Raw genomic sequence first — 111,763 nt, forward strand, 5'->3', positions numbered from 1 at the left:
AAACTATGACTTAAGCATCCGAGGGCCAATCTGGGTGATCAACTGGGATGTCCTAACCTGTGTTCGTGGTTGCAGCTCCAATTGGTGGAGGAAGCCTTAACAGATCCTTGGAATTTTACACTTAACAGCTAGAACTTAGCTACACGAAAAGAATCCAAACACAAAATCTTCCTTGAAACAAATAAATTAACATAGCAATTAATCATTGGCGAGATCCTTATTAACAACATGGATATTTACAAATTTCACCGTCCATAATGATTTGCTTTTAATTGTTTACTCAAAAATGTATGTCACTTGAAATGTGTAGTGCAGAGATTCAGATGATACAGTTAGATTATCCCTCTCTTTCATGCGACCAAGGTTCTTGTAGAATTCTTTTTTTGGTCTGTGGATCTAATGCAAGGCCTACTGTATAAAAAGAGAAGAAAAATAGTTAACCCCACTTAAGGAATCAATATTATTGTCAACCCTTCATTGTTTTTCCTTGTTCAAAGTTCAAAACCTATGTTTTGCCTTCACTCTATTTTGTTTTTGTGTGGAACAGACATGATATATCACGCAAGGCAGCAGAAGAGATAAAACAATAGAAACCAAACATCCAGATAGCTGATACAAAAATATCCTCAATATTAAGTGTAAAATTCGAAGCATCGAAAGCAAAATTCAGATTTCAGTACAATTTTACTTCCCATGACCTAACAAGTTCATATTTTCAAAATGAATTACTAACTTTTTGTACCACCCATATCTATCGCATGACATTCCACTGATCGGCTCACTTCACGAATAATAACAAGCCAAAACTTTTAGCTATGGCTTAAAAGCTTGGTTAGATCCAAAGCGGAGGAGAAGATTTCCCCTTGACACACAGCTCGACTGTACCATCTTCGAGGTGGTATATTCCCATTTTTGTGTCTCCTCCATCTTCAGTAAACTGGGGCAATGAGAGATAATCGTCAGTGAAATAAATGCAATTCGGCTTAATGAGATTTTCATCGACCTCCAAAGTGAAGGAAGAATTGCAGCCCAAGAAGAGGGATGTGTTCTCCAAGCTCTCAACTTCCGTGCATGTTTGAGTATCAAGGTCAATCTCGAAAACCTGAAATTGAAAGGCTTTGGTATGTCTTTCTCGTTCCCGTTGTAACACAAACAATAGAGATCCTGTCGTTGATTGCACTAGATACACTTGAACCAGATATAAAAGAGAACCTGAAGGATACTCTTGCTCGCATTCTTCGACTTTTTGCGGCATCTCGAAAACTAATTGAGCCTCAAACGGAGTTGGTCCATCCACATCACACCTCCATATCCTACCCTCACAATCAACAGCAACGAAGCACTCCTTATAATATATGACATCGAAAACTTCGTAATTATCATCCGTGGGGAAGGCCACTGCCATCCACTCCTCCTCACCAGGTTTCCAAAGCCCCAACAGTCCAGAGTCGTAGATGACCATGACCTTGTAATCTAGAGATGTAGTAGGGCCATCAGATAGGACGAACTTACTGATGAAGTCAACATAAAAGGGAGGCAAAACATGGATGTTGGGGAACTTATTCCAATTGGGAAGCTTAATAATATTATTGTAACGCGACATGGGATTCTTTAGCATGTTTAATTCCCAGTCTCTGCTGATTGTCAACACCCAACCTCGCGAAGAGAAATATCTGTTCGCCATCGCTTCTGGCGGGAGCTTTGTGTGAACCTGCTGACATGGGAGGCAGAAAAACTCACGCCACAGCATCCCCTTTTTGTCCGTGAGCATCAACCATGGGACGTCACTCCTCTCTTTGGCGGCAGCGGATTGCCACGAGCGGCACACTGCTCGGAACGCCAATAAATTCTTCGGACAAAGGCGTCGCGAGCATAGTTGTAACAACTCTTGTGGGAGATTTGCCCAGTTTCTCGCCATACTAAATGTTATCGAATCGATCCGAAGCAGAATTCAGCAAGGGAGACAGAAAATCAGTTTCAATAATGTTAATATTTAACCATGAAGGATGTATATACGTAGAAAATTGCAAGTACAATGTAAGCAGAATGTTTTGGTAATGTTTAACCGATCCATTCCGGATTGACCGAATTGGTACAGAAGTCGTAACATGGGAAAACCACGGAAAACACGACTTATTTGAATAACCCGGTGACCTACCAATTGTAGAAGTAGGATCTTTGGCAAGCAATAAGCACTTAAATAATACAATTCGAGTGTACCATTCTGGAAGTAATATGGTCGGGTTGACAAGATATGGCTCTCGGTTTAATCACGAAAGAGGACATATACATACATGAAGAAGCCACAAATCATAATGCATTCTGATTTCACTCAGACATATCATCGAACAGGTGGCGTGCACTTCAATCAACGAACCTCTACCCACATATAAGGCAAAGAATTACTATCGGTTCATCACTACAGCATCAATGCACATTCGAAACACTGATAAAGCTTTACCCAGAGACGAATTACACATGATCTTCAGCCACATTTCTCAGACTCGATTAGCCCACATTCGATTAAGGATGCTCGTGTATCTGGTAGATGCAATGCCCAGGAACCCCCGGTTGGACTGCGAGCCGGAATTTCCAAGACGTCGTCGCCGCTGGCGGTTGACTCTGCAGAGCGCTGCAACTGCGCCTGAAGACGGCGATGACCGATGATGCCTCGGCTCGAACAGCGTTCAGAAACGATGGAGAAAGCTTATAAAAGACGGAAGGAAATTTCCGATTGTTGGGAAAACTCAATTCCCGATCGTCGTGTTCGAAACATATTCGGAACGAATTCGATCAATGCGGAAAACGTGCCCAAGGATCATCAACTTGTATCACCGATCGTACAGGCATATCACACAACGAACATACCCGGTATTGTCACAGATTAAGAGCCACTTTGCGCTTGAGAGTTCTACGATCGTCTTTCGTACTCACGTGCGTTCCGAAGCAAAAACAGAGAATACGTTGTGTCGAAGGAGTGTGTTTGCACATATGAAAAAATCACTTACTTTTTTCCAAGGGGTGCCTTCTATTATAGATAGGCAAATAACTACCTCGTGGGCCCTTGTGGCTCACGGGCCGGGTTTGGCCCATCTTGGGCGGTCCACCCAATATGTCTTACATCTCCCACTCGCCCACGATGAGCTAAACACAACTCTCTTCCTTGCAAAGTTCATATTGGCAAATAATCCGTGCGACCAGCATACTACGAGAGCTCGGTGTTATACATCTGTTAGGAATATATAACAGCTCAAATTTGGGCATTATCCAGAGTAGAATTAGTATGCAGTTCCCTAGATCAATCAGTCACAATTTTCATCTCTCTTGATCTCTTTTAGTATCTCGTATATTGTATTCACAACTATGATTTACTCAAAATCATAATTGGTCGACCTGTGAATACAAATATAGAATGTGACATCATAAATTAAATTGATCTTCCTCTTTCCTTAAACCTCTCCATTTCAGTCCAACTCGCTTTTCTAGAAATGCCCCGTTAGACCGAATTATCATGATCATCGGCAACATCCTAAGATAGCAAACACTGAATAGAAATTTTGAGAATAAGTAAGAGTCGTGAGGGCACTTTAATTGAGAAGAACTATTTTCTTCAAAAGTCTCACACGACTTAAAAATTGAGATCACAAATTTTTGCCAACTCTTATCGGTCGTCCCATGCATACGTAATATGAAATACGTATTACGGTATTCTCTCCTTTTCCCATAGAGCGTATGTCTTTACTCTCAATACCGTACAGATGATTGTTTAGACATACTCAATGTCTAACTTGAGTCCACAAATCTACTCTATTCATAAGCATCTATCAGAACTCACATCTGGCATCAAAGACAGGTAAAGTGAAATATGTGGGTCATTTCACTTTCGGACATAATAATCTATATGTCCTCATCTTAACATTCTGTTAAGGCGATGTCCATGCTTCAAGCTTGAGCTCTCAATTATCACCTAGATAACAAGCTTAAAACTGTCTCATCTCTATTCATCACACAGTGAGTAGAGGCGATTACCCGTGTGAGTGGGCTAATCTCTCATCTGTCCGACATACCTTTTCAATATAATGCACTCAGCATCAACATTCACAAACGTCATACAAACTTATAGGCATTGATAATAACAAACTTCATTAATAGTGAACATTCTGGGAAAATTACAATATTCAGTACATCATATTCTACACAGTCCTAGAGATCTCACATGACCATGGAAAACTTCTCTAGGAATCGGTTTCGTCATAGGATCTGCTATCATCCTTTGTGTAGATATGTACTTCACGTTCACTTCCTTTCGTGCAACCATGTCCTTGACATAGTTATACTTGATATCTATATGTTTGGTCTTTCCATGGTACTTGGGATCCTTAGTGTACGCTATTGCTGCTTGGCTATCACAATAGACCAATACTGGGTTTGCAGCATTCTCAGGAACACCTAAGTGATCCAAAAATCTTCTAAGCCAAACAGCTTCTTGTGCCGCTGCTGATAGAGCCACGAACTCGGCTTCCATTGTAGATAAGGCTACACACTGTTGTTTCTTACTGCTCCAAGATATGGCGCCATTATTCAGTAAGAATACGTATCCAGAAGTAGATTTCCTTTCTTTTAAATCTCCTCCCCAGTCAGCATCAGTATAGCCTTCAAGGTGTAGATCACTTCCTTGATAAGTCAGCGCATAGTCGGCACTTCCCTTTAGATATCTCAGGATTCTTTTGACGGCGATCCAATGTGCTTGACCTGGATTGGATTGGTATCTACTTACCATTCCTACTGCATAACAAATATCAGGTCTTGTACACATCATAGCGTACATCAAGCTTCCGACAGCACTAGCATATGGAACTTGTTCCATTTGCTCCTTTTCTTGTGAAGTCTTAGGACACATTCTGTCGCTTAATGCTTCGCCTTTTGCAATAGGAGTATCTATTGGTTTACAGTCTTGCATACGAAATCGCTCAAGGATTTTATTCACATACGTCTCTTGTGAAAGGGATAGGGATTTCTTTGAGCGATCTCTTGAAATCTTAACTCCAAGAATGTATGCAGCTTCACCCATATCTTTCATCTCAAAATTGGAAGATAACCAATTCTTGACTGTATTAACCAACTCCATACTGCTTCCGGCAATTAGTATATCATCAACATATAATGACAAGATCACAAATTGATCTTTGGATCTTTTGATATATACACAATTGTCTTCACTAATCATTACAAAATCATATGCCATTATGGCATTGTGAAAACGTATATACCATTGTCTCGAAGACTGCTTAAGGCCATATATCGACCTCAATAGTCGACACACTTTGTGCTCCTGGCCTTTTGTAATGAAACCAACAGGTTGTTCCATATAAATTTCTTCCTCCAATTCTCCATTGAGGAATGCAGTCTTTACATCCATTTGATGTAATTCAAGATCCATACTAGCTACTATTGCCAGAATAAGACGAATAGAGGTAAATCTAACAACAGGGGAAAAAGTTTCTTCAAAGTCAACTCCTTCCTGTTGATTATATCCTTTCGCCACAAGGCGAGCCTTGTACCTCTCTATTGAGCCATCAGCCTTACGCTTTATTTTGAGAACCCACTTGTTCCCAATGGCTTTGCGTCCTTTTGGAAGGTCAACCAATTCCCAAACTTGGTTTGATCTTAATGACTCCATTTCCTCTTCCATTGCATGTATCCATTCTTCCTTATCAGGGCACTTTAGAGCATCGTTCACATTCTTCGGCTCATCTTCATCTTGTGGGGCGATCATGAAAGCTTCTCCTTCAATGTCAAAACGTCGACGGGGAATCCTATTACGACTTGACTGTCGTATGGAATGCTGTACTCCTGATGATTCACCCCGTTCCATTGCGCTCCCACTCGAATGAGATAATGGTGGTGTCGTCTCTTTAAGTGGTTGCAATTGAGACTGGGTTGCATTCAACTCTCCATTTGTCACAATGCTCCCACTAACTTCATTATCACGATCCACAGATTCGTATAGTGAGTAATCACCACCTACTTCGCCCTTTTTAGGAAATTCATTCTCTAAGAATGTGACATCCCGTGATTCAAATTCAGTTATACTTCCGCTTTCTTGCTCACCTATGAATACATATCCTTTTGAGTGCTCCGAGTATCTTATAAAAATACTCTTTTTGCCTCTTGGGCCTAATTTTCCATACTTGTGAGAAGATTCACGAGTATAGGCAGCACAACCCCAAGGTTTTAGAAAGCTTAAATCAGGCTTTCTGCCTGTCCATAACTCATATGGAGTAGAAGCAACTGATTTAGAAGGCACACGGTTAAGTATGTAGGCAGCAGTCAACAAAGCATCACCCCAAAAGGTGATTGGCAAGTTAGCTTGTGCCATCATTGATCTAACCATTTCCATTAAGGTTCTGTTTCTTCTTTCCGCAACACCATTTTGTTGAGGAGTATATGGAATAGTCAGTTGTCTTTCTATTCCCTTTTCATCACATAAATTTCTGAACTGATCAGACAGATATTCTCGACCTCGATCGGATCTTAATGCTTTTATTTTCTTGTCTAATTGATTTTCCACTAAGGTCATAAATCTTTTAAAGCAATTTAAAGCTTCAGACTTATGAGAAATCAAATCGACATGTCCGAATCGAGTATAATCATCAATGAATGTGATGAAATAAACAGACCCGTGCCTTGCTTTTACATTCATTGGACCACAGATGTCAGTATGGATTAATTGCAAAGGAAATTCAGCTCTTGTTCCTTTTCCAAATGGTTTCCGTGTTGTTTTTCCTTCTAGGCAATGCTCACATATGGGCAAATCAACCTTTTTAATATTGCCCAATAAGCCATCTTTAGCCAATCTATTCATTCTTTGTTGGCCAATATGACCAAGTCTAGCATGCCACACGTTCACATCATTCTCATAAGAATCAGATGATGTAAATAAGGAATAACTAACATTAACTTCACAATAGTCAACATCTAATACAATGAAACCATCTAAGAAATATCCGGAACCATAATAACTTGTATCTAAAGACAAGTCTACACCATTTTTATGGAAGTTTACATTAAAACCAAGTCTAACTAAAACCAACACTGAAACTAAGTTCCGACGAATCTCTGGAGCAAATAGCACATCATGTAGGAACAACGTGCGTCCACCGCGCATAAGTAGTTGACAGGTGCCAATGCCTCTGACCTCCACTCTTGAATTGTTCCCCACGTATATCCACTTCGTTCCTTGTGGAACTCGTCGGAACTCCACGAAAGCTCCTCTGTCCTTCGCTACATGGTCTGTGGCTCCCGAGTCTACAGTCCACAAAGGATTAGATTCGGTTAGAAACACTGAACTAGACACATAAGTAGCATTTTCATGAATGCTAAGGGTTTCTACCTTCTTTGGTTCGCCACAGTCGCGAGCAAAGTGACCCTTCTTGCCACAGTTGAAACATTTCACTCTTGAAATGTTCTTCTTGAAAGGACGCTTTCCTTTCTCCCGTTGGTTGAGCCTCGGCTTCTTGCCTGAAGGACTTGGCCCCTTGCCTTTCCACTTCTTTGACCCAGCAGGGTGCTTCCTCTTGGAGCCCGAAACTCCATGTGAGCTAAAACCAGCAAAGTAAATATCAGTTTCTGGCTTAGCCGCCATGAGGCGATCCTCTTCCAGCTCAAGATGCCGCATAGCATCCTCGAAGGTCTTGATGCCCTCATTGTGGGTCAAATGGATCTTCATGTGCTCCCAACTTTGAGGCAAAGAGCGGATTACTGCCTGCACCTGCTGTTCATCAGTGAGTATGTGCCCGGCATCCTTTAGCTCACTAATCATATTCGACATCTGCCTCAAATGTTGTTTCATGGTCTTTCCATGAGACATCTTATATGAGTCGAAACGGATAGTGAGTTGTCTTAGTTTGGTCACAGAAGTTCGACCAAATCTTGATGCCAGTGCAGCCCACATGTCTTTGGCGCTCTGGAAACGTCCGAACTCTCGCATGATGTCATTGTCCATGCTGCTAGCAACGTAATGCGAGCAAGAGAGTTCTTTCTTTTCCAAACAGCAAAGGCATCTTTGTCCCTCTTGTGTTGGGCAGTTGTCCCATCCTCAGGTTCTTCCATAATCTGGTTTAGAGCTTCGAGTGCCTCTTGCTCTTCCAGCACATATTGAATCTTGAGACTCCAAATCTCATAATTGTCACCATTCAATTTTTCTCCCTTATTCAGTTCAGCCACTATGTTCTTAGTTGCTGAAGCCATCGTATCTGAACATTTCAGACACATACGCACGAGTTATTAAAGCCTATCTAAATGCTTCATCAGCATCATGATTACATAAACTAATCATATTAATGAATAGTTTCACAAAAGGTCTTAGAGTCGAAAGTTCACTATGTTCCCAATCATCGTCTAAAAAACCCAATTTGAAATTACCATTAACATAATCATTTATGTAAAGAAATTGGTTTTTCAAAAGTTATACAAACTTTGAAGAACTTCCCACATATTAACATAACATGTGATATGGCAATATAAAATGAGAAATCACAAAAAATTCATAGCCATATATATATATTTCATAACACATTCACAAATATTTAAGAACATGTAATAACAACTTGAAACATATACAGAATTGATTCCAAATTCCAAAAGAACAACATCAAGTGTACCAATCTAACACATAGACAGGAAAGGACTCATAAAATTCTTTAGAAAGTTTTATTTTCTTCGGAACATAAACAGAGGCTCCTGGAAAACCCCTAGATCCGGGCCATGATGTGCGCCTCGACCCATTCAATGCAAGGGTTGATGTTCTTCTTGCCCCAACCCTTATGTATTCTTGCACAAAATTCTCCACAAGCATCTTATAGCTTGGACCATTTAAGGTTTCTTTAACCTTATCAAGCATTCTTCCCAACTCATCAGGCATAGTGCATTTTAGGGCTCCGACCATTACATATCCCGGCATTACAAAACCGTTCCAAATGATATCCTGTATCATTTTGTTGACCTTGATGATGTGTGTCATCATATCATCTTTAGCGTCCCATCGATAAAGAGCTAGCTTGACTCTTAGGTTTTCAAGCTTCTCCTTTTGAGCTGCCGTTCTGGGGATTATCGGAGTGCGTCTCAAATGTACCATTGTTCCTGCAACGAATGCAGAACGAAGGATTACTTATAATCCATGATACATTAAGATAAGGAATGCTTATTCATATACATATGATCTAGCACTTGTATTTCAAAAAACTATAGAGAAATACTAGAGAAAATGCTAAAGAATATACCCCTAAGTATGTGTACATAGGGTTTATCGTGCATTTTCACATTCATAAGTGCAGAAAAACTGTAATATGAATACACCATAACGTAGAACATTCCGATACGAGCACGTCGATACCAAGAACGCCCAAATCGGAGTTCAAATGAGCTCGAACGGGCCGAAAGAAATAACTTGGTCATTCTGCCGGTTTGAACCGGTCCGGTCCGACCGGTTTGACCGTTCCGACCGTTGACCGGTCAACGGTCAACCGGTTTGGTCAACGGGGCCGGGTCAACGGGTCGGGCCAACGGTCAACGGGTCGGGTCAACCGGGTCGGGTCAACGGTCAACGGGTCGGGTCAACCAGGTCAACAGGGTCGGGTCACCGGTCAACCGGGTCGGGGTCTCGGGTCGGGTCATGGTCCGCTTCTGATGACGTCACGATGACGTCATCATCGGCGGTTAGCGGCGACCGACGCGCCCTTTCGCACGGCCGCGCACGCGCCGTCGCGCGCACGGGCCTTGCCGGCGCGTGAGGGCGCGTGCGGCGTCCTCCGGCGACGTGCCGCCCATCATTTTGCTCGTCTCGACGAGCCCTTTCCGGTATTGTCAATAAAAATTAAGTTTTGACGAAAAACAAAATCGAAACATGTATGAACAGTTCGGTGACGAGACGAAAACGAACCAAAAACAAGGCCGAAACGAAAAAACAAGCAGTATACACTTCAATGGAAGAGACGGTACACATGCATGATCGGGAAACAAGTAAACGGGCTCTGATACCAATGTTGGGAAAACTCAATTCCCGATCGTCGTGTTCGAAACATATTCGGAACGAATTCGATCAATGCGGAAAACGTGCCCAAGGATCATCAACTTGTATCACCGATCGTACAGGCATATCACACAACGAACATACCCGGTATTGTCACAGATTAAGAGCCACTTTGCGCTTGAGAGTTCTACGATCGTCTTTCGTACTCACGTGCGTTCCGAAGCAAAAACAGAGAATACGTTGTGTCGAAGGAATGTGTTTGCACATATGAAAAAATCACTTACTTTTTTCCAAGGGGTGCCTTCTATTATAGATAGGCAAATAACTACCTCGTGGGCCCTTGTGGCTCACGGGCCGGGTTTGGCCCATCTTGGCCGGTCCACCCAATATGTCTTACACCGATCCAGAAGGCTTCTGGGCTCTCGCTTCTTCGACGGATGTGTATGGACCGTCTTTCTCTGAACCCGTGACTCCGGCGGCGGCGGCGAGCGGCGAGAGGCGATCGCCGGCGAATGCTGGTGGCCGCAGACGGTGGCGGGTTTCCAGCGCCGATCGGCGTTCGACGAGAGGAGATTTGGCGGTCGAGCGCTGCTCTGTCTCCCCGTGTTGGGCTGAGTTTGGAGCCCAAATCAGATCAAAATTGACGCCTTTTCCACAGTCAGTGGTTATTTTTATTCGTCCATCATTTTTTTTATTGCCCATTTATTTATTTATTTATTTATACACATATCACAAAATGTGTATTCAATTTTGTCGGCAAAATATCAGGTGTCAGCAAAGTTATGCATGTATGTGCACATAGGTAAAGGTTACATGAGAAATAAGACGGGGTGAACAAAAAAGTTTGTTTTCGAAACTTTTTTTTTCTGAAATATTATGGTTTATTAAAAAATTTATTTCATGGACAGACCCTAATATTATGGGTGAGTAGTACAGGTGGAACCTGAAGCCTACCCGTCGGAACCTGAAATCTACCCTGTCACAGGTTTCGAGATCGGTTCCAGGGTCTAACAGGTTCTTTTTCTAAGGTTAAAAATAGAATTGAGGGTTAATGTTTTCTAAATCATTAATTTTCCATAAAAACATCGATGTACAAACTCAACAAAATAGTCTTTGCTGAACATCATATTACCACAGAAAATACCAGAGCGCAGCCACCCAAAATCTAATGAAGAACATGCCATCCTTATTCAATTTCGATGTCTTCGCCGTGTCGTCAAGTATTCAGTTAGAATCCCCCCCCCCCCCCCCCACACACACACACATACTGAACATTATTTTCTCTAATGTGGACGGTTAGTTCATATATCACAATTTCACGAATATTTAGAGTAATTGTCTCAATTTAGGTCCCGTTTGTTTCGCGAAAAATAAATGATTTAAAAAGTGTTGTCCTAAAAATGATCATTTGTATTTTCTTCATTGTGGACAACAATTTATGCCTAAACATCCCTGTGAACAATAAAAATATTTTTCGTTTATTCATTTTTGTAAGCGATCATTTTTAGGAAATATTTTTCAGACCGTTCACTTTTCACAAAACAAATGAAGCCTTAAAGTAAGTTTAGCCAATCTCAAGTTAGACCTATTTACCCAACTTTTGTCGAATCGATGTGATCTTGGGAGCATTTGATTGGGTAAGTAAACCCTTATAATTCGAAGATACAATTTCTACTTACTTTCATTGGTGCGGCGGGTCGACGTGCGTGTAAACCCGTGTCGAGTACCGAGGCTAACATTGATGGTTAGGAACATTTTGATAATTTTGTAGCCGAATTAGATCTAATTCTGAAAGTTATGATAGCGCTTTCCAAACATATATTGCCGAAGTTTGGCTCATTGTTTCACTTCGTTAAGGCCTTAGGAAACCATGGTCATAGTTTTTATTCTAGACTATATTGAATAGTTTTGATTTAATGGTCAGATCACCAAGGTGAGTCGACTTATCAGTTTTCTGCCTCTAAAACGCCTTGCATGTCATGATTTTTAAGAACCTACATGCTTTACGAGAATCACTGTTAGACCCTTGATTTCGAGGTATTAGGCGGGCATAGGCCATTAGACTCGTGCCGGACGTGAATCGCAAGCACTGGACGGCAACGAGAATGAGTCTTATGGCATTGCGGAAGGATCTGTCTATGCCACCGGGGCACTAGTTGCTGCTCTTGGATCACCCAAATGCCAAGGGGGGACTGGTTTCACGATCGGAGTGAACAAGCACAGGACCGAGTGTATGATTTTGGCTGATAAGGATTTTGGGAATTAGCACAGTTTGGATTAGCATGAGGGGGAGCTCGTGCATAGACAGGTGTTGGGCATGGACGGATCGACTTGAAGAATCGATGTTGGTCGCACATCACACAGACCATGTTCGCCCGTGTTCTCGCACGAGCCGCGTGAGCAAGTGAACTGGGCGTGTTGTGCGCCACGTGAGCAAGTGAACTGGGCGTGTTGTGCATGTGCAGACTGGTTGCTTAAAAGATCAGGCCATGAATACACAATCCAGGTAAGTGAACTTGCAAGCACGTGTGTGCGCTAGGCGGTGCCGAACTTGAGCAGGGGGCATCTCAGTGAGCACCAATGTGATTGTTCGACGTTGCAATGGTATTGCTATATGGGTTCCGAAGTAGGTGACAACATTTGAGGCCATAGGAGATCGGTCAAGAGGAACGTGATAACCGTCGCACACTTATACTTGTCTTGATATATCAAAATGTAACCGTATCCGTATGTATAAACACGAGCCGGACACTAGTAACCGTGTCCCTATATCTGAGAGGCCTTGTACTAATGTTGTAATAATCGGTCTTGATAAACAAAATTGTCGGGAGCATTCCTACATCACTTGCGCATCGTTGAAAACTCGGTATATGCTTGTGTTGTGGCAAATCCTTGCCCCTGTGCTCAATCCTCTCAAAGTGACCAGGAAGCATCAAGTGTCGTGCCCAATGTCCGTAAACATCGTCTGGTAGGTAATGTGCAAATAAGAGTGCTGCTTAGCGGTTCTCTAACCAGATAAATCCACAGGTGGCTGTGGGCGAGACATGACCAGTTTGGAAAATTCACGGTGTCCATCATCCTAATATTCAAGTATATGACTTCATATCGCAAAGCCGTACCGTTAAATAGGCTTATCGTAGAAGTTCATAATGTCATACCATACAATAAGTGCATGACATGCACAGCAATCCTCCAGACGGTCATAAACAAAAACAGAAATAAAAGCTCTAAAACCAAAATCAAGCCAAATACCTATTAATAAACTCATGCATTGGATTAGCATAAAAGATCTCGTAGATCACTAGAGATCTCTCAATAAGGAAGGATTCCTTTCCAATGGCCAAAAAAAACCATAGAAATCCATTGAAGCAGCTCTCCTGTCAATATATCAGTCTAAATCATGAGAACAGCATTATTCAAAACTGTAAGATGCTAGACCACCGAAGATGGCATTCAAGAGAGGCAAGAGTATGCAAGGGCTTTCTCCTCGCTGAGTTCATCTGCTGTCGCATCCATCTTCTTCCGCGAGAATTCATCGATCGGGAGACCTACATCAAGGCCACACCACAACATGGTCATGGCAAGAACACATACGCTAAGCAGCTCGCAAACCAAAAGATAAGACGAGTTTTCAAAACACATTTCATTAAAGGTAGAGTGACGTATGAAAGACGAAGCGAAAGATAAATATTTCAGACTAAACGCAGATTTTGGATAGAGTTTTCTAGAAAAAAGTGCAAATGATTAATATTGTAATTGGTTCTAATGGAATAATACGATTTTATATACCTTGCACAATGGTCCATTCTCCATTGCGACAAGTTACTGGGAAGGAATAGATGAGGCCAGCAGGCACATTGTAAGAGCCATCGGAATACACCCCCATGGACACCCACGTTCCCTGAGAAAAAGTGCAGTCCAAAGAAAAAACTTAAGAAAATACAAGCCAAACTAATAGCTGAACGAGATTGGGTGAAATGGAAAAGGTACCTCTGGAGTTCCAAGAACCCAGTCACGGATGTGGTCACAAGCAGAACTGGCAGCAGAAAGTGCACTTGAAAGTTTCCTGGCTTTAATAATCGCAGCACCACGTTGTTGTACAGTAGCAATGAATTCTCCGTTCAACCTTCAGCAAAAAATAATTTTACAATAAATTCACGAGACTCCCACCATGACACCAGCTAAATCAGTTAAAAATCAACTCAAAAGACAATTTTCCTCACCATGCATCATCCTTAATGAGTTCACGTACAGGTTTTTCACAAGATGGGGTATTAACAGTAGCATGGTTGACATCTGGATACTGAGATGATGAGTGATTTCCCCATATGATGGCATTTTTCACATCAGAAACTTGAACGTTCAACCTCTCACTAATCTGACCCAGGGCCCTATTATGATCCAATCTAGTTAAACAGGTAATATTTTTCTCAGGGATGGATGGTGCAAATTCCTTTAGAATCAATGCATTCGTATTTGCAGGATTCGCAACGACCAAAACCTGCAAAAGGAAGGAGAACACAAAATGCAGTTAGGTAATTAATGAACCAAACTTATGGAGTCACTTCATAAAAGATCAAATCTAATTAGTTGTGCATGATAAACTTAAGCTTTTGAAAATACAAGTAAAAAAAGCTCATATAACAGTGTACCAACATTTTAGTAATGTTGTGGCATCTACATTGCTTCTGTACTCACACTGTTTGGAATATCTTGCTGCCATAATTTCTATGCCCAAAGATGAAAACTAAAACATCATTGATGCATAGTCATCTCGGGACATTACTAAGTGTTAAATCTATTTGCCAATTAGTCGACCAAATATTCATGCAAAGGAAATTGAAAGATTCCACGAAGAAAGAGCATTTCACCCAAGTCATTCATAAAAAGGGAAGGAAAACATACCAAGTTTCCAAATCAAATACAAAATTTTGAAACTCAAACAGTTAAAAAATCAGGGTATTCTTTTAGGAATAAATTTTATTAAGTTAAAAAAGACAAGAGGTACAATTCACTAGCATGCCACAACGTCAAGACTCTTGTAATTTACGTCTCCCTACATCTAGGCCTCCGGCTCACACAATCCTTCGAAAAGAACATTTACCTTGCAATTGGCGGCTGCATGCTTTTCTAAAGCAGAAGCCTGGGACTTGTAAATTGAGACATTTTTCGTCATCACATCCTTTCTTTCCATGCCCTCTTTCCTTGGGAAGCCACCAACCATGACTGCAACACCAACACCTGTGCATGCCTCAACAACGTCGGTTGTAGCAACCACACCTGAGATTCAAGTGCCACATCATATGGAGTCATCATCAATTACTACATAGTAACTACAAAATCCAGTACAAGAAATTTCAACTTAGAGAAGCAACACAAACCCTTAAGGAGAGGGAATGCAGCATCGATCAATTCCATCTTAACACCATTCAGAGCCTCCGCAGCAGGTGGGATATCAAGCATGTGCAAAATCACAGGCTGGTCAGGACCCAGCATCACTCCCCTAGCGATCATAGGAACGAGGGCATATCCAATTTGCCCTACATGGTCAAAGAAAATCTCTAGTAATTATACATCTGAAAACTGAAAATGTCTATTAGATAGTAGCAGACAAGATAAGATTCCACTAAACATCTCGATTCCACAAAACAGGTGTAAGCCACATATCTTGGTTAGCAAATATAATGAACTATGTGACAATTAAGTATTGATACACATGTATCTATTGAGTAAATAAATTGAAGAAATCCAAAAGAAATAGCATAAACATAAGCGACAAGCAGATGCTTACAGAATAGATGGGGTACGGCACCAGTAAAAATCATGTGATCTAATAGGAAAGAACAAACTCGCACAAAATAAAGTGGAAATTGCAAAAGATGCACTCAACTAGTTTAATGCCACCCCAGCAAACCAATTAGATCATATTGTTCCAACAGAGCACGGAGCACTCGGCTCAGCTCATTCCACAACTCAAATAGATCATATTTCTCCAACAGATCACAGAGCACTCAGCTTATTCTATTGGCGATACCCGCTTTCATAAGCGCCCACTTGCTTTCGCAGATCAAAGTATCAATTCTAGCACACAGCACATAAACAAGAGAGAGTCGGCTACAAAGAACTCACGAAACTAAAGCTGTTCAGTAAAATTCCACACGACTCAGGATCCACTCTCACTCCTTATAACAGTACCCAATTCCACAGATCCAACAAACAATCGCGTCACAAGAAACCAGACCCGCAACCAAACAGATCCAAAACCAGATCGCCGCACCGAACGATCCAACGGCACAGATTCAGTTCCTCGAATCGTCCCAAAAAAACCCGACCAGACAATCAAGATAAGGACCGAGGCATCAAGAAACAGCAGATCTGAATCCGACAATACCTGCGGCGCCGGTGACGAGGACGCGGACGGGTTCCTTGGCCATGGACGGAGCCGGATCTAGAGAGCGAGCGAGAGAGCGAGCGAGAGGGTAGGGAGAAAGATGGAAGCTTTCGAAGGGAATTGGAGGAGACGAAAGACGAGGGACGGGGGTGGGAGACGGTGATATTTATCAGCGTGAAGAGTGATGCCGCTTCCCGAGACGATTGACGTTGACAGGTAGATGGCGCCGGGGGGCATTACTGTCATTTCCGTGCTTTTTGCGAGGCTGGGAAACGACAGCGTGCGAAGCTGCCGGGGATATTACCGCCATTTCCTCTTTTTTCGAGCGCTCTGCCCTTTTTTTAGTCAAGTCCCGTGATACTCGTCTCTCTGGGATCTATCGGATAAAACCGAGGTTTGATTTTTGCATTCTGCTCCTCTTTAACTTTTTATTTTTTGCAAATTGGACCTCATAACTCGATTGCAATATCAATTTAGTCCTTTAGTTGAGAGACTTTGACTTGATTAGGAGGGTTGCCATAACAAATTTTGAGAATTATGGTACCGTGGATTAGATTTTGTATGCTAAGAGCATGCTTATTTTTAGTCTGGAGATAACCGAATGAATGACCATTTTTCATTTCAATTTCCTAAGGAAGTCCAAGTTTTTGTCTAATATATAAGAAATCGTGATGAAATTTTAAGGGGTCTCGAAATGTTTTTATTCCTTTTTGACATGGGAGGTTCGACATTTAATGCGAATAGTCTCATTCAAGACTCTATGTATGTGTTCATCAAATTTGATTACAATTGGATGTCAACCAAACATAACACGTACCAAAAAGGAAGTTGAAAACAACAACAAAAAAAAAGAAATTTGAATTTGACAATACTTGCAACATCAATGACGAGAAGGCGAATGGGTTCCTTGGTTATTGATAGAGATTGAGATATAGCTCGAGAAAAAGAAGTAATCGAAATTCTTAAAGAAGAGGGACAATAACACAAATGATTTCCGAACTGTGAGTCAATGTATAATATCATTCCTAAATTTTTAATTTGTTCAATATAATCTCTGAACTATTGATAATATTTAATATATTCCCTAAACTATATGATTCAGGGATCACACTAAACATTAGACCGAATTTCATAAATCATATTGAACAAAATAAAATTTCACGGACGACGTTCTGTATTGAATCAAAGACCAATAACTATATTGAAAAAATAAAAAATTTGAAAACGCAATTAGACATTGAACTAAAACTGAGGGGCGTCTGTGTAATTTTTCCCAAAGAAAATGGTGGTGAATCGAGAGATCCAAGAGCGAGCGGGGGCTCGAGATCGGCAAGCATGAGATGGAAGGAGATTAGGCGGGTCAGCAGCGGTGCTCCCGAGATGACGTTGACAGCTAGGTCAAGCCGGGGGGACATAAATGTCATTCCGTGAAGAGGTTGTGAGGCCGCGATGCTTGATGCCTTGATGACGTAAACAGGACATGCCGATGCCAATAACAATTAGCAAGCGAATAAAAAAAAGCAAGCGAATATTCTTTAGCAATAAATAAAAAAAAGAAAAAAGAAAATAGCAAGTGCATGATTATTCTTTTTTCTTTTTTCTTTATCCACTTCTTTTTTTTTTTGGGTCAAGCCCAATGATATTCCTCTCCAGGGTTTCTAGGGGTCAAACTGTGATTAAGATTTTGCTCCTTTTGACTTTAATTTTGTTCCGATTGAATTTTCGAGCTTGATCATGACATCGATTCAGTCCTATTGCTGGGAGGCTTGACAACCATTGAAAACTATATACTGTTAATTAGAGTTTATAAACTAAAGAGCACTTTTAGTTTAGTTTTAAAGATAACCAAATGGCCATTTTCTTTTCAATTTCCCGTGAAAATCCAAAATTTTGTTCTGCCTTTAAAAAATTGAATTAATATCACGAAAAACTCCAAACTGGTACACATATGACAAATTTACTCAAATTAATTTTTTTACCACAAAAAACCTCAGACTGGTACACATGTGATAAATTTATCCTTCATTAGCTTCAGTTAAATTTTACCGTCAAATTACTGAGTTAGATGACCCGTGGCAATTGACGAGTGTATCAGTTTAGGGTTTTACCCTCAATTTGTTACAGTTTATGCTTTTCCGAGGTATTAATTCAATTTAACGGAGGGTGGATTTGTCACAAATGTACTAATTTGAGATTTTTTGTGGTTAAAAAATTAGTTTGAGATAAATTTGTCACAGGTGTACTAGTTTGGAGTTTTTCGTGATATTAATTTGACCAAAACTTTAGGAATCTCGAAATATTTTACCTTTCCCTTCTCGATTTGGGATGTTCAACATTGAATGTGAATAACATATCTTACGTAAGATGGAAGTCTAATTCAAAGCTAGTACTCGACCACCACCTCTCGATGGTTGTCACCCTTAGTGAGCCACCAAAAGGTGCCCATAGTCCCCGGGCAACGGCAGTGCCGACCCCCGTGTCAGCGGTCACCATCACCTCACACAGCCTTTCCCCTCTCGCTCTCTTTCTGTCCATATTGACCATTGTGTGACCACAAAGGTCTCTCATTTAAAATACCGTCCTACTCAATTTATGTATATATACTAGACATGACCGAGCATATGAAACGCATGTACTTTTGCTATGTACAATTCTCTAGTGAACTATTGCCTGCATCTATGTTTCATGAACATGAAACGAGTTGTCGTTGTACAACAATAACATTTTGTAATATTCATGATTTAAGGACCATAGGATATATTCTCGTGCTTACCACATACATATATAATATGATTTAGGAAGGAAAGAAGATGTAAAGGAAATTTTTGTAGATCATGCCGAAGGTTTATCTTCGTGATCGATTAAATACGCCGGCCAAATCGATTATAAGAAGGGCGATTGATATTGCATGCAAAAAAACTAGTGGTGGCGATCCATATGAATAATGTCCAAATATTGGAACTTCAGATATTGAGGATGTATCTATCTAGTCATGGCCACGGTTCGAAACCGGCGGTTCCGGTTCGTGGCCAAGTATGAACCGGAACCGGACGGTTCCGGGCCGGTTCATAATTTTTCTTTTCTGTTTTTTTTTTCTTTTTCTTTTCCTTTTCTTTTTTTTTTTATTTTCTTCCTCCGCCGGCCATTGCCGGGGCCGGCGGAGGTCGCCGGCCATAGCCGGGGCCGGCGGAGGTCGCCGGCCTCAGCGAGGGCCGCCCTCGCTCGGGCCGGGCGAGCGGCCACCGCCCAGATCGGGCGAGGCTCGACCTCCGCCGGCGTCGGGCGAGGCCGACCTCACCCGCAACCGGTGAGGCCGGCCTCGCCCGACGCCGACAAGGCTCGACCTCGCCGGCAGCCCGGCGAGGCCGGCGAGGTTGAACCCTCGGCAGATCCGGGCGAGGCTCGACCTCGCCGCAACCGGCGAGGCCGGCCCGAGGCCGGCGAGGTCGAACCCTCGCCCGGATCCGGCGAGGCTCGACCTCGCGGCGCCCCGGGCGAGGCCGACCTCGCTCGCAACCGGGCGAGGCCGGCCTCGCCCGACGCCGGCGAGGCTCGATCTTGCCTGCAACTGGCGAGGCCGGCGAGGTCGAACCCTCGCCAGATCCGCAGCTTCTTCTTTTTTTTGAACCGGGCCTTAGTTAGAAGGTTTAATGGGTAAGAACAAGTTACTGAATGTGATTGTTTGATACTGACGCTAGCCCTAATATGAGAAGTTAGTATCGTCTGTTACGTTTTAGAGGATGAATTGAATTCTTAATGAAGTATAGTACAAACTTGTAATGTGTTAATGGTAACAGAAACACATGGTAGATACTTCACCTATATGAGCTTAGGAGTGGTGCCGCTTCTTACGAAAGTTAGGGTTGCTTTCTAGAGAGCTCATGAAACAGGATCAAGCACAAGGCCATAATAGTCTTTGAGTAATATAGAACTTCTCATTGAAACAAGAGGTTAGTATATGTGCGGTATGTCCGATTCTATTATTTAAAAGTACAAGTTTAAAGCCGAGCTACTTGTCACTTTGATAGAGTCTTGAGGTACTTGTACTAAGTAAAGGTTTAACTCGAAAGAGACCTTTATGTATGTATATTAATCTCATGGAAATTATGGCTGTAATTTTTTTTTTATTTTAATCTTAGTTGGTATTTTGTTTTACAAACAAAGTGGGGGATTGTTGATTGTTTGTTTGTAAAACAAACAAAATAGTGCATTTTCTTTTGTCCCACATAGGAAAGTTTTGAGAAAGTGGGCCACTTTATAACCGTGAATATCTTCTTGCTCTTTAGAGTGAAGACAATGGGGTGTGTGCTAGTCCACACAATACCCGCGTGCGGTGCGCGATTTTGGCGCGATTATTAGGCGCACTTAGCACTTTGCACGCTTTGCGCGGCCGCGGTTTAATTAGCACTAATCCCTTTATATTTTTATCTTATTTCGTAAGGTTATCTTATTAATTTTTTATTATTTGAAAGGTTGTTTTTTGTTTATTAAGTAATTTTCGAAATTATGAAAATTCGGAATTATATATTTATTTATTTATTTATTTTATTCCGAATTTTATATGTGTCTTTCCAAGACAACTTTTGAAGATTATACTTGTTCGGTTTTCAATCTTTTCCGAAGGGTTGCATCTATTCAGTTTGCAACTTCTTCCGAAGGAATATCTTTGTTAGCTTTGCAACCTTTCGTGAAGAGTTGCCAATGTTCTTTCAGACCGATTTCTATATATGTCAGTTTTTTGGCAAGAAAGAAAAGTGAGATCAATTTCTTCAAGTCTTCTTTCGAAAACTACAGCCATCATTTTCTTTTGTTTCCTAGAGAGACCCTGGAGAAATACTAGAATTGCTATCTAGTATTCTCATTTTGAGACTTTGTTGTATCCTGGAGGATTTTTGCCGGTGACCATTAGCAACAATTGTGGGGCAAATAAATCCTTAAGGAAAGTGATATCACGCCTCAAAGTCCGACTTGATTGCTCTTTGATTCGAAGCCATTCAACTTTACAACAATCTTAAGGATTTATTTCTGTTCAACAATGGAGTCGGAGACAATCAAAATCATGAACCAAGACATGGTCAAACTGAATCGGTTCGATGGGAACAACTATGCTCACTGGAGGGACAAGATGATGTTCCTACTCACTGCCCTGAAGATATCCTATATTCTGGATCCAAAATTGGCGCCTATTGAAGATCCGAAGCCTACTGTTGAGGGAGAACAACCAAGTGCGGAAGCCGTTGAAAGGGTTAACAAGGATAAGAGGAAACGTGAGGAGGACGAATTGCTGTGTCGTGGACACATTCTGAATACATTGTCTGATAGATTGTATGACTTATTCACTGAGATGAAGTCGGCCAGAGAAATTTGGAACGCACTTGAATTCAAGTACAAAGCGGAGGAGCAAGGTACCAACAAGTATTTAATCGCAAAGTATTTCGATTTCAAGTTTATTGATACTAAGCCCTTGTTGGAACAAGTCCACGAATTACAAGTGCTCGTCAACAAAATTCGTGCCCTCAAAATTGAAATTCCAGAAACCTTTCAAGTTGGAGCAATTATTGCAAAATTGCCTTCAACTTGGAAAGACTACGGAAAAAGGCTGATGCATAAGTCGGAGGACTTCACCTTGGAGCAAATACAGAAACATCTTCGTATTGAGGAAGAGTCACGTACACGTGATAATTCTGTTTTGTATAATTCCAAGGTAAATGCTGTGGAAAGAAAAAGAAAATTCGGTCAGAACTTTAAAGTAAAGAACGGGCATACATTTAAGAAGACACACAAGAAGAAGAAGGGTTGTTGTTTTGTTTGTGGCAAACAGGGACATTATGCCAAGGACTGCATTCACCGCAAGAGCATATCAAAGGACAAGAACATTCCAACGGTGAAGGCAGATGCAAATTTGGTTGAAGAGAACTATGTGGCCATGATTTCAACCAAGTTTTCAAATATGAACATTGCTGAAATCAATGGTTCGATGGCTATGATTTCTGAGATCAATTCTGCCACTGTCCAATCCGGTTGGTGGTTAGATTCTGGAGCGACAGTTCATGTGTGCAAGGACAAATATTTGTTCAAGCAATTTGAAGAGACTGTCGACACAAATGCTCAAGAGGTCCTGATGGCGAATAATGCTCTTGCAAAGGTTGCTGGCAAAGGCACCGTGGAACTTGACCTTACTTCTGGAAAGAAGATAACTCTTCTTAATGTTTTTTATGTACCCGAAATTAGGAAGAACCTAGTTTCAATTGATTTACTTTGTAAGAGGGGTTTTCGAATTTTGTTTGAATCCGACAAGGTTATCCTGTCGAAGAATGGGATGTTTGTGGGGAAGGGCTATGCCAATGACGGCATGTATCAACTAAGTATCAATAATATTTTCGTATCTTCTGCTTATACTATTGAGTCTGCTTCTTTATGGCATAGTAGATTAGCACATATAAATTTTCGCTATTTAACAAATATGAAAAAGTTAGACTTGATTAATTTTAATGGCGAATTAGACAAATGTGAAATATGTGCTAAGTCTAAACTTATAAAGAAACCATTCCCTGGTGTTAATAGAAATTCGAATTTGTTGGATTTGGTGCATAGTGATATATGCGAATTCAATGGCATGTTAACTCGTGGTGGTAAAAGGTATTTCATTACCTTTGTGGATGATTGCAGTAGATATCTTTATGTTTATCTCATGAGGTCGAAGGATGAAGCATTCACCATGTTCAAGAAATATAAAGCTGAAGTAGAAAATCAATTGGAAAGGAAAATCAAAATTCTACGTTCAGACAGAGGTGGAGAATATTTCTTAAATGAATTTTCTTCATTTTGTGAAGAAACATGGTATTATTCATCAAGTTTCCGCACCATACACTCCACAACAAAATGGTATGGCTGAAAGGAAAAATCGATCTCTCGGAGAAATGGTTAATTGTATGCTTTCGAATTCAAAGCTACCAATTAATATTTGGGGAGAAGCATTGCTTACTGCATGTTATATTCATAATAGAATACCATCTAAGAGAAATAACGTGAGCCCTTATGAATTATGGAAATGTAGAAAACCAAACATGTCATATCTTAAAGTGTGGGGGTGTTTGGCATACTACCGAGTACCGGACCCTAAAAGAACTAAACTTGGTCCTAGAGCTATCAAAAGTGTCTTTATTGGATATGCTGAAAACAGTAAAGCTTATAGGCTTCTTGACTTAGAATCCAATGTCATTGTAGAATCAAGAGATGTTGAATTCTTTGAGAACAAATGTTCTACAGGTTCTGAAATTATTGAAAATAATTCAAGACCTATAGAAACTCATGTAGATTCTCAAGAGAAAGGAACAAATGATTCTAGAGACATGACTGAATTGAGGAGAAGCTCTAGAGCAAGAAAATCTAAGGATTTAGGTCCAGATTATATTACTCGCGTTTTCCTTGTTGAAGGAGATAGAGAAAATAACGTGGTAAATAAATACCCCATAGTATTAAATTTAGAAGACGATCCTAAATATTTTAGTGATGATATGTCTTCTAGAGATGCTTCTTTTTGGAAAGAAGCTGTAAATGATGAAATGGACTCAATTATGTCCAACAATACTTGGGTGTTAGTTGATTTACCGAAAGGATCCAAGCCTATTGGATGTAAATGGGTTTTTAGAAGAAAATATCATTCTGATGGCTCTATCCAAGCTTTTAAGGCTAGACTAGTGGCAAAGGGGTATAGACAAAAGGAAGGAATAGATTATTTTGATACGTATGCTCCTGTTGCACGTATAACTTCTATTCGAATTCTTTTTGCTATAGCTTGCATTTATGATCTTTGTGTTCATCAAATGGATGTCAAGACTGCTTTCTTGAATGGAGACTTAAATGAGGAAATTTACATGGAACAACCAGAGGGTTTCGTTCTTCCTGGAAATGAAAGGAAAGTATGTAAATTGACGAAGTCTCTTTATGGGCTTAAGCAAGCTCCTAAGCAGTGGCATGAAAAATTTGATTCGGTCATATTGTCTAATGGTTTCATCCACAATAGTGCTGATAAGTGTATATACTCTAAATTCACTAAAGACTATGGTGTCTTAGTATGCTTGTATGTTGATGATATGCTTATCTTTGGAACTAATATGACTGGAATAGTTGAGACTAAGAAGTATCTAACCTCCATGTTTAAAATGAAGGATTTAGGTGAAGTAGATACTATCTTAGGTATTAAAGTTAAAAAGCATGGTGGGGATTATTCTTTGAGCCAATGTGATTATGTTGAAAAAATGCTAAATAAATTTCAGCATCTTGGTTTCAAGGAAATAAGTACTCCATTTGATTCCAGTATTAAGTTAAATTATAATACTGGTAGAGCAGTAGCACAACTTGAATATGCGAGTGCTATAGGGTCTTTAATGTATGCGATGCATTGTACCAGACCTGATGTTGCTTATTCTGTGTGCAAGTTGAGTAGGTACACTAGTAATCCAAATATGGAACATTGGAAAGCTATTACTAGAATTTTTGGTTATCTTAAGAGAACTAAAAATTTAGGCTTGTTCTATAATAATTATCCAGCTGTATTAGAAGGATACACCGATGCTAGTTGGATTACAAGTGTGGGTGATAAATATTCCACTTCAGGATGGGTTTTCACTCTAGGTGGAGGTGCTGTTTCTTGGGCGAGCAAGAAACAGACATGTATAACTCACTCAACTATGGAGTCAGAATTTGTTGCTTTAGTGGCAATTGGGAAAGAGGCTGAGTGGATTAGGAATTTGTTGTTGGATATCAAATTATGGCCTAGTCCTATGCCTCCTATTTCTATCCATTGTGATAGTCAGGCTACTTTGGCAAGAGCTTATAGTAGTACCTATAATGGGAAGTCTAGACATATTAGCCTAAGGCATGAGTTTGTGAGACAATTGATTAAAGATGGTACCATAACAATTGTCTACGTGAGGTCAAGCAATAATTTGGCTGATCCTTTGACAAAGGCATTACCAAGAGATATGGTAAAAATGACCTCACAAGAAATGGGGCTGAAACCCTTTAATTAAAATCACCAGTAATGGTAACCCAACCTTTTTCTAGAACATCACTAGTTAGAAGGTTTAATGGGTAAGAACAAGTTACTGAATGTGATTGTTTGATACTGACGCTAGCCCTAATATGAGAAGTTAGTATCGTCTGTTACGTTTTAGAGGATGAATTGAATCTTAATGAAGTATAGTACAAACTTGTAATGTGTTAATGGTAACAGAAACACATGGTAGATACTTCACCTATATGAGCTTAGGAGTGGTGCCGCTTCTTACGAAAGTTAGGGTTGCTTTCTAGAGAGCTCATGAAACAGGATCAAGCACAAGGCCATAATAGTGCTGAGTAATATAGAACTTCTCGCTGAAACAAGAGGTTAGTATATGTGCGGTATATCCGATTCTATTATTTAAAAGTACAAGTTTAAAGCCGAGCTACTTGTCACTTTGATAGAGTCTTGAGGTACTTGTACTAAGTAAAGGTTTAACTCGAAAGAGACCTTTATGTATGTATATTAATCTCATGGAAATTATGGCTGTAATTTTTTTTTTTTTTTTAATCTTAGTTGGTATTTTGTTTTACAAACAAAGTGGGGGATTGTTGGTTGTTTGTTTGTAAAACAAACAAAATAGTGCATTTTCCTTTGTCCCACATAGGAAAGTTTTGAGAAAGTGGGCCACTTTATAACTGTGAATATCTTCTTGCTCTTTAGAGTGAAGACAATGGGGTGTGTGCTAGTCCACACAATACCCGCGTGCGGGTGCGCGATTTTGGCGCGATTATTAGGCGCACTTAGCACTTTGCACGCTTGCGCGGCCGCGGTTTAATTAGCACTAATCCCTTTATATTTTTATCTTATTTCGTAAGGTTATCTTATTAATTTTTTATTATTTGAAAGGTTGTTTTTTGTTTATTAAGTAATTTTCGAAATTATGAAAATTCGGAATTATATATTTATTTATTTTATTCCGAATTTTATATGTGTCTTTCCAAGACAACTTTTGAAGATTATACTTGTTCGGTTTTCAATCTTTTCCGAAGGGTTGCATCTATTCAGTTTGCAACTTCTTCCGAAGGAATATCTTTGTTAGCTTTGCAACCTTTCGTGAAGAGTTGCCAATGTTCTTTCAGACCGATTTCTATATATGTCAGTTTTTTGGCAAGAAAGAAAAGTGAGATCAATTTCTTCAAGTCTTCTTTCGAAAACTACAGCCATCATTTTCTTTTGTTTCCTAGAGAGACCCTGGAGAAATACTAGAATTGCTATCTAGTATTCTCATTTTGAGACTTTATTGTATCCTGGAGGATTTTTGCCGGTGACCATTAGCAACAATTGTGGGGCAAATAAATCCTTAAGGAAAGTGATATCACGCCTCAAAGTCCGACTTGATTGCTCTTTGATTCGAAGCCATTCAACTTTACAACAGCTGGTACACGTCAGCTATGGCTTTGATATTGATTCTCAATAATCAATCAATTGCAGCGACTTTCAAATCTAGGGAGGACCACCGGAAGCAATTGGAATTGGAGGAAGCACGAAAAGCTGGCCTTGCTCCTGCCGAGGTCGATGAAGATGGGAAGGAAATTAATCCTCACATTCCCCAGTATGTCTTCTGCACCTTGGTATCTTAATGCTGAGAGGCCTGTAAGATGCATAGTCTCTGTCTCTTAATGCTCTATTTATAGTGTGGATAATTTTTGAACTGTATGTTAATTGAGATTTTTCCTGCTTCTGTGTAGAGTTTGAAACATCAAAGGAAATGGAAATCGGATCCGAATTACACAAAATCCTGGTATGACAGAGGTGCAAAAACATTTCAAGCTGATAAATACAGGAAAGGAGCTTGTGAAAAGTAAGGGGATGTGTGATGCTTATTTTGCTTTATATTATTTGCAGCTTAATTGGCCTTGATGTGTCTAGGCTTAGTTATATATGCCACTGTACCCTTTTATACATGCTGAGCATTAATTTGTTTGGTGGTGACTGGAACATATGACTCAGGATGGCATGTCACTCTTTAACCTTAGGATTATTTCTAGTAAGCAGTGATGCTGTGCCTGTGCTGCATGGTTAGAATCAGCGGTTTATTTTTTCTTTTTTACCATTGAAATGGTGGATCAGACAGACATACATACATACATATATACATATATATATATATATATATATATGTATGTATGTATGTCTGTATGTATGTATAGTACCAGATGTCTTGCTAGCCATCCAATTTTGCAATGAAACAATGTGCTACCTTCATTAGATGTCATGAATCAGTGTATTAGAGGGAAGTCTATATGTTTGTTAGACTGAGAAATAAATATTATTGCAAATTGAAAACTTCTATTGCACAGGAAATAGAAAAATGGATGACCTTCTTCCTGTCATGGACTTCCCTGGACTGATGCTGATGATATTTTTCCTTGTTGCTTGCTAAGTTGTGGGGCAATGACGCACGATGCAAAGTCCTGCATGGAGAGGCCCCGCCAAAAAGGAGCAAAATGGACAAATATGCACATTGCACCTGACGAAAAGATAGAGACATTTGAACTAGATTATGATGGAAAACGAGACCGGTGGAATGGGTTTGATGCAGCAACCTATGCTCGTGTTATTGAGAGACATGAAGCAAGAGATGAAGCGCGTAGAAAGTACTTGAAAGAACAGCAGTTGAAAAAGTTGGAGGAGAAAAACAAGCAGAATATGGAAGGTGAGGTCAGCGATGAAGAGGATGATGAGGATTTGAAGGTTGATGAGGCCAAAGTTGATGAAAGTAAGCAGATGGACTTCGCCAAGGTGGAGAAGCGTGTCCGCACAACTGGTGGTGGTAGTACCGGAACTGTCAGGTGCCTTTAGCTTTTCTCCTGATTTATAAATGGCCATTTTTTTTAACAATGTGTGTAACTATGGTCTTTGATTATCTTTAGAAGAGGATTTGAATTGATTTTCTTAATGCAGAAATTTGCGCATTCGAGAGGATACTTCTAAATACCTTTTGAATCTTGATGTCAATTCTGCATACTATGATCCTAAAACCCGATCAATGCGTGAAGCTCCTCTCCCTGATGCTGATCCGAACAAAAAATTTTATGGAGTAAGTCTGTCTGCATTTAATTACCATCTAGAGTGTCTATATTGGTCCGCATGACTGGGCAATACAGAATTCTGATTCAGTTTTGTATCATGTGACAGGGTGATAATCAATATAGGATGAGTGGACAAGCTTTGGAGTTCAAGCAACTGAATATTCATGCTTGGGAAGCGTTTGAGAAAGGCCAAGAAATTCACATGCAAGCTGCTCCATCCCAAGCCGAATTGCTTTATAAGAACTATAAGGTTGTCAAGGAGAAGTTGAAGTCGAAAATGAAGGATGCTATCATGGAGAAGTATGGCAATGCTGCCGCTGAAGAAGAAGTACCAAGGGAACTTCTTCTTGGACAAAGTGAACAACAAGTTGAATATGATCAGGCTGGAAGAATTATAAAAGGAATGGTATGCCATGTCTTGCTGATACCTTTCCGCTTGTATTGAGCCTTAACCAGCTTAATGCATAGATAGACGGACACAATTAGTGGCTTATGGGGTTAGTTTCATGAACATTCTCTCACTTTAAGTTTGGCTAGCAATTATACATATATCCCATTCTTCTATATTTTCTATGATAATCATATGAGAAGGGGGATTTACTACCCTATCACATCGCTTATCTTTTGATATTTTAATGGTCCTGAATTCGTGAGATTCCTCTTTGGTTTGTATAGGAGACATCTCTTCCAAAAAGCAAGTATGAAGAAGATGTTTACATCAACAATCACACTAGTGTTTGGGGATCATGGTGGAAGGATCACCACTGGGGCTACAAATGCTGTAAGCAAACAATAAGGAATAGTTAGGGAAAAAACCACAAAAAACCCCAAACTTTGCCATCTGTGACACATTTACCCCGAACTTTTTTTTGTGACACCAAAAACCCCGAACTTTACTTTTTGTGACACATTTACCCCAATGTATTTAGTCCATGGGCATTTTCGTCTTTTTTGCTTTTTCTTTTTTTTTCCTTTCCGGCGAGGGCTGCCCATCGCCGGATCCGGCGAGGGGGGCCCTCGCCGGCGTCGAGCGAGGGCGGCCCTCGCCGGCGTCGGGCGAGGTTCGCCCTCGCCTGGGCGAGCGAGGCGGCCCTCGCCCGATCTAGCGAGATCGACCCTTGCGCAGTGTCGAGCGAGGGCGGCCTCGCCGGATCCGGCGAGGGCGGCCCTCGCCGGAGTCGGGCGAGGGTCGCCCTCGCCGGGCGAGCGAGGGCGGCCCTCGCCGGCGCCGGCGAGGGCGGCCCTCGCCGAGATCGGGCGAGGCGACCTCGCTCGACGCCGCGGGTCGCCTCGCCCGATCCGGCGAGGGCCGCCCTCGCCGGCGTCGGGCGAGGGCCGCCCTCGCTCGCCCAGGAGGGCGACCCTCGCCCGACGCGGCGAGGGTCGACCTCACCGAGATCGGGCGAGGGCCGCCTCGCTCGCCCGAGCGAGGGCGGACCTCGCCGACGCCGGCGAGGGTCACCCTCGCCCGGGCGAGCGAGGGCGGCCTCGCCGACTCCAGCGAGGTCGACCCTCGCCCGACGCGGCGAGGGTCGACCTCGCTCGAGTCGGGCGAGGGCCGCCCTCGCTCGCCCGGGCGAGGCGAACCTCGCCGACGCCGGCGAGGCCGCCTCGCCGGATCTGCGAGGGCCGGCCTCGCTCGGCGCCGGCGAGGGCCCCCCTCGCCGGATCCGGCGATGGGCAGCCCTCGCCGGATCCGGCGAGGCCCCCCCTCGCCGGAAAGGAAAAAAAAAAGAAAAAGCAAAAAAGACGAAAATGCCCATGGACTAAATACATTGGGGTAAATGTGTCACAAAAAGCAAAGTTCGGGGTTTTTGGTGTCACAAAAAAAAGTTCGGGATAAATGTGTCACAGATGGCAAAGTTTGGGGTTTTTGGTGGTTTTTTCCCGAATAGTTATTGCACAGGTGCAGCTGGAATTGAAGCTGCTGAAGCGGCCGCAGATTTGATGAAAGCTAATGTTGCTCGTAAAGCAGCCAATGAAGGTCAGTATGGATATAGACTGTTTTTGTTTCCTTGTAAAGGTGGTCCTAAGCTAAGTAGTCACCGAATGATCCCTCTGATGCATGCATTTAACTTCGATTAATGAAATGTTTATAGATTTAACGTTGATATATTTACGGGTGTGTAAGTCAGCTTCCTATAATTTTGATGTTGTTGGGTTGTTGAATCATGAATATAGAGACCCCTTCCCCAGCTAAAGAGGAAAGGCTTGCAACAGGGGGCACTGATGTACCTGATGACTTGGTCCTTGACAAGAAAAAACTTGCTGAAGCTCTGAAGAAGGTAACACGTCGACTCACATTTTTCACTCCCTACCTGTGCTATTACAGCAAGTTGTGGAAGAGATGAAGTGACTGATCTGAAGTTTCCTTTGAATTTATTCATGCGTATATTCTGTTGTATCTAGATGAAGATGGGCTAGCACTTTCTCCCCCACTCACTTTTTCTCCATATTCTGACTAATGTAAAATTGTTTGATCAGGAGGATGAAAGAAAGAGAGAAGAGAAGGATGAGAGAAAGAGGAGATATAATGTCCGATGGAATGATGAGGTATTGTTTCTTGTATTCACAAGACAGCTATTACTAATTGACCGAATTTAAAGGTCCTTACTGCCCTGTTTTTATACCTACGTATGTGCTTACATTGGTAGGTTACTGCTGAGGAGATGGAGGCTTATCGGATGAAAAAGATACATCATGACGACCCTATGAAGGATTTTCTCCAATAACATCTGTCCTTTTGGAGCTTTTGAAGCAAATGTGTAGTAGTTCTTATCTTTCTTTTTGAAAAAGACAAGATCATCATATTGATATGATGGGAAGCTGTGAAAATACCTATACATTAACCCCTCCTATAACCCACCAAGGAGGCTCTTCACTTTCTTGCAGAAAGGCATGTGAGAAATCATGAAATCTTGCGGGCACCATTTCATAAATAGACGAGGATTTACCGTTAGATATGAAAAGAAGTGAACGTTGGATATGAAAAGAAGTGATTATTGACATGAAAAGAAGTGGTATTTGGTTATGAAAAGTGGTGATAGTGGGAATAAAGGTACCTATTTCTAAGAGATGTGTTAATCGGTTGTCTATAAATATGATCAAATTATACATTACTCAGTGCAACTGTTTATAACAACTCTCTATTCATCATAATATTCTCTTTTTTCTCTTTTCACACACAAGTCTCTGATAATATATTTAATGTGTGATTGCAAGAGGGAAATTGAGTAATTGTCGAACTCGTTTTCATGTGATTTTGGTATATATTTTGGAGGTGTATTTATTTAAAACCCGGCAGCAACTAAAGTAGTGGTAAATAATACGTTAAGGACATTGATGGTCATCACACACCAAAGTATCAAAGAAGTAAAAACTACTGTTTTATTTTCAACAGCAATCAAATTTTCCCAACAGTTGAATATCTTCAACACGAGTGACCAAAATGCGGATGGGTTTCTTGGCCGTCGACGAAGAGCTAGACCTAGAAAGAGTAGCAACGGCGAAGTGAGAAATCGTAGAGATCCCCAACTTGGCCAATCGCACAGCACATTGAATTTCTCCTCTAAACACATGGGAGATCCTTCATTAGGACTCCACAATAATCAATTAGGCTGCGCATGGTAACTATTCTGTACCCGAGAACAGATTCTGATCAGAAATAATTCTTTTTGATTCTGTACCAGGAACAATTTCTAAGCATTTGAAGGCATTTGGTAACTGCCCAAAATTTCTATTCTTATAATAGAAAAAGAACAGAAATGCGTTTGGTAACTACACAAAATTTCTTTTTATTAATAATATTTTGAATTTTTTAATATTTCTTTCTTATTTTTCCTTTTTTTTTTCTTTTTTTATCCGTGGCCATGGCTGGCAAGGGCGTCGCGGCCCTCGTCGGTCGCGACGGCGAGGTCGGCCTCTCCATGGCCAGGCGAGGCTCGACCTCGCCGTCGCCACCCCCCACGACGGCAAGGTCGGCCTCGCCTTGGCCGGGCGAGGCTTGACCTCGCCCAAATCTGGCGAGGCCGATCTCGCCGTCGCCGAGGGCGGCGAGGGCCACCCTCGCCGGCCCTGGCCGATGGCCGGTGGCCGGTGGCGGGCCGGGAAGAAGATGAAAAACAAATAAAAAAGAAAGAAGAAAACCAAGAAGAATTAGTTCTGGAAAAATTGTTCCAGAATCAATAAGCTACTTTTATTTGCTTCTTGATTCTGTTTCAAAACTGATTCTGGGATCAATTTTTTGCAAAATTGTGCCCGGGCACAAAAATTTTAACAAACGGATTTCTGTTCTCAAACTAATTCTGGAAATAAAAGAACAGAAATTTTCACTATTTGGCACGTTGCCAAACGGGCCCCTAGCATGTATAAGCGCAGCTGCCAAAGATTCGGGCACGGGCAGCAAGGTCTTTGGCATGACCTAGAATACTAAACTGCTCTGCCAGACAAATTGCACTGTAAATTGACAGCTCTTTCAAACTTAAAATGTCCATTTCACCATTTGGGACAGAAGAAAACACAAGCATTGTATACAAATCCAAACCTTTTCTTAGCAGTCTCTGGTCCTCTTGACAAAAGCCACACAGAGTGTTACTTCCAGAAACAAAATCCAAACATTCCTAGACAACCTATACACAACTTATGAAACCTACAAATGTTATAGAACCACCAGTACTTCTGTTCTTCACCCATCAAGAGATATAAGGGAAGAGAAAGATGAAAATGACTCAAATTCCAATCGAACAAACCGAAAAAGGAAGGAAAATAGAAAGCACTCAGAAAATCTGGGACTATACGCTGCGTTTCAACCTCTCCTGGAATTCAATATCAGACCTTTCCCTCTGGAGTTTCATGTCCTCCTTGAACTTGGAGATGAACTCCTCCGCTCTCTCGTCCACGCGCAGCTGCGGCGACATTGCGACGATGGCCTTCCACTGTTCATCGATGTCGCACTCTCTCTCCCCATTCCTCTCTCCTGCTAGTTTTCTTTCTTCAACCTCAGTTCTTGACCTGCTGGTTTCTCCTTTCACACAAGCGGTAGTCTTGGAGGAACTCACAGACAAGGGCTCGTCGAAGAGCTCATCTATGTATATAGGCGCAAAGTTCTTCTCATAAGAATCGCAACCCTGATACTTGTAGTGGTGGTAATTGTGATGAAGAGGATGGCGAGCCGTGTATGGACTAGTCCTGCTGAGAGAGCGATGCCCTTTGAAGGTCAATGAGATGAGATAACGTGTGAACCGCGAGGAGAGCAAGCGGTGCGAGGCTTCTTTGATGAACCTAGAGTTCTTGAGCTTGTTCAGCCTCGAGCGGATATTGTCGGTGATCGCCTTCCATGCCTTCTTGGCAGGAAGAAGCTTCTTCCCCAAACCACGGCGTGACATTAAATCTGATACAGTCGACAGCAGCGAAGGCTACAAAGAGAGCAATGATCCACGGCAACAACCAAACAAGAAAGAGCACAAGATCACAACGTGAAGTGCCGTGGAACTATACTTTGAGAGCAGAGACTAGCTTCTTCTATGGATTAGGCAGAGAGAAAGAGGGGTTTGAAATGCAGATGGGATTCTAGGAGGAACATAAACTAAAAAAAGAGTCCTGTCCAGTCAAGCAACACGTCCTGTCCTTTCTGTTAAAACTAGTACAGCTACTCTTGCAAACGTTGCAGCCAAAAGATGCCCCGCTCCCATGATAAAATAAAAGGTTTTGGAGAATTTGCAACTAAGAAATGAAATTAAAGCCAACTAAACAAAAGCAAAATATATAAATAAGAAGAAGGGTGTTTTCTTTTTCTTTATTCAAGTTGTGCTTTTCACTTTCGGCAAATGTGGAGGGCCTTGGTGGTAGCAATCTTGGGTCCTAAGGTTTGGTTTGGTTAGGGGTGACGAGAGCAAAAGGCACTAAGAAACTACACAGAGGGAAAAAACATTAATTTCACACTTGTTTGCACGTGTTTGGTGGAACGTCATGTTTTAAAGTTTAATGTGTTGGGGCCTCCATGAGTACATGATTCAATAGAGGCAACCCTAGCGGCCGGAACAGCTCAATAATTATTTAAATTAATGTGATTATATTCGGTACATAACCGATCCAAAAATAAATAAATAAAAAATTTGACTTCACAGGCAAAGATTTTGGATGTAGCATTTAATTTAGTAACTACTTTGGTTCCAACTAGGGAAAATGACACAAATAGTCCATGAACTTTGATTCAATGTGCAATTTGGTCCATGAACTTTTAATTTGTTCAATGTAGTCCACAAACTTTAACCCAATGTTCAATGTGGTCCCTGAACTTTCAATTTGTTCAATATGGTCCCTGAACTTTCGGTACATGTTCAATATAGTCCATGAACTTTATAAAAATGTTCAATATAGTCCTTGAACTTGAATCAATGGAAGGACTACATTGAACATTTTTATAAAGTTCAGGGACTATATTGAACATGTACCGAAAGTTCAGGGACCACATTGAACAAATTGAAAGTTCAGGGACCACATTGAACATTGGGTTAAAGTTCAGGGACTACATTGAACAAATTAAAAGTATAGGGACCAAATTGCACATTGAGTCAAAGTTCAGGGACTATTTGTGTCATTATCCCTTCCAACTAATGAATGAGATGTGATGATTTGAACATCAAGTGGACAAGATTATATCAAAATGTCCATATCTTAATCACCTCTGATCTAATTCTTCCATTAGCCTAAGATTTCATCGTCCTGAAGGCCTGAGGTGACTGGTGAATCAACAAAGCAAATGAATCTTTCTCACTGCAGGTACCTTCTTTCTACTCTTTATCTTCTTCTTTATTAGCAAAAGATTGTGAGGTTGGCAAGCCATCTTTCTCCTTCCAGCTTGTAAAGTACTCTCTTCACTTGCTTTAATTCCATGACAAAAGCAAGCCATTCTTTCTACTTCTCTCGCCCACCCAAAATCGCTTTCCAGCTCAAATTCGACTCCTTGGGATACACCTCTTTTAATTTAGACCTATAACACAAGTTCGCGCTGGCTTTCTATATGCGCACCTTTTTCAGATCAGACCATATAGAAGTTATTCATTCGCATATCCTCCTGGTGCCCCGACCTGTACATGGTCCATGCAATTAACTAGATTGAGAAGTCAGTCCGGTGCATGAAAGCTAATTTGGAACTACATTATCGAAATGCCAAAAAAAATGTGCTAGGGGCATTGACGTACGCTCTCGATATCTAGATTGTGAAATTAGGACAAGGAAATGGCTAATGTATTTGTCACGGTCCAGAGGTTTTCAATGTACAATGAATTGAAAATGATCCAAGGAGACTAGGCGAGCCATGAAGCTTCTAAGGACTTAGAGTCTCTTGTGTACTCTAAAATATTCCTAGAAGCCATATGGAAGATGTATACTACTCTAAACTATTATTGTAATTAATGTGGGTAATTGGTAGATGAGGATATAAAGTTTACACCATTAAAATGGTAGATGAGGATATAAAGTCTACACCGTTAAATTGAAAGGAGACCTAGGGTTGTAATTAGAGGTGTACTTTTATATATAAGGATTCTCGCATCATCATTATCTCACAAGTAATAGAATTTCAAAGCTTATCTCTCCAGAAGAAATTATTGCACTTTGCATCTTATGCATTTGAAAAGGAACCTTTCTTAAAGTTGGAATTTGAGTATTCACATACATGCCTGCTATATCTGAGGACCCCATTATAAACAAATTGTTCTTCAAGGATATAAGGCGATGAGTTCTTTCCCAGGCCGATTAATGCCAAGGACTCAATAGCAAAGAAAATAGGGGACAAAGCAATAATATTAAACTCGTGGATGGAACTTTTCCATTTTGATTCCCGCAAATTCATACAAAGTACTACATCCATTTACGTACTTAATTAACTTAATTACTAGTTACTAATCCCCTCATAGTCCTCACTGGACAGGACATCTTTTATTCCGAATTTTAACCTCTCACTAAAGCTACATTATTACTACTTCACCCTTCACCTTCGTAGCTACACATCGACATGCACATGGTTTCACTCCCTTCCTCTAGAGCTAGACCCCGGGCTGAACACGGCCAACTCCTCCCTGCCGTACTTCAGCCTCCTCGACTCCTCCCTCGAGATGTCGTATGCGTTCTCGATCACCTCCTCGGGCAGGCTCTGGAGCACTGACAGCCTCCCCGCGAGCCGGTTGACCATCGCCACGTCGTTTGTCCTGAAGCCAATCCACTCGAAGCCCTCCTCGCTCGCCCTCTGGATCGCCACGAAGTTCTGCGGGATGACCAGGAACTGGCCCTCCCGGACCTTGCCGTCGAACGCAGTCTGCCCGGAGTCGCCCACGACCTGGACCCTGGCGCTGCCTCTGATCGTGTAGATCAGGCCGTGACTGTTCATGTAGTAGTGTGGCGCTACTATCGCATTCTGCACAACGAAAAGATTATAGTATGTGGAAAGAAAAAAAGATGAAATTGCAATCGATTTAGGCCCAATATGGCATGACCCACAATGCTCAACAAGACGAAACCTATGATGGGTTGAAATTTGAATCATGCATGTAAGGGTTTGAACACTATAATTAGGCCCAGACCAAAAGGAAATCATATAATAACACACACATAAATTAAATAACTAGAACATTAATATTCTGTGATTTCTTCGGTTTTGGCTTACCCTGTAAAGAACACCTCTCTCAGCACTAAGCTGCAGGTGGCTCAAGATGGGGAGGCTAAAGCTGTTGAGCGTGGTGATGCGTCCACCTCTCGGATTGTATATATCCGCCCGCTCGGGGTTGTCTATGTTCTCTCTAAGCCTGAGTGTGCACAGCGTCTCCTCCAAGCCATTAGCACCAGCATCCTCGCTAGTGTTGTTGAAGATGCCGCGGCCTTGCTGGCGCCTCCCCTGCCGCTCGCGCTCGCGCTCGCACTCCCACTCGCGCTTGCCTTCCTCGCCCCTGTCATACCGCGGGCTGAGGACCTGGAGCTCGTCCCGGACCTCGACGATGTGGCCCCGCTGGTCTCGCTGCCCCTTGAGCCTTTGGACTAGCTCATTCTCGACGTTAAAGGAGTCGCTGAGGATGTCATCGTTGAAGCCGCTGAAGATGTTGCCGCGCCGGCTTTGGCTCTGGCCTTGGCCTTCCCATCTCCGGCTCCTACCTCCTTGTTGTTGGTATTGTTGTGGGTTCCCAGCTAGGAAGAATTTCTTGGGAGAGAAATTAGATGACCCATGCAAAACATCATTAAGGATCGTCAGGAAGTCAAGATCATGTCATTTGTGGCTAAATTATCAGAGAAATGCAAAGACATATACTAGGATATCAGAAAATAGGTATACCCTTAAAAGGGTGTTGAAATTAATACAGCCATAGATTTAAATGTTCATTTGCAATTTTACAATTTGTCACACGTCACCGTAGACCAGTCCAAGCAAATACTCAAGTTAAACTGGCAATTCCTAGCGTATGCTCTAAGAAACATTCATTCTTTTGGAAAAGTTCTAGTGCTCTAATTGCTTGAGACGATGATGAATGAAGTGCACTGCACAATCCAAGAGGGTTTTACTCAATTCGACAGTCGAGATTCGGTCTAATGGTCGAGATTCATTCTAATGAATGGTGTTAGGTTCAGAGACTCAATTTGCATACCAACTAACTTTACCGAATCATTGCTATACGACGTTCTTACCCTGATGTTCTCGTCAAGCTGGTTTTCTTCATTGGCGGTGTTGAGGACGGAAACCAGGACGAGATCAGACTGACCCCGGTTGTAGATCCAGTAGGTGACGCCGGTGGGCAACGCGAGAAGATCGCCTTGGCGGATGTACCGGACCTTCTGGTGTCGGTCTCCTCGTTGCTCACTCTCCTCACCTCTTGTGCCTTGGCCTCGGCCTTGGAACTGAGATTGCGACGACTCGTCCTCTTGGTACGTCTCAGGGCAACCCGGAATGACCACGCCCTGAAGCCCACTTCCTGTAACCGGGAAAGAAAAATTCCTTGTGGAGTTAGTTACCATCTTGGGGGAAAAAATTGATCAACTCTAAGAACAATTAACAAATGAAAATCCAACTTTTGAAGGTCGATTGATTGGTGAATATACGTGTGATGATTCAGTTCTGATTCGTATCTGTAGGTTTGTTTCGATAGTATAATATTACATCGTCCATTCATTTTTATAATGCTCGTTCATCCGATTGTTCAGTGAAAGAAGAACAAACAAACACAATTGCCGAAGACTCAAAATGCACCAATTGCATGCAACGATAACAAACGTCACTTTGTGCAGCAAACAAAAATACCTGCATGAAAGACTTAATCTCACCTTGAACCACGTACAAGAGCTCCGGGGCATTGCTGAAGGCAGGCAGGAAGAGCCCGTTGCGGCGGATGACGTGGCGGACCGCGGCGGCCCCCGCGCACGCGAACTGGTCATCCTCCTCGTCCCAGAGCTCAGTGAACCCGGCCTCGGCCTCGACCCTCCGGCTTGGCTCGAGGGTGTCCAGCCTGTCGAGCCGGCACTCGCTCCTGAACCGGAGCTGGTGCCGCTGCCGCTGCTGCGGTTGCCGGCCGAATGGCCAGGGGCCCTGCCCCGAGGCCTGCCCAAAGTGGGCGGAGCAGCCCTGGAGGCCGACGAGGATGGCGAGGAGCCCTAGGGAGAGCAACAAGGAAGAAGAAGATGAAGCCATATTTGGTAGTAAGCCAGAGATACCAAAAGAGACTTGAATAAGCTGAAGAAGTAGTGTGGAGATCGCGGGGCATTTATAGGAAGATCAAGCGGAGGTGCGTCCGGGACGTGGCGAGCTGCGTTTGAAGTGGGGGTTTGCATGCGGGAGTGTCTTTTACTGATTTTGCATGGCTGAGCGAGGGTCTGCTTGGTTTACACATAGTGGTTTAAGGAGTGATATGTGGCGATATGGTGCGGAGGATGAGCACATGCAAGAGGCTGGACAGCAGTGTTTGCAAGTGAAAGCTATTTGCACGGTGGTGGTTCTGATCTAGTTTTCTTGTGCCATTGTCTGACGTGTGTTCTTGGCACTTTAGGGACCTTAACTAGTGAATGACGACTCGTTTGTGAACAACGTTCTTTGCAGAAGAGGGTCCATGACGGGAAAATGTCACGTTCTATGTGAATATCGTTCTTGAATTTTTAATTCGTTCAACGTAATTCTCGAACTTTAATTCAATGTGCAGTATTGCTTATCAACTTTCAATTTGTTTAATATGATTCATGAACTTTAGCTCAAATATTCAATGGGGTCCTGGAGCTTTTAAACATTTTTCATATAGTCTAGGGATTGGATTGAACATATCGAACTAATTAAAAATCTAGGGTTAATATTGGATATTGGGCTAAACTTTAGGGACCGTATTAAACAAATTAAAGATTCATGGATGACGTTATATGTCAAGTCAAAGTTCGGAGACCATTTGTGCTATTATCCCGTGACTACATTGAGAGTGAGTTGATTTGACGGATCCTCGTGGAGCATGGACGGCACGGGTTCCCTCCATTCGTGATCGAATATATAAAAGATCAATGTGTTAATAAGTAGTGATTTTCCAGGCAACAAATGAGTGGCCGGTTGATCAATGGAGAGTACGAAGCTGAGAACACCGACGATTAGTCCACCGAATTCGTGAAGTTGGCGACGGCTTTGTCTTGAGATGTGAAGCTGATTTCGACTCGAATAATGAATTGTGTGAGCAATGTCTCCAGTTTGCTGAGACACGATTTGAGACCTCCAAGGCTTTTGCTAACATGGCTACATCTTTCATTGTGGAGTCTTAAAGAAAAATGATATAAATAATCTTTAAACTTTAATTCGATATGCGATATGATCTCTGAACTTTTAATTTGTTCACTGTGGTCTCTGAACTATAACCCAATGTGCAATGTGCTTCTTGAATTTCTAATTTGTTCAATTGGTCAATTTAGTCCCTATACGTCAATTTAGTCGTTGGACCATATGTTAGTTGTCCAGGTCCAGGGACTAAATTGACTGTGCCAAAAGTTCAGTGATTACATTATACATTGGGCTAAAGTTTAGTAATCACATTAAATAAATTAAAAGTTCAGGGATCACGTTACATGTTAAATCAAAGTTCATGCACCATTTGTATAATTCTCCCTATTAGATGTGGTTGAACTGGAGCAACCATCCATTACCTTTGTGGTCTTCTCATCATCACTATGCGGCTATGGTGATTGTTGTTGCACTTGCCATCTTCATGGCACGACTTAGGTTCTTCACTACGATCCCTTGCACCCTCCATCCAAGTCAGTCTCGACGAGAATCGGTTACTTCTCGATCGGAGAAGTGGAATTGATCAAAAAACAATTCGGCTCTCTATTCTAATCCTGGAACCTTCCGGTACTATTGGGAATCCACCCAACCAAGCTCATCCCAAAGTTCAACCGGTAGTTCTAGGGTAAAACTAGCACTAGAATCTAAGGCTCAGTTTGTTTTATGGAAAATAATTTCTAGGAGAACGTTTTTCGGAATAAACTAGTCATGGAAAATATTTTTCATCAATGGACAAAACATCAACAAAAGTTGGAAAAATGTTTTCCACTTTTTAGATATATTATTTCACCTCACTTTCTTTCAAATTACACATTTTCCTTTAATTTTTTATAAATCGAGTTTAAATTATGTTTTCTTTTTTCTTTTCTTTTTTTCCTTTTTTTTTTTTTTTGCTTCTTCCTCGGCCAATTGTTGGCCATGGCTTCGGCCAGCGACTGGCCACAGGTGAGCTTGAGCCTCACTATAGGCTGGCGAGGCTCGAGCTCGCTCGATTCCATCAAGCTAGGTGAGGAACCGGATCCGGTGACGCTCGAGCTCGCCCGACCAGCCTTGGACGAGCAAGGTCGAGCCTCGCCTGTGGCTGGTCACCGGTAGTCGCTGTGGCCAGCAGAGGAAGAAAGAAAAGAAAAAAAAAAGAAGAGAAAAAAACGAAAAGAAAAGAAATATAAAAAAATTCAAAAAATTTAAAAATAATTAAAAATGTAAAACATAATTAAACATTCTATTTTTAAAAAAAATAAAATAAAAAAATATTAAAAGGAGTGCAAGAAGGAAAATCAAATTAGATTTTCATACCGATCGACGGAAACTATTTTCTAATTCATTTTCAGGTCTCAGCCGAACATTGGAAAATATCGTCATTTTACTCTTGAAAACAATTTCCAATAATGACAAATTATCTGTGAAACGAATGGAGTCTAAAACTGCAGGAGAAAAATCGACCTTGAAACCAATTCTCAAATATCATCTCGATTAATTATCAAAATTTAATATTTCTACTCTAACTGTCTAGATGGTGTGCATTTTCTCATTCAGATGGACTAGATGAGTATCTTCGTCTCTTCTCTGTTTGTCTGTACGATGCGATGTGAGGCTCGCTCACGTGCAATAGCAGCGCGAGTGGGCCTGAGGTCCGCGGGACCCAATGCAATCGCCGCCGTTGATTTTGTGATTTGATTTTTCATTTAACGGGAAACACCGAAAACTTTTCGAAACATGCAAGGAAAAAGCCACAAATTTCGCATGATGCTGCTCCGTCTCTTCTAAAGCTATCGACATTTTTCTTTCCTCGATCTTTCACTCCTCCACATCATCTAATGTGGATTAGGCCTCCTCTTTTTGTGGTTACCACTAGTTAACTTAGCTTATCGACTTCCACATCAGAATTAGTCTGTTGTCTACTTTTGGAACGTAAGTAATCTGAATGGTGTGTGTTGAAGACAAGACAACTTTTATTATGAAAAACCTGCACAACTTGGGAACGTTTTAATTTGACGCGAGGGTTGTTGATAAGGGTCTGTTTAGTAACGTTTCTGTTTCTTTATTTTTCTGTTCTTTTGTTCCACGGAATAGAAAAAAAAAAGAAATCCGTTTAGTAAAAAAAATCTATTTTTTTGTTTTTGGAACAAAAAAGTGTTCCTGAAATAGATTTGGAACAGAAACAAGAAGCAAAAAAAATCTGCTTCTTGTTTCTGGAACAAGAAAAAAGAAATGATTTTTTTTCTAGAATCCTTCAAAAACAAGAAACAATCCATCGGCCGCAATCCGCCCACCGCCGGCCGCTTCCCGCCCGCTGGCCGCCTCTTGTCATCGACCACTGTTCTCCGCCGCTTGACACTTGTCGCCACCGGCCGCTGTCCTCCACCGCTGGCCGCCGTGCTCCATCGCCCGACGCCGACCGCCACCCGGCGTTGGCCGCCTCCCCCCGCCAACCACCCGACGCCGGCGATCACCCACCACCAGTCGCTGTCCTCCGCCGCCGCCGGCCACCCATCGCCGGCCGCCATCCTCCGCCGCCGGCCATTGTGCTCCACCGCCCGACGCCAGCCACCACCCGGTGCTGGCTGCCCTCGGCCGCCGGCCACCTCCCGCCCTTGGCCACCCGACGCCGGCGGTCACCCACCATCGGCCGCCATCCTTCGCCACCGGCCGCTGTGCTCCATCGACCGACGATGGCCACCCTCCGCCGCCAGCCACCTCCCGCCGCCGCCCCTCGCTGCCGTCACCGTCGCCCGATGCCACCGTGCTCCGCTGCTGACCGACATGCTCCATTGCCTCTCGCCGCCGACCGCCATCCTCTGCCGCCGCCGCCGACCACCATCCTCCGCCCCCCACCGCCACCCGCCGTCCTCCGCCAGTAGCTCAGAAGGGAGAAACTCGTCCATGGAATAGAAATGGATCATTCGCACCCTAAACGCGTTTCTATTTTTTTTCTATTCCAGGAATAGAAATTTTGTGCAGTTACTAAACGCTATTTTTTGCTAAGAAACTGTTCCAAGAAATAGAAATAGAAAAAACTATTTCTGATCAAAAATTATTTCTGGGAACAGAAACGTTGCTATGCAGACCCTAAACTGCTTTGATTTCGTTTGTCTTTGTAGAATTGTGTGCAAGTGTGCTCGTGTGGTTCAAATATGCAGACACCCTAGTCAATGGGAACGGCACACAGGTTGCAGAGCCAAAAAGTGGAAGTACAGTGTCAAAATCAAGGATACAAAAGAACCACCGGAGAAATGGGTTGGTACACTCTCCTGTGACTTCACAGTGTCACTTGCGCTCTTTCTTCGTCTGTTAACTGATACTGGACTTGCTTATCTAGTCTGTTTGATTCTTCTGAATATAATCAACCAATCATGAACTTTGTTCAAATATTTCGAGCGTCAAAGGTACTGATAAAGTAAATACCATGGAGTAGCTTTTGCTTATATAGCTTGTGGTGTGGTGCGGTGCGGTGCGGTGTCCGCGATTTACATTTTACACTTCATGTGCAGATTTGGTCATTAACCTATAACCACCTACAGGGGGCCGTGGGTTTTTTCGTCATGGTCTGTTTATGCTATCATTATTATACAGCCCGTACCATGCTTCTGGAATCAATAGTCTTGGTCATCTTAAGAATGCTGTCTTTTAGCGTATTAATTAATTATCTTTCAGCACACACCATTTGAGTTTCTGTATCTCCTTCATTTAATCCTTTTCTCACGTCAAGGATTTCCACTTAGAGACTAAACATATTCTGATACTCAGATGGGAAGAAACCATTTTTAGGTCATTGAGGTAGAAGTACTCAATGTTATTCGAGGGTCTGAAACTATCTTTCGCAGCCTTTTCACGTGAAATAATATATCTTGGTGATGATTGTATGTATTGTATATGTGGTGCTTATACTATGCGTGGCCAGAGTGCACTTTCATGCTAATCTTATGTAGCTTCAGCTTGCAGAGTATGCTGCATTGGTTCTGATCCTTTGAAGTTAGATAAGCAGCACTTGATGGATTTCTTGAAAGGTAGTGCTTGCATTTACCGTCAAAATACACACTGAAAATTTTCATGGTATATACGGGACAATTGCTTCTTCATTAAAGTGATTATGCATCTCGAACAGGAAGACGTTTGGGGATTTGGTGCTTTTACTGGAGCGGCTGTAGCTTTTGGTTGTGGCTTTTGACTCTTGGTTTTAAGTACGATTTTTGTTAAATGTAGCGCTTGAAAGTTATTGTTTACATGTACTAACAAAGAGAAAGATATTTCAAAAACAAAAACCAGAGGCAGAAGTTTGCGAGCGGACTGCTGCCCCTCTCGAGAAAGAGACCTTAGTGTTTGGAATGAATGAAAGCACTTTATTATTTATTTATCTATTTATACTGCAGAGAGTTATGTGCCTGTTTCTGCAAAATGGCGACGGAAGGGTGCGCCGTATGTAGATGGGTTGAAGATTGGGACTATAACAAAATGATAGTCTGCAACAGGTCTTGCATATTTTCAGATAGCATTTGTCCACCTTTTTCTGGTATTTGAATCTGAGGTCACCAGATAGTTGGTCCTTCGTTTGTCAATGAACTGGATTCCCTATTGATTGCAGGTGTCAGATAGCTGTGCACCAAGAATGTTATGGGGCAAACAACGTTCAAGACTAGACTTCACGGGTTTGTAGAGCATGTGAAATGCCTGATGTGAGGAGGTAGTGTTGTCTTTGTCCGGTAGAAGGTCAGATTCAATGTCTTAAACTCCTGTTGTCCTTGTATGTTGTCTCTTATGCTTTTAAATAATTTGACGTACATGATGACAGCATTAGATATATTGCTTTTGATTTTTTTTTTTTAAAGTATTACCATTGGGTTTTTGAGGAAGTCCTGTCGTGTGAAATTCATCATCATAGCTGTGTGAGTTTTGCTCGAAATCTATGTCTTGGTGTTGTGTGAGTTAGTAATTTCTCGCTAGAAACTGTTCTGACTGGCTTAAATGCTGGTGTCCAGGGAGTGCTTTGGAGCCAACCGATATTGAGCCACTCTGGGTTTATGTCATATGCGCTTGGTTTCGCCCTGGAGTTGGTTTTCTGAATCATGAGAAAATGGAACCGGCCACTGGAATACTTAGAATTCCTCCAACTTCATTTTTGAAGGTCGTACGTGCTTCTTTAAATTTACAGTTTTGAAGATTGCAGTTTCTTTGACGTGGAGGATTGTTCTTATTTTGGGAATGATAAAAGCTTCTAGCAATAGAGAAAAGCGTGATTTAGCTTTATAGCAACTTACCGTTTAGTTGTGTATTTGAATTTCTTGTGTTGATTTTGTTTGTTGTCTGCTGCTCGATTTAATTTCCATTAACTTCTAGTTGCTCAGTGCTTCTTTTCAAATGATTTTTGTTTGCCTGTGGGACAGAGTTGTGTGATATGTAAGCAGACTCATGGTTCCTGCACTCAATGCAGCAAATGTGTTACTTATTTCCATGTTATGTGCGCTGCAAGAGCGGGACACGGCATGGAAGTAAGTCCATATATAGAATTTTATTATTATTATTGACTTTTATCATGATAAACATCGGTAGAATCTCTCGAGCTGGATTTTTAATCTATTTATGGTGCTTGCACTTGCTTTCCTTCTATTTTCTTTGCTGTTGGATTGCAAGGGATGATATATTAGAGAGATACTCGTGTAATTTTACACTGATTCAAATAACAAAGAAGTTGATATATCACGCCGATCACAGGTTAGATCGGTTCCCCTTGTCTCCGTGTTTGGATTTTCTGTTTCAGTCTCATGTCCAGATTTGTTTTGTTAAGTCTTTCGCCTAGAAGATTTAGCAACTATGATCCATTGACTTGATACTGTACAAGGCATACTGGCTTGTCCTGGAAAAGTATGATTTTACATGGGTGATTATGCAGAAGATTCGAAAGCCAAGAAGTTGATTATAACTCTGTCGTGGTCATTAGCATAGTACATCAATGTAGTGAATAGTTAGTCAATGTTTATGCAATGTCGTTTTGATTTACTATATATGAGATAGAGTTGTTTCTCCCATCTTTGCAGTTCATTCTCGGGTAATAGGACACTTTTCTGTTGCAATTTGAAATTGAGAATAGGTAGTCACCGTAAAAGCGTCCAAAGTCAAAATTTAGGAGGTTGTCGGAATACGTTCTATTTTAACAGAGCTAATCCTAATAGAAAAGATTAAATTGCATTTTTTTGAACCCTTTTGCTGTGGCTTGTTCGGTTACATCCTCTGCTGCTGTATTATATGAAACGTGATGAATGGGTGAACTCTGCTCATTAATTTGAATAATGTCTGTTTGATTTGGTTTCTCTTATCTGAACGTTCTTACTTCCTGCTTCGCGTCTTAATAGAAGTCAGTTGACATTAAGGTGGCTCAAGCATGCTCAACCATGCATTGCCTTAAAATGGTTGAGCTCCTTGACCATCTTGAAATTTCATTCCTGTGTGGTTGTTAGTCAAGTAGGCACATTATCCTCCTTTCTGCTTCATTGTGTACATTTTGAACACAAAGGTTACGCGCTTCGGCTTCTGTCCAGGATCCCAAACCCAGATTCCGTTGTGGTTCTTCACACTCCCTTAGGGGTGTTCTTTGCTAGAAACTTGGTTCAAAACCAGCAGGGAAACTTCGAAGGTTCGAGGTTGATATCATCTAGGAAAGAACTTCCTGACTCCTTAAACTGTCAAGAACAATGAAATTGAACCACTCTCGTCCGCAAGATGTTGGGTCTTCGCAAGATCTAACAAAATGGTATTGTATCCATGTGCAGCTCTAAATTTCTCCATCATGATCATCATTTCAGTTGTCTGCCAGTAAATACATGGCCTATTTGAGTTGTGATGTGTGCTCATTCACTTGGCGGAGAACTAAAGAACCGGTGTCTCATCGTCCAATGGGGCCAAGCAATCATTCTCTTCAAAAAGTGATTAACATGCGGAATTCGGAAGTAATTTTTCTACTCTAACCCCTTTCTTTTCCTTGTTGGAGACCTTTTTTCTCTACTTTAAAGATTGATGGTCCTATTAGAGTTTTACAGATTTCTTTTCTTTTGCAGAAACAAAATGATTCGACCATTTTCGCTTCATTAATGGAATGGTTTCACCTCTTGCAAGTACATTTGGTCCTTCCATTTATTTTAATTATCACAGTTTGCTTGATGTGTCTTTTTTAATTTGTTAATATTAAATTACTATTTCATGAAAAAACGAGACAAGTGCGGTGATTTCTATTCTCAATGTTTTTTATTATCTTTCCGTTCGTTTGGCGGAAAATATTCTCCTTTTGGAAAATATTTTCCCGGAAGTCATTTTCCTGAAAAATGTTTTCCTGGAACACAATTTTCTGGTGTTCGGCTAAAATCTGAAAAAGTTTCGGAAAATATTTTCTGGTGTTCGGCGACCGCCGATCCGGCGGCGTCCGGCGACCGGTGGTGGCGTTCGGTGACCGGCGGCGGCGATCGGCAACCGGCGGCGATCGGCGGCGGCGGCCGCGGGCGGCAATCGGCAATCGGCGGCGGCGGTCGGCGGGCGGGCCGCTGGCGGCGATCGGCAACCGCGGCGGTCGGCGGCGGCGGGTGGCGACGGGCGGCGATCGGCGGTGGACCGACGACCGATAGCCGGCGGCGGCGATCGGGCGGCGGCGGCGGTGGATCGGGAGGCGGCCGACGACCGACGGTGGACCGGCGATCGACGACAAAGGCGGCGGGCGGCGGTTGGTCGCGGGCGACGGTGGCGGCGGCGATTGACGACCCACGGCGGTGACCGGCGGCCGACGATCGACGGTGATCGGCGACCGACGACCGGTGGCGGCAATTGGCGACGACGACCGGCGGCCGTCGATCGGCGGCGGCGACCACACGGCGGCGGCGGCAACCGGCGGTGGTGACCGGCGGCGGCGGCGACCGGCGGCCAACGGCGGTGACCGGCGATCAACTTCCTCTCCCACGGAAAATATTTTTCCCCCCATGGGCAATTTTGCCTTCCCCCCAGGAAGTTATTTTCCGCCCCCGAACACTAAAAAATTCAGAAAATATTTTCCTGAAAAATATTTTCCGCCAAACGAACGGAGCCTTAAAGAGTGGAGGTTCCGCGGAGGCTTGAGTAGATTTGGTGCATCTTATTTATGTTTTGCTAATCTCGAAAACCGGTGTCCTCTGTCGTGGTATGCTCTCTTCAACTATTTGTGAGAAATCATATGAAACTACCACCGGTGCCATAGGCCTATTTAAAAGTGAGGCGAGATTTACACTAGACGGTTTCGTTTATAGGTTGCCGAATACCATGGTGAGCAGGTGAGACGACGTGTGGCAGATCTAAGAGAGGCAACTTACCGCAGAGACGGAAGAGAATGTCAAGTAAGACTCTAAAATTCCTTAATTGTGTGCGCTGCACTTTGCCATTATTGCATTTGTATAGTTACGTAAGATTATAATATATCTGAGAAGTATTCACTTCGATAGTTCTGCCGTCAACAATGACCGTATGACGTGATGTGCCCTGTTACACAAGTACAAGTCATGGGGGAGAGTTTTGTCCGTCATGTTTATGCTGTTCAAAACGAAATGTTTGTTTAAGTCATACAAGATTTCCATCACTCTTTTGACATTTTTAAATTAATTCATGTACTTATCGCTTGCTGAGGATGCATGGTGCGTGCGGGTTTACGAAGTGGGTTTAGGAAGTGCGTTTCTTCGTGGATTTTCCTCCGAAAGCTTCGTCTCTTTGGCTCATCAAGTTCGATGACTAGCATCGGAATCATGATCTGCATTAGCTGTCGGTTTGTCTTGTAAAAATGATAGGACATTGTGCAGCTCTTCAAGATCAGCGAAGAAGTAGTAATCGATGCCACAAACAAAGGGAATATAGCTCGGCCGATCAATCATTCTGTAAGTTCCAATATGAGCATATATTCCTTGAAGAAATGAAGGGCCTCTTCTGCTTCGAGTGTTTAACTCGTGAATTCCTCGTGTTGACAGGGCTTTTGGTTGCTCATCGATCTAAACACTAAAGTCCTTGATATGCTGCAGTGCATGCCCAACTGTCGCGCCAAAACTTTGAGCATGGGTGATGACGAGAGTCGAATAGTTCTTATTAATAATGTATCTGCGGGGATGAGCTAATGTAAGATTTGTTAGCCACGAAAATGGCACGCCCAGAATCACCATAATGAGAAATCGAAACACGTTAATAGAGAAATTATCGATTCGCGTACCTGATTTAGAATCCATCGAACTTGACGTGGAATTTACGACGGTTTCCGAACACGAACTCAATTGCTTCTCTCCTATACCCTTCGTTAGAACACTGGCCTAATGAGATTGCCACTCACGAGAAGACAGTTCTTTCTAGATCCGTATGTGAGTCAGATTCTGCATCATCCGGTTAGGGGAGGGACTTGAGCGCTATTTATAGAGTTTTCGACCACGGGCCCTCTCATTACGGGCCGGGCCGTACTCGGCCCACACCAGCCAGCCCCATATTAGACTTATTAAGAACTCATATATCTTACCTTTATTAGACCAAACTAATTCAGTTAATTTCAATTAATGAAGCCCACATTAGGAAATTCTTACATTCTCCCACTTGGGCAATATTAATTGAAATAGAACTGTGTGCGCACCCTTATGTTGGTCCAGAAATTATTCTTAATAGTCAATCCGATCCCATAAAGTCTCGAACACCGAATCATGGCGGTAATTGCATGTACTCACGCAGAGTCTTCCATGGTCACGAGTGCTTTCAACTTTATTGATATGGATTCAATATGGTAGTGTGTCAAATAGACAATACCTCATAATGAATGATATTTCATGTGTTGTCCATTTTGTTAGTCCAAATTCTCTCTCCTTAAGTGTCACAAAACCTAGTGTGTCACTAGAGAATGTCCTTCATGGTTCCAACGAACCTGCATATATCTTACCTTGATAGTTAACTGTACTTTATGTGTAACAAGATATATCGTTAAGGCTCATACCAAGAATGCCCCAAAGCTTGTACTCAAGGTTTACACAATGTCTCACGATTTTCATCAAATATGTGTACTCAACTTGATAAATCTACATTCACAAAAACCTCATTGAATGCAAAAAGTTGATACATATCCAAATGCTACAAAATGTAACATAAAATCATATACAAATTTCATAAGAGCAACACAAGACTAAACAGCTCCCACTAATTAACAATATCCCATAATACTCCTAAGCCCATGTTAATGACATGTCGATCAAATACACAAGGGCAAAGGCCTTTAGTTAGTGGATTTACAATCATATCATCTGTCGAAATGTGCTCTACTGTAATGTTACCATTCTGAATTTTTTCCTTTATAGTCAGGTACTTTACCTCTGTATGCTTAAACCCCTTTAGACCTTTGTTGTTGTTAACAAACAACACTGCAGAGTTATTGTCACAATACAACTGTATGGGCCTATCTACAAAATCAAATACGGTCAACTCCTTAATAAGGTTCCGGAGCCAAATTGCCTGAGTAGAGGTCGAAAAGCATGCTACAAACTCCGCTTGCATGGTAGAGGATGTCATTGATTTCTGTTTCTCACTTTTCCATGATACTGCACCTCCTGCTAACTTAAAGATGTAACCCGTTGTCGACTTCTTTTCATCCTGACAGCCAGCAAAGTCTGAATCCGAATACCCGACCAGCTGTAGGTCCTGAACATGTTTGTAAATCAGCATATAGTCTTTTGTCCTCTTTAAGTACCTCAAAACCTTCTTGGCAGCAACCCAATGATCGTGTCCTGGATTTAACTGATATCTGCCTAGAAATCCTGTTGCAAAAGCAATATCTGGTCTAGTACATACTTGAGCATACATAATACTCCAAGTGCACTAGCATAAGGTACATTTTTCATTTGGGCTTTCTCAAAATCTGAATGAAGACATTGTGACAGACTCAACTTATCACCCTTAATGACAGGAGCAATTCTTGGCTTGCATTGCTGCATGTTGAATCTTTCTAAGATACGATCAACATATGCCCTCTGAGATAAACCCAATAGTCGGCGAGAACGATTCCTATGAATTTCAATGCCAAGGACAAAAGACGCCTCACCAAGGTCCTTCATATCAAAGTTCTTTGACAACATCTGCTTTGTCTCATGCAGTAAACCAAGAACACTGCTCGCAAGCAAAATATCATCCACATAGAGTATAAGGAAAATGAATTTCCTTCCACTGACCTTGCAGTATATACATTAATCTACTTTGTTCTCAACAAAACCAAATGAAGCGACAACATTATGAAACTTCAAGTATCATTGTCTAGAAGCTTGCTTGAGACCATAAATAGACTTTTTCAGTCTACATACAAGCGTACCTAAATCATCTGCCGCAAAGCCTTCGAGTTGCATCATATAGACTTCTTCATCAAGGTCTCCATTGATAAAGGCAGTTTTAACATCCATCTGGTGTAACTTCATATCGAAATGAGCTACCAATGCTATGATCACTCTGAAAGAATATTTAGAAGAGACTAGAGAAAAAGTTGCTTTATAGTCTACTCCTTCTCTCTGAGTGAAACTTTTGACTACCAGTCTGGCTTTAAACTTCTCAATCTTTCCTTTGGAGTCTCTTTTAGTCTTATACACCCATTTGCAGCCAATGGGTCTATGGCCTTCAAATAATTCAACAAGTTCCCAAACACCATTATGCTTCATAGATTGCATTTCATCTCTCATTGCATCCAACCGCAATTCTGACTGAGGACAAGAAACAGCTTCTGCATAAGTCACTGGATCAGCCACAGAACCGATATCGTAGTCTTGCTCTCCTATATAGACTAAATAGTCTGGTGGTATAGCTGATCGTCTCTCCCTAATGGATCTCCTTACTGGAGCAGCAACAGCCTCATCCTGCACCTGAGAGCCTTGAGGAACTTCATTAGGAGCTGTCTCGACAACAGGATCCTGAGCCTCACAGGCTCAGTCTGTGGTGTGGGAGTCTCCACAATTATTTGTATGAGAGGAGATAAAGATACAACATTACCCACTGTACTATTATCCTCAATAGTCTGTGAGCAGCTACTTTCTTCTGCCACATCAAACTCCAAAAACTTCGCTGTCTGTGATTCCACAATTGTTGTGCCTCCATTGGGATTATAGAACTGATATCCCTTCGAATAATCCGGGTAAGATACAAAGTTACACCGAGTGGTTTTGGAGTCCAACTTACTTAATGTTGGATTATATAACTTCACTTCTGCAGGACATCCCCAAACCTTAAGATGGTTTAAGCTAGGCTTACGTCTAGTCCATAACTCAAAAGGAGTCAATGGAACAGCTTTAATAGGTACACGATTCAGTATACAAAGCTGTTTTCAAAACTTTACCCCACTGAAAATCAAGTAAATTTGTCCTACTAATCATACTCCTCACCGTTTCCATAAGGGTGTGATTGCGCCTTTTGGCTATACCATTTTGCTCAGGACTCCCAAGCATAGTAAACTGAGCCACTATCCCAGAATCCTCTAAGTATTTAGCAAATGGCCCCTTAAGCTGTCCGGCATCGCCATGCTTGCCATAATACTCTCTACCTCGGTCAGATCTAACAACCTTTATGATCTTTCCCAACTGTTTTTCGACTTCAGTCCGAAAAATCTTGAACTTGTCAAGAGACTCAGACTTTTCTTTAATCAAGTATAGATAACCATATCGAGAATAGTCATCAATAAATGTGATGAAATAAAAATTTATGGCAGTATGAATGACCTCCAATAGGTTAGAACTTTGGACTACAGTTTTTTTCCTTATCTTGGTCATTTTACCTCTACAACAGTCTACGCATATCTCTAGGTCATCTTTAAGAGCAGGCAGGATGTTAGTCTTTATCGACCTTTCTACTCTATCCTTAGAGATATGACCAAGCCGTTTATGCTACAATGCATAAGACTGTTCCTTAGCTAGTGGTATCTTGAAAACAACCTTTTCAGCCGTATAAGCGACGTATATGTCGTTGGGAGACAGACACAATTTGTACAATCCGTTGGACATATTACAGCACCCAACCTTATTTGAATTAAGAAACAAAGAAATAACATTGTTCTTGATTTCAAAAGAGTAGCCATACATGTCCAAACACGATATAGAAACTAAGTTCCGTCTAAAAGAAGGTACATAAAAAGTGCCTTTCAATATTAATCTAAAACCAGAGTCTAGAATCAAGATAATATCTCCCACAAACACAACATTGGCTTTCTCGTTGTTTCCCACAGTGAGTCTTGACTCATCTTGATTTGGCTTCCTCCGGTTTATGAATCCCTGTATGGTAAACGCAACATGATTAGTTGCACCGCTATCGAGCCACCAAGAAGTGTATGGTGCTTCTGATAGGTTAGATTCACAAACAAGTGCCAAAGAATCATTACCTGTAGGCTCACGTTTGGACAACTAAGTTTTGAACTTTCCACGGTCCTTCTTTATGTGACATTTCTTCTTACAAAAGAAGCAACGGTCACCATCCCTTTTGAAGGATGTTTTCTTTGAACCCATATTGTCAGATTGACCGATAGTGTCATGAGTACCTTTATGAGTACGATTTCTGGACTTCTTATCCTTCATTTTGTAGGAACCAGAAACATATAAGGCTAGATGCCATTTTTCCTTCTTAAATTTCTCTTCCTCTACCACTACCCTTGCTATCAAGTTATTAACTGACCAAGTCTCATTTTGGGAATTGTAATTTGTCTTTATAATCCCAAAATCAGGTGGAAGGATGTTCAGGGCTTGATGCACAATGCAAGCATCAGGAATGGAAACATTAAGAGCTTGAAGCTTCGTCTTTAGGTCTACCATCCTAAGGACATAATCTCTAACCCCAGCAGTACCATCATACTTCATATTGAAGAGCTTTTGAAGAAGTGTACCAACCTCAGCATTAGATGAAATGCCGTTTCTAGCCTTTAAGGCTGCCATCATTTTCTTAGCAGTACAATCAGCTGGCAAACCACTTTTCAAGTGTTCTTGAATGGATTTCTTCATTGTCAATAAACAAATCCGATTGCTTTTTTCCTAGGCAGCATAGTGCATTTTCTCAGTTTCAGTACTGGTGGCTGTGATATCTGTCGGCTTATCCTTTATAAGAGCAATGTGAACATCCGCTAGCTCCATTTCAAATAGAAAATCCTCTTTCCATTTCTTAAAGTTCAACCCAGTAAGGACCTCAATGGAAGTGAAATTGCCGTTTACAGAAAAGGTGACTGGAAAACAAACAAATAATACAATCAGTCTCATGTGAGTACTTATCCAGAGAGTTACATACACCATCACATAATCACTTTTGGGCAGAAAATATGACATGCAATTGTACACTCTCCACATGACAACGGCCATGAGAACATATTCAAATCTTTCGTGAAATCACCACCTTTGGGTGTATGAACCGCTAAGATCAGTCATTTCTCAAGCACATGCTATACATGTACCCCTCCATGAACCAATACAAGATCACCTCCTTTGGGAGTATGATCACGCAATAGAACAGGAGACATCCCACTACAATATGAGACCGATATTTCTCAAACCAAGTCAAGTGTGCCACTTTGGTAGTCACTACTCAACTGAATCCTTGAAAATCTCTCATACCATGGATATGAGCTTTATGTATCACATTCACTATATACATGTAATGCTAGACGTAAAGACAGGGGCGTATATCTCTGAAATTACATGTCATGCTAATTATATTGTTCCATTCATTGATAGACAATGAATTACACTCTACACAGTCCTTTTGTGGTGATATATATGTGAGCTACCATATGCATTTCCGAAACCATAGAGAAATACAAGAAAATACGCAAAATACCCTAAAAATACGCGTATATAGGGTTCTATACGTATTTTCACATATGCAAAAGCTTCAAACATGTAAAATAAATACACCACAATGTAGAGAATCTCGATACGAGCGCGTCGGTACCAAGAACGTCCCAAACGGACGTCGGACGCGCCCTCATGCGCCATCGGAAAGCGCGGAGCATGCGCACGTGTTCAGCCGGTCAAACCGGTCTGAACAGCCGGTCCGACCGGTTGACCGGTCCAACCGGTCAATGGTCAACTAATCGGTCCGATCGGTTGACCGTTCGGGTCAACGGTCGGGACGGTCGACATTCGGGTCGGGTCAACGGTCGGGTCAGGTCGAAATTCGGGTCGGGTCGGGTCAGGATCCGGGTCAACCCGGATCCGCGCCCCTGCCGACATCATCCAGCGGTTACCGGCGGTTACCGCCGAAAACGCGCCGGCTCAGCATGGCCGCACGTGGCCGTCACGCGCCGCCGTGCCCATGGCGCGTGTCGGCTCGTGAGGGCGTGTGCGGCCTCGTTCGGTGACGTGCCGCCCGTCAATCTTCTCATCTCGATGAGTAGATTCCGAATATGTAATAAAATTTTACATTCATCCGACAAAAAATTTCAAAAATGGGTAAAAACCTCTCGGACATAGCGAAAACGGTCCTAATCCGCATGTTTCAGTTCTAATCTATGGCAGGCTCTGATATCACATGTTAGCCACGAAAATGGCACGCCCAGGATCACCATAATCAGAAATCGAAACACGTTAATGGAGAAATTATCGATTCGCGTACCTGGTTTGGAATCCATCGAACTTGACACGGAATTTGCGACGGTTTCCGAACACGAACGCAAGTGCTTCTCCCCTATACCTTTCGTTAGAACACTTGCCTAATGAGATTGTCACTCACGAGAAGATAGTTCTTTCTAGATCCGTATGTGAGTCAGACTCTGCATCATCCGGTTATGGGAGGGACTTGAGCACTATTTATAGAGTTTTCAACCACGGGCCCTCTCATTACGGGCCGAGCCGTACTTGGCCCACACCAGCCAGCCCCATATTAGATTTATTAAGAACCCATATATCTTACCTTTATTAGACCAAACTAATTTAGTTAATTTCAATTAATGAAACCCACATTAGGAAATTCTTACAAGATTTCCTCCGGATTGTCACCTCCCTCTTCCTACTGGGTTTGTGATTATCTGTGCGCACTCTTTCTGTCGGGAAGGGAGAAAAGCTGAAGCATAGCAAAGTTGTCGTGTGGGTTGTGACATTGAAATTCACGTTGATTTGCAGGTATGATTACTTGTTTGATCCGGATGAACGTGAGGAACCGAAAGTCCCCTGATTGTGTAAAGCCCCCGGTTGCAGGAAATCCTAAATTTATGAATTAGGCTAGCCATTGTACATATGAGAATAGAGGTTTAAATTGTTTTCGCCCGAGCATGTTTTTGTAAATCTTTCAATTGACCATAATATTAATTGGATGACCACCAACAAATTCTTGCTTGGTGAAGGTGTTTTTCATTTTTATGTTTCTTGTTTTCTCAAGGTTTTGACGTATATCGGGGTCTGTTTTACCGAAGGCGTGAAGAAGCCGTGCGGTGGCTTGTCGTAGCCGATTTACCAATATCTGTTCTCGGCAAAATTATAAAATCCACATTTGAGAAAAAGTCTCAAGTGCAACTTCAAGTCTGTTCTCAGGTGTCGCAGAGTCTCGGGGCACTCAGGCCCGGCCTTCGCCGACCAATATCCGACCTTGAAGGACCTGGGCTCGGGCTCGGGGACCTTGGGAGTCCTAAGCCCAAGTGCTAGGGTACAATCTTGTTGTGGAAATTTCATCGATTACGAGAAAATTTTCTGTCGACTCATTTTTCTAAGCGATTCAAATGTTGAAAAATTAAGAAAGAAAACGGCCGAACAAGACTTTATACATGAAGATCAATCAAATTCATTTGGAATCATGCAGAGATTTGCATACTTTTTTTGTTGTAGCGAGAAAGCCGGATGAATGTTTTTCAATTTTGAAAAAGCTTCTTCAAAGTTCAAATGGGCCTGATTTTTAATTGGAAAGTAGGTGTTACAAAATCATTTCAGATTACTAAAATTAGTTAAATAGAGCATGCATAAATGGCTTTTCATAGGGTCGGCCGAAATTACCCGGCTGGGAGTGAAATGGATAAAACCTGATCCGTGAGATAGGGATAACTATATTATCCGCTTTAGACCGTGAGTGACGATGATTCTTAGCATATAAAGATGAAAAAAAGTCTTTAACAGACTGAATAGTTTCTTGATTACTCTGATTCTCTCGGATGTGGGAACGAAATTCAAGAGTCAACTGCACAATCTATGTAATTGAGATTCTCTGAAAGAGTGAGTTGTAGACGTAATTTCTCACTTGCGGTGGAATTTATCATCTTCATTAATCAAAAACTTGAAGATCGAAGCTAGAACTACTAAGTTCTCGTGTGCTTTTTGCTTTTTCCTAAGGACTCTTCAGGATTACCGATTACTTCTGCAATCTGGAGCTATATTCCCTCGTCTTTCTTCTGAGGAAGGCTCTCTTTGTTGGTTAGCGATTTCGCATATCTTGTTCTGTATAAGTAGAAACAAAAGTTCAAAAGATCTGCTGTCCCTCCTTGGTCGACTTGCTTTAGGAAACAAGCTCTCAGTTCTTCATTGTTCATAGTTGATGCCATATTGTATGTATGTTCTCTTCGCTGTACACACTGACGGAGAGACACCTTTGTTGTGCGACAAAGGACCACAGTTCAGAGAGTTACCTTTTCCTTTCGTCTGTGTTGTCTGTCATAATTATTTTTTGCTTGCCCCTCCACTGGCCTCCACCCCGTCAAATTGAGCAAGAGTTCTCAAAATTCGCATTCTCTTTTGAGCATGTGAAAAGCAATGAAGCAGACGCGTGGACGGCAATAGCAAGGTTTCTGGGCGGAAGATCTCTGGTGATGCTTGCATTGGCCAGCAAATGGCTTTACCGTCTTCTTATGATGGATGAGAGCATATGGAAGTTTGCTTGTTTGCGTGATCTTCGAGTCCCTGAGCCTAAGCAAGTTGCATGCAAGTGGGATCTCGCTCTATGCTTTGGCTTTTAGTGAGAAACACAACTTTTTTTCCAACTTGCCTTTATTATAGAGTGCAGCCGGTATATTCGCCTCGTTTCTTTTTCTCTTGGACAAGATGGGAGTCACTCTTACAGGTTTCGTCAGCAGGAGAAGCATCTCAGTGAGTAATTCTTCCGGTGCTTCCTTTTTTCCTGATATGTCCCATTTAAAGATGAGATCAGGCGAAAAAAGGATAACTACATAGCAAGTTGTCACGCCTTTTAGACTTGGAAACAGTAGCATACAAATAGTAAGAAGGCTACATCCCGCGCATCGTATGGCATGGATAACTCATTTTGATTTACAACAATGATGTCTTTAACTTTTTCTTTTAAATTGACAACTCAAGATTGGATGGGAATTGGTGCATTCTCTCTTGATTCATCACAGGCACTCCTGACCAAGAGTTTGAGTCCTGTGGAAATACCAGAAGCAGAGAACACGGAGAAGAGATTGCAGTCTGGCGCCTATTGCTTGCTGAAGAACATCAGAACGGGAATCTGGATAGCTGGTACTCGCTAGTTGCGATGTGGCCCGCCATTCTTCTCCACTTTAAATGTTTAGTATGGACAACAGAAGATCTTCATGGCTTCTCTAACCTTATGCTTTCGCATTTGTCTGCACACAGATTTGCATCAAGTTCGCTGTCAGATGTGTGACCCAAGTAAATGTCAAGGTAACCAATTGGGTTCTTGTATTAGCTGACATGATATAGATCTCCTCTCTCTGGTAAAACATGTCTTCCCCGTCTTTGCTGACACGGGCTGACCACTCGGTACAAATTAATATTTGAATTCAAAAGATATCGAGGATATCCAATCTATTTCTCTTGCAATTGCTTGAGTAGGCTAAACGATAATGATGTTAGATATGCTCAAATAAAACATTGGCAACCCACAACACTAGGTTCATGAATTTTGGTTTTCATAACTCTCATGAATTAACTGGCATTGTCAGCCTGTTGCAAATTGTGTGACGTGGTTTCTTGCTTTGAACTGATCGTGAGTTTCTTGGAGAGAATCATTTAGGCATTCAAGGGAGATAATTAGGATCATCGGAAACTAAAGATCACTTCCTTTCCGTGGTCTCCTCTTGACATTGCGAAAATGGTCTGAGAGTTTGATTTAGCCACATAGGACTCAAGAAGATTCTCTGTGGTAGAAACCATGCTAACGTTCGATGCGAGGCACATCAAACTCTTCCTCAACGAGGGATACCGGGACGGAACTTGGGAATATCAGGTTGTAGGAGCTCACAATATCAAAGCGAATACAGAAGCAGCTTCTGGAGCCATTTTTGACGTTAGTCACCTCAAAGATTCCTCAACCTCAGGTGATCTTAGCACTTCGTTCTTGCTTAATCATCATTGCCTTCCTGCTCAAAATGCCCAAGCATGCAGCTACCCACAGAAAGTTTCCCACTTTCATACTAGCTACTAAGCTTTCTGCTAGCAGCAACAGAAACATACAGAATCCGTAGGTCCATGCCTAACTAAACTATCGCCCTCAGTGACAGGGCCATCATAGAGTAGCAATCTGGATAGGTTAATTGCTTGCTGTATTGCGATTACTGAAAATTTTTCGTAACTTTGTGGCAGCAATTTTTTATGTCAAGTCATGGGTGGGGAAGTCTGGTGATTGGGAACCAAAGGCCACGGTCACGGTCCATGCAATTGCAGTAAATGTCAATTTAGAGAAAAATGAAGGTATTGCTCTAAATCAATCAGTTAAAAGTTGACCTATGCACATATACTGAAGAGCTACATTGCTTCTGAATTGATCATGAAGCGGCAGTAATTATCTGATCGCGTAAATCGACATGGAGCTAGTTTTCTCTCCATGGTATTGACATAAAGATGCAGAGAAGTAAGAAGCAGAACGGTGACTTTAATTCTCACATTGACAGCTTTTGAACTGTATTGACGCTGGCTTGCATCTTAAATATCAAGTCATGAAAGCTGGAGTTGACGGCGAAGTCGTTTCGATCAGGATTTGTCAGCAGCTTCTGTGATTCATTTCATTCCAATTTTGAATAAAAATCTGAAAACTCTCATAGTAAACGACATGCATATGTAATCTTACAATATCAAAAGAACAAACAATGGCTAACCAACTGATGATCGGGTGCGTTATCCTATCACCCCAACAAAGGACAAGGTCATTCAGAGACATGTTATATTCCCTGTGAGCGTGAGACTCCATCTTCCTCGCGCCTTCTTAGGGACTCATGGAGCAGTAGAACCAGTGCATGTATCAGACAGGATTATTAGATGTTGGATGTGCTGATACGTACAGACATGGACGTGACAGCTTCATGCATGCACCTTGGTCGAATTGAAATCTCCGTGTCAACAGTGAGGACTCTTCTATATCTCGTAGCATTTCAACAGTTTGAAAAAGGACAAATAACATAAATGGCCCAGAAGCCGAATTGAACATAAGAGTAGCAGAATTCATTCAAATAATCAGAGACTGGAAGTTTCGGTAAGACCTGGATAAGAAAACCAAAACGTCTAATCAACTGATCATTCATTAGTGGGGCAAACACAGAGGAAAAAGGTTCAGAGTGGGAAATGCAAAATAATCATCCGAGGGAGAAACATGTGAAAGTTATAAGTGACGTGACACCAGTGTTGGATGAATCACTCAACCAAGAGCATACAAAGAAGAGCAAGTAGATCTCCCGGGGGGTTGCAGGATTAAAAAATGGAAAACTCGTGGATACCCCCATGGATAAGGACTATTTTTAGAAAAACATAAAGGTCTCTCTGCTGTCAAAAAGCAAAGCCCCATGTATGAGCAGTGAAAGAAACGAGAAAATATTAGGTGCAATTGTGATTCCACGGTGGCAAAATCCGAGCCCACCACCAGGCGACACGTGGAAATGTGGGGCCAGCTCGCAAGCGGACGGATTTATGCGCAAAAAATAAATCTCTCTCTTACTAGCCTGCACACGCTTGCCCTCGCCCCCTTTCGCTCTCTCCCTTGTCCCGCTGCACATATTTATTGCTTTCTCTTGTAGTCTCTCTCCTCTCTCTTTCCAAAGAAGAACGTCAAACATCTTTTCCTCTCCAGCATCTCTCTCCCGCAAACATTTTCAAAATTTTGAATCTCTTTCTTGGCTCTCATATTTTGTTGCTCCGCTCGTTGCTGCTCCGGCATTCAGCGGCCGTTCCTCACCGTCGCAACGAAGCACATCAAGGCCGCCCCTCGCGCGCCAAAAAGGGAGTGAGGCAAAGGCCGAGGGAAGGGTGACCGCCCTCAACAAAAGTTTCGAGTCCTCGAAGTTTTTCGGGAGCAAGCACTAGCTCGGGGACGAGGTTGGGAGAGGGCATTTTTTCTTTTTGGTCTAAGGCGGCAGCTTGCAAGGCGAAGGTGGTTGCCGCTGCCGCCAAGCCCAAAGCAGCGGCGAAGCCGAAATCTACGGCGGGTGTGAAGAGAAAGGCGGCCGAGAAGCCGAGGTTGAAGCCCGCGGTGAAGGCGACGCCCGAGAAGAAAGCTGTGAAGAAGTTTGCCGCCGCGAAGCTGAGGAAGACGCCGATGAAGAAGGCCAAGAAGTGAGTCGATGATGTGTCCTTTACCAGGGTGAAGCAGAGGCCAAGGGGCCGGTAAACGCCCTCGACAAGAGCTTGTGGTTCTCAAGGTTCGCAAGTACGAGCTTGGGTACGAGGTTGAAAGAGGGCATTTTTTTTTTTGTTGAAGGGAGAGTTCAATGTTATAGTTTGTCGTTCGGGCTGTGTAGCGTAAACAAAGTGTAGTGCAAGAGTCGGCCCTCTGTTGCTTGAAAATGCTCATCACTCATCAGGAAATAAAGGGAATCCAGTTCAATCTCTTCTTGCTCAACTCTGTGGAACTTCCGATAAAAAAAAAAGAAAAACACTCTGTGGAACTTTTATTCCAATTTCTCTTTTGAAAAGAAAAATGACATTTCGTTTTTCAAAACATTGAGTGATATATACAAATAAAGACCCCATGATGATGGGCACAAGTTAATAAACTACGGGCAATGATTGAGCATTTTCTTCACTATCATGTTCTCGCTTGATAAAATTTGTAACGAGAACCCAAATGAAAACAATGCAGAATCACCATTCTGTCAGCAGTTTCTCCGATCCATTTAGAGTTCTTGGGAAATCCCAGAGAGCTTCAGAAGGAGATGGAGCTTTCAAAAAGCAATTCTGGCTCCAAATAAGTTCAAAACGAATGCGCTGCGAAAAGTTTCTTATTTCCCCCCTTTTCTTCCTATCAAATTAGATACGCAAGCAATAATTCCTTCTTTTCTATGGTTGAAGAAACTGATGCAAAATAGAGAGAGTTTCGATACAAACAATTATCTGTGGACCCAGTTTCGTCTAGTCCATGAGAGACCCATACATCATTTCACTTTTTCATTGGAATCTTTTTTGTAAGATTAACTAATGCCTCTCTTCATTTTACATCGCCAAGAATAACATTATAGTTAGCGTGTGCGACGAGAAAGAAAAGAAACGGCCAGACCCAGAAGAAGAGACCGCCATTGGAGCACCACACAAGTCAGAGCTTTTCGATTCCCCATTATCAAACACAACCATTTAATAAAATCTCCCCTAGAAGCTTATATAGAAACATGCGCTAACAAGAATAGAGTTAGCACAATTCAATAACGAAGAGAAAAAGAAAAAATAAGAAAGAAAAGGGCTACGTCAAATGTTGCCAAACCATCTACACACAACCAAAGCCTCGTCTAAAATGCCGTCCCCTACGCTAGTAAAGGACACATCACCGACTCACTTCTTTGCCTTCTTCACCGGCGTCTTCCTCAGCTTTGCGGCGGCAAACTTCTTCACAGCTTTCTTCTCGGGCGTCGCCTTCACCGCGGGCATCAACCTCGGCTTCTCGGCCGCCTTTCTCTTCACACCCGCCGTAGATTTCGGCTTCGCAGCTGCTTTGGGCTTGGCGGCAGCGGCAACCACCTTCGCCTTGCGAGCTGCCGCCTTAGACCAAAAAGAAAAAATGCCCTCTCCCAACCTCGTCCCCGAGCTGGTGCTTGCTCCCGAAAAACTTCGAGAACTCGAAACTTTTGTTGAGGGCGGTCACCCGCCCCTCAGCCTTTGCCTCACTCCCTTTTTGGCGCGCGAGGGGCGGCCTTGATGTGCTTCGTTGCGACGGCGAGGAACGGCTGCTGAATGCCGGAGCAGCGACGAGCGGAGCAACAAAATATGAGAGCCAAGAAAGAGATTCAAAATTTTGAAAATGTTTGCGGGAGAGAGATGCTGGAGAGGAAAAGATGTTTGACGTTCTTCTTTGGAAAGAGAGAGGAGAGAGAATACAAGAGAAAGCAATAAATATGTGCAGCGGACAAGAGAGAGAGCGCAAGGAGGCGAGGGCTAGCGTGTGCAGGCTAGCAAGAGAGAGAAATTTATTTTTTGCGCATAAATCCGTCCGCTTGCGAGCTGGCCCCACATTTCCACGTGTCGCCTGGTGGTGGGCCCGGATTTTGCCACAGTGGAATCACAGTTGCACCTAATATTTTCTCGAAACACAGAGATAAAGCGACCCTGGTAGACGGCCTACAAAGTACCTTTTAACTGTTCAATGCCCGTCTCTTTGTCCACGTTTATTGAATAAACAGCCAGAGATATTAAGGGTGCGAATGGTAACCATTCTGCTCCAGAAATCAAATTCTTACCAGAAATTGATTTCTGGAATTCTTGCCAGAAATTGATTTCTGGAGGAGAAATCTGTTTGGTAAAACATGACTAATTCTGCTTCAGAAATTGATTTCTGGAACAGAAATCTATTTTGATTTGTTGATTTTTTTTGCACCTAAAAAAATTTAAATTTTACTCAAAGTGGGTGGCCACATGTATTATAAGACATTTTGTAAAATTTTGAAATTTTTGATTTTTTTTAATTTTTTTTTTTGCACCTAAAAAATTTTAAATTTCACTCAAAGTGGGTAGCCAATTTTAAGTTATTTTGTGAAGTTTTGAAAATTTTTATTTTTTTATTTTTTTATTTTTTTTGGCACCTCAAAAAATTTAAATTTCACTCAAAGTAGGTGGCCACAGGTATTTTAAGCCATTTTGTGAAGTTTTGAAATTTTTGATTTTTTTTGGGCACCTCAAAAAATTTAAATTTCACTCAAAGTGGATGGCCACAGGTATTCTAAGCTATTATGTGAAGTTTTGAAGTTTTTTATTTTTTTACTTTTTTGGGCACCTCAAAAAATTTAAATTTCACTCAAAGTGGGTGGCCGCGGGTATTATAAGCCATTCTATGAAATTTTGAAATTTTTTTGGGCATCTCAAAAAATTTAAATTTCACTCAAAGTGGGTGGCCACAAGTATTCTAAGCCATTCTGTGAAGTTTTGAAATTTTTGATTTTTTGATTTTTTTTTTGCACCTAAAAAAATTTAAATTTCACTCAAAGTGGGTGGCCACAAGTATTCTAAACCATTCTGTAAAATTTTTTATTTTATATTTTTTGATTTTTTTTTGGCACCTCAAAAAATTTAAATTTTATTCAAAGTGAGTGGCCACAGGTATTCAAAGCCATTTTGTAAAATTTTGAAGTTTTTTATTTTTTTTTATTTTTTTTTGCACCTAAAAAAATTTAAATTTCACTGAAAGTGGGTGACCACAGGTATTCTAAGCCATTCTGTGAAATTTTGAAATTTTTGATTTTTTTTTTTTTGGCACCTCAAAAAATTTAAATTTCACTCAAAGTGGATGGCCACAGGTATTCTAAGCCATTTTGTGAAATTTTGAAATTTTTGATTTTTTCATTTTTTGAAATTTTTTATTTCTTGTAAAAAGGAAATTTCGGCTAGAATGCATTAGGAAGAGAGAAGCTACAAAAAGTAGCTTCTCTTTTTGGGCCAAAACTCATTCCGGAAGCAAAATTCATTCTAGAGCAAAAAAAAGAATGAAGTTTTACCAAACGCGTTTTTATTCCAGAATGCAAAAATTGCTCCAGAATGCATTCCAAAATTATTTTAACAAACGCATTTCTGTTCCGGAATGCATTCTGGAGCAGAATTTCTTCTCCAGAATGGATTCCATGCGCGCCCTAAGACACAAAATTCTTGCAGTAGATACAAAGGATGCCATGATAATTTCTGTTCTCTCATTGATAGGTGTGTTATGGCAGTAATAGTTGATCCGGTAAAATATATTCTCTTTTTCTTCGTTGGGTTTCTGACTTTACTAAACTTATGTTAGAAGTCACGCTTTGGTGTTTCTTTGACAACTAAAGTTGTGCTAAATTCATGTGCACCTGTCTATGAGCAGATTAAGGTGCCTCACCCGAGTTACCCATCAACACGTGTCTCCGTCCAAAGTACCAAATCTTGGCATCCACTTTTCACCAGCACGCTATTGCAGACTCATGGAATTGTTAAATATTTTGTATGGCCCTAAGGGAATCATGGGACAGCCAAGAATTGATAGTTTTGAAGCTGAACTTGCGCCCTGGACTCCTATAGATCTCGCAAGTGATGCTACAATGTTAGTTTGGACTTTGGAGGGTATGTCTGGATATCTTAAAAGCAGCTGGTCATATGTTTGAGTTATAGTTGTTACGTTCTTAATCATAATTCCTATTGATTGTAGGGAATTGGCAACTCCATGGCCACATGGCAGTCCTGTTTACTTGTACTATCTGGATTCTACCTCTACCTTTTAGAGTCTGAAAAGTCTCAGAGCTATCAGCGATGCTTAAAGGTCTGGTCTTCTTTTCTGATGTTGCATCATTTAATATTTGAATTGTGTTCTTTTGTCCTTTGACCCCTCTGCCATCCCAGTCTAGACCTTTTCTTCGTTTCTTTCTAAAGTGCGGCCTTCTTTGTCAAGAACCTGTCTGTAGCAGTTTTGTCAACTGAAACGTAACATTTATCGTGATCTCTAATCTTTTGATTGGACTGGTACTGTTGAGATGATGCAGTATGGCGGGTAGACAAATTCATGAAGTCCCCCCAACAAATATTGGCGGTTCTCTATTTTGTATTGCTGTGAGTTTTAGGGGTATGGACACTCGAAAGGTAAGTCCCGATGGTTCTTTAAAGGTTTCAATTGTCCACCCTGAATCTAGCTCTTTATATCTTACTACTTCAGTGAAATCTGTATTGAAATGCTTTGTTTTGTCAATTTGCCTTTCGATAAAACCACGGTGTTACAGTTTGTTGTTCTCCTTTTAGCTAATGGATAACTTTTATATCTGTGTTATGCTTGTGGTTTGGTCAAACGTTCTCAATGTGATGGGTTATTCTTTTGCTTGTAGAGATAAAACTTGTGTATCGAGATATTGGTCTCTCTTTTTCAAGGCAATGCTGGCAAACATGCTATTGGAAATTAGTAGTCAGCAAATGGGTCCTTGACTGAAGTTACTAGTAGGCCACATTGACATGATTACTACTGAAAATTATATCAGGAAACATTGATTGCAATGATGAAAGCCACATAAAAAAAATAATCACACAAAAGGTTCACGTGGTTTTGCTAATTTGGCCTATGTCAGTGGAGAAAGGAGCATAAAGATTTAGTTGTTAATGAACACTATATCAAAGATTACACAATCACTCAATTTATCTCAACTGTTGCCTGCGCGCAATTTACTCATCAACCTCACCTAGTTGTTAGTGCTCCGTCTGAAACTTACTCAATTTATGGAGTATTCACAAAATCTAAACATCACATGGCACTTTGTCTAAAAGACAAATGACCACTTAAAATATGTAGAAGAAACTTGTCGAAACTATACGTAGGCCTAGGGACCCCAGTCCAAATAGATTGAATATGTGGTCTTAAGTGATCCAATTTGGCAATCGATCCCGGACTAGCTGTGGGACCACTTCAGTTTTCTCCAGAAAATGACACATCTCTGGTGTTTGGTTCAAGTTGACCTGATACCTGAGTTTACTCTCTTACCTCTTGTTGAGTTGCCAGACTTCTGCTTTTGCATCGACCAAAGTTTGCTCTTGATACAAAAATGCTCATTAATTTTCCCAGCTGCCACACAATTATTCAAGTCGAGTCTTTATTAATTCGGGCTCAAACTGAAGGTAATATTTTGACAAATCTCCTCTTGGCTCAATGTTTGCATTGATGTCACAACCGCTCTGTAATAACCCTACTAACTACCCTTCTGAGCCCCGTTGTGGGCTCAACCATCATAGGCGCTCTTCATGTCGAAGGCTCGATTAAACTTGGCCAATGAGACATACCTTGCCATTGCATTGATGGGTCCCACAGTCGTAGCCGCTTTACAAGGGCTCTCTGACTCAACCTCGCGTCTCATGGATACTGCAAAAGCAATATTTTAGTGCGCTCAAACGTGTCAGGCAATTGATTTTGTCTTTAGTGGCTAAACCATCATTTGGCTTCACTGGCTCCGTGGCTCGACCTTGCCACCGGCACTGTCTGTCGTTACCTCTCTGTAGTTCCATCCTCAGCTATTTATACAGTAACAAATTCCAAGCCAGTTCTTGTTGGTGTTGTGTGAAGCGAAGATGGAGACTCGACTTACCATCTATCAGTTGATGAATCAATGGTCACTGACAACTTTCCCAACATCACCAGAATCAGCATCTGCCGCACCGTTTCCCTTTGTTCTTCTTAACCTCAATTTCATACTGCATGAGCCAATACCCACCCGCAGACTCACTGACAATTTACTCTTTTCTGCCCTCAAAGTCATAGCATCTAAGCCTTTTTATCCAGAGCAACTTACACAACTTGCGTCTCTAACAAAGTTTGCATATTTTGATGCACCGAACATTTAAACCGTTTCTTCTATTGAATCTCTCTTATTCTTATTTTTCTGTTGAAGCCATCATGAACCTGTGCTTTGACACCTATTTGTTTCAAGATGCGTCTCAATATGCAGCAGATGTCATAAGAAACAAATAATCACACGACATTCTATGTGGTTCAGCCAATTCGACCTACTTTTCCAGGGAGACCAACAAAAAATATATTAGTAATTGATGTTTTGACCAATCACTCAACATCTCTATAAGTATTTTTGTAATGTCCCGAAAATTCGATCCGATTTGGTGATTTTTTTGAAATGGTAATTTGGATGAAAAAATTTAAGAAATTGAAAAAAAAAAAAAGGGAAAATTTTGGTGGAAGATTTTTGTGTGGGGGACAATCATTGACTTTCTCTCCTCTCTCCCACTTTTCCCCTTCGGCAGACCACCTCACCCACTCCCACCAACTCCCCATCGTTTCCCGCACTTCTTCTTCTGCTTCTTCTTTTCTTTCTTCTTCGTTCTTTCTCCTTTCCGCTCGGCTCCTCCATTTTTGCTGCTCACCGCCGGCCTGTCCTCATCGGACCAGCCACCGCCGTTCGCCGCTCCTCTCCACCGTCGAGCCACTGCCACCCCAACTCCATCTCAGACCGTGTAGCACCGTCCCTGGCCCCCCGGAACCTCCCGTCGCCGGCCTGCTTTCCAGCCAAGGCGAGTGCACCTCTCGCCGGTCTCGCCCTCCGTCCGCCTCCGCCGCTTGCCGCCACTGTCCGGCACCCCAAACCACCACCACCAGCTGCCATTACGTCCTTAGATTAGCCCCCGAGTCGACCCGAGCAGCCCCGAACAACCACCTACAGCTGCTCCTCCGTCGCGCCGTCCACCGCCGTTCTCGCTCGTCGTTCGTCCCCGCCGTTGCAGCTGCTGGTCCGCTGCTGTCCAGCCACCTAGCCGACACCACCAGACACCATTTCACGCCCGGATCAGCCCCCAAGCAGGCCCGACCAGCCACCACAGCAGCCGCTCGTTTGCCGCGCTCGTTTGCCGCCGTTTGCCGTCCGCCAAGCCCGAACCGGAAACCACCGTGGACAGCCGCGCCACCGCCGTCGTCCTCGCGTTAACGCCGTAGTTAGACGAGTAAATTAACCCCTAATCCCATGTTTATGGTGTTAAACTTGCTTAGGGTAGTTTAATTTAGGTTTAGATTAAGTTAATGGTTATTTAAGTAAGTTTAGCGCATAAGTTATCTTTGGCGATAGGTTATCGTTCGAATGATAAGTTATCTTTGGATGTGGCGATAGGTTATTGAGAATTGGATGATAGGTTATCGGTGAAATTAGCAATAAATTATCGGGAATTGATTGATAGGTTATCGATAATTGTTCGATAAGTTATGACTATTTGCGTGATATGTTATTATCATGTTTGCGATAAGTTATCGCTATTTGATGATAAGTTATTGATTATTTTATTAAAGAAATTAATTTTCGAAATTAAATAATAATATTTTATTATTTTAAAAGAAAATAATAATAATTAAATAATAATTTCTGAAAATTAAATATTAGTATTTTCAAATGATTCTAATGCCGAATTGTGATCGTATATGTTTGGATGGTGAGTCCATAGTTGGATTTTACTGTATAAATTAGCGTATTTGGCTAAATGATTTGGATGATTATTTTCGGAATTAAGTATATTTTATTATTAAGTAAATAAATTTCGGATTTAAATATTAATATTTTAGTATTAAATAATTAATTTCCGAAATTAAATATGGATATTCTCGGACAAATTCTAATGTTACATTGTGGTTTATATGCTTGAGTTATGATGCTTATTCTACGAATGGGCATGTTGATTAGTTGGAGTAGCTAAATGAATTTAATGCCTTAAGGATGACAATTATGTTTTGAAATAAGGTTCACAAAGTCGATTGACCATTTGCATATGTGACCACTTGGCATTGTTCTGTGGCATTGATGTAAGCACGACTCATGCATGCATTGGCTAAATGAAAAGATAAGAATTGGCTTTGAATGTTCGAGTGCTCGTGTGGTCACATGTTGAAGCCGTCTTACTGGATACCGCTTGACGATGCCTGACTCATCGGGGACTGCTGTAGATCACGCCTGATTTGTCGGATGCCTGACTTATTGGGGATTGATGTAGATTGCGCCTGATTTGTCGGATGCCTGATTATCGAGGACTACTGTAGATTGCGCCTGATTTATCGGATGCCTAGTTTATCGGGGTTTACTGTAGATCGCGTCCGATTCATTAGATGCCTGATTTGTCGAGGTCTGCTGTAGATCGCGCTCGATTTATCGGATGCCTGATTTGTTGAGGTCTGCTGTAGATCGCGCTCGATTCATCGGATGTCCAGTCATCCCGGAAGATTGCCATCTCGCTGTGTATCGCTTGATGTTGCAGTGGATCTGAGGGGTCATGAGAAATTAAGAAATGGAACACGCATGTTGCATAGTGTTAGATTATGGAGTGAATATTGCTAGGCATGGTACGGGAAGTGCCCAAGTGGTTTTACCTTATAATCGAGACGCGCGAGTATGGACGCATGATGCATGGGAAATCTCTTTATCTGTTCCGAGTACGTGTTGTGCTGTGTGCATTGCTATGGCATTGTTGACCGATGTTATGCATGACACGTGTGCCAAAGCGAGGTAAGGATGTCTGTGATTGATTAATGACTTGTGTCCAGTGCATGGTCGCGTGATTAGGGACCCCCGAGGTGAGTTGGCCTTCTAAACGGGGCTTAGGCCGTTAATTTATTGAAACTTTCGTCTCATTTGTTGTTGTTAAGATTTTTCAGGCCCTTAGCATGTTGATGCACCCAATATGGTTCGGGTGTCTGGAAGCTGGCTTTTTGGGATTGACCTGTTGGTGAAGTAGATTGGCCCCAGCCTGGTATCTTTGTGTTAGCTTTTGTGGTAATGCCTGAAGTGGGCTTGTAAAAATGTTCCCAGGGGTTAATCAAGTAAATATTAAAAATGGTGTTGTTTAACTGTTGCGAATCATTTTCCTGTCTATCCCTATTTATTGTAGTTGTTCGGGTGATTATTGGAATCGCTTCCGCATATGTAATTAAAAGATAAAATGAAGGGTCGACGACGAGTCCTGGGACGTCGCATCGTGACGACCATAGTGGGATGTTGCGCGTCCGTAGGGTTCGGGGCGTGACAGTTTTACTCATTAAAGTCGTTACTCTAATTCAATGTTTAGCCCTTACAGTTTCTCTCACAGAAACTGACTCAATTTACATTGCGAAGTTGTAAACCCTTGACTTCCTCTTGTATCTTAACATTGTGCCTAAAAGGAGAACTCAAATTTATAGAAAAGCTAATGGAAACCCTACTCATAGGCCTCTGGAGGACTCATCCAAACAGAATGGTTATGTCTTGAGGCGGTTTGGTCCAGGCATCCAACCTAAGCCACGTCTAATGCCCGGATCAGTTTTCTCCCTAACATGACACCTGGTGGGCATCCTTTTCAATTTGACTTGATGCCAAACTTCGCTCTTCAGCATTTTGTGCGGTCTTTAGCCCTTTGTTCTTTGATCAACCATCTTATTATCAATTTTCTAGGTGTCCACACGTTAATTCGAGCCGTTAAAATAAGATAAGTGTAACTCCAAATGAAAACCCAAGACCTTCAAGTTCCTAACCGTGTCAATGATTTTAAACTTTCAAAGTCATCAATCCAAGTGGTCGTTTGGTCTGTCTTTTGGCTTTTGACCTTTAGGTTTGAGGTTTTGCTTTTTCTGTACTAAAAACAAAAAATTGTTAAAACATTAAGCTTTTTTCAAGATTACTACCTACTTGTGGAGAATAGGTTACCGACTTTTATGTGGAATTACAAACTTTATTTAAGTTAAATAGCAACATTTATTTTTTTTTCTTTTTGTAATTACTAGCTGTTCTAACAATCTACCAATATTTGGAGCTCATAACTCGTATTTGGTAAGTTTAACATGTTGGTTGGTGCTTGAATCAATTAAAATTTGATAAATTATTGAAGCCATTGGTAATCTGAAAAAATCAAATAAAAGTTGGTTGGTGACTTAAATTAAAATCTGTAACATTATACAATAATTAGTAACTTTTTTTTCAAATAATTAGCAACTTTAATAAGTCGGTACTTGATACATTTCCTGATTAGTCGGTAATGCCAAAGAATCAAATAATGCTAGTACTCTTGTAAAAGGGTTGGTAAGTTTCTTGGGACCGACTCTTTCAAAATTTTACTAGGCCGGAGCCCTAATCTCCCGCTCACGCCTCTCTCCCTCAATCAGCTCTCTGTCTAGGGTTTTTAGGCGGTCTCTCTCCCTCTGTTCCTCTCTCCAACCAATCGATCAACAGTATGGCTCATGTTTCCCCACCTCACCACCCCAAAGACTTCGTCCGTATATTGATTACTAAAGGTGCAGGACGCCTTGGAGCGAAGGTGGCAAGATTGGCCGCCGTTGGAGGCATGCTGGGGCAAAACCACCGTGTTCGGCTTCATTTGCTTTGTTGGATGATCTATCGGAGACCCTGGAAGGTGTGGTATCTACGGGCAACTATGAAGAAGCATGCCAAAGTATTTATTTTGCAATACTCATTGCACATTTTTGGAAAACGAACACCGATGTCAAGATTCAAAGCAATGGAGAAAAAATTTGGAATTTATAGAGAGATAGCTCAATCTTTAGGAGCTCATGCACACCATGAGTGCAAGGTTTTACTTGTCAGCCACCCAGCCAGCCTTGAGACAGTGATTTTCCAGCAATTCGCACCACAAATCCCTCTAGCAAACATTACGAGTCTTATTCAAGCCGATCATGACAGGGCGGTAGATCTTATCGCTGAAATGTTGCATGTTGCGAGGGAACGTATGCGAAACCTGATTATGTGGGGAATCAACTCATCTGTTCAGCATATGGACATTAATCACAACACGGTCGTCGATAACCTGGTCGGGCCTCCGGATGCTGTGCGCATCCGCCTCAATGATGATGCTTGGATAATGAATGAACTCAGGAGGAATATTTGAGAGCATGGAGACGATATCGACGGGGATCCTGCATGGGCTCCATACTATGCTAATAGTGCCGTGGAAATTTGCAGCCATATACACGACTGGTGGATGGGAACTCCACCCGAAACCTGGGTATCGGTCGGAATGATATCTAATGGGGCTTAATGGTGTGCCCAATAACTCCTTAGGATCCTTCCCAGCAATTTGTCAGGATGGTGTATGGGCCATTCAATAAGGTCTCCCCATTATGGATTTCATGAATGAAAGTGTGATCGAGACAAGAGCTAATTCTCATGCTTTTTCATTTGGAAGCAATGGCAGCTATGGCACAAACCCATCAGGATGGGTGGTGAAAGGAGTGTTGCAGCTGACGGACAGTGCTATTGTGAAAATGCAGAGATTTTGTTGGATTCCATGAACTCAAGGAAATTCCACTCTGTTGAAGTTTATTTGCAAACTGCTGATATCATCAACAGAGTGGAATTTCATCAACAGAGTGAAATTTCCTTGAGTTCATGGAATCCAACAAAATCTCTGCATTTTCACAATAGCACTGTCCGTCAGCTGCAACACTCCTTTCACCACCCATCCTGATGGGTTCGTGCCATAGCTGTCATTACTTCCAAATGAAAAGCATGAGAATTAGCTCTTGCCTCGATCACGCTTTCATTCATGAAATCTATAATGGGGAAACCTTCTTGAATGGCCCATACACCATCCTGGCAAATTGCTGGGAAAGATCCAAGGAGTTATTGGGCACACCATAGGCCCCATTAGATATCATTCCGACCAATACCCAGGTTTCGGGTGGAGTTCCCATCCACCAGTCGTGTATATGACTGCAAATTCCCACGGCACTATTAGCATAGTATGGAGCCCGTGCAGGATCCCCGTCGATATTGTATCCATGCTCTCAAATATTCCTCCTGAATTCATTCATTATCCAAGCATCATCGTTGAGGCGGATGCGCACAGCATCCGGAGGCCCGACCAGGTTGTCGACGACCGTGTTGTGATTAATGTCCGCATGCTGAACAGATGAGTTGATTCCCTACATAATCAGGTTTCGCAAACGTTCCCTCGCAACATGCAACATTTCAACGATAAGACCTACCGCCCTGTCATGATCGGCTCGAGTAAGACTCGTAATGTTTGCCAGAGGGATTTGTGGTGCGAATTGCTAGAAAATCACTGCCCCAAGGCTGGCTGGGTGGCTGACAAGTAAAACCTTGCACTAAGGGTGTGCATGAGCTCCTAAAGATTGAGCTATCTCTTTATAAATTCCAATTTTTTTCTCCATTGCTTTGAATCTTGACCTCGGTGTTCGTCTTCCAAAAATGTGCAATGAGTATTGTAAAATAAATACCTTGGCATGCTTCTTCATAGTTGCCCGTAGATACCACACCTTCCAGGGTCTCCGATAGATCATCCAACAAAGCAAATGAAGCCGAACACGGTGGTTTTGCCCCAGCATGCCTCCAACGGCGGCCAATCTTGCCACCTTCGCTCCAAGGCGTCCTGCACCTTTAGTAATCAATATACGGACGAAGTCTTTGGGGTGGTGAGGTGGGGAAACATGAGCCATACTGTTGATCGATTGGTTGGAGAGAGGAACAGAGGGAGAGAGACCGCCTAAAAACCCTAGACAAGAGCCGATGAGGAGAGAGGCGTGATGAGCGAGAGATTAAGGCTCCAAATTTAGTAAAATTTTGAAAGAGCCTGGTCCCAAGAAACTTACCAACCCTTTTACAAGAGTACTTGCATTATTTGATTCTTTGGCATTACCGACTAATCAGGAAATGTATCAAGAACCGACTTATTAAGGTTACTAATTATTTGAAAAAAAAAAGGTTACTAATTATTGTATAATGTTACAGATTTTAATTTAAGTCACCAACCAACTTTTATTTGATTTTTTCATATTACCAACGGCTTCAATAATTTATCAAATTTTAATTGATTCAAGCACCAACCAACGTGTTAAATTTACCAAATACGAGTTATGAGCTCCAAATATTGGTAGATTGTTAGAACAGCTAGTAATTACAAAAAGAAAAAAATAAATGTTGCTATTTAACTTAAATAAAGTTGTAATTCCACATAAAGTTTTCTGAGGCTTTAGTAGGACATGCACTTGCCAATTGCAAGGTAATTTTTTTTCCAAGAAAGGATGTGAACTGGAGGCCCGAGATGAACTGTGATTTGAGTCTTTTTTTTTTTAAGTGTGCACTTATATTTTAAGAACAGAAGGAGGGACCTTTCTTTATTTTTTTTTTGCAGATTTTGATCTTTAGCCACCCCGCCAGCATAGGGGCAAGGGTTGTTCATCATTTTGCACCGTTGCTACCTCTGGGAAACATCACTAGTCTGACGAGAGCAGACCAGGACATGGCTGCGTTTTTTATAGCTGACAGAATAGATATTGAGCCTGAGAATGTGCAAAATTTGATTTGTTGGGGAATCAATTCCTCTATACAACACGTGGACATCACTCATGGCTGGATTGAGCCCGATAATCAAGCTGTGTGTGCTAGAATTGGCAATGACAACTGGTGAGACAAATTGTCATTAAGTTGATTATTTACAGATTTAATACTAAAAATCTTTACTTGCTGAAGGGTGATGGTAGAATTGACCGGAGCGATTCGCAACTGTAGAATGGATATCCGGACAAAACCTACGAGGACTACGTATATAAACAATGTTGCTACTTCTCTATGCAATCACATTTGGGACGGGTACTCCGGAACTCCAGCGGTATTGCAGACTTTTTCCTTTCCTTTTACCCCAATTTAGTTCTGCTTGATTAGCACAACTTTTTATTCTAAATTTTTTTACTGAACTTTCTTAGGATCAATGGGTTTCCGTTGGGATATTTTCAACCGGCGCATACAATGTGCCCCAAAACGCATTTGCCTCCTTCCCAGCAACTTGTCAACCTTGGAGGAGGGTGGAACATCGTTGGAGGTACGGAAAATCTTATTTTGCCTTTAAAACCATTTGCTATATTATGGGCATGACCTTCGTGTCGTGTGTGGCCAGGTCTCCCCATTGTGGACTTCTTGTATATGAATGCGGTCCAAGCAAGAGAACATTATGTTTAATTTCATGAGGAAGCTCCGAAATAATGTTCTCTTGCTTGGACCGCATTCATATACATGAAGTCCACAATGGGGAGACCTGGCCACACACGACAAGAAGGTCATGCCCATAATACAGAAATTGGTTTTAAAGGCAAAATAAGATTTTCCGTACCTCCAACGATGTTCCACTCTCCTCCAAGGTTGGCAAGTTGCTGGGAAGGAGGCAAATGCGTTTTGGGGCACATTGTATGCGCCGGTTGAAAACATCCCAACGTCAACCCATTGATCCCGAGATAGTGCAGTAAAAAAATTTAGAATAAAAAGTGGTGCTAATCAAGCAGAACTAAATTGGGGTAAAAGGAAAGGAAAAAGTCTGCAATACCGCTGGAGTTTCGGAGCACCAGTCCCAAATGTGATTGCATATAGAAGTAGCAACATTGTTTATATACGCAGTCCTCAGAAGTCTTGTCCGGATATCCATTCCACAGTTTCGAATCGCTCCGGTCAATTCTACCATCACCCTTCAGCAAGTAAAGATTTTTAGTATTAAATCCGTAAATAATCAACTTAATGACAATTTGTCTCACCAGTTGTCATTGCCAATTCTAGCATGCACAGCTTGATTATTGGGCTCAATCCAACCATGAGTGATGTCCACGTGTTGTATAGAGGAAGTGATTCCCCAACAAATCAAATTTTGCACATTCTCAAGCTCAATATCTATTCTGTCAGCTATAAAAAACGCAGCCATGTCCTGGTCTGCTCTCGTCAGACTAGTGATGTTTCCCAGAGGTAGCAACGGTGCAAAATGATGAACAACCCTTGCCCCTATGCTGGCGGGGTGGCTAAAGATCAAAATCTGCAAAAAAAAAAATGAAAGAAAGTTCCCTCCTTCTGTTGTTAAAATATAAGTGCACACTAAAAGAAAAAGAAGACTCAAATCACAGTTCATCTCGAGCCTCCAGCTCACATCCTTTCTTGGAAAAAAAAAATTACCTTGCAATTGGCAAGTGCATGTCCTACCAAAGCCTCAGCCAGTAGAAAGTAAGACAAAAGTCCACATCTTGGGTTACAAGATATACCTGCATAGAACTGCATGAGGAATAGTTAAGCGGCAACTTTCTGAATGAAGAGGTGCACAAGGATCTTTCATGTCATAGGGCCATACTCTTAAGCTTCACCGACCGTGCATGGCAACTCCATAGATGCTGCTGCAACCAGCGAGGCTGCAAGTTCAGACTTGAGTTTACTAACAACAGATTGAGGATAGTTCTCATCATGTGGGCCATCATTAAGTCCAGCTGTGCACATCACCCGAGACCCAGAAGAGCGACATCTAGACCCGGATCTTCCACCAAGCCGTGACTGGTCCATGCCACCTGGCATAGGTTCAGATCTGATAGGTGAAACACTTGCTACCTCACCAAAAGCAGATCAAGTTTCAAGAGCTCCAGTACTTGGTGCAGTTTGAGGACCAGCTTGGTTCTGACCAACTAACCATCCATACACCGAAGGCAGCTCCCCCCTTGGGTCGCCAAAAGAGAAAATAAAAGTGCTTCCCTCTTCAGGTTGCACTTCCATATTATCCACACTGTTCATTGCAGATTGAGTTACTTCAGATTCCCTTACACCAGAGTAAAGATTAGTTCCCATCTCTTCATGCATGGAAGGAGAGCTGCTAGGTCAATTGGAGACAGATGGAGTTCATACTGCCCTGATGGCATTGAATATGCCGCAGGCGCTCTGAAGAAGATGAGTCTACCCTCTGCTGTTCGCTAAGACCAACATCCCCATCTGTGTGCGGCAAGGGTGCTCTTCCATCATCTCTATCAAAGGAAGGCCACATAAAAAATGGTCAAGGCATTAGAGCCAGTTCATCTGCCAACCTAGATCTTTCATTAGAATGACCATCTGCAAGATATAAAGTAGGAGGAGGGTAGTGCAAATAACCAGGAGAAGTTGCAAGGGTCATAGCTGAATCCGTCAAGTCAAGGTCATTGACCTGCAAATAGATAAGATGATAACATCAAGAGAAGCTATGGTGGAGGAAAGAAAGGTGCTGACCAAATAGACTTCACCTCAGCTCTTAAAAGAAATGGAGCTGCATGTGGATAGAAATGCACAGCCCTAAGAGATCGCGGTGTCCTCAAAACAATAGTTGGTGATGATATCTGTCCACTTCTATTGTAGTGCCAAATGTACAACTAATAAAGAAATTTAAGGTCAAAGCCCCTAAAAGTAATCCAAAGTTCACAATCCACAAAAATCCGCATTAAAAACCTCCACCTTGTGACCAGACGCAACAGCGAGAAGTTCTCCTCGGGCATAGAATGCAATGGATGCAATAGGACGGTCTGTAGAAACGACAAAGACACAAATAATCCTCTTAACAAGCCCCAACATTGACACAGTTTCTTAAACATATGGTTTCTTAAAGACATGGGAAGAAAAGGGAAATCAGAACGAGAACTACAAAAATTGCGAGATCCTATGCACTCTGCAATATTTGCATCCACAGGCGAACTTCATGATCCAAACTGCCACTTGCAAGGATCTCTGGGTACAAGGGGTGGAACCTTACCAGCAAATTTGAAATACCACTCAGACGAAGCTAAAAATACAGTATCAAATCGTTGCACGCAAGGAGCCTTATAACAGACGCGGCTTACCACCCACGGTGTCCTCCTATGACCCCTTAACACCTTTAAGCAACTCCCCATCTGAGAATCAATAAGTTTGATGGTATGATCTCCACTGCAATCAAGAAAATCAACTCCAACTTGATATATGATATATGCTCTGTTTTAATCTGGAATAAGAATCAATATTAATAGCGACCACCATTATACAAACATACAAGGATCTTCTACTCACTATGTAGAAGCAAGTATTTTTCCATCAGGGCTATATGCTGCAGCAATCGTCGATCTTGGAGGAGGCACAAGGGGACAACATTTGGCAGACAATGTTGCAGTGAGAATGCCACCACCCTGCCAAAATGAGCATGTTGAAAACAGTCGATAGAACATTGGCAAATTGCTGTATGCCATGGATTGCCATCAGGTGCAACAACATATGAAAAGTACATAAAAAAATATACCCAAACCCACATTCGCAAAAGAAAATCACAGTTTAGGTTTGAGAAAAAACCAAGAGATGAGACTTTGTCTTACATCTCTTACTGCTTCACAACTTTGCTGGAAGGGATAGAGCTGACACCCTGAGGCTTCTCCCCAAAACCTCTTTAAAGAATGTTTTCATCGTGGAGAGATCTCTCTTCGCAGTCAGAGTTTAAAGACATTGCCACTGCTGAAAAAAGACACATATATAAGGAGATACATGAACTAAGAAAACTTGGTATAATGACAATACATGTTGTTTCTGGTAATTTCCACTGATGAATTTAAGATTTGATAAATCATGGTTTGATGCAAAAGAAAGGTTCCCTCATTAATAAGAAACATGTAAGTACATCTTGTAGAACAAACCAAAAGGACAACTATCACGCTTAAAATAACTAGGCTTTGACCCTGGAAAATTTAGGGACTCTTTAGCAATATTTTATGTACTTTCTTCGAGAAATAAGCCAGGATGCCTACATTTGGAAACATGCAGATTAAATATATGGCCCTTGCTGCTTAAAATAGATCTAGGAAATCATGTGAGACTAATGAATTGAAAATTTCACAGCAAAATGCCTTTTTTCTTTTTCATTCAACCACAAATAATGGGTGGGGGATGTTTAAGAACTCCAATACTTAAACTCTCTTTTCGGGAGATATATGTTCCCATGTATCAAATTAATGAAGCAATGATTTCTTTTCCAAGGAAATCATATATCTAATTTGAGGTAGAAAGAGAACTGTAATTTCTTAATTCTTATTCACAAGGAGATATCTGCATGCATCTCTTGTCTCAATTTATAAAATTCTTTCAGAAGTGCGTCACTGTCTCAGACTATGCAAAACAAACAACAGATAGAAGAAAATATTTACAATCTTCATTTGATCTAAATGTTCATTTATATAACAAACCAGAAGAAACAGATAGCCATTGTCTACCAAAAATGAAAAAATAAGCAAGGGAGAAAAAGAAATTGACATTGATTAGAGGCCTAGACTTACCAAAAGACGTAGTACACCTTCAAACATTAGACTTTTCAAGCTACGTGTCTGGCAAAAAGAACAATGATTCTATACACTAGCAGAAGTCTTAGTGCAATGCAACTTATTTTTATTTACAACTCTGTTTTATGTCATAAATCATTGCAAATAAACGAACATTGCATTCCTATGACATTATTGTGATGAATACAAATTTTTCAAGTAGATTATCCTATGACGAATCAAGTAAAAGTAACACTTTCAAAGGGCCTATAAGCTTCTACAAATCAAAGTATATCTAAATTAATAAACTGCAAAAGTTAATGCTAAAGTCCATTAATGAGCACTCCATTCTACCCTCTTTTATAGTTGTATGATCAGATATTAGATACTTTCAACCTATCATCAATGCCGTGGACTAAATTTGGTGGAGCGGCAACCACTATTGGTTGATTTGAGACACAAATTTACACCTAGAGTTACTCGCATAAGAAACACTAAATTGAAACCCTCCTCCCCCCCCCCCCGCTCTCTCTCTCTCTCTCTCTCTCTCTCTCTCTCTCTGATCAATTGATTTGAGGTCCATGGCCTGAGAGAGGCCTAGCAATCGCTAGCAGAGCAAAGGCTATAATGACGGCTGCATGGATGGGGCAGTCTGAGAATATGTTTGGTGGAGCGGCAACCACTATTGGTTGATTTGAGACACAAATTTACACCTAGAGTTACTCGCATAAGAAACACTAAATTGAAACCCTCCCCACCCCCCCCCCCCCGCCCCGCTCTCTCTCTCTCTGTGATCAATTGATTTGAGGTCCATGGCCTGAGAGAGGCCTAGCAATCGCTAGCAGAGCAAAGGCTATAATGACGGCTGCATGGATGGGGCAGTCTGAGAATATGTTTGGTGGAGCGGCAACCACTATTGGTTGATTTGAGACACAAATTTACACCTAGAGTTACTCGCATAAGAAACACTAAATTGAAACCCTCCCCACCCCCCCCCCCCCCCCGCCCCGCTCTCTCTCTCTCTGTGATCAATTGATTTGAGGTCCATGGCCTGAGAGAGGCCTAGCAATCGCTAGCAGAGCAAAGGCTATAATGACGGCTGCATGGATGGGGCAGTCTGAGAATATGTGTTGGTCGTGTAGTTACACCACTGCCTGTGGGTGCGCGTTTGTGTGTGTGTGTGTGTGAGAGAGAGATAGAGAGAGATCGTCAAGGATGGTCATGACCTACGGTGGCAGTGAGCGAGGCGATGGCCGGTCTAAGATGGCGGAGGCTTAGCCCACATTAACAGATGAGAGGAGAGAGAAGGGGGGTTGACTATGTCTAGGTTTTCTTTCTTGAGTGTGGCTGTCATATCGTGACTGAGCCCACAAGTGTACAACAAAAAGAAATAAGAAATGAGTGCCGCCTGGCAAGCAGCAGCCAAAGCATCTATCCGAGTCCATTCTTGTGATAACAAGATTACAGACGATAAAAGAAGTAGCAATAGTCTCTTATTAGTACATCCGCTCCCTAGGATCTATCAAATTTGCAAAATGTTGGATATACATGCATGAGAGACCCTTTTAGACTCCTGTAACGCAATCAGATATTATCTTGTAGACCTAACCCCGCAATCGTGCACTCAAAAATCCTTTCTTTCCGGGATATCCCACGAGAACCAGTGGAACACGAAATAGGAGCAGTAATTCAACAAGAGACCCATGTCAACATGTAATTAAACTTATCGTACAATATTACTCAACTATAACACCCACAATGGCCTTCAACAACATTCGACTAGTTGCCTATTTCCAATGGATTACAAGGCAACATCTGTTAATAACTTGCAACCTCAAACATTCGCGGTACAAAAAGAGCCCTGTTTTCTTGGAAGGGTAAAATCATTCTACGAAAATGTCAAGATGAATTTGTCCTGTGACATCATTTGGGGTAACCTAATCAATTACCTCCTCAGTCTAGGTTGGCATAACATAATGTTAAACGGCTAGAACTATCATTGTTTCACACTAGCAAGCATGATCACCAAAATCCTAAGATACACGATACATACAAGAGTTGATCAATTCTTCCGCTGATGGGGACCCAGAAAAACTGACGGATTACTGAACAGAGCATGGGCTGGATAACAGTCTCGATAGAATGGCAGAATCCTTCCTATAATTAAACGACCATATCCAAGTAAGAGACACGATCCTCTAAATTCTAACAGATTTTGCAGAACTCCAACCAAAAATCAATGACATCACCCCACAGCATCCCGTATTATCAAAAGGGAATTCATTTCAAAGGACTCCATTAGTGGCCCCAGTAGATATTTCTAAATTTCTCATTTACTTGATGAGATTAGAGGCCAGACCCAGGAAACAGATACCTCTGAGTTGAGAGTCTGCACAAATGGGAAGAACCCCTCTCCCTCAAGAACCAAGCTAACAGACTAAATCACACACACACACAGATCCAATTTCACACACTAGATGCCCCCGCGCAAACTCAAGTCATTCCAGATCAACGCATCGCCGCCCAAATTCTCTCAGAAGCTCGCCATGTACCCGCATTCAAACACTCGCGCATACACTCATTGGCATCAAAATCGCCACAACAACCCACGACGACTCAAAGAGTGGAGCTCGATCTCACCTCCGCTGGCTCGTCGGTTGCCCAGAAGAAGCTCGAGGCACGTGCATCGGCGGTGGATGGGGATGCGAAGAACTCGAGGTCGAAGTCGTATTGCCATATTCCGGGCACGAGAAGCCCCTCATTGTCGTCCCCCCGAACGACCTCAGGCACCAAAATCTTCGCGCTGCATCCCTTCGACTCAAAACTCAAAAATAATCCTGAAAATGGATTTGATTGATGATAAATTTTAGGGGATCGAGCTGAGAAAACCCTAACCAAGGTCTAATCATGGAGGCTCCATCCCTTCTTTTGAGGCAGGTTTCGAACCCTAATTACCCTCGGATTTTCCGATAGAGGTGAGAAAACCATTGAGAGAGAGCCAAAATACAGTACGGCCCTGCCCTTGCGTGAATTCATGTTGTATGTAACTATGTATCCAGTGAACTGTGTCCCAATGCTTTTGTCGAAAAATCAAAACCGTCTTTTTATTTCTTTTTTATTCCAAACCGTCCTTATATATTTTGAAATTTACCACCGTTAAGTCTTTCCTTACATATTTCAAATTGCCATTCGATTTTTCTTTACGTGGACAATCGGATTGCTGAAGTGGACATCTTAATACACGTGTCCTATTAGAACACGCGAAATTCTTTTATTTGGCGTCGTCACTTCAACCAATATAAAAATTGTGAAAAAATTAAGAGCGAGAGAGAGAGAGATATATTTGGAGCTCGTGGCCATGGTGGCTAGAGCTTCTTCGAGCTCGTGTCGTGGTTATGGCCGGTCGAGCTTCTTCGAGCTCAGCCATGGCCTCTCAAAATCCGTCAAGCTCGCAGACGAAGCCCCGACTATAGCCGTTGTTGCTCAAACTTCATCAAGCTCAATTATGGCCGCTCAAGCTCTGCCGTGATCGCAATGGAGTTTCTTTGAGTTCGCAAGCTATCCACCGAAATTACTGGCTTCGAGAAAGGCAAATCTAAATAAAAATTTATGGAGACCGTGCTTATGATAAAATCCCATCTATTGAAAGAGGAGTGAAAAGAAAAGGGGCAATTATTGAACTTTGAAGAAGTTTTCTCTTTGCAAATCAAAATAAAATAAAAAAAGAAATGTTTTTTCTTTGACGATCGATGTCCATATCAGCTATCGTATCTTTATTGTTGAAAAGAAAAACTAGGGTTAAGGCATGCGCTGCGAACATAGGCATAATTAGGTTACTATGTATAGAAAGAGAGAGTATGTAATTATGTATGATCGGTTAGGGTAAGATAAAGAGAGAGGGAATAATTAAGGAAATCTAATAATGACAAAAGAGAAAGAAAATGTGGGACTATTTAAGAGGGGCCGCGTTTTTTCCACTTCTCTTTCTACTTAGACACTTCATTTTCTTGTGATTTGTTTTGATCATACTATCCTTATTGGGTCCATCACTTTTGGTACAACTCTACAAAAGTATTTTTTTTTATTATTTGGTCAACTCTTTTTATTTTGTTTCTTCTCTTTTTTTTTCTTGCGGGTCCCATTTTCCTTATTCTTTTTTCTTTCCATGCCTTTGACGTCTCGCTCTTGCAAATTGTCCTTTTGTTTTCTCTCTTGCATGCCATTTTCTCTTTTTACGCCTACCATTCCTCTTCCTCCTCCTTCTTCCACAAGTCTCTCATGCATTTGTAATTCTCAAAAGAACTGCTTACTTCAACAATCCACGCCCTCTTCATTCGCTATAGGAGGTATGATTCTGGTGAAAGCTTGCTTTTTTTTCTTTTCAATTTTCTTGGTCTCGAATCATGCTCATTCCGATCTCTATTGAGTGTTTCTTAATATCTTGTTTTAAAAGTGAATTTGAGTTTTCGGTCTTGAAAATGATTGATCTTGCATTTCAATCCTATTTTTAGAGTGTAGTGTGCATCAAAACATTGTTTGTATATTAATTGTGCAATTGCTTTGTAGTCTCTCGCATGCTTGCGTCCTATAGACGTTAGCTTTCTCTGGGTTCAGTTTCTTATTATCGTTTGCATAAGTTCTTCATCATTAGTTTTGGGATAGTGTCGTTGCTTCTCATTAATTGACTTGTTGGAAATAATGATGCATGATGTGCTTAATCTGGTTATTTGATCTCAGGAGGAATTGAGTTAATCTATTTTTCTTTGACGACAATGGAAGCCAAATTCTTTCGCTTCCTCAAGATTGTAGGTGTTGGGTTTAAAGCTAGAGCGAAGCTGAAGGACGCCTCTTGTACCTTAAATTAGGCTAATAGTCATGAGGAATAATCGACTCTTCCTCCTGTAGTGCATGTCTTTTTGTTGTGAGAACAATGTGGTCTTTGTATCAGAATCGACGAGCAAAGGGTGCATCAATTTGCTGCTGAAGTTCGTAGTTGCAAGCCTCCTGATGTTTACAAGGGCAAAGCTATAATCTGCATTGATGAAGTTATCAAGAAGAAGGTAGGAAAGAAGTCAAAATGATCATGAAGCAAAAACTACAGTTTGATCTATAAACTTGAAGGGAGTTTTGTAGCTTGTTACCATCAAATATTTTTGTAGTTGATCGCCAGTTCAAATTATAATTCAAACTCATGTTTTTATTGGGTTATTGTTGTTTTCTCCAAAGCTGTTTTTCCCATTTTTTGATAGAGAAACCATTGTTTCTTTTATAATTGAAAGTGTGGACGACAATGGGGTTGGCATCATAGATAGAAAATAGAGGACAAACGGGATGTATAGAAGAAGAAGGAGCGAGAGGCGTATAAATAAGATAATGGCATGCGAGAGAGGACAAAGAGCGGAGAAATGAGACATTAAAAGCATGGAAATAAATAAAGAAGAAAGAAAGTGGGACCCGCAGGAAAAAGAAGAAGAAGAAGAAACAAAATAAAAAAAGTTGACCAAATAATAAAGAAGGATGACTTTTGTAGAGTCGTATCAGAAGTAATAGGCCTAACAAGGGATACTATCGTCAAAAATATAAAAAAAGAAGTGTCTAAGCCAAAAGAAAAGTGAAAAAAGTGCAACCCTTTAAAAAATTGATGGATATGAGAGAATAAAGCGAATGGTAATTTAGGAAATTTAGAAGCGAAACAAAGAGATATATTTAGGCTCGTTTGTTTTGCGGAAACCAAGTACCACTCGCCAAAGATTTATCGGCACCACAGCCATATGATATTAATCTCTCAAAGGCTATGTCTCTACCGAATCCATAGCCAAACAGCATTAGAATGCAAGCAACTCGAAAACGGTTCTTGGATCCAATGTGGACCAAACACAAAAATCTGGATTTAGCTTCGATATCCTTCAATAAACTCCTCCCCTCTTTTGAAACTCGAAAAACAAATGTGCTTACGCCAGAAAGCCACGCACATAACTCCTACAAAAGAACAGGAGAAGACGAGAACTTTTCTCCTCAATGTGGGATATTCATAAACATTACTACAATTAAATAACGCAAAATTCAACAACGTTCCCTCAAATTGGAAACTCGATCTGCTCGAAGATGCGTTTGCACGAGCTTGCAATGCACTCCCGGATATGGAATTTCACGTTCATTAAGAGAGAGAGAGGGGCTATTTTTCACGGGGCAGAGAGCTGCGAAATTGGAGACGAATGATCTTTCTCTTCTACTCTCTGGATCGTTGAGTAAACAACCAAACCAGACAACAGCAACCGGAAAACGCAATCTTCAACGGAACATGGATTCCCCCCCACCCCGGCAGCTCTAGTTTTAATGTTTGCTTTGACATTGGCCTGCGGGTTTGACTCATGTGCCGAGACCGACTCGCCAGAGTCTGGTCTTGAAACCGAAGTGAAGATGGGCTATCTGGTCTTCCGTTGGACTTGCAAACTAGACAAGCCTCATCGAATTACGACCCAATTGCATTTTCTCAATAATTTGAGTCTCGAGTTGTATTATGCTGCTTCTTTGTAGGAAAGAAGAGTCTTGTACAAAAATGTCGCATAAGATGGAACTCTGTACAAGATTGAACCTGACCATCTTAGCCAATTTGTTTCTAACAGGCCCCGTGCATCTCTCTAGCTAATATCTCCCATTGCTCGGCTGTTGCAAATAGATGTCATAAATCAATCGATGCGCTATAAGCAGAAACCAGGTCGAACTCCTGTAGATGCGCTTGCATAGCAGAGAGAGGAGAGAGGTAGAGAGAGTCTAAGGAGCCTCCATGGCAAGTACCATCACCTTGAGATAGATTGGCAGCGTCTGCCTGCCTGGAATTTTGGTCTCCGCGTCCCGGCTTCCAGATCTCAGCTGCAATAAACATGGAGGAAGATTACTTGCTTGAGTGAGGAATTTATCAAAAAGGAGTAACATCGCAGTATGTTGTGACACCTTTTTTACATTATTCGATCCAATAAGCTCATTCGGCAGCTTTGGACATATGAGTCTTACGTTTGTATCAGAACTCTACTGAACCCATGCCGCACTAGTGGCCTCATTTAGTTAACCATCATAACTCCTAAGAAACTCCATTTCTGACTTGTTTCACACAGTACTGATTACTAGAGAGTGCAGCAGATTGAAAGAAGCAGGTGTTTTAGTCCGAAAAGTTTGCTGATTATGGACTTGATTGGTACTGGGTTGATCCTAATGACAATTAAAAACATGAATCTTCTTTACAGAATTTTACAATTGCGAGTTCTGTCCTCACTAGCCCGATCGAACCATAAAAGGCCCACCAGCATCTTTTGTACGATAGGATTTGGACACGATCTGCTCATGGCATCTAATCAAGTTAATTTTAATAAAATTTCTAAGTATCTTTTAGCATTCCCGCTAAATCAAGAACTGAATTCATCAAGTGCACCGAATACGAAGAAAACTGGAGACATTTCGGTTTCAGTGATTGGATTTATGTACGTACAAGGACAAATAGAGTGAGGCGGAGATGATAGGGATAGTGAACCGGCGTGACAAAAGACGAGAAAGAGCAGAAAAGTCATGCTTAGGTATCATGAAAATTCAAACATCTTAGCTAAGATTCCCCAACGGGGATGTGAAATCTCCACACTTGTCGCCACATGGTCCCAAACCTAAATCACTAGAATGTCAATATACTATTATCTTGTGTGTACGAAAGGACAATCACATGTTTGATGCTCGGATGCTTCGTCTTGGAATCGTTGATCACGTCGATCCCAACACATGACTAACGATTCAAATGATATTGATAATATGATCTATAGATCATATAATAACTTTGTATCCAACATTGGTCATCTCTTAAGATCACGTGAGACCACATAAAGTCTAGACAATCAAATAATTGGACTGAATAGGTTAACTCGAGAAGAACACCCTAGTTTCGACAAACATGTACGTCAATTAAGCACAAGTCACTTATTGGTTTCTTCACAACTCTAAAAAGATCACTCCTTGGGATCATCTATCTGGCTTTATAGGGCCTGTTTGGCAACTAGCCAAATAGTGAAAATTTATGTTCTTTTGTTCCTATAATCAGTTTTGGAACAGAAATCCGCTTGTTAAATTTTTTATTCTTGCAAATTTGTGCCCAGAATCAGTTTTGGAGCAGAATCAAGAATAAAAAAAAAATAGCTTCTTGATTCTAGGAACAAAAATGAGAATCAATTTTTTTTTCTTCTTCTTTTTCTTGGTTTTTAATGTAGCTTCTAATGTTCGGAGCGAGAGCCACCCTCGCCGTATCTGGCGAGATTAAAATATTTTAATAAAAAAATATTATTAATAATAAAATATTTTATCGGCCATGAACAAAAAATATTATTAATAAAAAAATATTTTATCGGCCATGGCCGGCTATCAGGCCATGGAAAAAAATGGAAAAAATATTTTAATAAAAAATATTATTAATAAAAAAATGTTAATAAAAAAATATTTTACCGGCCATGGCAAAAAAAATAAAAAAAATATTTTACTAGCCATGGCAAAAAAAAAGAAACAAATATTATTAATAAAAAAAATTTTACCGGCCATGGCCAAAAATAATAAAAAATTTATTTTTTTAATAAAAGTATTATAAATAAAGAAATTTTTTACCGACCAACGCCAAAAAAATAAAAAATTATTTTTAATAAAATTATTATTAATTAAAAATTATTTTACCGGCCATGGCCAAGAAGGAAGAGAAGAAAAAAAGAAAAGAAAGAAATGTTAAAATATTTAAAATATTATTAAAATATTATTAATAAAAAGAAATTTTATGCCGTTACCAAATGCATTTCTGTTCTTTTACTATTTTAGGAATAGAAATTTTGGGCCATTACCAAACACCTTTAAATGCTCAAAATAAGTTCCCGGGCACAGAATAAAAAAGAATCATTTCTGACCAGAATCTGTTCCCGAGCACAGAATGGTTGCCATGCGCAGCCTTACTCTCATCTTTCCTAATCGATAAGACGGTATATTTCATAAACTTGAAACTTACCTATATCGTGCTTTCTCACAAAAAAAAAAGGTTTTAAGGCGGAGAAGAGAGTTCCTTTTCTACTTACCAACCTAGACAGTAGACATGTAGTATGCCACTTGACACGCGGCCCAGTGATAAGGGATTGGGTTGGGGTGGGGTGGGGTGGAGACGTTTAGTTTCGGATATGGAGTTCAACTCTCATGTTCTATAGAGAGGCAGGACAAAAGTGTGAGAGAGATCAGAATTAGAGTATGACATACCAAAAAAAAAAAAAACCTAGACATGTAGTATATTACCAGATGAGAAACGAAATAATGAAGCATACTATTATTAGATATTGAATATGATCCACTTATATGAGGCAATGGTCCAAACGGCAGGATAGAGAGAGAGAGATTGGGAGTTGAGGGTTGATCTCTTGATGGGTGTCAAATCGCCTATCGAATGCAAATTCAACGGCGGATGAAGTGGTAACAATAGACAGGTCTAGTGTTTGGCGACGGATCCCCCTCTCCCAACCCACTTATTTATGCTTGATTATAATCTAACATGTTATTCAACATATCGATTTTGTAACTAAATGTTAAATGTAACCGGGACGGATCATCAACTCAAAGTTGTTGCATTACTTTACGAACAACGAACCCAGTCGTACAATCATGATTTTGATGTGAAGGCAGGCTATCAAATGGAAGTCCATGCCAAGCTACAGAGATTCCTGTCCTGGTGGATGCAAATAATTGCCGCTGCAACGGACATAGGAGCTCCAAAATCGGGTCACTGTCCAAGTCCATCACTGCTTTATTTGTATGTTCATAACTAGTTTGGTTAGTGGCCACAATTAGTTTGCCACTTTCTTGCCCCTTTTATTTCGAAAAAAGTAAGATTAGGTTTCGTAATAGAAGTTATCTATAAATAGGAAGTTGATTTGTAAGTGATACTCAGATAAGTAATTCGTATTCAATACTAAATTGAAATTCTAACTATATTATAGAAACCGATCTCAGCCCAGTTTTATTCTTTTGAAAAAAAAAACAGGCCAAAAAAGAAAGACATATTGCATCTTTTAACTGATGCACCTAATCGAGAGGACAAACCTCCGAAAAATCACTCAGTTTCAATAAATTCTGTGATGGAGTTCATCACTTTTTGAACCGTGACTAACTCATGGAAAGCGTTAGAGAGTGAAACTTCTACAAATAATTTAAGCTAATTCAATGGAGCAAATGGACCCCCCAAGTCCAATTTAACCTAACCACAATAGTCTTTGGTGGAATTATTCTTTTATTAGATCAATCAATGATCTCTTTGCAATGTAGTTGGTCTAGATCTAAGTGCATCCAATAGATGGACCTTGTAATTAGATGAAGACTAGACATGAACACTTACATTATAACCCACGATCCCATGCATGCATATGCACTAGGTTAAATGAATGCTTTTGCTCACAGGGTTTTCCTGAATCAAGCAACCTCATGTTCACGGCAATCATTTCCGAAAATAAATTGAAATTGTTGTAATATTACGGAAAGTAACAGAATCCTGCCAATAAGGCATCACGAAAGAATCAGAAAAACAAACAAGAAATGATAATGGTTCGGTCCAAGTGTCAGTATCTACGTTCACGGGGAGAGCCGACAGCAAATAATCAATTATAATCAGAGAATCAGAATTACAATCGCTCACACGCTCGAGTATTTTCTACACTTAGATTAAGTCTAAATTCAAAGTGTTTACAAATAAACAACTCAATTTGAATGTAAAACTCACACCACAACTAGTGTGCTTACTTTGAGACTTATACAGGCTAAGGCCTAAGGTTTGCATAAGCAGGCGAGAACGCATTATTGTCGCCACCTATTGGGGACTGGAGATATGGACATGTTGGGAGATTGCTCGAGGGAAAAAGATTGTCTTAACAATCATTTTCGCCTATGTTTTCGCTTAGTTAGGTCAAGAGGGGATGATGATATAGTTCAAACTTAGGACACATGAACAATAACGCGTGATCATGTTATTGAAATTAATATTCATTTGTATGATCGCGACATATTCGATACATAAGATATTTTCTCTTTGTACACTGGGATTTAAGATTTCTTATATGTGCCTTTGGACAGAGCTGACATTAAATGCTTTCTTCTCTAACTTTGTTATAGTTCGTATATTTCTCCGATAGGAGATCGAGAATTCAACCATGGGAGCGAGCCACGAATTTTTTTGTTATTAATATGTTGTTCATGGAATTTTTCCTCCTTCCAAAAACTTGTGTTTGAGGTCCATGGGATAGACAAAAACTTAAAACTAGGGACAAGATGTTATGATGGATTTTGCTCACCTTTTTGCAAAACATCTTGGCACCATAAAGAGCGGGATTTCTAGTGAAAGATTATCCTTTTGATTATTCTCATGACATTCTGATGGATTGCAATTCTTGAACAGATTGCGAGTGAAAGCGAGATTGCCCTGTTCTTCTTGTGGCCGAACCACCAGCCTTACTCTATCATGCAATTTATCTTGTTGGTTTGACGTTACAATCTGACTTATGAAACGTGTTCCTACACTTGCAAAATAAAAACATGTGGTTAGCTTTGGAATTGGTTCAGAATACCCTTAGGTGATTCGATGGACTTATGTATGAGTGTGTTTGCATATATCATGGACTTTGAAGATCTCAAGTCCCATATGTAAAGTCTCTTCTCCTCCTAATTAATTGCTCAGCTCTGATTGGTGAGTTTGTCCCTTTGTTTATTTTTGGTGGAAAGTTTTGTTGACTTTGAGATAATCTCAGGAGGCCTTGAGAATATTACTTTCACTTTTGCAAGAATTGAATGCGTAGCTGTTAAAATAGTGGAGTTGGATGCTCCGGTAACTGTATCGTTACTCCTAACAAATTGGTTGAATAATCTTGTTGTCGCTTCTCTTTTGAATGGTCGTAGGACTCTCTTGGGAGCTTTCAAGAGGGTTAAAATCAGGCACATTTTCATAATGGTAAATCTATAATTAGAAGCAGTTTTGGTTTTCTAACAAACTCTAAGGAAATGGAATAGGAAAAACAAAATCGACAGTCTCTTCACAACATAAATATGCCTGATAAAGAAGTGGTGAGAGGAAGCAGCAAAAGGACCCAAATTTTACAGCCAAGAAGTCTACTTTGTAGCAAATGCAACACAAAAAATTACTTTTCACTGTACGAGGTTTATTATCTTGCCGACAAGCAATATAGAGAGGCAAGCAGCCAAGATCGCATGAATTAGATTAGTAATTTTTGTATAAATTATTGTTCATGAGCTGGTGCTTGCTAGCTTTTCTTGTATTTGTTAAGAGTAAGTTGAGGACTACTTTTCTGATCGCCACATTACTTTGCAGTGCAAAGGAGACTTCATATCCATTAATGGCGAACATCTTGACTCGAGTTTTAATCACTAAAGCTAGTGGTATTTATTGTGATCTACATGTTTTATATTTTACAATTTAGGAAACCGAATGATGTGGAGATTCGTATTTTCCTAATGCAGGCTCCATAGGACAACATGTGGCATATCTAGCCGGTAATGGAAATATGCTTCCAAATGATCGAGATATTTTTTTGCAACTTTATGATGATGAAGCGAGGTCTGCTAATTTAGCAAGATTACGGATGGCATTATTGGGGTTAGCTCATCCTAACTTTCAAGGTTTGTGTAGCTTCTTAGTTTCTGACAGTTCTTGTGTTGATATTACTTGATGATTTGGCACTTGAATCAGGTGTGCGTGCTACCCCAATACTTGAAGTGGCATGCCAAAATGTGGAGTATGTAGTTGGGATTGGGGAATTCGCGGGATCAACACCTCAGTCAAGAAGGGCAACCATGATTAGAAATTTCGGAATATATAGAAGACTGGCTGAGGCTTTAGTAGGGCATGCACTTGCCAATTGCAAGGTAATTTTTTTTTCCAAGAAAGGAGGCCCGAGATGAACTGTGATTTGAGTCTTTTTTTCTTTTAGTGTGCACTTATATTTTAAGAACAGAAGGAGGGAACTTTCTTTTTTTTTTTTTGCAGATTTTGATCTTTAGCCACCTCGCCAGCATAAGGGCAAGGGTTGTTCATCATTTTGCACCGTTGCCACCTCTGGGAAACATCACTAGTCTGACGAGAGCAGACCAGGACATGGCTGCGTTTTTTATAGCTGATAGAATAGATGTTGAGCCTGAGAATGTGCAAAATTTGATTTGTTGGGGAATCAATTCCTCTATACAACACGTGGACATCACTCATGGCTGGATTCAGCCCAATAATCAAGCTGTGCGTGCTAGAATTGGCAATGACAACTGGATTATTGGGCTGAATCCAGCCATGAGTGATGTCCACGTGTTGTATAGAGGAATTGATTCCCCAACAAATGAAATTTTGCATATTCTCAGGCTCAACATCTATTCTATCAGCTATAAAAAACGCAGCCATGTCCTGGTCTGCTCTCGTCAGACTAGTGATGTTTCCCAGAGGTGGCAACGGTGCAAAATGATGAACAACCCTTGCCCCTATGCTGGCGGGGTGGCTAAAGATCAAAATCTGCAAAAAAAAAAGAAAGAAGGTTCCCTCCTTCTGTTCTTAAAATATAAGTGCACACTAAAAGAAAAAAAGACTCAAATCACAGTTCATCTCGGGCCTTCAGCTCACATCCTTTCTTGGAAAAAAAAATTACCTTGCAATTGGCAAGTGCATGTCCTACTAAAGCCTCAGCCAGTCTTCTATATATTCCGAAATTTCTAATCATGGTTGCCCTTCTTGACTGAGGTGTTGATCCCGCGAATTCCCCAATCCCAACTACATACTCCACATTTTGGCATGCCACTTCAAGTATTGGGATAGCAAGCACACCTGATTCAAGTGCCAAATCATCAAGTAATATCAACACAAGAACTGTCAGAAACTAAGAAGCTACACAAACCTTGAAAGGTAGGATGAGCTAACCCCAATAATGCCATCCGTAATCTTGCTAAATTAGCAGACCTCGCTTCATCATCATAAAGTTGCAAAAAAATATCTCGATCATTTGGAAGCATATTTCCATTACCGGCTAGATATGCCACATGTTGTCCTATGGAGCCTGCATTAGGAAAATACGAATCTCCACATCATTCGGTTTCCTAAATTGTAAAATATAAAACATGTAGATCACAATAAATACCACTAGCTTTAGTGATTAAAACTCGAGTCAAGATGTTCGCCATTAATGGATATGAAGTCTCCTTTGCACTGCAAAGTAATGTGGCGATCAGAAAAGTAGTCCTCAACTTACTCTTAACAAATACAAGAAAAGCTAGTGTCGCGACCTACCCGTCCCGAAAGGTTAGGCCAATAGGTATTTATCGATGGATGTGAACAGCGATTGATTCGTTCGAAAGACAAACCAAATGGTTCATTAATCCAAAGACTAAGGCACTCCCAAGCCCCATACCTCGTGCGACGAAAATTTTCTAATTTACGCATTTGAATGGAGTCGCCACTAGCCATGATCAAGGGTCGGCTAGAAACCCTAATCGAGACGCGGGAGCGTCGTCTCGATGCGTGCGAAAACCAGAGATTCCAAAATTCGGGGATTTGATTACACTAGCGATCTAACTAGTGCCCTTTCGGTACCTAAACTTGAACGTTCGCAAACTAACCTACTGGACAGCCTATCGAAAAGCCTAAAGCTCGTCCTAACCATGCTAAAAATGGAAAATAACAACCAATGTATTTAAAGTGCACAACCAAAATAAACAACCGGCGACCTATCATCGTTTCTAGAAAGGAAAAGGCAATCAAAAGCCCCAAGGTAAAACCCTAATGGCTTGTCCGATTTTTGAGAATTTTTTAAAGGATTTTCTCAATTTTTACGAATTTTAAACTAAGCCCAGAATGGAATTAAAACTAATATCTAGTGAAATCAGGGCCAAAAAGTGATTTTTGAACATTTCCTAATTTTCTGGATTTTTGGAAATTTTCAGAATTTTTTAAATTTTTTTAATGTTTTTTAGATTTTTTAATATTTTTGGGTTTTTAAACATTTTCGGATTTTTTTAAATTAATTTTTTAATATTTTTTATTAATAAAATAAAAATCCGGACCAGGTCCCATGACCGATCCGCCCGACTACTTGACCCGACACTCAGTCCCGCTCGGGATCCCCCTTTTCCCTATTTCTTTTCTGATTTTTTTTTTAAATTTCTTTTCTCCTCTTTAATCTTTTATTCCCCTTTTATTCTTTTTTTCTTTCTTTTGGTCTTCTTTTTCTTTTTCTATTTTTTCTTTTTTGCCTTTTCTCTTCCCCCTGCAAGCCCATGCACGTCCTTCTATTCCTTCTGGTTCTTCACCGAGAGCTCACCAAGAACGTCCTTTTCTTGGTGAAACGTCGGCGACCCAAACTTCGAACCAAAACCGGTCTCTTCGACTGGCGTTGACAACGAATTTGCTCGGACCGAAATCGCAACCCCCCATCATCGAACCAAAGTCCCTAAGCCAGCACCACCGGCCATTAAATCGCTAACAGCGGCGACGCATTTTAGCTTCCCGGCCATCAGACTTTCGGCTCCCCAAACAACAGACCTTAAGTCTGAACAAACGAGCGTGAACACGCGTAAACCGAAGATAGAGAGCTAACAGTTGCGGCCTCAAACCGCGAGCATCACCGGTGACGAAGAGCTTTCCGGAGCAAGGGAGGTGTGTACGCGGCCGACTCGAACCAAGGTTAATATGCCACGAAATCACATGAAAGACAAAGAGAACATAAAGTCAGTGACAATATTGGAAGAGCTCGTGCATAAATCGAAGCTCCAGAGCATCCGTTTCATGAAAACAGATTCGACATTCGCTTGGGCATTTTATCAAACAAGTGGTGAGCGAGCTCAAAAACAAGTTTGGGGCCGAGCTTCAACACTATTCTTTTACTCGAGCGTGATATGCATAGGTTTAAATAAGCTCACTACACCATAAACTCGCTTCAGTTTACAATGAAGCATCCACAAATCAACACGACCTGGTTTGATGTTCTAACCCTAGACTGTCTCGTTAGTGCGGTCGAAGATTGGAATTACAGGTCCGATCTTGAGAGAGCTCACGGCCTATTTTCCACGTATAACGCCTAAATCGACTTATTCGAGCGTGAAACAAGTGTAAGCGTCCATGGACGGGGCCGGGCGACCACCGAATAGGCTCGGCGTGCCCGGCACCGGAGAGGCAGGGGAGGAGGAGGCCGAAACAGGGGAAGTCAAAATCCTACCTGTTCGAGGCTGGCCGGCGGCAAAGCGGCGATCGGAGGCTCGTCGGCGGTACCTCAGGGTCTCCTTCAGGCGGATGGGGACCCTCTGCTCTCGTGTTTTTCCCCCGAACTCCCTCGGCCTCTTCCTTCTCTTCTCTCTTTTTCTTTCTCGGTTCCTCTGTTCTCTCTTTTTTTTTTTTTCACACTCCCCTCTCTCGGCTCTCCTTCAAACCAGCTCTTCTTTTTTCTCCGTCCCTCTCCCGCTCTCTATCCTCCTTCTTCTGGACGTGCCTTCATCCCCATAAAAGAAGAGGGCAGAGTCCTCTTTTTGTCTCCTGTGAGACTCCTTTCTTCCGTGTCCTTTCCCCCTTTTCTTCTTTTTCGTAAGTATCAGAGGGAGAGTCACGGGGAAGAGCTCCCCTTTGTCTTCTCTCTCTCTGCTTTTTGTTCTGGCTTCTGTCCGCTGCGTTCTTCCCTTCCCCAGGTCAGCGCACGGCACAGGGCTAGGAAAGTGAAGTGGGCCAGCGTTGACTAATTCAACGCTGGCCTTTTTTTTTTTTAAATTTATTAATTAACTAATTTTTTTAATTTAATTTTTGAAAATAAACATGAAAAATATGTTCTAATAGGCCCTATTAATGCAAATGCACCTATTGTCTACATGCCATACAATTTAAAGAAAATATTTTTGTTTAGGGATTAAAAATCAATCCCTAATTTTTCATGCAATTAAACCCTAAATGAATAAGCAAAATTTAGGTGTCAACAGCTAGCAAGCACCAACTCATGAAAAATAATTTATACAAAAATTACTAATCTAATTCATGCGATCTTGGCTACTTACCTCTCTATATTGCTTGTCGGCAAGATAACAAACCTCGTACAGTGAAAAGTAATTTTTTGTGTTGCATTTGCTACAAAGTAGACTTCTTGGCCATAAAATTTGGGTCCTTTTGCTGCTTCCTCTCACCACTTCTTTATCAGGCATATTTATGTTGTGAAGAGACTGTCGATTTTGTTTTTCCTATTCCATTTCCTTAGAGTTTGTTAGAAAACCAAAACTGTTTCTAATTATAGATTTACCATTATGAAAATGTGCCTGATTTTAACCCTCTTGAAAGCTCCCAAGAGAGTCCTACGACCATTCAAAAGAGAAGCGACAACAAGATTATTCAACCAATTTGTTAGGAGTAACGATACAGTTACCGGAGCATCCAACTCCACTATTTTAATAGCTACGCATTCAATTCTTGCAAAAGTGAAAGTAATATTCTCAAGGCCTCCTGAGATTATCTCAAAGTCAACAAAACTTTCCACCAAAAATAAACAAAGGGACAAACTCACCAATCAGAGCTGAGCAATCAATTAGGAGGAGAAGAGACTTTACATATGGGACTTGAGATCTTCAAAGTCCATGATATATGCAAACACACTCATACATAAGTCCATCGAATCACCTACGGGCATTCTGAACCAATTCCAAAGCTAACCACATGTTTTTATTTTGCAAGTGTAGTAACACGTTTCATAAGTTAGATTGTAACGTCAAACCAACAAGATAAATCGCATGACAAAGTAAGGCTGGTGGTTCGGCCACAAGAAGAACAGGGCAATCTCGCTTTCACTCGCAATCTGTTCAAGAATTGCAATCCATCAGAATGTCATGAGAATAATCAAAAGGATAATCTTTCACTAGAAATCTCGCTCTTTATGGTGCTAAGATGTTTTGCAAAAAGGTGAGCAAAATCCATCATAACATCTTGTACCTGGTTTTAAGTTTTTGTCTATCCCATGGACCTCAAACACAAGTTTTTGGTTCACGGCACCCGGTTTCACTCACCTTTTTGCATAAAATCTGGGAACCATAAAAAGCGGGATTTCTAGTCAAAGACTCCTTTTGGGCAAGATACTGCACGGGTAATGATGCAATAAGTGAGCCAATGATGGGCCTTCTTTCTGCCTCAAGATAACAAATTCTTATGGTAATAAAAACTGAGACAAGACAACTGACAAGAACCTATACACCAATTCTCTGAGATGAAGATACATAGGATGTTCAGACAAGGGTCCTACAACCCTAATGAACTAATTATATTCATGAATTTTCTCATCCAAAATTCATACATCAACAACAGCAACAGCTTGAATCACCAGAACTAGCTAAGTTTTCGAGTAATTCTCATAAGCCTATTCATGGATCTCAGTCTCAAAACAAGGTAAAACAGAGGGGCTTCTGTTTCATTTTGGGACGAGTTGGCAGTGCAGTTTGCTTTTGACAAATGCATGAGTTTCTTCTTTTACGCTATGCAGCCTGTGCTAGCACACGTGTATTCCTGGTTTGTCTACAAATACCAATTCCTAAGATAAAATGAGCTTTGAAATGTGATATCAGATGACTGTAACGTGGACAAGTGGATATGGAGTAGCTGAAGCGGAGCCATTTGTTGAGTGGGGTCGTCATGGTGGAGAAGAAATGGGTTCTCCGGCTGGAACATTGACTTCTGACCGTAGTAACAAGTGTGGTGAGTAAACTCTTTTGCGGAAGTTGTTGTAAGGAATGAATTGTAATGCATAACAAGCCTCTGTTCTCAGACATCAGCAAGGCAAGATGCTTGGCATGGTCGAGTCTCCTCTCCTTTCTAATAAATATCTATTTATCGAAAATTGCTCTAGGCATCAAGGCATTTCTTTATTCAATGCGGAAGGTAAAATTTAACTGGGTGTGGTGGAGGAGAGGAGAGAGTTGGGCTTCCTCAATTCCCACTTATCTCCTGCAGGTTCTGGGCTTGGAAAGGTTAAAAGCTTGAACTGCAATCCCGTGGATTGAAATGTGGAGGTACTTTGCAGGAGCGTGCTTCTACACTTTTCCTACTCAAGACTACCCCTTTGGACAAGATCCCGAAGAAGCATCTTGCAAAGAAATGGTGCTCGTGATCCCACCTGAAGCGCGAACTTAGTCACAAAGCTGTGATAAAGGTGGAACTTAGTCAGCAATCGATGGAAATAATTGCATACCATCAGATGATTTGGGCCTTCAAAAGATTTCATTGCCATCTACTTTACACAATGCACGTAGAGTGTCATCTTGGATCGAAACCAATCTGGTGATGTTCATTTTCTGGCTCAAAGCAATGCTTCCAAGCTGTGTATTTTTTATAATGGCAATAAAACGTATCTGATCGCACAAATCGACATGTCTGTACGTATCAGCACATCCAACATCTAATAATCCTGTCTGATACATGCACTGGTTCTACGGCTCCATGAGTCCCCAAGAAGGAGCGGAAGATGGAGTCTCGCAGATATTGTAAGACTACATATGCATTTTGTTTCTGATCTAGAGTTTTCAGATTTTTATTCAAAATTGGTATGAAATGAATCACAGAAGCTGCAGGCCAATCCTAATCGTAACGACTTCACCGTCCAGCTTTCATGACATGATATTTAAGATGCCATCCTGCGTCGATACAGTTCAAAAATAGTCGATGTGAAAATAAAAGTCACCGTTCTGCTTCTTAGTTCTTTGCATCTTTATGTCAATACCACAGAGAGAAAGCTAGCTCCATGTCGATTTGTGCGATCAGATTATTACTGCCGTTTCATGATCGATTCAGAAGCAATGCTGCTATTCAGTATATGCACAAAGTCAACTTTTAAACGATTGATTTAGAGAAATACATGGACCGTGGCCATGCCCTTTGTTATCCGATTAGCAGGCTTCACTACCCATGACTCAACATCAAAAACTGCTGCCACAAAGTTATGAAAATTTTCTGTAATCTCAATACAGCAAGCAAATAACCTATCCAGATTGCTACTATATGATGGTCCTGTCACTGAGGGCGATAGTTTAGTTAGGCATGGGCCTCTGGATTCTGTATGTTTCTATTGCAGCTAGCACAAGACTCAGTAGTTTGTATGAAAGTGGGAAACTTCTGTGGGTGGCTGCATGCTTGGGCATTTTGAGCAGGAAAGCAATGATGATTAAGCAAGAATGAAGTGCTAAAATCACCTGAGGTTGAGGAATCTTTGAGGTGTTTGACATCAAGAATGGCTCCAGAAGCTGCTTCTGTATTCTCTTTGATATCGTGAGCTCCTACAACCTGATATTCCCAAGTTCCGTCCTGGTATCCTTCGTTGAGGAAGAGTTCAATGTGCCTTGCCTCCAACATTAGCATGGATCCTACCACAGCAAAGATTTTTGAGTCCTATGTGGCTAAATCAAACACACAGACCATTTTCGCAAAGTCCAGAGGAGACTATGGAAAGGAAGTGATCTCTCTGTTTCCGATGATACTAAAATATCTCCCCTTGAATGCCTAAATAATTCCCTCCAAGAAACTTACCATCAGTTTAAAGCAAGAAACCACGTCATACAATTTGCAACAGACTGACTATGCCAGTTAATTCGTGAGAGTTGTGAAATCCAAAATTCATGAACCTTGCGTTGTAGGTTGGCAATATTTCATTTGAGCATATCTAACATCATTACAGTTTAGCCTATTCAAGCAATTGCAATAGAAATAGATCGGATATCCTCAATTTCTTTTGAATTCAAATATTAATTTGTACTGAGTAGTCAGCCCGTGTCAGCAAAGACGGGGAAGATATGTTTTACCAGAGAGAGGAGATCAATATCACGTTAGCTAATCCAAGAACACAATTGGTTACCTGGACAACTGCTGATGTCACAGATAGGACAGCAAAGTAGATGCATATCTGTGTGCAGACAAACGCAAAAACATAAGGTTAGAGAAGCCATAAAGTGCTTCTGTTGTCCATACTAAACATTTTTGTAGAAAAGAATGGCGGGCCACTTTGCAACTAACGAGTACCAGCTATCCAGATTCCCGTTCTGATGTTCTTCAGCAAGCAATACGTTTTCATACATACAAGATGCTATCGTTTTGTGCTTTCAATTGAACACCTTTTCAATAACATGTTTTGACCTAAAATTTTATTCTTTTCTCGTAGATCTCTAACATCTTTTTATGCATCTGCCAAATCAGTTTGAGATTTTGGGTTCTCAGGCTGCCTGTTTCTTAAAAAAAATGATCTCTCTTCTGCTTTTATGTAAACATTGAGAATTGGAAGAGCATGATGCACCATACTACCCTTCCCCCCGATCTCCACGTGTGCTTATCACTGTGTAGTGTGCATGAATCCGTGGTACATTAGCATCGATGGACCGGCGCATTTTTGTTTGTGGGGACTGGACACGTGGAGCAGTTAACTTTACTTATTGAAATGTGTATTTTTACATTTGTGTAGACAGACCTCCACACTAAAAGCGTACTTTAGTATTTTGCTCCATTGATCCAATCATGATACAGTACTTGTTTCACTGCTCTGCGGTTGATTTACCAAAATTACATCTCTATCTTTCGGTTAGCATAATTATAGGTTAGTGGATGCTATTTGAGAATTGTAATCAACAGAGCAACTAGGATAAGAGGGTTCTTGGTTTCCAGTTTTGGAATGAAAAGATTTTCATGCATTGCCTTCGTGATAAATTTGTGATTACAGTAGCTATGAGACTTTCTTAAAAAACCGCGCAACACCCTTATTAGTGGCTTGCATCTTATGTACCCTGAAATCTCAAAGAAGTGAAAAAGGTGCATAGTAGTAATTAAAAATAAAGGAAGTTCAATGTTTCACCATTCTATTAGAGAGAACTGCTCCTTACTTCTTTTGATTTCTCCATGGGCTCTGTAGAAGTGTTACTTCTTTATTTCTCAAGATTCTTGTTGCTGTTCTTCTTCTCTGACTAGAAGATTCATGACAGGCCATATCTCTATGTTCCATTGTTTGGCGAGTATACCTATGATTTCTCTGAATGGAGGCCTAGTACTTTTTGTGGAGCAGTCGAAGGCTTTTCAAGAGCTTATCAACGAAGGGAAGGTGACTTCTCGTTTGCTGTTAATTTCTTTTCTAGCGTCTCAGGCAACCCATTTTCCTTGCTCGACAATTTGATGAGTTTGAAAGAGAATAATTGACTTTAAGCCCAGAAGACAATGCTCCTTTTTTTAGAATATGAATACAACTAAATTGCTGTCAATATCATATATTCTGCTTTTCTGAATGGCCTAAGCTGATCAGTGCATGAGAGATCTAAACTCTTTTCTTAAGGGGTCACAGCATAAGAGATCTACACTTGTTATGGTTGTTTGAATGATGATAATGCATTTGAATTTGTAGAAGTAGTTACAAAATGAATTTGCCGTAGAGTTCATCGAAAGCATTGTTTATGACAACTAGAATTAAAACTTGCTTCTGCATGTTTACAGTCACATTGCCAACTTGAATTACTTATTTGGATATAGAAAAATGAAAAAAAGAACTATACTCTCTACTTAACTAAAGATGCGAAACGAACTTTATCAGGTTCTTTATATTGGCGTTTCAAACAAGACTTCCTATAGAGTGATGGAGTTTGTTCCTGTGGCTTAAGTTGAGGGACTACCAAAGATTGTAAGCATACAAAATTGCTACAGTTTACTTGTAAGATGCCGCTTTGTAGGTACCTTCTTCTAACACTGTTCCTTGGAAAGTGAAGAGAGAACAATGCTGTCTAATGAACATTTGCCTAGAGGATGTTGTGGGGGGAACAGATATTTCGAAGATTGAGGATAATAATTCTGCAATTCGGAAGTCCCATCTTCTGAAGTTCTATCGTTGCTCAACACGTTGCAGTGGGATGGATGGCTATCTAGTTTCTCATTGTCGAACTTAATAAGTTCAATAGGTAATAAATGGATGGACGGATGGTAACTTGCGCAGGGGAATCTCACTTGTACGTTGAAAGAAGTCATCGCTACTCTTTCTTTTCGTTTCCCAAAGCTGACAATGTACATCCACAGATTCTCTCTTCAAATGCTTATAATAGCGCATCTTTAAATTGGTAGGGAGGACAACCGGTAATTACGTTTCATGTTGAATTCGTTGCAGTTGATCTTGTGGAAGTTTGCCACCCACAGAACTGCAATATTGGGTTACTTGCTTATTCTCCGTTGGTGGATCTGTAAGTGGGAAGTACTTGGAGATCAATTCTGAAGCTGCCAAGAAAGGGAGGTTGAACCCATTCCCTTGCCACATGGAGAGATATAGCAAATCTCATGCTAAGGTATGTTGAAGAACTGGAAATTCTTCAAACATATCAGTAGAAGCCAGAAGACCTCAATTTTTAGTACTTGCTGGTTAGCTACTCCTGCTGAAAATGGGAAAGGCAAATGGATCTGAAATAGGGAAAGAGCAGGGGCCTAATTAGGATAATTTTCCCGAAACCGTTTTTCCTGAAATTCTTCAATCATTTCAGATATAGCTACTCCTGCTGAAAATGTGAAAGGCAATCGGACTCTTTCTTTTTTTATCCAGCTATACGTCAAGAAATCATGGACTATCAAGTGGGCACATCTTGTGCTGTGACATTTGGCGGACCAAAGTGGCATATCAGTAACCATCCTCATCCTCATATCTCAATCTCAGGAAGCAACCCGTTCATGACGAGTTCAATCATCGGCTTTTTCTAACAGTTGAGAAGCATTTGTCATTTGAAATAATATACGAAGATCTGGCCTTTCTTTAGGGTCAAAGGTCGAGAAACTTTGTGAGCAAAATGCAATTCTTTGCTAGTCTCCTCAGTTACGGAAAATTCTGTCTGTACCAACTCGACTCTTGATTCATGTACCACCTGGACCATTACCGGTCTGCAAAAGTATGGGATTTTTTAACACATATTCCTGTATGATTACACGCTGAGAGAACTTACTTTTCTTTTTGGCTGAGCAATGAGAATGCACCAGCCTTAACTATTTACTTGGTGAAATTACAAACTATTTCCATTCACGTATTCTCCTACCTGAAGGGTGAGATCCTTCAACGTTTCATATTGACCCATTTCGGGTGTCTAGAGTTGGCTGGTCAGTTCTCAAAGATGAATGCTCACTTAGAAATCTTACACGCCTCCAACTTTGCAAATTCACGTGTGGGTGAGAAATCTGAAATATAAAAGGCTAAAAACCCAAAACCTATGCCAATACGCATAATTAAGACACTTGGCTATGTGTGATAGCCAACGCATTGTACGAATCTCTCAATAAGGAAGAATTCCTTTCCAATGGCGAAACAAGAGCATGACCTTTAGCTACCCCTCTAATGAGAAATTCTCGATACTTGAGGGCAAGAGGCAAGAGTATGCAAATGCTCTTTCCTTAATAAGTTCTTCTGCTGCTAAATCCGTCTTCTTCCGCGAGAACTCATCAATCGGAAGACCTACAATCAAGCCACACAACCAGACGGTCATGACACGAACCAAAAGACAAGACAAGTTTTCAAAGTACTGTTCCGATTAAAAGATCGAAGTGGCCATATGTTATTGCAATGCAGAGGGACTCGCAAGAGACGAAATGCAACATAAACATCTCGGACTAACGGCTGTTTTGGGATAGAATATGCTAACACAAAGTGCAAATAATGAAGATTATAATTGGTTTCAATGCGAAAACAAAGTTTGCTGTACCTTGCACGATGGTCCATTCTCCGTTGCAACAAGTTACCGGAAAGGAATAGAATAGGCCGGCAGGCACATTGGAAGAGCCATCAGAACACACCCCCATGGAAACCGACGTACCCTAAAAAAGTGCAGTTCAAAGAACATGAGTCTAGAAAGAACAAGCTAAACTAATAAGCTGAACGAGATTGAGTAAAAAGGAAAAGGAAAAATGCTCCCGTACATTTGGAGTTCCAAGGACCCAGTCATGGATGTGGTCGGAAGCAGCCCAACCAGTAAAATACGCACTCATCCAGCCGGTGGCATCGAGTTGGTGGTAGACCTGTCAAAATAGATCATAAACCCATTTTTGAACTCGTATATTAATAAATGGGTCATAAATGGGTTAGTTATATTCACTAAATGGGTCATAAATGGATTTACAACTTATTTAAACTTAACTCATCTCTCTCTCCCTCACTCAATCTTGCGCTCACTCATTCCGCGCTCTCATATCAGTTTAGATATGAGTTTTCCTAGATTTAGTTAAATACGAAAATGTTTTAGCAATATAGATCGAGTCGGGTATGGATTGGGTATGGGTCAGGTTGGATATGGGTCAATAAAATTGCATTGCATATAAATAGATCATAAACGGTTTAATGGGTCAATTTGGATTGGACCATTTGTGACCCGATCTAAACTCGACCCTACCCACCCATTTGACAGGTCTATTTGGTGAAACCTAGTAACCAATTCTCCATCCAACCTTTAGCAAATAAAGATTTTTACTGCAAATTCAGAAAGCTCACACCATTATACCTACTAAATCTATCAACAATCAAATCAAAGACGATTTTTCTCACCAAGCATCATCCTTAATGAGTTCACGCACAGGTTTTTCACCAAATGGGGTATTGACAGTAGCATGGTTGACATCAAGATAACGACTTAACGAGTCACTTCCCCATACGATCACATTTTTCAGATCACGACCTGGAACATGCAACCTGTGGGCAATAATACCTGTTGCCCTGTTATGGTACAATTTAGTGGAACAGGCAGTGTTTTTCTCGGGGATGGAGGGTGCAAATTCCTTCAAAATCAACGGAATTGTATTTGCTGGATTGGCAACGACAAAAATCTGTAGAATAAAAAAACAAAAAAAACGAAAATATTATTAAAAAATTATTAGAAATTTTCCATATAATTAGTGCTGATCATGTCACATAAGTCGGCTACCGTTTACAGTAGTAAATTCGGGCCAAAATTGATCGGATGGACTCATTTGGCAAAAGGTAAAAAAGTTTAGCAAGCAATTGACAAAATTGAAAGGTGATGATTGAATTGGGAAAAGTGCAATACGTTAAGGATTTTTTTAACAATTTTCCCAAAGCAAAAAGGGACTCGAATATCACTTAATCAATGTTTTAGCAATGCTGTGGCATCTGATGGTGTACCACCACATTACTTTAGTCATCTCGGAACATTGACATGCTATGTTTTATCTATTTAGTAATTAGTCAACCAAATTTTCGTGCAGAGATTTCAAAAAGAAAAAGCACTTCACTTATTTGCAAATTAAGAGGCAGACAAGTAGAGTTGCATCTATTCACAAATTACCCAAGCAAATTACGTGGGGAAAAATGTCAGAAAAGTAATGGTCTAGGTCAATTCAGTCCTTTTAGATAATTTTGGCAGGACCTACGGTAGGCACTGATTGGATAATTTTTAATAATATTTTAAATATTTTTTGAATTTTTTTTTTCTATTCCCTTCCTCTTTCCTTCAGCCGGTCACCAAACCTCGGTGGCCTTTGGCAAGACTTGCCCTCGTTGGATTTGGCAAGGGTCGAGACTAGCCGACTACCTCTCTAGATTTGGCGAGATCATACCTCACCAGAGGCCGGCAACTGGAGGAAGGAGTATGGGAATGGAAAAAAATAAATAAATAAAGATTCGAAAAAATATTAACAATTATTAAAAAGCTAGCGGTATGTCATGTAGGCCGGCTGGCCTCCATGTTGATAGTATCAGGCCAAATTATCCAAAAGGACTGAATTGGCTCTAAATCAAATTAAAAGGTTTATGACTAAATTGATATCAATGTAATATAGATTGAGGATTTTTCTAACACTTTTCCCATATTACATGCGGAGTAAATTAAAAGTTCATAAAAGAAGAGGCATTTCACCTACTTGCAGATTATCATTCATAGAAAATGGAAGGAAAACAAAAAACCAAATCTCCAGATTTTGAAACTTTGACCCGTTAGCAAACCAGGATCCTCTATGTTTTTAGAATTACTTTCTTTAAGTGAAAAAAGACGTGAAAAAAGACATGAGGTTCACACCAGAAAACTTCCAGCCTCAAGCTCACATCAGTCCTTCGAACAAGAGAAAACTTACCTTGCAATCGGCGGCCGCATGCTTTTCTAACGCAGTAGCGAGGAACTTGTATATTGGAACAACTTCAGCGATCACATCCTTCGTTTCCATGCCTTCTTTCCTTGGGAAGCCACCGATCACTACTGCAAAACTAACGCCTTTGCATGCCTCCTCAACATCGGTCGTAGCAACCGCACCTAATGCAAGCGATATATTAGATCATCGTAGATTATCATCACATACTTCAGTAATTACAAGACCTCATACACAAAACCTTCAAGGAGAGGAAATCTGCAATCCATCAATTCCATCTTAGCCTCATTCATTCTTTTTGCATCAGATGGGCCATCAAGCATGTGCAGAATCACAGGCTGGTCACGACCCAGCATATGTCCCGAAGTGATATTAGGAAAGAGGGCATATGCAACATCCCCTGCATGGCCAAGCAAACTTACATTTTTATATCTGAAAATTGAAAATGTCCACAAGATAGAATCAACTACTTCAGACAACTTCTGTGGAATTAGAGGCCACTAAACAGGTCATGTAAACCACATTCATGGTCAACAAGCACACTGAAATGTGTGGCAATTACAGTATGTACTCGTGAACGATAAAGTGAAAAAATCCCAAAAGACCGATAGTAGAAACATAAACGAATTGGAAATGCTAAGGGAACAAATGGGGTGGCATATTGCAGAACCGGTAGATTATCTTTTAATAAAAATATAGTAAAAAGCTTCTCCAAACTAAATCAGAAAATGCAAAACAGAAGAGGAAACTAATATAATACCTCCCTAACCAAAGTTCATATTTTTCCGATAGACCACAGGCCACTAAGCTTATTCTATTGGAATACTAATTCCATTAGGTAAGCATTTCTAGCACGGACCTAAAACCTCCATTAAAAACTCCTATTAAACTTAGGATCAAATCTTACTTCAAACCAAAAAGAAAGCATAGAAGCAAAAGTTCCAACGATTACTCTCGAGTTCGGGTTCCACTTGAATGCCAAGGATGTCGCGGGAAACCGATCTCTCTGGGCGAAGCAATGAACACTCAACCTTACTTATATTATAAAGGGAGGGGAAATTCGATACAGACTGTTGATGTTCCAGATAGTAGGCAACATCTCAGGCATCAAGAGTCTTGAGGCACGGAGTATCAAACCTGACCTATGTTGGGCTAGCGGTGACCGGCTTTCGGTTCAGTTTCCTTAAAATCTGAAGGATCACGATACAAAAACACGATGCAAGAAGTGCGACCTAAGCGAACCAAATCAAATCATCGCATGTAAATGGTCACGACACAGGTTCAGTTTACTAAAATCCTCCAATGAAAGGGTGAAACTCTCACGAAAACCATATATCAAAACAAGACGATCGATTAAAAAGTAACAGATAGCATTCCCCAATACCTGCAGCAGCAGAGAACGCGGACGGGTTTCTTGTCCCCTGACGGTGATGGAGATAAATCAAAATAAGAGGAGAGAAATTTGATATATAGAAGCCTATTTATAGGCTTTATTAGATGACTAAAATAACATATCATATGCATAATCGTAAGAGATATAGAGAATCAACAGATATATCCTAATTATCTATAATATAGAAAATGTCCTAATTATCTCTAACATCTGTCGTCAAATTCAAGTATTCTAGAAGAAGCCAATTTGAGATTGGATAAAAGATTTGAAAAATGTCCATCTATATGGCCGAAGCAGTTGGATGTGTAAGGTAGGATATTTGGTATCTTAGCTTTTACTTCAATTTGTAAGATAGGATATTTGCACTCGCAAAGCTAGTTGATCTTTTGCAAAAACTATATAAAAAAACTAAAAGCTCTCAATCACGAGAATTTATTGGCTAATTGAAGCGATGCATTCATTTTCCAATTAATTGACTGCATGCGTTATTTTTTACAATACTAAATTACACCTTATTTTGCATGGCTTGCCACACCATATGTGAACGGCACGCGAGAAAGCCTTACTTGACACCCCAATTAACCACGTGTCAAGATTCCCATATGGCATATGTCTGAGTCTTGTTAAAACCCACCAATTCCCTATATTGTTCTTTTGCAAAATATCATTAATTTTGTCCATCACATCATTCATAAAATACTAATATATGATATTTTATCATGGCAAGAAGTCTCCTATTCATAGTACATGATACCGACTAATAATTCCGTCACTTAAATTTTGTTTTAGGGACCTCAATTTGTTCAGTGATGTTGTTCAACTTAGGAGATGGGGGGCACGCAACGGTTACGCCGGATCAGGCCATGCACAACAAAGAGGTAGTATGATTGGTCGATTGCACCATATCAACGGTTTGCAATTTACACACAGTATATACGTGGCATTAAATATGAGCATTAGGCATTTTTATAATTTATCCCTTTATGTCATATTATCTCGTGCAGCACAAGTTATCTCCTTCTTTAAGTGACTTAATACCCTCGTTAGTCATGCAATATACGTGCGATACCGATAGAACACATTGTTCGGGTCTACTAGGGTTTTCTTGCATCATTCTAAGGTCTCTAAAAAACATCTTCTTCTTCTTTTATAACTTAAGGATGTAACGATGCCCGAGCTATCTAAAGGCCCGTGAAATACCTTGCAAACCTTTAGGAAACACTTTGTGCGTTTTCATGAGTTGGCTGTTTGAGTAATAAAGAAACAACTTTCTCCAGCCTAGGATGTTGGCAAAACTGTCAATGGATTGTAAATGTGTTTGTTCTCGTTCTTGGGTTTGATCATTTATCTAATTTCTTTTTAGTTTTAAGGCACTTTGTTGAAAAGGGTCTTCGCTGCGAAATATCATTAGCTGCTCCGGATACACATGAGCCCGGTCGATGCGACCCAATCATGTGGGCCCTACTTGATCCAATGGCTTAGATCAATTGCGTTTATGTGCGTGGGATCGTGAAGGTATTGCTCCTTCGCTACACTTGGTTGGGTGACAATATGCAAAATTTGCAGTTCTTAATGCACCGACTCTCCTCACGATGTGTGCAGTTAGTCTTGGAGGTCGAATATATTATCAAATATGCATAATAAATGTCTCGAATGCACTTGCTAACGGTAATGGTAACCTTTTTTAATTTATTCTTTGATCACGTGCTTGGCATGGGTAAATAAGGGTCTGCATAGCAACGTTTATGTTCCCAGAAACAATTTTTGATCAGAAATAGTTTTTTTTATTTCTATTTCTTGGAACAGTTTCTGAGCAAAAAATAGCGTTTAGTAACTACACAAATTTTTGATTCCTGAAATAGAAAAAGAATAGAAACGCGTTTAGGGCACGAATGATTCATTTCTATTCCATAGACGAGTTTCTCCCTTCTAGGCTACCGGCGGAGGACGGCAGGTGGCGGTGGGGGGCGAAGGACGGTGGTTGGCGGCGGTAGAGGATGGCGGCCGGCAACGGGAGGCAGTGAAGCATGGCGGTCAAAGGCAGAGCACGGTGGCGTTGGGCGGCGGTGACGGCAACGGGGGGCAGTGGCGGGAGGTGGCTGGCTGCGGAGGGTGGCCATCGTCGGTCGATGGAGCACGGCGACCGGTGGCGAAGGATGGCGGCCGATGGTGGGTGATCGCCGGCGTCGGGTGGCCAGGGGCAGGAGGTGACTGGTGGCCGAGAGCAGCCAGCGCCGGGTGGTGGCCGGCGTCGGGCGGTGGAGCACAATGGCCGGCGACGGAGGATGGCGGCCGGTGGTGAGTGGCCGGCGGCGGCAGAAGACGATGACCGGTGGTGGGTGATCGCCAGCATCGGGTGGTTGGCAGGGGGAGGTGGCCAACGCCAGGTGGCGGCCGGCCTCGGGCGATGGAGCACGGCGGCCAGTGGTGGAGGACGACGGCTGGTGGCAATAAGCGTCGAGCGGCGGAGAACAGTGGTCAACGACAAGAGGCGGCCAGCGGGTGGGAGGCGGCCGGCGGCGGAAGGCGGGCGATAGGTGGCGGCGAAGGACGGCGAGAGGCGGCGGTGGGCGGGTTGCGGCCGATGGATTGTTTCTTGTTTTTGAAGGATTCTAGAAAAAAAATCGTTTCTTTTTTTTTGTTCCAGAAACAAGAATCAGATTTTTTTTGCGTCTTGTTTCTGTTCCAAATTTATTTCAGGAACACTTTTTTGTTCCAGAAAAAAAAAATAGATTTTTTTTACTAAACGGATTTCTGTTCTTTTTCTATTCTGGGAAACAAAAGAACAGAAAAACAAAGAAACAGAAACGTTACTAAACAGACCCTAATTGTCTGAACCCGGGTCGGGTCCGCAAGACCAAATCCATCGCATTTAAGGTTTTCAAGGAGTCTGCCATCAAAGCACGTTTGCCATTCCTCGTACATCCAAATACCCGTTCCTGCATCCAAAAACATGGCCACCCTAATTGACGAGCTCCTCCCTGAGGAGCTCCTCCCAAGGACCCTGGTTATTATACTTGATTAATTAATCAAACCATGAATGC

At 41.3% G+C, this 111,763-nt stretch overlaps 8 protein-coding genes, 1 long non-coding RNA gene and 5 pseudogenes across 9 annotated transcripts; 7 read left to right on the plus strand and 7 right to left on the minus strand.

Moving 5' to 3' along the window:
- Positions 1–606: 606 nt before the first annotated feature.
- LOC115664332 (F-box protein SKIP23-like) lies at positions 607–2,425 on the minus strand. The gene has a single exon (XM_030586271.2). The coding sequence runs from the start codon at positions 1,916–1,918 to the stop codon at positions 833–835; it is 1,086 nt and encodes a 361-aa protein (XP_030442131.1). The 5' UTR covers positions 1,919–2,425; the 3' UTR covers positions 607–832.
- Positions 2,426–13,133: 10,708 nt separating this feature from the next.
- LOC115665479 (malate dehydrogenase) lies at positions 13,134–16,584 on the minus strand. Its single transcript, XM_030587358.2, has 7 exons — positions 16,422–16,584; positions 15,412–15,570; positions 15,135–15,310; positions 14,254–14,531; positions 14,021–14,156; positions 13,820–13,931; positions 13,134–13,578 (listed from the first exon to the last, which is right to left on the minus strand). Exons 1-7 carry the CDS (start codon positions 16,462–16,464, stop codon positions 13,484–13,486), a joined length of 999 nt encoding a protein of 332 aa, XP_030443218.1. The 5' UTR covers positions 16,465–16,584; the 3' UTR covers positions 13,134–13,483.
- A 10,283-nt stretch (positions 16,585–26,867) lies between these two features.
- LOC115688961 (pre-mRNA-splicing factor SLU7-like) lies at positions 26,868–31,697 on the plus strand (annotated as a pseudogene).
- Positions 31,698–32,982: 1,285 nt separating this feature from the next.
- On the minus strand, positions 32,983–34,385 carry LOC115688945 (uncharacterized). The gene has a single exon (XM_030614908.2). The coding sequence runs from the start codon at positions 33,902–33,904 to the stop codon at positions 33,311–33,313; it is 594 nt and encodes a 197-aa protein (XP_030470768.1). The 5' UTR covers positions 33,905–34,385; the 3' UTR covers positions 32,983–33,310.
- Positions 34,386–36,473: 2,088 nt separating this feature from the next.
- On the minus strand, positions 36,474–39,192 carry LOC115688967 (11S globulin subunit beta-like). Its single transcript, XM_056317855.1, has 5 exons — positions 38,829–39,192; positions 38,399–38,479; positions 38,196–38,353; positions 37,186–37,713; positions 36,474–36,936 (listed from the first exon to the last, which is right to left on the minus strand). The coding sequence occupies exons 1-5, from the start codon at positions 39,190–39,192 to the stop codon at positions 36,550–36,552; spliced, it is 1,518 nt and encodes a 505-aa protein (XP_056173830.1). The 3' UTR covers positions 36,474–36,549.
- Positions 39,193–40,705: 1,513 nt separating this feature from the next.
- LOC115667536 (histone-lysine N-methyltransferase ATX3-like) lies at positions 40,706–56,493 on the plus strand (annotated as a pseudogene).
- Positions 56,494–57,823: 1,330 nt separating this feature from the next.
- LOC115688960 (probable F-box protein At3g61730) lies at positions 57,824–60,244 on the plus strand (annotated as a pseudogene).
- Positions 60,245–72,341: 12,097 nt separating this feature from the next.
- Positions 72,342–73,013, plus strand: LOC115688964 (malate dehydrogenase, cytoplasmic-like). Its single transcript, XM_030614934.1, has one exon. It carries the CDS (start codon positions 72,342–72,344, stop codon positions 73,011–73,013), a length of 672 nt encoding a protein of 223 aa, XP_030470794.1.
- A 2,101-nt stretch (positions 73,014–75,114) lies between these two features.
- Positions 75,115–76,116, plus strand: LOC130138432 (malate dehydrogenase, cytoplasmic-like). The gene is made up of 5 exons (XM_056312543.1): positions 75,115–75,146; positions 75,279–75,550; positions 75,617–75,755; positions 75,850–75,965; positions 76,041–76,116. The coding sequence occupies exons 2-5, from the start codon at positions 75,387–75,389 to the stop codon at positions 76,108–76,110; spliced, it is 489 nt and encodes a 162-aa protein (XP_056168518.1). The 5' UTR covers positions 75,115–75,146; positions 75,279–75,386; the 3' UTR covers positions 76,111–76,116.
- Positions 76,117–76,424: 308 nt separating this feature from the next.
- LOC130139980 (malate dehydrogenase 2, cytoplasmic-like) lies at positions 76,425–94,218 on the minus strand. Its single transcript, XM_056318081.1, has 4 exons — positions 94,128–94,218; positions 93,882–94,057; positions 76,669–76,940; positions 76,425–76,602 (listed from the first exon to the last, which is right to left on the minus strand). Exons 1-4 carry the CDS (start codon positions 94,162–94,164, stop codon positions 76,425–76,427), a joined length of 663 nt encoding a protein of 220 aa, XP_056174056.1. The 5' UTR covers positions 94,165–94,218.
- On the minus strand, positions 77,664–82,989 carry LOC115688943 (uncharacterized; annotated as a pseudogene).
- Positions 84,960–85,268, plus strand: LOC115688946 (60S ribosomal protein L6, mitochondrial-like; annotated as a pseudogene).
- Positions 92,753–93,453, plus strand: LOC130138435 (uncharacterized). Its single transcript, XR_008816833.1, has 2 exons — positions 92,753–93,117; positions 93,239–93,453. It is a non-coding gene; the product is annotated as an uncharacterized LOC130138435 (long non-coding RNA).
- Positions 94,219–104,562: 10,344 nt separating the features above from the next.
- On the minus strand, positions 104,563–107,682 carry LOC130139990 (malate dehydrogenase, cytoplasmic-like). Its single transcript, XM_056318127.1, has 7 exons — positions 107,568–107,682; positions 107,315–107,490; positions 105,774–106,051; positions 105,622–105,676; positions 105,152–105,250; positions 104,938–105,049; positions 104,563–104,690 (listed from the first exon to the last, which is right to left on the minus strand). The coding sequence occupies exons 1-7, from the start codon at positions 107,680–107,682 to the stop codon at positions 104,563–104,565; spliced, it is 963 nt and encodes a 320-aa protein (XP_056174102.1).
- Between the last annotated feature and the right edge of the window lie 4,081 nt (positions 107,683–111,763).

This window comes from Syzygium oleosum, unplaced genomic scaffold (assembly GCF_021117445.2).
Source record: "Syzygium oleosum isolate NSW1041296 unplaced genomic scaffold, Sole_v2.1 Sole_v2.01, whole genome shotgun sequence".
Taxonomy (NCBI): Eukaryota; Viridiplantae; Streptophyta; class Magnoliopsida; order Myrtales; family Myrtaceae; genus Syzygium; species Syzygium oleosum.

Bases quoted from the DNA above. Each gene is read 5' to 3' on its own strand.
- LOC115688967 (XM_056317855.1), bottom strand. From the start codon at position 39,192: ATGGCTTCATCTTCTTCTTCCTTGTTGCTCTCCCTAGGGCTCCTCGCC. The intron at 38,480-38,828 runs GTGAGATTAAGT...TCCCGGTTACAG, and splicing joins GCTCTTGTACGTGGTTCAAG to GAAGTGGGCTTCAGGGCGTG. The intron at 38,354-38,398 runs GCCGAGGCCAAG...AGCAACGAGGAG, and splicing joins GTCGCAATCTCAGTTCCAAG to ACCGACACCAGAAGGTCCGG.
- LOC130139980 (XM_056318081.1), bottom strand. From the start codon at position 94,164: ATGGCATTATTGGGGTTAGCTCATCCTACCTTTCAAG. The intron at 94,058-94,127 runs GTTTGTGTAGCT...CACTTGAATCAG, and splicing joins AGCTCATCCTACCTTTCAAG to GTGTGCTTGCTATCCCAATA. The intron at 76,941-93,881 runs GTAATTTTTTTT...TTTTTTTTGCAG, and splicing joins ATGCACTTGCCAATTGCAAG to ATTTTGATCTTTAGCCACCC.
- LOC115665479 (XM_030587358.2), bottom strand. From the start codon at position 16,464: ATGGCCAAGGAACCCGTCCGCGTCCTCGTCACCGGCGCCGCAG. The intron at 13,932-14,020 runs GTACCTTTTCCA...ACTTTTTCTCAG, and splicing joins GGGTTCTTGGAACTCCAGAG to GGAACGTGGGTGTCCATGGG. The intron at 13,579-13,819 runs GTATATAAAATC...GCCTTGATGTAG, and splicing joins AGAATGGACCATTGTGCAAG to GTCTCCCGATCGATGAATTC.
- LOC130138432 (XM_056312543.1), top strand. From the start codon at position 75,387: ATGGCTGCGTTTTTTATAGCTGACAGAATAGATATTGAGCCTGAGAAT. The intron at 75,551-75,616 runs GTGAGACAAATT...TACTTGCTGAAG, and splicing joins AGAATTGGCAATGACAACTG to GGTGATGGTAGAATTGACCG. The intron at 75,966-76,040 runs GTACGGAAAATC...GTGTGTGGCCAG, and splicing joins AGGGTGGAACATCGTTGGAG to GTCTCCCCATTGTGGACTTC.
- LOC115688964 (XM_030614934.1), top strand. From the start codon at position 72,342: ATGGCTCATGTTTCCCCACCTCACCACCCCAAAGACTTCGTCCGTATA.
- LOC115664332 (XM_030586271.2), bottom strand. From the start codon at position 1,918: ATGGCGAGAAACTGGGCAAATCTCCCACAAGAGTTGTTACAACTATGC.
- LOC115688945 (XM_030614908.2), bottom strand. From the start codon at position 33,904: ATGTCACGCCGTGGTTTGGGGAAGAAGCTTCTTCCTGCCAAGAAGGCA.
- LOC130139990 (XM_056318127.1), bottom strand. From the start codon at position 107,682: ATGCTGGGTCGTGACCAGCCTGTGATTCTGCACATGCTTGATGGCCCA. The intron at 106,052-107,314 runs GTAAGTTTTCTC...TTTATTCTACAG, and splicing joins ATGCGGCCGCCGATTGCAAG to ATTTTTGTCGTTGCCAATCC. The intron at 105,050-105,151 runs GTACGGGAGCAT...GCACTTTTTTAG, and splicing joins GGGTCCTTGGAACTCCAAAT to GGTACGTCGGTTTCCATGGG.